The sequence below is a fragment of the Solanum verrucosum genome, unplaced genomic scaffold (assembly GCF_900185275.1).
Source record: "Solanum verrucosum unplaced genomic scaffold, falcon-dt-bn FXZP01000121.1, whole genome shotgun sequence".
NCBI classification, from domain to species: Eukaryota; Viridiplantae; Streptophyta; class Magnoliopsida; order Solanales; family Solanaceae; genus Solanum; species Solanum verrucosum.
This window is the reverse complement of record NW_026020509.1, coordinates 54,920-180,363: the sequence shown is the minus strand read 5'-3', so window position 1 is coordinate 180,363 and position 125,444 is coordinate 54,920. Positions and strand designations below refer to the sequence as shown.

Genomic DNA, 125,444 nt, shown 5'->3' with positions numbered 1-125,444 from the left:
TAATAATTAGCACAATAATTTGAAATTGAAAAAAATATAGTGGGTTGTCTATCAATCAACTATGATTCAATTTCTGGAATAAAATATACAAAATTGAACTATACAATATACATTGACTAACACACATACAAATACGTCACATACTGCGTTCAACTTACAGATAACTTACAATTATTTTTGCCTATTTTAGTCTAATTCATTTAAATTTATATAACTTTCAACTTATTTTAACCCGCTCAAATTCAGCCGAACTCGCTTATTTAACACCACTATATTTGAGAATCGCATTGCAAAATCAGTTGTTCCTCAACTAGTTTACATCAAATCTTTTTCATGTTGGAATATATTCTACTTCTTGTTTTGTCAGGCTAGAATTTCTTACGCGTCATGAAAACTTCTTTTATTTTCGTCAATCATATTACTATTTGTTGTATTGTTCATGTCAATCTTATGGTTTTTTTTTTGTTTGTTTGTTTGTTGGGTATTAATTGATTGTGTGACCCACTGCAAATCTTATTAAGATTGATGAATCCCATTTCACAAATAAAGATTGCTAATAATGTCAGTGTGGTAAGCATCAATCTCCACTAATGCCTGAGGGATTTATGCTGCAATATGTATAGTAATTGTCCCAATTTTACTCTTCACTCTTTAGTTTTTGGTTGTAGTATAGATGTTGAAGTTAAGTTGGGCCTTCTCTAAAAAGCAGAAATGAAACAAAAAAATTTAAAGAGAATAGAAAAAAATATGTCCATTCACCAATTATATCATGTAATTAAATACAGTAAAACCTCTATAAATTAATACTCGGTAATTAATAATCTCTCTAAAATAATACTTTTCTCCGGTCCCAACTTGGGCCAATGGAAAAAATCACTAATTTTGATAAGATATTAAGATATATATTTCTAGAAGACCCCTATATAAATATATGGTCCCATTAATATCATAAATTAATAATTCTTTTAAAATATAAATATAACTAAGACAATTTAGTGAAATACGATTCTATTGTGGTCTATTTTTTCTTAAAATTTAAATCTAGCTGAAGCTCATTTCTAACTTTTCTTATTGCATCCAAGAGCTCTGGTGTTGTATTTTCGAACTGCACCATAAAATTGTGAAAACTTCTAGATGCGATAAGTGTTTCCTTACGCGTAACTGGTTCCAAAGGTATTCAACATTGCTTTTTTTTATTGTATCCATAATTTCTTCTAAGCTCCGGACCTTTGAACATGTATCACTTTCACCCGGATAATCCAACATGTTATTGACATCCATTTTATTGTGGTAACCGAGATCATTAATCATGACCTCAAGTTCATGAATGACGTTTTTAAAAGTGGGTTTATTCAAATTCAATTCTTTGAGATTGCATCCCCTGAACGAATTTTGCAGTGTCAAAAATAATTTGCTATTGTCTCTTGCTGAACATTGTCGTCCAAGCAGGGAGTGCAAAATTTATAGCATACAAAATATTAATCTTTGTTGGATCACTTTGTCCCACTTCATAGCCTTCTAATATCCTACAATAAAATCTGTTACGATAATACATCTTGAAAGAAAGCTCTTATTATCCCAACATCACAAGGTTGAATTTTTTTATGTCATGTTGGGCGGAAAGAAAAACAATTCAACATTTTGTAGTCCTTCAATATTTCTATTATGAGCTCGACAATTATCTACAATAAGCAAAACTCATTTACCATGCATTTTGTGGTCAAACAAACGAATATATTCATCAAAAAGCACACTTGTCATCCATGCTCTTTTGTTTGTAAAGTGACAATTCAAGTTGTTCATGTTTACATTTTTGAAGCAATGTGACTTTGCATATTTCCCAATAATCCATAAATTAAAGGAACTTTTTTAGATCCATCTTTATTGCAACAAATTAAATAACAATTGTGAGCTTTTCAATTTTGTCCATACTTCCTTCAAGTTATTTTGTAGCAAGAGAATGATCAGCTTGTAACCTATAAAATATCAGTTTCATCCATATTTAAAATATCTTTTATAGGAAATTGGTCTATTTTTTTTTTATGGATTTCAATTTCGTCTACATGTCATGTATATCAACTGAACCACTCTCTCCAAAACGAGAAAATGACTTGATACCATGTCTTAGCTTGAATTTTTCAAGTCAACCTAGAGATAATTTGTGCTTAAAATCTTGCTGAGGATAAAAAAGTTTCATGTCATCTATTGCCTTCTCCAAAATTAACTCTAATGTTACATTCACACGGTCTTGATATTGGAGAAACCACTCATAAATAACCTTCTCCATGTCTGGATATTTTGTTGGCTTGTGTCACTTGATATCCTTTCCTTTTTCTAAGTCAGCTGAAATATATTTAGCTGATCGTTTGAGTGTGTTTTATATTGTACTTTGACTAACTTTCAAATTGAAGTTTTCATGAAGCCACGAATGTAAATCTTTTTGAGTGCATAGGAAATGATCTCTTTTGTACTCATATAATGCTTCACGTATTTGATATGCCATTATTGATTTTGTGACACCTTTTAAATGAGAAGCCATTTTTGGATATGGTTTAAAGAAATTTCCTATGTTGCTTATCTAGTTTTTTTTTTCTCACCATCATATATATATATATAGAATGTTTTTTTATAAAAATACAATAAATAATAATTGATTATTAAGAAACAATGAATATTATGTATAATTTTATAATGAATGATTGATTTCTTGAATTTGTTTACAGTGAATCATTTAACAAAACAATATATTACAATGAATCATACACATACATTGTACTTTATGTATAATAAATTTAATATTTATGTGAAATCAATAAATATGATACATAAATTAGTAAGATACAATGATTTTGATGTATTTATTGTACTTTATGTATACTAATTTTTTTGTTATGTGAAATCAATAAATATGATACATAAATTAGTAAGATACAATGATTCTGATATAATAAAAAATAACCTTCATTAAATTTCAAATCATTCTTTAAATTAATAAATATTAATTTATCGATTAAATAATATCTCTATAAAATAATAAAATTTTATGGTCCCACTTATATTAATTTATTATAGAGGTTTTACTGTATCTAAGACAATTTAGTGAAATACGATTTATTGTTCTATTTTTTCTTAAAATTTAAATCTCGCTGAAACTCATTTCTAACTTTTCTTATTGCATCCAAGAGCTCTGGTATTGTCTTTTCGAACTGCACCATAAAATTGTGAAAAGTTCTAGATGAGATAAGTGCTTTCTAACGCGTAATTGGTTTCAAAGGTATTCAACATTGCCTTTTTCGATCGTATCCACAATTTCTTTTAAGCTCTGGACCTCTAAACATGTATCACTTTCACCTGGATAATCCAACATGTTATTGACATCCATTTTATTATGGTAACCGAGATCATTAATCATGACCTCAAGTTCATGAATGACGTTTTCAAAAGTGGGTTTATTCAATTCTATTCTCTGAGATTGTATCCCCTGAACGAATTTTGTAGTGTCGAAAATAATTTGCTATTGTCTCTTGCTGAACATTTGTTGTCCAAGCAGGGAGTGCAAAATTTATAGCATACAAAATATTAATCTTTGTTGGATCACTTTGTCCCACTTCATAGCCTTCTAATATCCTACAATAAAATATGTTACGATAATACATCTTGAAAGAAAACTCTTATTATCCCAGCATCACAAGGTTAAATTTTTGATGTCATGTTGGGTGGAGAGAAAAACAATTCAACATTTTGTAGTCCTTAAATATTTCTATTATGAGCTCGACAATTATCTACAATAAGCAAAATTTATCTATCATGCATTTTGTGGTCAAACAAACGAATATATTTATCAAAAAGAACACTTGTCATCCATGCTCTTTTGTTTGCACGAGTGACAATTCAAGTTGTTCATGTTTACATTTTTGAAGCAACGTGACTTTGCATATTTTCCAATAATCCATAAATTAAAGGAATTTTTCCAGATCCATCTTTATTGCAACAAATTAAATAACAATTGTGAGCCTTTCTTTGTCTTGTTTTCTTCCTTCAAGTTATTTTGTAGCAAGAGAATGATCAACTTATAACCTATAAAATACCAGTTTCATCCATATTAAAAACATCATTCATAGGAAATTGATCTATTTTTTTTCTTATGGATTCCAATTTCGTTTACATGTCATGTATATCAACTGAACCACTCTCTCCAAAATGAGGAAATGACTTGATACCATGTCTTAGCTTGAGTTTTTCAAGTCAACCTAGAGATAATTTGTGCTTAAAATCTTGCTGAGGATAAAAAAGTTTCATGTCATCTATTGCCTTCTCAAAAATTAACTCTAATGTTACATTCACACAGTCTTGATATTGGAGAAATCACTCATAAATAACCTTCTCCATGTCTGGATATTTTGCTGGCTTGTGTCGCTTGATATCCTTTCCTTTTTCTAAGTCAGCTGAAATATATTTAGTTGATCGTTTGAGTGTGTTTGATATTGTACTTTGACTAACTTTCAAATGGAAGTTTTCATGAAGCCACAAATGTAAATCTTTTTGAGTGCATGTGGAATGATCTCTTTTGTACTCATATAATGCTTCACGTATTTGATATGTCATTGTTGATTTTGTGACACCTTTTAAATGAGAAGCCATTTTTGGATATGGTTTAAAGAAATTTCCTATGTTGCTTATATAGTTTTTTTTTCTCACCATCATACATATAATATTTTTTTTTATAAAAATACAATGAATAATAATTGATTATTAAGAAACAATGAATATTATGTATACTTTTACAATGAATGATTGATTTCTTGAATTTGTTTACGGTGAATCATTTAACAAAAAAATATATTATAGTGAATCATACAATACATTGTACTTTATGTATAATAAATTTAATATTTATGTGAAATCAATAAATATGATACATAAATTAGTAAGATACAATGATTTTGATGTATTTATTGTACTTTATGTATAATAATTTTTTGTTATGTGAAATCAATAAATATGATACATAAATTAGTAAGATACAATGATTCTGATATAATAAAAATTAACCTTCATTAAATTTCAAACCATTCTTTAAATTAATAAATATTAATTTATCGATTAAATAATATCTCTATAAAATAATAAAATTTTACGGTCCCACCTATATTAATTTATAGAGGTTTTACTGTAGATTTATAATCGATGCTATAGTCACAATTTTTACTGAGGAAACAAAATATGAAAATGTGACTACATTGGTTTGCACATTAACTTTTATTACTTAATTTTTGCTAATTAATACTCCCTCTGTCCCTATTTACTTGTTTACTTTTGAATTGACACACCTATTAAGAAAACAATTAATGACATAATGAATTTACCATCCCCTATTAATTATGAAGTGGATGAAAAGTTCTATATTTTTCAAAGTATAGTCATTTAATTGAGGGTATAATAGGTAAAAAAAATTTGTCCTTTCTTGATTTGTCAAAATGGACAAGTAATTAGGGACAACTATAAAAGAAAAAATAGAAAAGTAATTAGGGATAGAGGGAGTATATATTTTCATATTGTTTCATTTTATGCGTCACATTTCCTTTCCAATTTATCCAAAAAAATAATAATTCATTTTTTTCTTCAAAAAACCTTGATGAGATAATTAATTAATAAATTTTAAAAATCTTTCTTTTATGTCCTAATTTTGTGCTTAGAATTTATATTATGTCAAATTTGTCTTTATTCATACTTAAATCAAATACATCTCATAAATACGATAATTATTTTATATTCTTATCTAATCAAATATCATCACGTCAAATGACGTAGAGTATAACTTAACATAATGGTGGATCATTTGCCCTTAATTTGTGCCGGTCTATAATTTTCTATCCCTCAGAGTAAATAAATTTTTCGTAACACAAATTTAAATTATAAATATATTCCGCTTTCTTAAAGAATTAATTAATGTCACGGAGGCAAATCGCACAATTAAATGTAAAACCATACATGGTTGAGATGCAAAGCCAAATACAACGAATGACATACTAGTACACGTAGGGCCGGCTAAATTGGGACCAACTCAAAGCTCATCACGCAATAATACACTATACATATATTATTCCGCTCTCTCTTTATCCTTCTCTCTCCTTCGCTTTGCGAACTCCAGGGGTAGCTACGAGAGAACACAAAGCACAGGACCATAGCTCTGAACCCTACCTCACCGCCTTGTTTCCTCCGTATCGGTAAGTCCTTTGATTTTCTATCTTCAATTTCCGATGGATCTTTAGAGTTCAAGGAAACTGGATAGGAACTGATTTTTTTTGTTAAAAGCGATACCGCTAAAATCGGATAATTCTAATTTAGTTTGGAGAGTGTTTAAGAATTATATGCGATTGTGCTTTTGGGACAATTAGAGAGAAGTTTTTTATCTTCAGTAAATAGTGTTATATAAGGGGAATTGTATGTGCGAGTCCTAATTACCGTGTGCTACAGTTGATTATTGTTATTTGTTGAGGTGGAATTTGAGCTTTGTAACTTAAGTGAGCTGATTAGAATTGGATCATGAATTAACAAACTGAGAACTTGATTTATACCAGGATGACTTTGTGTTGAGTGATATAAACAACTTTTACATACTTTTGATCCTCAAGTGGTGTTTAGAACTGAAAATTTTGACTTAGGTCATAAGTTTGAACCGTGCACCAAGCGAATTAAAGTGCAGTATTTAAGTGGAGGAGGGTAGAGGGCTGGGATCATCATCCCCAAGTTTCAAAGTGTCTGGTTGGCACAAAGGGTTGGCTCTAGACAGATTTTCCGGGTCATTAAATAAAATAAAGGGCAAACAGAAAAAGCTCAATAGTAGTTCTCTTTTGTTGGGTTTGTTACCTAGATGATTACTCCTTTTCCCTCTTTTCTTATTAACTAGTACTCGAATATGTATATTGTGCGTGTATCTCATGCTAATAAGTATTAATATTTTAGAATGATATAAATGTGATGAAAACTGTAGGAGAAAAATACAAGTGCGGATTGATGAATGATTAGCCTATTGGACTGATATTTATTGTCATCGTAAAGCACTAACGTCATCACAGAAATGGTTTCTTTGGGGAGAAAAGGTTTGGTACCTTCTTCTAATATCGTTGGATCATGAAAGTGAGTGGATAAACAAGCAAAAACCAACCCTTCGGGGTGGCCAAGTGGTTTGGGCTTGGGACTTTCATGTTGGAGGTCTCAAGTTCGAAACCCCTTGCCAGCGAAAGCAAGGGGTTTGCCTTCTGGGTCGAGCTCGTCGCACCGGGCTTGCCTAGTGCGGGTTACCTCTCCTATGTTGTTTGTGAGCTATTGCATAGGAGCGGCGGTTTTAACCTGTGCGCACCCAAAGGGTAGCGGCTGCGGGTTTTTCTTGTCATAAAAAAAAAATGAACAAGCAAAAACCACCATTTGAGTTGAATCCATGAATAATTCAAAAAAGAGTAAATCAAAATATTACAAGGATAGCAAGTTGATAAAGAAGAAATAACAAATGAAATTAAGGCGGAATGACCTGGGAGTCTCTTGTAATTGGCTCCGTTTGTCAGTTGAACCCTCCTACTTACTACTTTGCCAAATGAACACCTAAACTCAACAAAACTCTACTTTTTAGACCCTTTTCTCATCTTCTCAGTGTGTGTGTAATACAATTGCCTACGTGTGGAATTCCACGTCATTTTATGATGGGACATAAAAAATTACATATTAAAAAATAAATAATATACAAAAAAGTATGGCCATCAAGGCCACAACAAAAAATAAAAAAATTTGAAATAATATACAAAAAAGTAATAATGTTTTTTCACTCTGATTGTACCTCCTTTTCCCATCCCCACTTGATTTTATAGAGCTGCAATTTACAGGAAAAACAATGGGTGTTGGAAAGAGATTTTGGGTGTTTGAAGTATGACTATAAGTGTTTAGTAGTTATTGATGTTCCCTTTTTGTTGGAAATTTAAGTACATAGAAATGGTAAACGGGTTTGTCAGCAAAGATTGATTCTTTTGACAAACAAAGTTCACCAACCTTTGCTAGTGTGATACCAACGGTTGCAAATTACAATTGAGATTTTAAAGAAGAAGAGTAGAAATTCATGGTTTAAAAATGAGAGGAAACCCCACAATGTAGAGCCAACAAATGGTAGTATGAATAGGTGTTAATTGTGCCTTATTAGAAAAGTCACAACCCTTTAATATGAAAACATGTCTACTTTTAATATAATATAGATAAATATAACTTATAAATATAGAAGAATACTAAATTGGGTGTTTTTAGTTGAGAGTATGATAGTAATTTAACATTCAAGTATGAGGGAGTTCATGCTTTTAAGGTAGTGTAGAATAGATAGATAGATTAATTTGACCATGTGAATTAGCAGGTGGTTACAATGTCGACTCCAGCTAGAAAGAGGTTGATGAGGGATTTCAAGAGGTTGCAGCAGGACCCTCCTGCTGGTATTAGTGGCGCACCTCAAGACAACAACATTATGCTTTGGAATGCCGTGATATTTGGGTGAGTTGTGTAATTAAAATACGCCAAATATGTGTTTTATGTCTTTTTGGGGAAGTTGTTTTCGTATGGTTTGAATAATTACTTTCTCGTTTCTCTTCGTTTTGGTGTTACCTGCAGTCCTGATGACACTCCTTGGGATGGTGGTGAGTTATCCTTGCATTTGGTCGTTAGTGCAGTGTGGCAGAAGAATGTTGGCTTAAAGCATTGTAGTTGGTGCACATCCACTGTTTATGCGTTGTTGTCTGTACAATTCACTTCTGTTTTAATCATCTCAGTCTCTCTTTTCTGTGATTTGAAATTCTGAATAATCATTTTGGAGAGTCTCACCCCTCGTCCCCTCCCTGGACATTCCTGCCTAACGAAAAAGTAGTGATGAAATGTTATGAATCATCCCAAAGAGGTGATGCATATTCTAGTTTTGGAAATGCCTGAATCCTTTCTTTGATCTCCCAGTCCAAGCATTTCCAGTCATGGCTTTTCCATGTCACTTTTGTATTGTCATCTCTTGTCAGTGCAGTACTCTCTGCCCAAAGTTAAGGTTGTTGGTGTTAGCAAGTGCTTCATGTGGCTTTGGTTACCTTTGCCATCCTTTTCTTTTGACATATTATGATTTCTTTTTTCAAATTGCCTTAGTTTTGGTATGAATTAACTAGTTTGGTTGTAACTATACTATTTGAGAACATCAGGTACGTTCAAGTTGACTCTTCAATTCTCTGAGGATTACCCCAATAAGCCACCCACCGTGCGGTTTGTTTCTCGAATGTTTCATCCTAATAGTAAGTTGGAGTTCAAGATTTGATTTTTATTTGTTAAGTCAGTGGATAGGAACAGTCAATTTTAAGTCTGAAATTTTCCTTTTGTTTTTTCCAGTTTATGCGGATGGAAGTATATGTTTGGATATTCTTCAGAATCAATGGAGTCCAATTTATGATGTTGCTGCTATACTTACATCCATTCAGGTATAGAGCTGTAATTGATTTTTTAACGTCACGTTCTTTCAGTTATCCATGTCTTAATCCTGAGTTTTACTGTTAAATCTAATGATTGAAAGCATCATTAAATGAAAATATGTGTTGCAAAGTAGTAGTTTCTTGTTCCTCATTCTATAAAGTTGGAGATATCATCCTTGTGACATCTTGTCTTCCTGCTGTTTTAGTTTTAAGCTACGTAGTTACATTTGCATTTCGTATTGCGCATTTCTGTTTCTTTATGATGATGAAGCAATTGTTAAGGAATCACATCGAGTGAAGCTAAAAGAATGTTTTAGTCTGGGAATCTATGAGAAGACTGTTGTTTCTCAAGCATTTTTGCCTAGAGCATGGTTTCTATTTCTAGATTGTCTATTAAGGTTGTCATGGTCCAAAGACTCAATCAGATAAAGGCGAAATGGTCTGATGGACCCTTATACTTGTATCAGTTTGTATTATGAACTCTTCTACTTACCCCTTTGTCATCTGGACCCTTAAACTCAATTAAAATGAGACTTTTAAGCCCCTCTGACTGTTGATCAGGCTTATGTGGCAACTTGATTAATGAGCTGGAATAAATACGTGATTCCACGCGCAAAAGGAGCGTAGAGACATAAGAATTTAAATTAAAAATAATTAAAAGAAAAAGAAAATTAGAATAAAAAGAGAAAACAAAATTAAAAATAAATGTTTCACTTCTTTCTTCTTCCCCCACCCATCCACGTTTCTTTTTTCCTCTTCAACCATCACTTTGTTCTTCCCACCTAGACCTCCATTTTTCTCTTTCTCCCTTTCCTCGCTCCTTTACAATTTCTTTTTCTCTTTTTTCTTTTTCGTTTTCTCTTCCCCCAAATTAAAAATGAAATCGTGCAAAAAAATTGATGGGATAAACATAGTTGTCGGAAGAAATATGTCTAATGAGAATCTTGACCTCTTTTGTTGTCAACATTGTTCTTGATTTGTCGTTTTTTTCATTTTTCTAGGGTAAAGTGTCAAGATCTGGTAGTTTTGAATGGTGAAAAGTAATTGTTGAATATTTTTATGAAATTAGATGAAGACTTCCTATTCTTCCCCATTTTCAATCTTTCACAGCAATCGTCTCCTTCTAATCCCTTAAACTTGTCTTTTTCAACTGGTTTCGATAACCCAAGAAAATTTCAGGCGAATTTTGGGTGGATTTCGACGTGTTTCACAGCAGAGGTTGGTGTGAAATTGTATTTGTAAGCAATTTGGGGTGTGAAAATAGTAGTCAGCGTTGGATTACGAAAAGTTTGGCCAGATCTGGTTGTGCGGTGGCCAGATTTGGTTGTGGGGTGGCTTAGGTTGTTGCTACTGTGGATGTTGGAGGAGGAAAGAAAAATAGTGATGGTGTGTGGCGGAGATGAAGACGGGTGAGGGAGAAAGTATATGTGATTTCGCCGGTAAAAATGGCGACGACGCCGGCGATGGCTTTCTTTTGGTTGTGAAATAGTGAAAATAGGGAGAATTAGAAATGCCAATAATAAATTAAAATGTTATTATTTTACATTTTATTAAATAATTTTGGTTAATAATTTTTAAAAATAGTTATGAAATAATTATGATGTGGCATTAATATATCTAACGTGGATATGACATGTCAATTATAAAAAGGAGAGTGAGCTACACACATGGTTGGAGGGACTTAAAAGTCTCATTTTAATTGAGTTCAAGGGTCCAGATGACAAAAGGGTAAGTAGAAGGATTCAGAATACAAACTGATACAAGTATAAGGGTCCACCAGACCATTTTGCCTCAGATAAAATATTATCTCATGGTCAAGTACTTCCCCCTCCATGTGTTATCAATTTGGAGTGTAGACTCTCCATGTATTGATAATTGGCATTGCGGAGATAGAATGAGAGGGTTGTTTCATTGACTACACTGGAGTGTACCAGTCTCTCTATTGAGTTGACAAGTGGCACGAAAAGATGAAAGGTCAGAAGTGCTCCATGGAGTATGAGAGTTTGCTGATTTCTCTCAACTTTTAAACTTAGTGATTAGTAATAGACATTTAAAACCAACTGAGACTTTGAAGAGGAACACCAACCGCTACATGGAAAAGTTTAGTGGCATGACCCAAGTTGTAAATAAAACATACATATAAAGCCTAATCATCTAGTTGAATTGTGGTGGGGGACCCAATTAATTATTGGCTTGAAGCTTCTCTATAAACAGAGACCAACTTCCCTTGTACCAGTTTAAAAAAAAAGACCAACTTCCCTTCCTTAGCTATTGTAAGAAGAACCCTAGGTGTATTTTGCTTCCTTTAATACGTAGTTAAGGGGGTGTGACAACTCAACTGTGTTAATTCTCCCAGTACCGAGTGAGAGTGGTAGTTAGCAGTCGTGCAAGTTCCGGCTTACTTGTCGATTGCTACAGCTGCTGGATCATGGAGAGAAACGGTATGTTTGGTTAACCTTAACTCAAGATTATGCTCGTATCTGTGTCAATCACTACTATGATCGTAAATAAATGTCGTGCAAGTTATGATCAGGTTCAAGACTTCAAGTTATATTCTGCATGAAGATGTTTACTCAATCCCCTAACTTCTGGTGCTTGACTTAACAAGATTCCCTGGCACCACCCACCATCCACCCAAAAAAGAAGAGAAAAAACATAGAATTGTGTAGATTGTCGGTGCTTGAATATACATTGTTTTATTACGAGTACATCCAATAATGAGATGATTGATCTGTGTAGATTAGGATGTTGACTAGTTTGAAGTTGAACTTGGCCGAGTAAAACGGGTATTAGACTTATGTCTTAATGTATACAATTCAAGACATAGATTCCCAAGCAGAAGTAGAAATGTTATTACATGGTAAGACGCTAGACATACTATCCTCCTGCTTTGCTGGATTCTTGAGGGAAGCTTTATGTCAAGCAATTATTGCTTAATAACCTTAAGTGATGAGTATGACTTAAGGCTTTCAGCTCCTTAGTTTTAAGCATGTTAACTCTGCTGTACTGTAGCAAGAAAATGGTGCTGTTGCTAGACCTACATTTGCCCATAAAGATCCTAGTTCCTACTTGGAATTTGTTGATTAATTTGGACTGTTCCTTACTGGTTAAATGCGAAGGAGACAGGATGATAGTGGCCATGGATTATCCGTAAATTAAGCTGAGCTGTTTACATATCCTAGTGGGGACATGTACATGCAGAGGAATTTGAAGGCTTGAATAAAACTATGGCTTTTTTTGTACTTTTATAAGAAAAGAAAACTATGGGTTTCTTGTTTGCGAATGACTGACACTCTTATTATTTGCAGTCATTGCTGTGTGATCCAAACCCCAACTCACCTGCAAACTCGGAAGCAGCTCGGATGTTCAGTGAGAATAAAAGGGAGTACAATCGCAGAGTGAGAGAAATTGTGGAGCAGAGCTGGACTGCTGACTGATTGTATAGACGAAAGATGTCCTTGCAGACCTCAGATGAAGAGCACCACGGCTCAGCTATGTTATATTTATGGATTGAAATTTTATTTTAATGGAACTCATTTGTTTGATCCTAGTATTCTGGTTAGGTTCTATTGCCTAATTGTCATTTGCTGCATTGCATTGACAACCTTCTGTAAAATATGGATGTGTGTTTTGGTTTAGAAATGCAAGGAACTTCCCATACGCATGGGAATTGGTTTTCATGTACTTATTTTGCTATACCTTGAAATTTTGAGTAGTTCTAAGTGGATCTGAATGGAGTAACACTGGTGGATCAGGATCTTTAACATTTTTATCCAGGGGGTTAATAAAAGTAAGGCTCTCCTTAGCCGTAACCGTTTGTAGCCATCATTTGTGTATATATACACTTGTGTATACTCAAGTGTATATATACACAATGATTATACTGGCTTAAATCTTGAAAAAATAAAGAGTTATTTTATGTTGTGAACTTTATTGGGCCATTTTGTGTTATGGGAAATCATAGGCGTAATTTGTCATAGTACTACAACAACATATACTAATGAAGTAGACAAGCTGATTTCGATAGATATGCAGATCGTTCTATTTTGTAGGTATCAACAATGATCCTTTGCATGTTCATCTATAGAAGCCTTCTCAAAAAAGTTGTTCAGAGAAGGTCGCAAGAAAATGACAACAAAATAATAATTGTCATAGTGGTCTTTTCAGTCTGCATTTCACAATAGGAGAGATGAATCATACATAATTCACTTGTCCATGGAGTTGATATTTCTTTTAGCAAATAGAAAAGTAGGGGAAAATGCATAAGTACCCCCCAGCCTATGCCCAAAATTCCTGAGACACACCTAGCCTTTACTAAGGTCCTATTACCCCCCGAACTTATTTTTTAGTTAATTGTTTACCACTTTTCGGCCTACGTGGCTGAGTCCGTGATTTCACCTATGTTAGGCGCGTGGGTGCAGCTTTTAGACAGCACTGACCAATAAAAATTGGTCATGTGTTAAAATAAACTTGGAAAAAATAAATATTAACTCAATTGTCTTCTTCTTTATTATTGTTCTTCATGTTTGGAAAAAAAACCTCCATTATCATAACTTAAATTGCTCCTAATTTCTTCGAAAAGCTAACAAAATAAAATCAAGAAAAAACTAACCTTTGAACTCAATCACGATTCTTGATGACTTAGAAGTAGGGGTGTACATAGGTCGGTTTGGTTTGATTTTTCATTAAAAAAAATCTAAACCAATTATGTCGGTTTATTAAATCTAAATATCAAATCAAACCACGCAAAGTCAGTTTTTTTGGTTTCGGTTTTAGTCGGTTCTTTCGGTTTTTTTCGGTTTTTTACAACTTAACGGTGTTTGAAAAAGAGATCAAATATATTTTCACCTACCTGTGTGATAAGCTAAACTTAAGAAACGTTAAATGAATAGAAATTTTCGTAAAGACGGTAAAATTCACATGAGTACAAAATATATATTTTTGAAATAAAATATATAAACATTGAAAACTATAAACTAACTAAAAATATATTAACAAAGTTATAATATTTTTTAATCTATAAATAAAATAAAATTATATTGAGTGAATGGGAAAGACGTGGGTCTAGCCAGACCCCTGACATCGGGTGACAAACCTTGATGATGGCAATTTCAAAATAAAAAAATAAAAAAAAATAAAAAATAAATAAATATATATATATATATATATATAATATTTACAAAATTTTACAAACCCAAATTTCAAATAAAATATATAAACTAACTAAAAATATATTAACAAAGTTATAATATTTTTTAATCTATAAATAAAATAAAATTATATTGAGTGAATGGGAAAGACGTGGGTCTAGCCAGACCCCTGACATCGGGTGACAAACCTTGATGATGGCAATTTCAAAATAAAAAAAATAAATAAAAAAAAATAAAAATAAATATATATATATATATAATATTTACAAAATTTTACAAACCCAAATTTCAAATAAAATATATAAACTAACTAAAAATATATTAACAAAGTTATAATATTTTTTATCTATAAATAAAATAAAATTATATATATAATATTTACAAAATTTTACAAGCCCAAATTTGAAATAAAATATATAAACATTGAAAGCTATAAACTAACTAAAAATATATTCACAAAGTAGATTATAAGTAATATTTTTTTATCTATAAATAAAATAAAATTATATATATAATATTTACAAAATTTTACAAGCCTAAATTTAAAATAAAATATATAAACATTGAAAACTATAAACTAACTAAAAATATATTAACAAAGTAGATTATAAATAATTTTTTTATCTATAAATAAAATAAAATTATATATATAATATTTACAAAATTTTACATGCCCAAATTTGAAATAAAATATATAAACATTGAAATCTATAAACTAACTAAAAATATATTAACAAAGTTGATTATAAATAATAGGATAGCTTTTTGAAATTTTGGAAAGTGTAAAAGCTACTTTTTAGAAAGTTGAAAAAGTGGGGCCCGGCGCGTGTTGAACAAAGCTTTCAACCTATTTGGTTTATATTGCCACGTAAGCCGAAAAGTGGTAAACAATTAACTAAAAATTAAGTTCGGGGGGGTAATAGGACCTTAGTAAAGGTTAGGTGTGTCTCAGGGATTTTGGGCATAGGCTGGGGGGGTACTTATGCATTTTCCCAGAAAAGTAGTAATATACTAATATGGCATAATACATATATTGGACTTTAAACTTGGCTTCAAATTTTAATTTTGACCTCTAATTTTCATAGTGCACAAACAAACACTTTGACTATCCAATTTTTTAATAAATAAACACGCGAGTCCTAGTTGGCAAAACGCGTGATGTGCACTTATTTTGCGCGCGTTAGGAGTAATTTTCAAGGCCCACAACAGTAAAAAAAATTGCTGAAATGACAACTCTATCCTTAATGAATCCCTTTTATATATATCTTTATATTTCCAAATCAAAATCTCATTTTTTTCCTCCTCTTTCAACCCAAGATTTTTTCCTCTCTTTAGAATGATTTCTACTCATATTTAGTGCAAATGACTTCTATATTTTTTTTGTCATTGTGGAAAAAGAGCTATAATGAAGTTTCTTGGTCTGCAAGCAATCCAGGTCGTTGGTTTCTTGGATGTGAAGATGGTCGGGTATGGTTCAATTTAAGACATCTTTTTTTTTGGTTTAAATTTTAGTTCTCAAGATTCAATTTTGATAGTGAATTTGTTCTTCTTAAACATGTTGGATGCAAGTTTTTTAGGTGGTGTGAACTTGATTGTACTGAACACGCTAGAATTGCTATTTCGGGATTACAAAAGAGGATTAAAAAACATGATGAAGAAAAGGAAAAGATTAGGAGGAATTAATTTTGATTCTTGTATATAAATTAAAATTAATTTTGATTTTTTTTAATTTCTAAAATCGACGTGTAAAATGTTTAATTAGTTGGTAGTCATTGAGTGACTCACTAATACACATTGGAGCGTTTGCATTTCATGCTCTTTGACTACAAAAATTGCGTGTTTATTTATTTAAAAGTTGGATAGTTAAAGTGTATGTTTGTGCACTATGAAAGTTGGAGGTCAAAATTAAAATTTGTCCAATATATGTATTATGCCTACTAATATAGTACTATATATAGCAAGAATAAAAGATATATGCATGTAACGATGCAAACACACCGCACTAGACTGCTAGACCGCACTTGAGGATGCTGGGTAGTAGGATTAAGAACCAGACAAATTCAAACAACCTTCCGTTGATTTCATGCTATTTGTTACAAAGATGAAAAACACAATTTGGAGGAAAAATAACTCGAACTAAAGGAATCAAAGATGCCCCAGGATGTCACTGCGATCTTAAATCAAAAGCTCATTCAATATACTGTAATCCAGATGATAATATCACAATGTATATACCGCAGGTATAATTACTTCCAAGTAATATTCAACTGCAAGAGCATAGAAGCCGTTGAGTAAACAAGAACACACTGTACGTCTTGCATGAATTCCAATACGAACAGACTAGACACAACTGTATGATGGTTCGGTAATTTTTCTTTTAAAAATTAAGAATAAACAAATGAAACACACCAAATCCAATATTGGAATGCACACTCCAGATTCAAATACTTCCACCTTGGCCTCTGATATGATTTTAAAAAGAAAAGCTTCCTGCCAAAAACTTTAGGTGCTAATCACTTCTGTTTGTGGAGCATCCTGTAAGTAATTTATAGCAGTCAGTACAACCAAAATGTGATAAAAAGGTAGAAATACAACTCATCAAAATGAAAAACCATATTTTGCCCCTTACCAGATTTTCTTTATCTTCTTCGAGGACTTTCTCTGAAATGCAGGCATCGACAGGCACTGTGAAATAAAAATACAATTAACTAACTTTTAACTCAGCTGAGTGATTTTTAACCTAAGAAGGTACACTCTTTAACTACCTTCTCCTTGAGCAGATATCTTTCCCTGTCTTTTCACCTTATCCTTATTTGGTTCTGGCTTAACAGGTTTTTCAAGTTTCTCTTTTGTGGTACGACCTCCAGTTTTGGGTGATATAGATTTCGCAGCTGCAGCAATTTTGTTTACAGAATTCCGGGTCCTAGGAGTGCTTCCAATCTTTGAAGGCTTCTGCTTGGTTGGTTCTTTCACTTGTGCAGCTTTAGTAGAGTCTTTGTTCAAGACTTTGGTTTGCAGTCTCTCAGTGTTCGCGACAGAAGAAGAGCTATGAACATCACTATCAGATGAACCTGACCCATCTTTAGGCACATGAGAACAAGTCTCGGAAACTTGCAACTGCTCAGAATTTTGGAGGATGTTATAGCTATCAAACAATTGTTTCACAGGCTCCTCAAGTTCAACAAGGGTATGCCGTTGCACATAAGATTTCAGCTCATCTCTCAGACGCTGAAGAGGCTGAAATGTTAGCAAAAAAGAGTCAAATACTTCCGATCATATTGGTTCGATTTACCAGCTACAAGAGCCAAGTTGTTTCTGAAACTGAGATTTTGTAACCCGCATTGCAATGGAGCCGAGCAATGATCTTATTAACTGAAATCAATAATTTAATCTTAAAAATATAGTCTTTGCTAAACGAAGGAAGCGAGCGAATAATAGAATATTGAAATCTATAGCACTAAGTCACTACAAAATCTTCAGAGATTTTACTGTGGTTGAAAGGCAGATCAACTAAAGGAAGGTGTCATAGTAATATTTCAATGAGCTCACTATTTCTTCAATGAAGTGTTTAAATTCATGTGGGAGAAGATACAGTATCATACCTCAGAGCCAGCCTCCAAAGCAAGTTTGAAAAAGCCCAGGGAAATTGAATGCTTAGCAGTAGATTCAGAAAGCTTAATCTGTGATAACCAATAGGAAGCTGAGGATATAAGGTCATATTTCTTTCTATTTGAGGAATTTGAAACATTTGATTGTGGTGTATCCGATTTTCCTTGGTTACTAGGAGATCTCTTTGCTCTAGTCTCGGAAATGGGTTTCCCTATTTTCTTTGGTTCCTTGGTTATAATGCCAAGTGGTCTAGAAGCAGGGCTGGCAATTGACTTGGAGGGAACAGACAGCCTTCTTGGAGGCTTCGCTGATTTTTCCTTCCCAGAGAGGGGAAGAGCAGCAACACTCTTACTGACACTTGATGCAGGTCTTACCCTGAAAGACAAATGAAGCAGAGATTGATGTTAGTGCAGAATTAGGGGACAAGGCTTAGCAATTGAAATAAAATAAGAAGACTTGGAGGAAGTTGCATCTTTGACAGCCTCTGTCTGAAGTAGCTCTCATTAGTTCACTATGTTTAGAAGTTATTGGCTGTGGCTCTTAAAAATTATGACTTATTTCTTGTTACAACTTACAAGTACCAAAAATGGCCACAAGAAGTGAAACTCTTTATGTTCAAGTCCCTAAAATGAAATGCAAAAACTTCACAACTAAAAGTAAAAGGTGAGTTAATACATCACAACTAGCCAAAATCCAATGAGAAGTAAGCAGAGAATAGCCCGTATCAATATAAACAGAAAACTAAAAATTTCAACCACACACTGTCATTCAAATTTCGCTCAGAGATGAAGCTTCTACTGATTCTGTAAGCCACATACAGGTCAGAAAAAATTCTTCCAACCCATAAAAACGAAAGCTTCACAAAGCAAGTGATTTAAGGTTGAAAACTCCTCACTGAATAATATAATAGGTCAAACAGCCAACAATGATCATTGGATCAATAAGATTTCACCTCATTTCATATGGAAGAAGGTTCTATCTGCAAATTCATTGAATTTTTTCTATTTCCAATCAGTACCATATAATAAGTTATATCCTAATTGTTGAACCCGAACGAAACAGTAAAAGACCAGAAAAAAATTCCACTCAATTATTTATCTGCATACAAAGCAATTTCAATCCAAAATTCATCTTACGTATAATCTAATCAGCACATACATATATCAGATATCTAAATGAAGAAATTGCAGATTTACAGAGATTAAAAACCTCGCAGAAGCAGAAGAGTTGGAGGAATCAGTCAGAGGCAACTTCTCCTCCTTCGATTTAGAGGTCGATCGCAACGGATACCGCAGAAGCTTTGCTGATGATGATTGCTTAGCCTTTGCTGCAAATGAAAAACTCATTCACACACATATACATACAGATATATATAATCAATCATAGATTTTGCCGTAAAAAGCACATAGAAATTAACAGAGCGAATACCAGAAACAGAGGATTGATCTTTAGCAGAATCGTCCATGATGAATTCTAGGGTTTCAATAGACGAGAGAATTTGGTAAGTGAAGATGGATGATTGGGAAACTGAGGAAATTGTTGCTTTATATTCAGCGTCTGAGCGGGAAAGGTAGGAACTGCTTCAAAATCAAATCAAAAGTCGGAAATAATGGGAAAAAAAAAGTTGGGAATATTGGAACGGCTCTTTGGGTTGGGCCCATCTTGTGGGCCCAATACAGACTTTCAATTTGGGTTTTCAAATTTTGAACAATTCCTTACCGTTGATGCACATTGCTGACGGGCTGAGTTGGCGAATTCGACGCTCTTTTGGTCAAAATTCACAAATCTAATGAGAAATAACAAAGGTAATATACATGATAAGGATAAGGCTTTATAACTATAGTTTTGATAATTATATTAATAACTATAGTTTCGTGTGTTATAGAGGCTTCGGTTTGTATATTTCAATTACAAATGTACAAACAAGTTATACACAAATGGAGGTTACAATTTGTATAATTCACTTGCGAATATACAAGCATGGTAAGCATATACAAATTCTGTATTTATACATTTAAGATTTTTTCAAAACTGTGTTTGTATATTTTGCTTGCCAATATACAAATGGGGTAATTTATTATAAATTTTTCATAAATCGTATACAAATAGCTAGGGTAAGCATATACAAATTCTAAATTTATACAGTCAGGAACCGAATTATACAAATTCTGGATTTATACAATCAGGAACCGAATTATATAATTAGGAAACCGAATAGCAAAATTTCGTGAAACTATAGCCACGGATTAAAAATAATGAAAACTATATGTATATTACATTATATACTCTAGATGTTTGCCATTTTTGGCACGGAGCATAAAATAGTAGAACGACTTTTGAATCCTATGATTTTAAACTAAAAATGCGTGGAATGTATGTGTTTTAATCTTGCTGTCCGAAATTTTTTTCATGATTAACCTATCATGATCCTGGCTTATTATTACATGTTGTTTCGTGTTTTTTTTTTCTTCTTGTTTTTGAATTTTGAGCACATTTGTTTGACTTGATTTGCAAATAATGGTCTTTCAAGTCCGCTAATCGGGGTCTGTTTATGAAACAGAAAACACAATTAGAACTTTAATTTCAAGCAGAAGCTTTGATTTGAAGGCGTATATACTATTCATTCACACCCAAATTATATTACATTTTTGTTGCTGTTATACTTTTCATTTATTTTCTTTGGATAGCTAAAATGATAGTGTTGGAAAATTAAATTGGTTATATACAAATATTTCTTTCAAAACATTAAATGGTCGAAAGAAATATTGTTGACATTGAAATGCTCAATGTGAGAAGTAAAAGTTAACCAATATGTCATGACGTGAGGACAGAACAAGTTCAAAACACACCTTGTATTAGTGATTAGAACAATGATCTACAACACCCCATCTTAGATTTCTTAGAAATTTGCATGTTCTTCTTTTTTTATGACAAAAGGGAAACCTGTGGTGCACTAAGGGTAGAACTCTGCTCCTATGCAATAGCTCACAAACCACACAAGAGAGAAATCCACACTAGGCAAGCCTGGTGCGACCAGTTCGACCCAGAAGGCAAATTCATTGCTTTTGGTGACAAGGGGTTTCGAAGTTGAGATCTCCAATTTGAAAGTCTCAAGTTCAAACCACTGAGTCACTTTCGGGTGAAAATTGCATATTCTTTAGCCGTACATATCAAAACAACTGAATTTTGCCAAACTGGTAACTACAACAGTGGCTCTGTTCCCAGCCTAAGCTTTACTTGCTATAGTTATCACTTCAGTGATGGTAAAACTTGACACAAAATTCTCCCTATGATATCACATTGAATCATGAATACCATTATATTTCATTTTAAATTGAATTGTTAAAATAGGAATTAAGCACAAGTCTTCTATCCTACACTTCTATTTACTTGTACTAGATCAGTAACAACAAAAAACCTCACATTTCTCCCAGCTGATCAAAATTCTTCTACTGTTTTAGACACGATGAATGATGATCTAACACAATACACGAGACAATTGAGAAAAAAACAAAAAATGTTTGCGCAATTACTATCTAAGATTTTAAAAGTACATTTAAAATCTTCATCTACAACATATGTTCTTGAGAAAAAAATAAAAACAGAAATAAATACTTTAAAAACTGGTCACTGTTCTCAATCTTACACTCTTGGCTTGGCAGTAACTAAACGGGAAGTTGATATTTGAAGATTAGGTGGAACTGGAGTTTCATCTGAATGGCCTGAAATGCAGAGATTGCCATGATCATCCTGCTCCCAATAAACCTCAACCATAAGTCCTCGAGGATTCTCCACGGAAATTGTGCCTGGGATCTCCACATACTTTGATCCTACAGGTACCTATATTGCAATTGTAATGCAAATCAATAGAGTTTGTTTTTCATCTTTCTTGTTTAGTGGATAAGTGAAAACTTCCGATAGTGTAAAAAGAAATTTATACGGTCAGTGTATATGAGATAAATCCGTAACATAAATATAATTCCAAAGTGGTGCACCTACTTGAAGTGTAGTTCCTGATGGTAAAATCAGTGGCTTGATAGTTTCCTCTGATGCAGCCACTTCTAGCTCTGCCTTCTTTGCAATATTCAAGAACACTTCTTCGAGCGTTGAAAGACCAATTTGGATATTTAATATGCCAAACTCCGTTTTTCTGTTGTCTAGCTCTGCAAAGAAATTCTGATACAAATGTGCAAATAATATCAGGACACATAGTATTGAGTGATCGAAATACATGTTACGTTTTCTTAAAGCAACCTTGTCGAGGTACTTACTTCGAGTAGCTTCTCCTTCTCATGAGGGATGATGAAAGTCAAGAAGGATTTATCTTCATCTTTTGGTGTGACATCTATACGCTGTAAAACCAATTAATTCAGGCAAGAACACTTGTTTATACATTGAATAGAATTTTTAAAAGCTTAATTACTAGAAAGCACCTGTCTGAAGAACTCTTTGACAGCCTCGTGATGCTTGCTGTCTATCGTATTTTCCATGGCATTTACATCATTAGCAACTTTACTGAAGCTAATTTTAGCTATAAATCCAGCTCCGAATCGAGACTTCAGCAAGGTTGATGTTCCAATGCAACGAAGTCTACCCCTTGCCATAATTCCAATGCGATCTGATAAAATATCAGCTTCCTCCATAGAATGTGTCGTTAGAATAATAGAACGCCCTTGCTTTGCAGCCTCAATTACACTCCAGATATGTCTCCGAGTTATAGGATCCATACCTGTTGTCTACAAGTTGCATGAATTTACCTCAGGATTGAAGAAACAAATTGAACATTGATTATACTAGATTAAAGCTTCTAAAAATTGCGTACTGGTTCATCTAAAAAGAGAACTTTCGGATCTCCAATCAATGCTATTCCTAAACTGAGGCGACGTTTCATTCCACCACTGTAGCTTCCTGCTCTCACTTTGGCGACATCATCAAGCTTCACATCAGCCAACAATTTTTTAGCTTCCTGCCATTCAAGTAAATCGCAAAGTTTTTAGTGTGAAGTCATATGCAATAGCCAGTTGTTCAATCAAAGAGTCAATGAACAATTGTGGCAATCTATTTAGGATGCAAACATATATGACATGAATATAGGCCAGTGAAGTCACAAATATTTGGATATATTTAATCGTTTCACATTCTTTTACCCCAAGGAGTAAGGACGGTTTCAGATATACTTACTGATCTTTTTGATGTTGGGGATAAGCCTTTGATGGTGGCAAAAAGTTCAAGGTGCTCTTGTCCAGATAATGCATCCCAAAGTGTGTCAAACTGAAGTATGGCCACACAAAGTCAATGGAAGAAAAACCAAGCCAAGAAAGAGTGCAGAACTTGTTAGAATACTCAAATCGCTACCTGTGAGCAAACTCCAATCAGCTTTCTTATGTTGGAGATACCAACCGAACTTCGAACAGAGTTTCCATAGATTAGTGCTGTCAGAAATCAACATATATAAGTTAAGCAATTCATGCTCAATCAAAAGAGAACATGGTCTAAACTTGGAACTTTTAAAAGAAAAGCTATTACCATTTCCCCGAGTGACCGGTATTATACCAGTCAAGCAACTAATTACAGTTGTTTTTCCAGCTCCATTTGGTCCGAGGAGACAGAACAATTGATCCTTCTCAAGATTTAACCAGAGTCCCTGAATAAAAAGTGCCACTTTCATTGCAACGCATATTTCAATGAGTGCAATGATGAAAATTGAGAAATTTGCCAATGTTTTTGCTGTCTTAATATTGTAGCCTGCAGGGAAGCAGACTGCAGATATGCTTGATGAAAACCATGTGGATGATGCCTTCACTTATTTCAAGTGCAGATGCTAAATGATAAAACTCGAAAAAATGTGCATCTTATATCACGTCAAGGGTCAAGCCATCTTACTAGAAAGAGATGCACAAAAATCAACTATCAATCAACTAAGTCAACTGTGGAAGTCCAATATCAGATGATTTATTGCTAGGATAAAGAAATACTAATTTTCTCATTCAATTCAGCCAAATACTACTAACAAGCAAAGGAGCGTAGGAATATTCACCTGGACAGCCTTAAAGGGTTTCTTAATCTTGCATCTACAGTAGCAACAGAGAAGGCAACAAGAATGGCAACTAAAGTTTATTGTCCGAGAATACATCTTATAAAGGTCATGTAGTTGCACAACAACATTTGGATCAACATTGCCTTCCTTCACTTGTTGTTTCACCTTGTTTTCCTCATCAAGAACATCTTCATCATCTTGCGAAAAACTGTCATTTGGAGGCGCAGAACCAGAACCACAACATAGGGAATTTTCTGAATTTTAAAAGAATATAAAGCCTGGTTACTGAAGGATGTCAATAAAAATACTGAGGAAATAAGACTAATAAGTCAAAAATTCTGTAGTACCTTTAAACTTTTCTTCACCTCTTCCTGTCCAATATCCAGGTTTCAGAAAATAATAAAAGGGCTTTCTTACACCTGCTGAGTTCGGTAGGATATTGTCAAGGTAGATAGCCAAAACAAGCCACAGGAAGAACGTTGCGATGAGCCATCGATAGTAATGGAGCTAGCAAGGCAAAATAGTTCAGGAAATGATCAAACAACTTGATTATAGAAAGAAGAAAGAGGGTGATAAGTTTTAACATGCATACACAAGAGATAAAGCAGAGAAACAATTTTTTAGGATCTCTTATCATCTTGGAAATTGGAGACATGGAGAATTAAACTTCAAAAAAGATCAAAAGTTGAAAGATTATTTTCCTAAAAACTAAAAAAGAGAAATTAAAATTAAAACTCTACTGTACCATTGAATAGCAGGATGAATCGTCACATGGGGATAGCCTACTCCAGCTGATCCCGCCATGTTCTACTGCAGATAATAACAGATATAGACCTCCTGAAAAGGGATTGGGCGGAAAGAAGGACCAAAGTATTCTTCTATATCTGGTTTTATGATCTGTGTCACCATAGAGCCCCCCTGCAAATGCCTGCAAGAGAATTAAAAATGTGTTATAAGATCCATTTATAAGTTTTGGAAGTTTAGATCTGAGAATTGACTTGCCTGAGTCCCACAACCAATTACAAATATGGCAAAGCTAGCAGAGGTAGTTGAAGCGGACTTGCGGATGAAGTTTGATATTAAGAAAGCAAAACCAACCTAGCACATCAAGATGCAAAAGGCTTTCAGTCCTGATATACTGCAATGGTGGCTAAACTAGTCATATATGGTATCTCTGTAATCAGAAGGAACTCACCATGTTCAATTGGAAAAGAAAGAACAGAAGTAGAACAATCAAAAAGCTGTTTTTCAAGAAAAGGTGAAGCTGAAACATCATTCCAAAAAGAACTATGAGGAGTGATGAAAGGAATGTCATAATTCCCTCCCATAGAAGCCACGAACACCAATAAGCAGAATCAAAAAGTCCCATCACAGTCATTGCCTGTGTATCAAATTGGAAATCAGGAAAAGGTTGAATATAAAAATCCAAGACTCTCACAAATACGGGTTATTACCTGGCGAAGTTTGAGCTCCTTCTCGAGAACCATTGTGCTAATCTGGAATACGAAACCGAACATAGATACTGCATAGAAGAATATTGGACTGAAAATAGTTCCAAATGAAGAATCTTGAAATGAGTCTCCAGCTTCAGGATCTTGTAATGCAGGACGCGCAAATTCCTTGAGACCAACATTCCAGCTGAACTTTGAATCTGTGAAGGCAGGATGCGATGTTTTATTTTGATAAAATTGTATCTGGAATTTATTAATGATCATTATAAAGGAAAACTGCTATCTTATACTACCTCCAAGCAATGACCTCGCAATTTCTCTTGATGCAGCTAGTTGAAGGGGAAGTTGGAATTTGAATGTTGGATCTTCAGATGCCCTTGGAACTTGAATATATGTAGAAGTATTTGTTACTACACCATAACTTATAACTGTGGCATTTCGTTCCACAAAATGCAAAACTCCAGGGGTACGCATTGGATCACTGAGAAGCCAATTGTTCAAATCATCTTTTGTGCCAAATGACTTGACCTGAAAAATAAAAACATTAGTGGCAGCCACATACCCAATGAACAATTTGAAGATCAAAGAGCTACCAACTTGTATCTCATTCTTAAATTGATAAAGCAAAAGAACAATGATTTGGCTTTATTCATTCCAAGACCATGAATCCCCTTAATCAAATTCTACGCTGTCCATGCTTGTATTTAAATTGAAAATAGATTGTCTTGACAAACTGCAACGCCTGCCATAATATCTTTTATGATTGAAAACAAAATGAATTTTACTGAGCTGGAAATAACACTTACATTGTGCTCCATTACTTAAGGAAGAAGGATTATAAAATAGGGTCGACACAGAGACTTTATCAGTTAAAATAGTGTAATGAGAAAACATTTGTTCAATTTCCTAGTTGTAATGAGTTTTCTTATTTTTAATTGATATTGGCTTGGTCTTTAGTCCACCTTAATGAGATCGAAGACAGAATTATAGGTAGACAGTAAGTAAAAAGAAAGAAAACAACACAATGGTAGAGTTTCTCCTTCGGTGACCTCTCTAGATCATGAGCGTGATAATAGCCTCTTTGCAGAAATGCAATGTGAAGGTTGACTACACATATGACCACTCTCCCCGACCCTCCACCCACTCACATACACTAGCTGGAACACTTTGATAAGAAATGGGATCTTGGCCTAACTCAACCCCAAAAGTTAGCTCATGTGGTAAGACTTGTCCAAAAATCCCTATCCCACAATTGTGGTGGGACAAACTTAACACCCTGCCCCTCCCGGCATACCCAAACCTGCCACCAGGAGTGTGGACAATAACATATGGGGACCAACATCCGGTCAACCAAGAATTGGGATGGGTCTGACTCTAATGCTACCATAAGAAATGGACCTTGAGCCTAACTCAGTCCCAAAAAACTAGCTCGTGAGGTGAGAATTATCCAAGACCATATACAGAGACTAAATTCCCATCTCACAATGAAGTGATTTAAACTCAACACACTTCATGTATGGTGTAAATTGTTTTTCTTTTATATCAATTTTGACTGTAAATTAAACACTTGATCATTTTATCCATTCATATCTAAGCCACAAATCTATAAAAGGGGTTTACAGGAAGAGAAAAATCGTGATGGCAAAAGCCAGAGGATAATTTTAAACTCGAGATGTTAGAAGGTGCAAAATCAACGGGCTGCTGTAAACGGAAAACATCGAATTAAAAATTATACCTTGGTAGAAGGAATAGGTCGACCTGGATTATTAGCCAAAATTCCAGAAACAATGGATTGAATTCTTTGGTTACCACTTCCACTCCACACAAAGTCATAACACGGATGTTTAATAAAGAACTTGTGTTCACACGGCGGTATCGGAGGATTCGTAAGAGGCTGAGGATCATTGACTGCACGGATGGTGGAAGGATGTTTAGAACGAAAATCCATACCTTTTTGGATTCCAAATAAAAGGCCTAAGAAGAACAACGAAGAGAACAACTGAAGAAATGTGGCTCTTTTGCTTCTCATTGACAACAAGAAATTCTTCTTCAGTAAAGCAATTGTTTGTTGCCAAAACAGAGAAAATCCTCTTTGCTGCAACTCCATTGCCATAAATCACTCTGTTTTTTCAAGTTATTTTTCAAGGAATTAAGAGTTTTTTTAGGGTTAAAAAATGGAGCAAGTTGATGAAGCTAATAAGGAAGGCAAATGGCGATTGTTTTGTTCATATTGTTTTAACGGGGAAGCCAAAGTCCTTTCTTGCATAACCGTTTAAATACTTCCGCCATTTTCACATTAGGAAAGACTATTCTGCCCTTTGAGCCATAATAGTTTGCCCCTCTCCAATACTAGTAAAATACATTTCTATCCATTTTTGTTATTTTCATATTTGATTTTGGCACATCACTAATAAGCAATTAATATAATAATAAATTTTCTATATATGTCACCTTTTAATCCATTTTTATTTCTTCATATTTGATTTGGCATATCATTAATATAATGATAAAGTTTCTATATGTGTTACCTTTAAGTATAATAAGTTTAATATTTTGAAAAATAATTATAATAATTAATAATAATAGTAAATTAGGAATTAAGTAATAAATTATCTATTAACTTTTTGAATTAAACAAGTAAAAGTGAATATATATTTTTAGTATAGTGAATAAATAAAATGAACTAATGAAGTAACTGATAAATTTCGTTTCACCCTTAATAAAATAATTTATAGTATCACAAATATTTAAATTTTATTTTACATGATAAATCTAAAAAAAATCAAAAATTTATGTCAAATCAAATGACATAAATTGAAATGGAGTAAGTACTTCATTTTTTCAAAATTTCTGATATAATGTTTGATATTTACATTGAAACTTAATTAATTAGGATATGCACAACGCTATGCTAAAATACAAAAAATATGTATTTTCAAGAATGAAGATACTTGAAAGGTTATAGTGAATTAATATTTAGCATAAGCCTTCAACTATCTTCATTTTGATAAAAAAAAATCTTGATAAAATATATTTAGTTGCGGAGAGTTTTTTTTTATGAAGATGTGTCAAATATAAAAAAGTAAATTCACAAAAGAAGTAAATTTTTTTTTTAATATATTAATATATTTTTTTAAACAAAAGGATAAAATTTAGCTAAAACAAGATACTTAATCGGGTAAAAAGCAAATTGTAATTGATGGTGAACATTTGTTATTTTTCACGAAATAGAGTGTTTTACTTGTGATACCCAATGTTGCAAAAATTAAATTTCCATTAGGGATTAAGTCTTTAAGGATTTTAAGAAACATTAATTGCATCATTGAATTATACATACATATTTAGTAGAACAAAAAGAGAAAATGTACATAAATGTCACTATCAATAGTTATAAGGGTTATAGGAATTTTATTATTGAACAAATAAAAAAGAACAAAGAAAGAAAGAATTGCTCTCTTTATGTGAAACTTGCACGAGGAAGAATTGTTCTTTAAATGGGAATTTGAAAGGCCAATATCAGAATATTGTTCTTCCTTAATTGATTACCTCTCCTTTTCCAACAACAAAGCTCGTAAATTGGAATTGACCAAATAGCAGAATGAAGTTCAAATTAGAATGTTAGGTGATCTTTTTTCAAATATCAAAATTACCATGAGATGTGTTGGTAGATCATGATGATATTAATATTATTATTATTAATAATAATAACACTATGGTTCATGACAAAAAACAAAAAATTGAAATCAATATCAATATCGACTAATTAAACACCAAAATTATACAACTCAAAGTTGGTAAATTGCTGCTATATCGCTGATGAATGCTGATAATTTTTCTTATTTTAAGAAAGCTTAAATTTTCATTTTAACTATGGAATTTGACTGTCCTATATATTCATTGGGCACTCTAAGGTAGGAAAATATGAGACAAGAATTAAGACGGTGGCATTTTAGACTTTCAAATAAATTTAAAATTTGAAAATTTAAATTTTTGCTTTGCATTTGGACATATACTCCTTTATTTGGAAAAAAAATTTAAAATTTTATGAATGAAAATCTCCAAAAATTAAATTTCTTGGTCAAACATAAAAAGTTAAATCTTATCCAAAATTTGTGATGATGCCAGGGGCATTTTAGACTTTCAGACAAGGGTATTTTTGGTATTAAGAAAATCTGTAAAAGAACCTTACAAATGGCTTCAGCTCATAGTCATCGGTAAAGTCGAAACTCCAAAAATGTACTTATAGTTGCAGCTATGCACAGTTGTTCTTCTTGTTTTTAAGTATACCGATAATTTTTTCTCCTTTCCATCCTCTTGAAAAACAAAAACGTAAACGTTGCTTCATCAATGGCTCATTTTTGGAACCAAACAAATGCTCTGTTCCGCAAGAATCTCATATATCACGTTAGTTCAACAATTCTGAATGATCATCAATTGAATTCTGTATCTGTTTCCAATTTTAATTTTTTTTTGTGGTTAATTTCATGGGTTTGATTTTGAATTTTTGAGTTTTGCAGAGGCGGCATGCGAGGTCACACTTGAAGGTGATTTTGTTTCCAGCAATTCTGTTTATACTTCTAGGGTCTTTTCAAAGCTACTCCAACAAGACAGACAGACTGAAAAAAGACCCCATAATTCAACTTGAATGGCCTCCTTTATTGCAAATTCCTTCTCCTCAATTTCGGGCGGTGATGACTGATTCAATGCCGTTTTCTGGACTGCCTGATGCATCTTGCAGAGGAACTGGTTCATGCCCAGTAACTGTACTTATCACAGGGAACAACAGAACCATTGGAGAAAGTATAAGTTTTTTTTTTTTGTGTTTTTTATACATGGCATTGCTACTTTTAGTACATTAAGCTAGAGTTTTATGGTAGATTTTGAAAAATTATCTTCATTTATATGAGTTTGGCCATGAAATTTGATCGAGTTTTGAACATCCGATTATCTCCAAATATTTTATCAGACCTGTTTTTGGGACTTTGACTCGCAAAACTTCAATTTTCAAGTTTTAACTTTAAAATTTATGGCCAAACGGGAGCTAAAGGAAGATATTTAGGATTACCTAGTATTGGTGCTGGTGGGAGTTAGCAGGTGCCCCATGGAATTAGTGCAAGTCCAGGTGTGCGCAAGCTAGCCAGGACATCAGGGTTGTTTAAAAAAATAAAATAGGAAGATAGGACTGGGACTTATCTTTTTCTAAATTTAATTTGTGAATTTTGGTAGGTGTGGCTGGGAAGATGTTCATAGATTCTCCAGAACCAAATTCAACAAGTGATTACCGGACTATTGCTGATGGCGTTTTCGTGAGTTCTCTTTCCTTTTGATTCTGATTATTGCCTCATTTCTTTCTTGTTTTTTTGTTTCTTATCCTTGTATCTTGGTCTTGGTTGTTGGATCAGGTTGTAGCAATTTTGAAGTTTTATTCTGCTTATTATGTTTTCTTATTACCACTGTGCATTACGTGATTTTGGAAATATTCTAGGGGACAGACGCTGGCGATGATAGGCTGGATAGCAGCTTACTCTATCATGTTCGACCTCAATGTTCTGCTTCGCCCTTCAAAAACTCCACATCAGAAACTGGTAATGTCCTTTAATACTATCTATTGGTGCTAATGTCTTTAGAGCACAATGTCTACCAATTTCCCTGTTTTATTTTCATATTTTGCAATGCCATCAAAATTTGTGCATTTAAAAACAATTTAAATATGAAGCCAGTCAAGTCCAATCCTTTCTCATGCTTACTCCACAATACTTTTATTTGAGTTTTATATGCTCATTCTCTGTCTGCCAGGCCTTCTATTTACTTTTGTATAGTGTATTCTTTCTCCTTGTGACATTTTTTAAACACCAGAAGTATGTAAAATGCACTGATTTCACTTCTATGCCAATTTTAGATGTCATATGTGTGGAAGGTTTAAATTTGTGGCGCAACAGCTCTGCTGAGATTAACGATGAGCTATTCAAAGGATACAGAGAAGGAAATACACAGGGGATACTAAACGAAATTTTGGCAGGTTATTCTCTTAGATGTCTGGACCTTATAGTTTCATATCTTTACATTCCTCCTATTGATACTTTTCTCGTCTCCCACAGCTTATGATTTCTTGGATACAAGTGGAGAGAATTTCAATGTCAACATTCAATTCAATTCTACTTATGGGTCCAATCTTTTCAATCATGAACCTGAATTGTTGAGAATACCGCGTTCTGAGAACATGGTATATCCTTATATCCTTTTTTATGCAGCTAGTAGAAGCTTTACTAATAAAGAAAAAGGTTCTACATAGCTTAGATCTTCTTAATTTCTTTTCAATCCATTGTTAGATTGTACTTAGCAGGTGTAGCTTGCTGCTTACAAATGAACCTTTATCTTCATCTTCAGCATCAAAATTATGTTTCTCCTTACCACGCGCTTTGGTAAAAAGCCTTCCACTCACTATGGTGAGAGTGCATATATTTAAAGGGGAGTAGTATTTTGAATTTGAATCACAAGACAATTAGGGATCATGAGGAATTATGTTGATAAAAGAGAAAAAATGTGTACCCAAATGTTTGAAATTTATAAGTAATAATTGTTAGAATGACTGTGTAGCGAATAAATTAAAGATGAAGCACACATCTTGGTTTCTAAGTAAATATGTGCTGGCAAATACTAACATGATCTAAGTTCTAATGCTTGGTGCCAGAATTTAAAGGCCTTCTGCTTGATGCAATGTATTGCACCTTTTCTAGTTTAAAAATCTCGTAATATAAAATAAGTTAATCTTTGAATGCTGTTCACAGCATATAGGAAATATGATATTTTATGCTTTTCTATGTAGGTAACAAATGCTTATCTCCAATTTTTACGTGGTTCCTCTACAAAGATGGTTCTAGATTTTGTTGCTGAGATGCCAGTTCCTGGCGGCTACATGAGGCCAAGCGACCTATCTACCTTTCTCAATATTGTCTTCTATACATGGGTCATTCTACAAGTATTTCCGGTAAATATTTGTCTAGTTTGTGAATAGTTGCATGGTTGTGGCAAAGACGCTTTTCTAGAGGATTTTTTTTGTATTTATCATTTATTAGAAGTTTCTGGTGTCTTGATCATTTACTTTCTTTCCAGTTGAAGTTATTTTAGTGCTCCATTTATTTAGTTTATGAGTTTCAGTTGTTATAGAAAATTGAGTTTGTCCACTCGTAAGCTATTATTCTTTTCATTTGTGGCATTAGAGTTCTAATCCAGTATTTCAAATCCACTCTTTGTATTTAAGAAAAAGAATATTAGTTACTTCCTTTCTAATCGTTAAAGAGTTACGTGACTACAGAGCTGCTAAAATCTTTTTTGGGTCTCCATATATGACAAAAGTGATTTTAATGTAGGTTATATTATCATCTCTGGTTTATGAGAAGCAAAGGAAGTTAAGGATCATGATGAAGATGCATGGCCTTGGGGATGTTCCTTATTGGATGATTACTTATGCGTATTTTCTTGTCATTTCTTTAATCTACATGTCCTGTTACTTTGGATTTGGTGTATTGACAGGTACTGCAGTCTACAGTTTAGCTGCTTCTTTTACGTTTACACAAGCCGGTTCAATATTTTTTCTTGTTTTACAGGGTTAACAATTTTCAAGCTGAATTCATACAGTGTCCAGTGCATCTTTTACTTTGTCTTCACAAACTTGCAAATATCTATGGCCTTTCTATTAGCTGCAGTATTTTTCAAATCTGAAGACTGCCGCAGGTTGGTGTCTGTGTAGAACTCTGTAAAAGTCCTTCACAGTACATGAGTAATCAATTCAAAAGGAAACTGATTTTCATGAATAATAACTGTAACATTTGGATATTGCAGTTGTTGCCTATACAATTGTCTTTGGGACGGGTATCCTGGGTTTTCTCCTGTTCCAGTCCCTAGTTGATGATGCATCATTTCCTCGTAAGTAGGTTATCTCAATTACTTTATCTTACACTTTTTCTATTTGAAAAGGTAAGGATTTTACTATTAGAACAGTATGACAAGTGCTCAGAATACTGTACAGGTGAGCAAAAGCATAGTTTTTTCTACCAAAAGTGTGGCCCTCTAGCCTTTACAATCCTTAAAGGGATTCTATGAATTCTAACAGTGTTTCTACCTCGATTACACCAAGAATGAAACAATACAAGACAATCAAATTTGATTCTTTCTACTGATTTGTACTTCTCTTCGAAGCATCTAGAATTCATTTCTCTCTGAACGAGCCACCAGATATTCCACTTTCTTGAACTGTTATCTTTTATAAAACATGCTAAAGACTGCTTAATACCTCTTGGATTTGGTTCAAAGCGGGCCAGATAAAATTAGCATTGGAAACTTAAGTTTAATCCTCCAATTTAAACTAGGGAGATAAAAATTATTTTCCGTATCTTACTCACTGTTTCGGTCCATATGAACAATGTACTAGCTATTTGGAGATGGCAACTCTAGATGTAGGCTTTGACATTATTTTTGCCTTTTCTCCCGAGTAGCTTTAGAAGATCGAAATAGAAAAATACTGAGATCAGCTCAAGGTGAAGGAAACAGCGAATGTCCACGCGTTGAAGGCCTAAAATTAGCTCTACAAATTAGGCATGCGACCAGTTTGCTTCTCTTTGAGATCATTTGGCTCTTTGTACTATGACCAATGAAGCACGGCTATCCTTTCATATTTTTCAGGCTATCTTTAATAGATTATGTTTATAGGGGTAAAATGCCCATAAATTCAAAAAATATGTACTTAATGTTCCCTATTCACTTCCAAAGACACTTCTTACAAATACCTTCGAAAAGAATGGCGAAATTCTGATCCGTCATAGCCTGTCACCATCATTTATTTTGGACAACCAATGTGGTTTAATTCCGCAACTGGTTTGGTGATTTGGACAATTCTGGCTGTTTTTCTGTTCCAAATTGTGTTTCAGTAGAATTAGATATTCCTGGTGGATCACTTCAAGCAATTTTCTTTTCAGGCTAATTGTTTTTCATTGATTAATTATATTTGGTATGTTGATCACATGAGTTGAGCTTAAATGAGGAAACCTGGTTGAGGATTTGTGTAGCCGACCCTTTTTTAAGATTGAGGCGTAATTGTTTTTGTAGTCACACTATTTGGATTCTACATGTATCTCTCGTGTTCACCAAATTTAACATGTTTTTTTTTGGGAATAGGTGGTTGGGTAATTTTCATGGAATTATACCCTGGCTTCTCTCTGTATCGTGGGTTATATGAGCTGTCCCAGTATGCACGAGGGGGATATATGGTAGGGACTTCTGGGATGTTCTGGGAGTATCTTAGTAACAGCAATAATGGCATGAGAGAGGTTCTGATTATCATGTCAATTGAATGGGTGGTATTTCTGATTGTTTCCTATTACTTGGATCAAGTTATATCATCTGGAAGTGGAAACCGTCGGAGTCTTTTGTTCTTCTTGCCAAATTCTCAAAGGAAGGATTTAACGTCACTGGAGAAATCTTCTTTTCAGAGCGCAGAATCAAGTGTTCAAATTGAAAACAGTGATGTTTCCGAAGAGGTAATTAATCTTGCTAATTTTAGATTTTCATGAACTTGCTTTGAAGAAGTTCATGAACTGATGGACCATAAATGCAAGCAGAATATTTTGAACTTGTTTGGGGGTGGAGGGGGTGGAATGGTCAAGAGATAGGGCTTGGGGACGTTGGGTGGGTGGGGAGGAGACAATGAACTTGGAAGTTACTTATGAAATTTGTTTTCCCTACTTTCATTAGGGAAATCATTTCCTCATTTTTAAGAGCTTGTTTTCCTTGAGAAAATATTCTCCAATATTTTATCAACCAAACATGAGAAAATTAAAAAAAAAATTCAGAAAAAAATTCTCCAAAGGTTTTCCTACATACCTAACACACCCGTAGTCTCTTTTTTATGGTTTTGATTGATCCTCACCTCGAGAGCTGAATTTATGGAGTTGAGTAAGACCTACGGTCTATTTTCATAGCAAAGTTCAATCCAAATTTCCAGTCCTTGGGCGTATGGAGCATGGGAGAGTGGGGAAGAGGGTGTTGGAGTCCAACATCAGTTGAGGGAATGAGTTTTTATCTCCTTATATGGTGTTGGACAATCCTTGCCTTATGAGCTAGCTTTTGGAGTTGAGTTAGACCCAAAATCTAGCTTCTTTCACGGTATCATAGCCAAACCTGTCCTAATTCTTTGCTTATAATATTGCACTCCATATTATATTATCCACGCTCCAAATGTCTAGGCCTAGGCGTGCATGGGTGTTAAAGTGTCTCATATTGGTTATGGGAATCAGTTGTTACCCCCATACATGGTCATTGATAGTCCTCATTTCATGAGCTACCTTTTGGGATTTAGTTAGACCCAATGTCAATTTTTTTTCAAAACTCTCATTAAGTATATTGTAGTGTCTGTTATGGTTATTTGGATGCTTTCCATGTTCTAGTTGCAGTCACTTGAATCGTCCTGCAGTATGCCTATAGTTGAGTCATCTCATTGTAGTCTTTTGGCTTTCTTTTACAGAGAGAGAAGGTTGAACAGTTGCTAGAAAAGCCACATTTGAATTATTCTGCCATTTGCCACAACCTCAAAAAGATGTATCCAGGAAAGGACGGGAACCCCGATAAACTTGCAGTTAAAGGAGTAACTCTCGCCTTACCGCGCGGGGAATGCTTTGGCATGCTTGGTCCAAATGGTGCAGGAAAAACTACTTTTATTAGCATGGTTAGTGAAAGTTGTCTAAAGTAACTGGGAATGAATTTTAGTTACCACATAGACCATGTTTTCTTGGGTTTAATCAAGATCTGCTTGAATTATGTACATTGCACTTTTCCCTAGCATTTTCTAAGTGTTGGAACTTATTAAGCTATGGTACTAAATGACAGATGACTGGGCTCTTGAAGCCAAGCTCTGGGAGTGCGTATGTTGAGGGTCTAAATTTGCAGACTCAAATGAACGAAATATATGGTAGCATGGGTGTGTGTCCACAACATGAGTAAGTTTATTTGTTTTCATCATGCCTATGAACACTTGCGGCGTCATTTTTGTTCTTCGTTTTGCATTCCAAAGTGTTGACTATTAAACTTTCTCTGTTTATCCAATCCTTGTTAGCTTGCTCTGGGATACCCTAACAGGAAGGGAACACTTACTCTTTTATGGAAGACTGAAAAATCTCAAGGGTGCTGCTTTAAGCGAAGTACGTATATATAACCATCAACTTCATTTCAACATCTACTTAAATGAAGCCAAAATTAGAGAATGGATATGATGGTTTTCTTATATATATTTGCTTAGAGATGTTATATTTTGAAAGAAGATTAGCCCAGTCTCTTGCTGTTGCATTGTGAATAAAATGTTCCTAACTAGTCAATGCTGCTGTGAAAGAATTTGTACATCTGATCATTAGCAGAATCCAATAAATTGGAAATGAGTCACCTTTGTATCCTTACAACGTCGCATTCCATGAAGATAATTTGTCATTGTGGTCTTTAATTTCCTTTGGGATTCTGTTAACAACAAGTATCTTTTACAAGCTCTGGAGCAAATCGCTAAGATTGACATACACTTCTATTTTATTCTGAGAAAGCCCTTTATCATGACGGAGAATTGTTTGATGCATTTATTTTCTCTCTTTGATCCTATCCTATTGCAACAGGCGGTGGAGAACTCTCTAAAAAGCTTCAATCTTTTCCAAGGAGGAGTTGCTGACAGATTAGCAAAAAAATATAGTGGAGGTATGAGGAGAAGACTCAGTGTAGCCATTTCATTGATTGGGGACCCGAAAGTACGTACTCCTCTTATATTATGACTTGAAATTGTGCTAAAGTTCTGGGTTCCAATGAGCTAATACTAACAGAACTCAAAAATTTTAAGGTTGTCTATATGGATGAGCCAAGCACTGGACTTGATCCTGCTTCACGGAAAATGTTGTGGGATGTCGTGAAGCATGCAAAGAAAGATAGAGCAATCATTCTCACTAGTAATCTGCTCTACACTTAGTTTTTATATACATGCATTTCTGTTTTGGGTTATATTTTTGTAGATATCTTGAAGTTTATCCTACAATTACCATGCAATCTCAAACATAGGCTTTATGTTTGCGTCTTCTCTCATTCGGGATAACATCAATGATGTTGTTCTTTCTCTTCCTCTCAGCACACTCGATGGACGAGGCAGAATATCTTTGCGATAGGATAGGTATCTTTGTGGACGGAAACTTTCAGTGCTTGGGAACCTCAGATGAGGTAACTTCTATGACCTTACCAACTAATTTACAACTAAAATTTCGGAACTTGATTAACACATTGAAGCATGCATCCGTTACTGTGAATTGCTGAGAAAGTTAATATTCTAGATTTGATTTCCTACTCAATTAGCTAGGATAACATCTCGAAGGAGTGACCGTGCTTAAGGTTGGGAGAGTGGCAATGGGAGCTTGGATTTTTAAATTTCTTGTTTATTGGTGAACCATTAAACCATTATCTAAACCAGTATATGGTTACTAAATCAATCTCATTAAAGATTCTTATCTTGTGTGATCAAATTCTGTTGATTCTCGTCCTAGTGTGATGCCACTTCTTCGGTCCATATGATTATCCTACCCATACCTCATTCTGCAATCATGGTATCTAATCTTGCTAAAACCAAACTGTATAATTAGCAGAAAGCCAGAAACTCTGTATATGGAGAGTTTTATTTACTGGTAAAGCTATAGTGTGTATGCTGGAACATATTTCTGATCATATGTTAACTGTAAATGACAGTTAAAAGCTAGGTATGGGGGATGCTACATATTCACCATGACTACATCACCAGAAAATGGGTGTAAAGTGGAAGACTTGGTGAAACGCCTATCTCCAAATGCGAAGAAAACATACCATTTATATGGCACTCAGAAATTTGAGCTTCCAAAAGATGAGGTGAAACTTTCAGATGTGTTCCTAACGGTTAGACAAGCAAAGGAGAGATTTCCAGTTCAGTCTTGGGGTTTGGCTGACACAACGCTGGAGGACGTCTTCATCAAGGTGGCAACTGAGCACAGTGAATCACTTCACTAATAATCTTTTAGTGTATGCTGTTATACAGACTACAGTAGCTGGGTTTCATCTGGTTGTAGAATCCTTCATTCTCTTGCTTGTAAGATGTCATTTTATAGACAAGAAGGATTGTTGATTTATCTCAGTGAATTGCTCCACACACTGTTCAATTATGTCTCTATGGGTATATCACTTCCCAAGGTTTGCTTTGTTAGCTTCTGTGACATCTGGTAATTTTGATTCTAACACTTTCTAACCTACCATAATTCCTTTCTCCGGGCTTAGAATTGGTTACAATCTAACATATATAGATGAGTTTAGCAAAGTCAATTAGACTTTACCAAAAAGGCATATTCATACACTGAGCCACAGAAAGCAATTCAGACTCGTAACGAGTTTTCAAGGTGCTATATTGTAGAGAGAGAATCTAAAGTACTAATAAAAAGTGAATATCATAAGGATATTGCATAATATACTGATTCCTAGGACAAAAATGAAGTAATAAAGGAGAAATACTTGTGACATAAGACAATCGCAACATTTACATGTTAATTACACATGGTACTCTATACACAAAAAATGATATCAATATGCAAAACTTTTAAACCCGATCAAAAGGACTAAAAGCTCCTATTGAAAATGTTTCATCAAATTAACTAATACCTAGAATTTCACCTTTTGAAGCACCAGTGGCTTATGGTAAACTCAGACTGATAGTATAAGACTACTATTCACCTTACGATCTCTTACTGTATCTGAGTTTACATACCTCAGTCCCTATATTTCCTAATAATATTGTCTATGACAAGTGCATTTTGAGTTGTGAAGGGTCAATTACAATTCCTTTGTTTGTAGGTGAGTTGTTGTTGGTTGGAGGATCTCTTAGTTGAATATGAGGTGGTATTGGCATTTCTTCTGAGAGGCCATATATGCAAGGACTACCTGTTTCATCTGGCTCCCAATATACTTCCACCATAATACCTCCGGGATTCTGTGGAGATTTTGTTCCTGGAATTCCAATGAATTGTGCTCCCACAGGTACCTATTGACATATATATTTATGTATTAATAGAAATTTTCGACTGAAGTTAATCTTGTACTAGACTAGTACTTATTATATAAACAAAGATTCTGTTGATTGACTTACTTCAACAGAGTTCCCTGAGTTCAATGTAAGAGTTTTAAATCTTCCTTCAGCTATTGCAGTTTCCACATCTGCCTGTTTAGCTATGTTCATGAAAACTTCTTCAAGAGTTGTAAGACCTAGCTGGATGTCTTTTACACCAAACTCACTTTGTCTAGCTTGAAGCTCAGCAAAGAATTCCTGATAGATGTAAAAGCCAATATTGGAATGTGAGAAGCTAAACATCGTGAAGTGTATATAAGTTAAATCCTTGAGTTATTGTAGATATTACCGTCAACATCTTTTCCCTTTCATGAGGAATAACATAGGTAAGGAAGCACTTATTTTCATCTTTAGGCACCACATCCAAGTGCTGTCAACAGAGCTATATGTTAGCTTTAAACAGTACTTAATAAATAGAGCGAAGGTTGAAAAGAAAACAAAAAGAAAGAGGAAGTAGCTATTGACATACACTTTTAAAGAAGTGTTTCACAGCTTCAGGAGATGTTGATTTACTAACTAAGCCCACATTAGCAATGAAACCAGTACCAAATTTTGCTTTCAACCTTATGGAAGTTCCAATGCAACGAAGCCTTCCCTTTGCCATGATACCAATACGGTCACTTAAGACATCAGCTTCTTCCATTGAATGGGTTGTCAAGATAATGGCACGTCCTTTTTTGGCTTTCTCGATAATGTCCCAAACGTGCCTTCGAGTTATTGGATCCATACCAGTAGTCTATGAAGATATCAGGGAAAGAAACTGTTAAAACAGAAGCAAAAAGCTGATAAAAACATCATATGGAAAGAAATTTTTAACTACCAGTACCTACCGGTTCATCCAAAATAACCAACTTTGGATCTCCAATAAGGGCTATAGCAACACTAAGACGTCGTTTCATTCCTCCACTGTAACTACAAGATCTCATCTTGGCTGACACCTTAGTGATTTTTGACTGGGATAATAGTTGAGCTACCACCTGTTTTCGTTTGAAGAATTCATTTGGTAAGATTTAAAACAGCTAACTTGTGGAATCGTTAGAAAGGTACAGAAGGATCGATATAGTTTAGGCTTATTTGCAATACCGTGTCTACTGAAGCAGGGGGTAGACCTTTAATGTTGGCAAAAATCTGAAGGTTCTCTTGTCCGGATAATGCATCCCAAAGAATATCAAACTATAAAATGAAAAAAATGAATCAATTTCTACAATATAAAAGGTAGTATGCTATCCATTGAAGGCTTGAAAACAGAAAATAACAAGAAGAAGAAATGAAAAGAATAGATATGTTACCTGGGGGCAAACTCCCATCATCCTTCGAATGTTTGTCATGCCCATAGAGCTTCGTATGGACTGATTATATACCAATGCTGTTGAAAATTGCTTCATGTTACACATATGCAACTTTAATGAACGTAAAATATGACAAAAGTTGGGATCAAAGCTATTACCATCTCCTGCTGTAACAGGATTAATCCCAGTCAAACAACTTATAGTAGTAGTTTTTCCAGCTCCATTGGGCCCAAGCATACAAAGTAGCTGATCCTTTTCGACGTTCAACCATAAGCCCTATGGTCATGATTTAAGAAATGTGAGGCCATTATTCTCAGCTGGCTAGTGCTGAAATACTAGTCAAAGAAAAGGACTCTAAACAGCAAGATGTAGATGCAAATTGGTTGAAAGTTTGGATGGCTAAACAAAGAGTAAACAAGTTCCAGTTTTAACACTTTTTGCAAAAATTCAGAGGTGGAACCAGAATTTGAAGTTTAGGAGTTTCTGCAACAGCCTCAAGTAAATATTACAAACAAATAACTGGGTTCACGTTAATATTTATAGATATTTTGTAGATTTCTTAATATATGTACAAGGGCGGGATAAAAATTATTGGGTTCGTGATGTACTAAATTGCATCATCAACATAGCTGCTACTACTACTACTATTATCTTCATATGGACCATAGATAAAGTACCTTGACACTATGGAAAGGAGGACTTTTTTTTCTACAGCAGCAGCAGCAGCCACCTGTTTTCTTTCCAGGATATGTCTTAATAAGACCGCGTATTTGAACTGCATTATTGGAATTGTCACCTTCCATAGATTGCTTTTTAACAGTGTTTTCTTCTGTAAGAACATCTTCGTCATCTGGTGTAATAGGATCCAGCCGTGGCAATGAGCCTGAACAGATGCTACAGTTTCCTCCCTCTTACATTAGAAGGAACAGAATAATTAGATTTTTACAGCTTACAGAAAGAATAGATAGTACAGTAAAGTGGGAGTGTAGGTAGTGTTTACCTTTCACACTACTTCCACCGTTTCCAGTCCAGTAGCCAGGATATAGGAAGTACAATTTTGATTTTCTCACACCAGATATATTTGGAATTATGTTGTCGAAGTATATAGCCAAGACGAGCCAGAAAAAAAATGTTTTCACAAGTAGTATATACACATCATGCTGTTAACATAAGGGGAAATATATTAGTTGCAAGAAGAAAACAGATGAGGCAAAGACCATAGGTGGCAATAGATGTACCATGGTAGTTACACAGTCTGGTTCTTTAGGTAAACACTTTGCCCTAGTACTCCAGCTAATACCTGGATCTTTAGGACTTTCAGTTGCTTTAGTAAGTAACTGAAGACCTATAGTAAGAAGATTTGGTGGGAACAATGACCAATAAACCCTATGGCCATTGGAATATGCTGCGGAGTAGGGATAATTAGCCAGCTGTGAACCAATCTAAAAAATGGAACATGACGAATATGTTATTCCACAGATGATCAGTAATAAACAATAAAACTACGTCTCAAGTTAAGGACGGACTTACCATAGTAATAAAACCAACAATAAAGATGACAAAAGCCACATTTGTCGCTGAAGCTGCTTTGGTAAGGAAAGTAGACAGCCAATATCCAAAGGCAACCTTGCAAAAGGAACATAAACATTTATCAAACAAGTTTAGCATTACCAAAACTCTGTATTTGGTAAAACTTCAAAGGTTTAGAGGGATAATTGAGGTGTACCATAGTAAGTTGGAAGAGGAAAAACAGAAGGAACACAACCAATACGTTATTGCGCAAGAAAAAATCAAATTGAAACATCATTCCAAAGATCACAGTAAGCGTAGAAGAGAAAAATATGAGGAGTCCTTCCCAAGTGATCCATGACAACCAATAGGCTGTATCAAAAAGGCCCATCATAGTCATTGCCTGCAAAGGCGCCAAATATGGCATTTAGAAAATGAAACAATTTGCCAAAGTTATCTGTCATGATTTTCTACTATATGCCTTACAAAAAATAAAATAATTTCAAGTGTTCAATCTTAAAGGTTACATTCTGGATCCTTATCAAAATGGCGATTACCTGTCGAAGCTTGAGTTCCTTTTCAGTGATCAAAGAACTGACTTGGAAGACAAAACCAAATATAGCAACTGCCATGAAAAAGACCATTGCTGATAAAGTCACTTCATTGAATATTTCACCAGGAGGATGCGGAAATTCTTTAAAACTGACATCCCAGGGGAATTTTGGATCTGAAAATGTATATAAAAACTTAGTAAATAAAACACAGAACAAAGGTGTGATGTGCTTAAGAAAAAGTATATGTACCTCCAATCAGATTTCTTGCGATTTCACGTTCTGCTGCTATTTGAAGTGGGATTTGGAACTTAAAAGTTGGATCTTCAGTTACTCCTCGTTTCACTACATCCGTGGAGTTTGTCTGAATACCATAACTAATTTTATTCCCCTTCACTATTGTAAAGTGCACAGCTGCAGGACAACGCACAGGATTATCAAAAAGCCATTTATCCACATCCTTTGCTGTGTTAAATGCTAGAACCTGGCACAACAAATGCGCAAATTTTAACTGTCAATCCATCAAATCAAAAGAATCATGGTACAATAGATCAAAAACAATATACTACTAAAAACACAATACAAACATATGCGCATAATTGATCCAGCATACCTTGTTGGCAGGAATTGGCCTACCAGGATTATTTGCCATAATTCCCTTAACAACATCCCCTATAGTTTTACTATGTTTTCCACTCCAAATGAAATCATAGCATGGAGTCTTAATATAAAACTTGTCCTCGCAAGGTGGGATAGGTGGCGCCATAAGAGGTTTAGGGTCGCGCAATTCTTTAGCATAGCTGTTATCTGCATTGCGCGATTCATCAGATAATTTAATGCAGAATAGAAGCAAAATGAAGAAGAAAGACGAGAAGAGCTGTAGGAATGTTGCGGGTTTGTTACGCAATGCAAGCAACACATTTTTCTTAAATAATGCTTTGTATTGCTGCATTAGCAGAGGGATTCCCCCCTGCAATTCCATTGCTCTTCTCTCTTCTTCTTCTTCTTTATCTTCAAATTCAAATTTTCCCTTTTTTTTTTTACTTATTTCTTAAACTTGCAACGTCTCATTAATTAAATATAAATAAAACTACTGATCTCAACTAGTGACAAACCGATTTATGTGCAAACAAATAAGCTACCTTTTTTTTTAACTCTAAAAATAATTTTGTGGTTAATTAATTAACTTGTTAGTCAATTTTAAGACATTAATTTACCACCAGGTTTAAAGGCGAAAGAAAGGGCAGTTCACTGTTACCCTGAAACAACTCTTATTTAAGAGATATTTACTTTTCATTAACGAACTCATTTGAAGTAACTTAAAAAAAAAAAAAAAAAAAAAAAAAAAAAAAAAGAGGATTGTTTTTCTAATTTAGTTACTGGGGCTGAAACAGAGGTCCTTCAATGGCAGACTCTGTGACAGCTCCAGCGACTTACGGGACTCAAGCCGATGCTTTGCTAAGGAAGAATTTGACATTTCAGGTACGGCTTTTTCTCGAATTTAGGATTTCTAAAATATGAGTGTGAGTTAACAATAAATTAAGTGGGAGTATGTCAAAAAAAAATTGGATGGATATATAGTACGTATTGAATTTTTCTCGATGAAAGTTTTGTCTCTGCCACGGATCCAAAATGGCTTTGTATGTGCAAGTTTTTCTCTCTGTGATACAAATATTAAGCGTGAAATGTTTCTTAATTGGGGATGGAAAGCTGTGCGTTTGCATGGTAAAACTACATAAATCTGCAAAAATTTCAATTCGCCTCACCCCACATGATATTAAATCATTTTAAAAGGAGATATTTTCGAAGTATAATTAAGTTAATATTAACTTTTTTATTATCATCTCCTAATTGCTGCTGACAAAAGGATAGATATTTAAAGAGGTAGACATAATATTTTAAACCATATAGAAAACCAATGTCACTAATGTAATCTTGGAGGGAGTTTTCTAAATTTGTTTTGGTTAAACCGGCAACCTGCTCTGACCCCACATTTCAACCCGCCCCGTCCTTCCCCGCAACCATCCCGGTGACTGGTGAGTGTGACTCGAAATTTAAGAAATGTTTTTGATCTAATCCGCAGGAATCAATAGAAAAAGGAAAAATCCGTTACATGTTTTTGCCTTTCTTTATTATTTGAGAGGAGAAACTCAGGATTAAAGAATCTGATGATCCAGCTTTGATAATAGGTGAAGTAACTCAGGATCATTATACAAAACAATGCATGTTATATTCTCAGCGAGTGTGCACAAGTAGGCACTTAAACTTGTATAAAATTGAACAAGTAAATACACTTGTCCTACATGGCATAATACACATAGAATGCCACGTAGGACACAAAATTGTTATGTAAGGTGCCATATAAGACGAATGTGTCTATTTGTTCAATTTTATACAAGTATAAATGTTTACTTGCGCACATTTAAAGTTAAAGGTCATAGTTAACAGCTGATACCAAGTTAAGGATCATGTTTATGTATTATGCATTTCTTTTATGTGTTGAATAGGCTTTGTACATGATCCAGAATTCCAGATTGTGATAATTTACATGTAGTATCATTTTTTTGCTTCTAAACTGAAGTGGTTTGTTGTCAATTTTTTTGATGCAGAAACGAAATGTCAAGACAAATGTTCGCCTCATCTTAGTCCCTATTTTACTTGTTCTTTTAATAAGGTCCATTGAATTCTCGAGTACTGCGATGACGTACAAAGACACTAAATGTGGCTGCCAATGTGTCGACAAAAATGGTACAGGAAAATGTGAAGAAGTATGTGGTCTGGAATACTCAAATCCGTTACAAGCACCAAGTTGTGAAGTTAAAGAACCATATGAATGGCATCCCGTTTTCCAGTTACCGGAATCTCAATTTAGTGCTGTAAAAACTGATGTTATTACATATCCAGACTTGCCTAATGAGTCATGCAGAGACTCTAATTCTTGTCCAGCTATTATACTTGTCACTGGAACTAATCAAACTTTTGGACAAAGTATGTTTTTTTCTGAATAAAACTAAGACTAGTTTTTTTTTACCTACAAAAAAAAAAAACCAAGGTTTCTAATGAATTTTTTCGATTGATATGGAACTTCATAGGTGTGAATGGGTACATGGTCAAAAATGACTCAACCGTAGAGTCTACTTTCATCACCAACCAGATCATTGTGAGTCCGTTTCCATTTTCATATTTTTTTTCCCTTGGATTAACTGCTCTATATCATGGACCCTGTGAACTAGCTATGAAATCTTTCAGGGTACAGAGATTCCAGCTGATCGAACGGGTTTTCAAGACCCTGCTTTCAACTCACGAAAGGCAACATTCTATATTATTCAAGCTGGGTGTCCTGCGGATTACAAGGGTGAAGAGATCAATGATGATCACGCAACATATAGTACGATTTATGCTTGCTATTTCTAACTGGACTAATATCTTGATCTTGTTGATGTTACATTTAGCATATTCATAGCTCTGACCTTAATTTCCTACTGCAGTGTTACAATGTCGTGAAGGTTTATCCTTGTGGCGTAATAGTCCCTCTGAGATCAATGATGAGCTGTTTAAAGGTTACATAAAGGGGAATACGGAGAAAAAGACAGGCGAGATAGCAGCAGGTTGTCTAATGCTATTTTAGTACTCCGTGATTCATGTAATTAATATCAATCTCTTTTCTTAACAAAGTTGTATGATCTTCTTCTTTTTGCAGCATATGATTGGTTAAATACAAATGAAAATAGGTTCAATGTGAGTGTTTGGTATAATGGAACCTATAAGTATGAAGGTCAAAGTGAACAATTGGTACGGGTGCCTCCTTTGGTGAACCTGGTAAATCATTTACTCTTCTCCGATATGTTATTCCTCTCCTTATCAACAATTGTCAAAATGTTATCAATGATGATCAGATTAATCATTAATGTCGCAGAGAATCTTATAAAGTTTATCTAATTCATTCAAGGCTTAATGAAATTAAGTGTTTGTACAGGCATCAAATGCCTTCCTTCAAAATTTGCTTGGACCTTCCTTCAATATTCTGTTTGATTATACCAAAGAAATGCCCAAGCACGGAAGTATGAGGATGTCGGAGATTTCTTCTCAGATGGGACCAATTTTATTTTCATGGGTGATTTTACAGCTTTTCCCAGTAAGTAAATAAGTTGGATTGTTTTTTCCTTCTTATAAGTTTCCCTTTGTCATTCGTATAATAATTGCATGATGGAATAAGTTTCATATATATGATTTGTTATATTGGCTATTGCTATCCTGCCTTTTCGTGTTCCTCATGTTCGTGCTCTGGTTAACTATTTGCAGGTTGCTTTTGTAGCTCTGGTTTATGAAAAGCAGCAGAATCTACGAATCATGATGAAAATGCACGGACTTAAGGACGGCCCCTATTGGACTATTACTTATGCTTATTTTCTTCTCATATCATCTCTCTACATGTTTGGCTTTGTGGCGTTTGGCTCGCTCTTAGGTAGTGACACAGCTTTTAAATTGATTCCTTCACTAAACTCGTATTTAGTGGCTCGATAATTTATCTTTTTTCTTCTTCTCCTCCATTTGCAGAATTAAGTATCTTTCTTCGTAATGCTTTCAGCATCCAGTTTGTGTTCTACTTCATCTACATAAACTTGCAAATCGCATGTGCATTTCTGCTGGCTGGATTTTTCAAAGATGTTACGACAGCCACAGGTGTGATATCTTAACTATTGTAAGAATTAGGATTCTTATGTTAAAAGTATATATATATCAATCATGAGAAGGATGAATTGTTTTAATTTCAGTCAATAACATGTGATATTTAACTAATTCATGCATCTACTTTTGTTGTATCAGTCATGGGGTACTTGGTGGTGTTTGCAAGTGGTCTCTTAGGATCATTCTTTTTCTCAAACTTTCTATCTGGTGCTTCAATATCAGGTAAGTTGATGATCTAGCTGTAATTCCTTTTGCGTTTTGCTTCATGTTTCTGCATACTGCACTGACATTGCATCGTTGTGAATGATATTGTAGAAGTGTGGATTATATTGATGGAGCTATATCCTGGATTTGCTCTTTATCGTGGATTATTTGAGTTTGGGGAATATAGCAAGAGTGGTCTTTATACGGGTGAAAGTGGTGGCATGAAATGGGCAAATTTGAGCGATCCTGGTAATGGGATGAAACAGGTTATGATTATAATGTTAGTGGAGTGGATAGTAGTTCTCCTTGTTGCTTTTTACTTGGACCAGATCAATTCATCAGGGAAAAGTCCCCTATTTTTCTTGGAGAACTCGCGGAAGAAGCAGACGCTATCCACTATGAACTTATTAGAAAAGAAGGATTCTGGAGTTTGTCTTGAAATGGAGAAAGAAGATGTTGCACAAGAGGTACACTTGATACTTTTGCCATTCATAAAACATGTTTCACCTCTCTCTTTAACATCAACATATACGTAGTCAAAATAACGTTTTGCATATGAAAATTGTGGACATCAGAACAAACCTGATAGATTTATAGCTCATGCAAATATAAGTAGTCTTTTTGTTGTTTCAATTCAACATTTCCTCCCATTATTGAACAGAGGGAAAAGGTTGAACATATGGTAGCTGGATCGACATCAGGTTATCCCATCGTTGTTGACAACCTGAAAAAGGTTTATCCAGGGATAGATGGAAACCCCGATAAATATGCAGTTAGAGGACTGTCACTTGCTGTGCCTGAAGGAGAATGCCTTGGTATGCTTGGCCCCAATGGTGCTGGCAAAACATCATTTATTAGTATGGTAAGTTCCGCGATATCATTTAAGACATTAGTTTTTTGTTTACTTAGTTACATGGAGTAACAAAGTGTTGCTAACAGATGATTGGGCTGACAAAGCCAAGCTCCGGTGCTGCATTTGTTGACGGACTGAATATAAATACAGAGATGGACAAAGTATACACCGTCATGGGTGTATGCCCTCAGCATGAGTATGAAAAAAACAAAGTCAAGTTGACATTTCATGATTCCTACTCAATGTTCTACAAATACTAATTAATGAAATTGTATACAGCTTGCTTTGGGATACATTAACAGGAAGGGAGCACCTACTTTTCTATGGAAGGCTTAAAAATCTTAAAGGACAAGTTTTACATCGAGTAAGTTATGGTCCCGTTCCTAAATTTGATTCCCCCTCTTGCTCGTCAATGGATCTTAATTACATCCGAAAGTTGTTACTACCTACAGGCAGTTGAAGACTCTCTTAAGAGTCTCAACTTGTTTAACGGAGGCGTTGCTGACAAGCAATCTGGGAGATATAGTGGTGGAATGAAGAGAAGGCTAAGTGTTGCTATTTCACTCATTGGAAATCCCAAGGTACGTTTCTTCCTAATATGTCGTTTTCATTTTCTCCTCCCAAATTACGAAAAATTGAACTATATATGCAAATTTACCAGGTTGTCTACCTGGATGAACCGAGTACTGGACTTGATCCAGCTTCAAGAGATACCTTGTGGACTGTTGTGAAGAATGCACGGAAAGGCAGATCGATAATTCTCAATAGTAAATCTACTTTCCATCTCTAGTTTCATTGTTTTTCCATTTCGACATGAAAGTAATTACTCATCTAAATGCATAATCTTGAAAGTAATTAATTCCACTAGTACTGTTTTTTTTCCTTTTTAAGGAAATGGTATGATTACTGATAATTACTTGGTGAAACTACAGAGAGTATGTTGTTCTTGTTGTATTTGTGGTTTGATTACTAATAAAGATACTAATTTCAGCCCATTCAATGGAAGAAGCGGATTATTTATGTGATCGCTTAGGAATCTTCGTTGATGGAAGCTTGCAATGCATAGCAAATTCATCAGAGGTAATTTCAAGCTTTTACACAAACAATGATAATTCCAATTTTGAACTCAGGGATTGTTATGAGTTGCAACAATTGAAACTATGTAACAATGTTGGACTTAACTAGTTTCTTATGACTAGTACAAGTGATGAATGGGTTATTTTCCGCTCATAATTCTCAAACTGTATTATCCACAGTTGAAGGCAAGATATGGAGGGTCTTACGTGCTCGCGATAACTACATCAGCTGATAATGAGGTGGAAGTGGAGAACATGGTGCGACAGATATGCCCAAATGCCAACAAAGTGTATCATTTATCGGGTACACAGAAGTTCGAGTTGCCAAAGCATGAATCGAAAATTGCAGATGTATTTCAACTAGTTGAGAATGCAAAGAGTAGATTTCCAATTTATGCTTGGGGTATGGCTGATACAACTTTAGAGGATGTTTTTATCAAGGTTGCTTCTAGTGCTCAATCCTTTAATGAAGCATGATCATAGCATTCAACCACAAATTAGAAAAAAAGAAAAAGAAGGATCATATGTGCATGATGTTTTTTTTTTTTTGCCTTAATTAGGAAATATTTAGGTTCATGTAGATACATCAAGTACAGAGCATATGTGACTCTTATTTTGTCATGTAATATGTGTACAATGATGCCAATCTCTGGCGTTTTGTTCGTGGAATAGAAAGAGTTTGTTGTATCAACAAAGTATTATTCAACGTATTTAATTGAAACCTCCAATGTCGTTGAGTGATTTAGTTTACAAAATAGCTTCAAATGAGGCAGTTTGGGCAGATATAGTAGGAATTACTTATCCAAGGGAAATTTCGACTCATAATAGTAATTTGATAGCAACCAATGCTACATTAATATATACAGGGAATAATACTATCCCCTTATTTTGTAATGATACCTAAGCTTACTTGCTACTAATATTATCCAGTTAACCAAAAAAAAAGTTTACCAAGTAAAAAATTCAGTACAGAACTCTTTGAGCTACAAACCTCATTTTACCCCCAATCAAACAAAATCAACTATCTCCTATATATGCATAGCAAGGCAAATCAAGGGTAAAAATTCATATATAGCAGATAACTGTTTCTCTATTTTATTCTTCATGGAGCCAAAATTCTGCAATGTCTACTAAATTTTAGTATATTTTAAAAGAAGTTTCATGAGCATGGTCAGAGATGGTTAACATTGTCTCTTTCAGCGGGAGCATTTTCAGCTTATTGAGGACGTGATCTTAGATAGAATGCGTTCGCTATTTACTCTCTTTTTATTACATGATTGGTAAGCTGGGACTAGTGATTAAATATGACATGATGCATTTTCAGCTTATTGAGGCGTGATCTTACATAGAAGGTTGTGAAGGACACAAATTAGGATAGAAAATTAATAGATAGTAGAGCACTGTATTACTTTTCTTTCTATACTATCTACTAGTCGTAGTATTTCTCATGAAGTTTCTTTGGCTTCAATTTCTACAAGTGTCTCTTGTACTTCTATTATCGCATTATTTGCTATAGTTACTGTTCCTTTTTTTTCAGAATGTTGCCATGTTTTCTATAATATTTTGCCATGATTTAATTTTCACTTCCGTTATTTTTTTTTTTCCGATCTACTTTTATGTGTTTTTCCTTGAGTCGAAAATCTATCAAAAATAACTTGTGTTGGTGCATTTTTCTCATTACTATTCCAATATTGAGACGACAAATTCTGCTAAACGAGTGCAAAATATATTGTCTAAAGATGGAATTGAAATAGCCATTGTGGATAGAGCCCAAAAGGCTTTTAAATTAAAGGTACGTTCAACTCATAAACATCATCGACAACTCTCTTTTCTAGCAGTCAATAATTAAATGGAAAGTCTAAATTAAGGGGGAAAAAAACCAAAATGGTAACTGCTGAATAAAGTAGGAAAGAAATTAAAACAAAAAAAAAAGTACAAAGATTATTGCATAAGTAGGCTTCTAATTAGAGCTGCTTGAGTAGTGTCTGATGATTCCAATAATTCTGATAATCTGTCACTCAGATCATCAACTTCTCTATGCAAACTTTTTATGTAATTGCATGTATCTTGCAACACCCTACTTGCTGAAACCTGCTCCAAATGAAACACAAATAAATTATTAGGTGTAATTCAGATAATCGGACCATTTCTCGATTTGTACGTGTCATCCTTGACCAATAGTCATCATGCTAATATATTAAATGAGATCTTCACAGAAATAGCTGGACAGATTTACTGTTTACTTTTTCTAGCTGGTGTTTCAGGCTGGAATAATGTGTTTAGTTTCAAGCAAATAAAAATATTACTCATATCAGACAATTAACTTTAGGAAGTTCACAAATCAAGGGACAAATTAAAAAGAATCCAATGTTAGAATCTCTGTTAATTTATTAGTACTTGGGTTCCAATTTTTCAAATACCAAGAACTTAACTAAGACCAATAAAATCTAAGGATGCATTAGATGTTCACTGAATTTTACTAATTTTAAGAGGAAATAATAAGAAATTAAGATTACTATGTTCAAATAGTATATTTTAATGTATTTTCACTTCTCTCTCTCTCTTCTTTTTTTTTGCTAGAATAATATTTACAGAAAGATGCTTCCACACATTTTAGGGTTCTTCCACAATGCATACCTTTACCTTAAAAAAAATGACAAAAAAAGTAGGTGGGAGGTGGGAGGTGGGAGGTGGGAGGTGGGAGGGGCATACATATAAGTTAGTATAATTTAGTATAAACATTCGATGCAGGTACATTTTTACCTACATTGTTAGGGGTTAAATAGAAAATAATATGATGGATACATTACATACACATTATAGAGTGTGGGAAGAACCCTAATATGTCTCTAAGGGTTTCAAGATTTTATATAAGGTGTTGTGTTGAGGTTCAGGATGACTACCACTAATTTTCTTTGAACTTTCTTAGTGAAAATTCTATGGTATGGGATTCAATTTGAGTAGACGCGTCCAGAGGCGGAGCAAGGTGGGGGTTTATGGGTTCAGACGAACCCACTAGCTTTTTCGTAGACCCTATATTTGTATTAGAAAATTAAATAAATATATGTATATTAACATGCGATCCCTCAAACAAAATTGATTTAGGACTCCCAAACTCCTAACTTTGGCTCCACCTCTAGACTTGGCGAGGAGAAATGAAATGAATTACCTTGTCAGAGGATCTATTCCTGAGCTCAGGAAGAAGTTGTTGCAATTTGTTAACAAGATCATTGATTTGGTCCTCACTTATCCTTGATCCTCCTGAATGTCTTGATGATCTTGACCTTCTGCTAGACATATTTCAAATACTTTTACTACTATATATTATGTTTAATAATTGTAGATGAACTAATTAGAGACAAAATTATATATAATGGACAAATCTAGCTAGAAGTGTAAGTGTTGCTATGGAGAGTGTGAAAGAGAGAGAAGAAAAGTAATATTAAGTGCACAAAAACACAAGTAGTGGTGAAGACAATTGCATGGAAGAAAGGAATGTGCTTAGCTTGTCTTTAAATAGGGTTTTGAGAGAGAGAAGAAACAAGTTAATTAATTAATTTGCCTTTCTATGCTATGATCCTTCTTATTGTTAAGTTTTATATTTATTTTTTGAGATTGAACTTAGAAATTTAGCAATTTCTATGCATGTGTTCTCTCTTAATGTGTGTGAGTGTGTCAGAGAATACACGTAATACCATGTTATTTTATTTACATCTACGTAGTACTATCTAGTATATTTTAGAAAGGGTCACATAAAAGTAAAATAATTATAAGGGAAAAAGGATAAATATACTCTTGAAATATCGTAAATGGTATGTAGATACTTTCCGTCATACTTTTGGTACATTGGTGCCCCTGCCATCCAAAAACTAGAGCATATATGCCCTTCACTCTAACGGAAGACTAAATAGGGACATGTGGCACAATCTTATCCGTCGATCCAATATTTAATAAATGTCGGTCGGTGGATAAGATTATGACACGTGTATGTATGTTAGTATAAATGGTATATATGCTTTATTTTTGGACGACAGGGGCACCAATGTTCCAAAAGTATGACATAGGGTATCTACATATCATTTACGATAGTTCGGGGGTATATTTGTCCTTTTTGCCTAATTATAAATATATACCCCTTTATATTCATACTCCACAAAATAATTACACTATATACCTTCCCAACTAATTTCGCTTAATTGATACTAAAGCAGTATCATATACTGTATTGGTATCATTAAGGTTGATAATTTTGCTTAATTGATACTAAATATATATATACTGTATTGGTATCATTAAGATTTCTTGTTCAGAAAGTACTCATTAGTCAGTGATACTTTAAAAGTACAATGTACTCTTACAGTATCATTGACTAATGAGTAATTTCTAAACAAGAAACTTTAATGATACCACAACAATATATATATATATATATATATATATATATATATATATATATATATATATATATATATATATATATATATATATACATACACTCTTATAGTATCATTGACTAATGAGTAATTTCTGAACAAGAAATCGTAATGATACCACAACAATATACATGCATATACTCTTATAGTATCAATGAATAATGAGTATTTTTTGAACAATAAACCTTAATGATATCAATACAGTATATATACACTGATTTAGTATCAGTTAAGCGAAAATTACCAATCTTAATGAATGGGGTTTGAGCTATAATTTGTTTTTTTTTTTTTTAGAGAATGAATATTTCTTAAATTACTTTGCATTAGAATATGAACATGTAATTATTTTGAGTTTTATGGCTTATTTATATAGTTTTTCTTTTTTAGAAATGCATATATAAAGTTAATTCATGATATCGTCACTAACTCTCTCTTCTCTAGAAGTGAAAAAACAACTTTATGGCATATGGTATTTCTTTTCCAAGAGAACACTTACACTGATATTTATAACAATCAAATTAATATAGGCATATATGTAACTCTACATGTGTTGCAAATCCCTTTCTATTTTTTTCCAAATTAATACTACGAATATGTGAGTGATTTATACACAATGAATATTCTCATATACCTATATATAATATAATAATATGTAGACGTATCGACTTAATTTCATGTATTGAATATTAAATGAAAAAAATATAAGACCAATATTCTGATTTGACACATAAAATGTTGTGTGAATCATCAAAGACCGTTTTGCAAGACGCAATAGTATTATTGGATGACCGACACCAAAATAATATCGTGAGGAGAGGATGAAATAACTACTGCATGCATATTTCACTTACGTTATAGCATAGAGCTTATTTGGATATACTTATAAGTTATAATTATAATTTATAAGTTAAAAATCTTAACTTATAGCTTTTGACTCATTTTTATTATTTTAGCTTTAAAATATATATTTTTTATCTTATTCAAATATTATAAAAATATCTAAAATTTACGTATAAATAAATCAATTCAAATAGACGATTTATCATAAGAACAGGCCAGGGTTGACTGGTCAAGATTCATATTACAGGCAAACATGTTTTTTTTTTTTTCCTTCAAATAGAAAGTACACATGAGGCGACACGTAGAAGGCAAAAATAAGCGTTACACATGACCGACCTTATTAACAGGATTTATTTTGTTTATCTTATTATGGTTGTTTTTACATGTTTTTTTTTTAATAATATTAGCATAGTGAGGTCACTCATGAGGCTAGCTAGATGAATCAATCCATATCTCATATATCTTCAGTATCAGTATATTATCTACTTTGACAGATCAAATTTACTATAGTATATATCAGAGATGATCAAAAGCTAGCTTTTTTAATTTTTCCTATAAACTGACCAAATGCACTTTACAGATTCTGATATGCCCCATTAGAATCCTTTTTCAATATCTTCTTGCATTTTTCAATTGTTTTGGCAACTGTTAACTGTACTAGTACTAGCTATAGTATTAGTCATATTGTGTCCTTTTTTTCTCTTCGATATTCATGTTGGAGCCCAATTAAATCTGGATTCATGTCGGGAAGTTTCACAAGCGCTCCCTAACAAATGCAAATTCATACCCAATGGGACTAAAATCCGAGACCTCTTAGTTAAGAATGAAGAACTACTTACCACTCCAACATAACCGTTCGTTGGTTAGTCATGTTGTGCCTTTATAAATGTAGCTCGATGTTCATCTATCTATTCTGTAATGTTCACTTCGAATTGAACTTAGCTAGTGTCAATTAATGTTATTAGTTGAATATTAGTGATTGACTGGTATGTGGGCCTATAAATGTAGACGTTACTAGGTGCTCAACCACTCATTATATTTGACAAACTTATTTATATAGGAAATTATTATTTTCTTCCTTCCAAATTGATCTGAGTTAATTTGACTTGACACGGAGTTTTAAAAAAAAAAAAAATTAAAAACTTGTAGTCTGTAAAGCATTTCATAAAGTTAATTGTTACTATGATTAAAATATATCATTCTTTTTAAACTGCATAACAACATTGATGACATTGATTGTGTAATTAAATACGTTCAAGTGTACTCAAACTAATTTGATTCTACACGTTTCTTCTTTTTTTCTAGGCTACATTATTACTTATGATTAGCAGAGTTTAATTAACCTATATATACCATGAGGATTTGAATTAATCATAATGTTCTTCGAATAGCGAAAGATTTAAAAAAATTACGAAAAATGGGAGAATTTTGAAGGGACCACTAGTTTAAGGTCACAGTGTTTAGGAGACCTATGAAATTTTCATTGGTGTTGAAGAGAATAAAGCCCTTAATTGTTTCTTCTAATCATTAGAAAACTGATTTTAATTCAACGGAAGACTAAAGGAATCTTGTGAAATGAGGTTTTAATTAATTTCATCTCTTAAATATATATATATTTATATATATATATATATATATATATTGTCTTGATACGTAGCCTACCTGGAATCTATTTTGATTCAGTACAGATTCATGATGAAGTTTAAGTTGACAACTAATTGCCATATATTAACATGGTCTGTGTGTTTGCTTAACTTATTACAATCTCCCTAGCTAGGCTTCATTATTTTCCTTCCCACATTAATTAACTTCTTGTGCATTGGATCACGTGGTATGCTGGACAAGCATAGATAGTTTTAAGCTAAATTTCAGAAATAAATTATACCAGTAGTATATTGATAGTATCGTAATAAAATAATGAAAATGACAAACACTACCCTTGAGGTTCCTCTCACCTCCTCAAATCCTTTTTGTTCTGGATAAGGTGATGAATATTTTTGTAAACAAACAACTTTTTTTTAAAAATTATATAATGTAGAATACTTTTAATACAATAAGCTAAACAATCAATAAGGAATAATATCAGAATAAGTAAACTCATGAATGAGTGAATTCTGGAAAAAAAATAAGGGAGGTGATTGTTATAATATGTTAAATAATATTGATAGTTATTTTTGTATTATGAGTTAAATTATTTCTGATAGTATAATTTTTCCTATTTTTGAGCTGAGATTTACAATTATAAAAATTAAGAAAAGCAGTTGACATGATTTTCCATGAACACATGGTTGCAGAGCATCCAATGGTTGGACAGAATGAGATTCCATGAAAATAATGTGTCTTGTCTTTATATTTCATACATGTATTATATTTAGCTACTTTTTTGTGCCAAATGATTAATAAATTGCATGGATATTCTTTCTGATTCTCTACAGAGCTTCAAGTAAACATCTTTTCCAACAATTTAATTTCTACGTGAAATTACTTCGGGGTATTTCTTCATTTTTTATGTTAATAACTTAATAAATATGAAGTTAACTAGGTATGTCATGAAACGAAATCGTACTACTAGTATATAGCAAGCTAAGTATATATAGTCTGTCAAAAAAAGGGGAACTTTCGGATATAGCCACTCAAAAATAACTTAATTATGTTTTATAGCTATAGTTTGCTAATTACGATTCGTAGCTACATGTTATAGGGAGGAGAGTGACAACAAGATTGGGAGAGAGAGGAGAGAGGTGAGAGAGGGAGGGCAGAGAGTGAGAGAAAGGTGAGCGAGATAGGGCAGAGATTGAGAGAGAGGTGAATTGTATATGTATATCGGTTAGATAGTTGACTATATGTAACTGGTATACATACGTATTTGTTTATCTGGCAAGCGAGATTGGGAGAGGCGAGCGAGACTGTGAGAGGGAGGAGAGAAGCGAGTGAGAGAGGGCAATAATATTATTGTATAATTCACATCTCGTTTGTATAATTCGCAGGTACATTTTTATAATTCGCGAGTACATTTGTATAATTCGTGTGTTTTTGCATAATTGAGTAATATTAAGTCTGAAATTATACAAATATGATAAAACTCGAAATAACGAATTGATACAAACATAGACATATGAACTTTAAACAACTATACAAATTATACTATACAAAATCCAAAAACTACACGTTTATACAAACTTTAAAAATTTATACACAAAAAGATTGAATGTATATGGTGATAAAATTGAAAAACCAAAGGAAATCATCGTCATATACAAATACAAAATATCATATATTAACACAAATCAAACGAAGAATTGTTAGTTGTGAATTATACAAATGTGGCTAATTATAAAAACGTGACTAATTATACAAACTCGAAGTCAGCTCACGTAATTAATGGTTAATGTTAATCGCGAGTGATAATTATAGTAAACTATAGCAATGATAACTAATTAAGTAGTATAAATTTGCTTAACCGTATAATTTTCCCTTAAAAGAATAGCTTATTAAATTTTTAATAGATTGTTTTTATACACTATTATATATATTTTATAAATAAATACTAATACTATTTGAATTTTATCAAATGCGTAAGTGGAACCAGCGTAACTCCCTTCATAGCTTATATTAAGTGCTCCCACCGAACTCCTTCCCACCCTCACCCTTTTTCTTCTTTTTTATGCAATACAAAATTACTATTCTCCCCCTTTCATTTAACTTGGCCTTTACAATTAAAAATAATTTTACTTGTTTAGTCTACCTTTTATAAAAGTAGAAGTAAGGTTGTTACATACCTGATACCACCCTCTCAAAATTTTATTTCTGAAATTACATTAAATATATTATTGTTATTTTTTAATAAATCAAGAAAAAATTCTAATTATTTATTAAATATTATTCTTATTATTAAATAACTACATCAAACTATATAAGTCAAATTTAAATTTCTACAGAATAATTAATTAAGTTAAATAAATATCTAATTACTATTTTTTAATTAAAAAATATATCAAATGAATATGATCAAATAAAATGAAACGGAGTAGCAATAATATCTAACTATATATCTATTGACATTAATAATTAAAAAATAATAATTAAAAAAATGAGTAGGAGGCAAATAAATTGGAGAAGGCAAAAGAGAGGGACAAAAAGAACAATTAAACCAGTGGTGGTGAGGGATAATTTATTTAATTAAATTCATAGAAATAGTAATGCTCAGCGAGCCTTTCGGAGCACATGAAGTTGATCCAATAGACAGCAAGGACTGAGCTCGAAGTCACGAGCACCTTTATTTTTTATTCCATTTATTAATTTATAATACCACACGTATTTTAATCTATTATTTACTCTATTAATATTATCAAATTAAGATTATAACAATCACTTGTTAGTTTGATTCTATTAAAATTTAAAACTATCCACTATCGTTCCAATAATATTAACTATGTTTCTGTTCCAAATAAACTAAAAGTCAGGTATATAAATTCTTATTTTTCTAATAAAACTCAACTCATACCATCATTATACCAAATAGCAAATAATAATGATTAAATCATATTATAGATCTTTTGTTCTACTAATAAAATATATGGCACACAAATTAAACTCTGCTTGATTTACTTTCAAATCCAGTGGGCTGGTTTTTTCCTTATCAAAAATTTAATAAAGAACTTAGTGTAAAAAGAAATCAATTTGTTCTATTAAAATCTTTGACACCCCAAGAAAGATATAACGTGATCTTCTCAGCATATTTTGTTTAATTATTTTTATATATATAGTACTATCATGATTTGTCTAATTCTACAGATATTGATATTTGAGCCTCTGAGGCTATATATGTCCAATAATTAATTATAATTAATATATAAACGCTTTTAGTCGGTGAATAGTAAGATCTGCCTCATATAAATTATCTTTAGTTCTAATATATGGTAATTAGTCGAACTCACTATAAGACAAAGTTTAAACCGACTTTGAATACCGATAAAAGGAACTCGTTTAATCTAATTAATCTAAAGACTAAATTCGATGTTACTACACTATTAATGTTGTTTTTGCTAGCTTTCTTGTTTATAGTAATTTTATACTCTATCGATATGTGCATATACGACTTCCCATTTCATACCAGGTTTGTTTGGCCGTGAAGATGAGGTGTGTTGAATGATCGAGGAGGAACATATACAATATAATTGATCAATATGAAATGTAATTTATAATTTGTGAAATTTTTTTTCTTTACTTTCATTAAAAAAATCATTTTTCTCCTAGATATGCTTTCTTAGAGGAAAAAAAAATCAAAATTTTTTATCAACAAGACAAGGAAAATTGGAAAAAACGCCCCCTTCCCAAACACGTCTTAATGAAAGATGAGGATTCAACAAATTAGGAATCCAAGGAGAGTAGGTAGCTAGGTTGGCAGTTGAAAAGTAGGAAATTGAATAAGCAGTGCACGTGTACGTAGTACTAGTTCAAATTGTAATTTTAATTTGTTTTCCATCCGATATTCGGGACCCCCTTAGAGCCCGACTAAATTCTGCTTCGCGCCGGAAAGTCACATAGTAAGAGGTAAAGTGTTCTCTAACAAAAGTGACTCCATACCCAAGAAGATTTGAGTCTAAAACTTCTTGATTAAGGATGAAAGGATACTTACCACTCTATCACAACTCTAATAGTTCAAATTTCAATTTGCAGCATCTTCTCTTCACTCCATGCATCGACAGAAGAGCATATTTTATATAGTACTTCCTCTCACTTTTAAATTGACACACCTATTAAGAAATCAATTATTGATATAGTGAGTTTACTATTTACCCCTATTAATTATGAAGTGGATGAATTCAAAATTTAAGATTTTCAAGAAATTGTACCTTTTTCAAAGTAACTAATTGAGGGTATAATAGGCAAAATTATTTTATCCTTTCTTGATTTGTCAAAATGGACAAGTAATTAGAGACAACTATAAAAGGAAAACTGGGCAAGTAAATAAGGATAGAGGGAGAGGGAGTACTATATATTGCTATAGAGAGTTGTATTAACTGTCTAGGACCACACCTTAACCAGAAATTATAAAATAAACTATCGATGGGGGGGGGGGGACAATATTCATTTTATTCATGAATCCAAGTGCAAAAATGTTTTACTATCTAAGAGATTATTTTGACAAGTTTCGAGATATGCCTTTGTACCTTTCTATATACTGTCATCTTGAAATTAAGGATAGGGGTTAAAATGAAAACAAAAGGGGAAAAAATTGGATTGGTAACTCTTGATCAATAACGACAGGGTAAATTAGACTAAGGAATCGATCTCTTATCAATCGGTGAAAGTTCATGTATTTAATCAACTAATAAAGCTGTTGAATTCAGTACTTTTAATGTGGAATATAAATTTATATTTTTTTTTTCTTAAATTATAAATAATTAGTAGATATGAACCTATAACTTTTAAAATATATGTACCGATCAAAACTTGAATCTCATATAACTTAAATTTTAAATTCGACTCTGCTTATTTGTCTACCTAAGGATGAGCATCACAGTTGTTCATCTCCTGCATGTTTGACAAATTAAATATTTGAATAAAAGTTTTGAAGGAATACTATGCTTGATAGACCAACATTTGGATAAATGCTAATTAATCTCCCAATTAGTAAAAATTACCCCAAAGTTTGATTAAAGTTTTAATTTAATACTCTTTTTCGAAAATTTAGGAAATGGGAAAGGAGAGATCAAGAGGATGTCACATTCTAATTTGTGATCTAAAAATCACTAGGAATGTGTCCATTGAGTAGGTACACATGCACGTTCTAGTTTAATTTGGCATCTAAGTGTAATAAATTAATGGCTAAACAATGATTAACACTCATGTTTATTAAATAACCCTTAATTACCTCGTCTAAAATTTAATTAGCAAGTTGTAGTTTCCTTAATCCCAAATTGATGATGATTTTATGCCTGACAATGTGACGCTACTCCATTTATATTGGCTCTCCCAAATCTCGTATGCAGACTTTCCCCATTTTAATAAAAACCCTCCAAACTATAACCTCGAATAACTATTGAGAAAAAGTGATTGTTTTTTCTTTTCAATTTTTTATTTGGCGTTCGGTATTTATATTGGAGCTAGACTAAATTTAAATTCGCACAGAAAAGTCTCACATTAAGAGGTAAAACGCTTTCTAACAAAGACAACCCCGTAGCCACAAGAAGCGATTGTTGATGATATGATTCTAAAAAAGAGGGAATATATGAAGGTCGTGCTAATGAGGGTAAAAGATTAGAAAGTAATCAACTATGAGTGTATCAGTACTTGTGCTACCGTTCTTTTTCTTTGATATTTTCATCAATTTGCTTCGTTATTGCATTCCATTCTTGTTATGTTTTATTTTAATTGATGGTCTATCGAAATGATTTCTCTATCCATAAGATAAAGGTAAGATTTATACCTTCAGCGGTGTGGCTAATTACTTGTTAATAGTGAGGGCTCTAATCTAAGAAAAAAAATACTAGCTAACTTTTTTTTATTTGATTAAATTTTGATAGTCAAAATTATAATTGAGATACACACAAACTGATACAATAAAAAAGTCACTTTATTTCATGCCTCCTACGTGGAGACACTTACATGGTCTTCATCCTTAACAGGTGATTGACACCACATAAATAAACAATAAAAACTATATTATGTCTTTTGCTTTAACTTATTCTCCAAATTGTAATAATTTCCCTCCATTTTTATTACTGCATAAACAACAAGCAAGTTGAGGTAAAAAATTACTCTTATTAGAAATGTAATGATGAATGGAGAACTTTCATGAAGTTAATATTATGTCAGAGCCATATTAAGCAAATTCATTTGGTCAAGTTGGACCTAATTAACAAATTAAAACTGACAAGAACTTACTAAATGTAAATTATGTAAATATGCACTTGCTAAACAACTTGACTATTAAAATAGTTTATTCTACTTAATTAGTACAATTTGGTGCTACTTGATACTACAATTACTATGTCTCTTTTTAATGTGCTAAACACTCTTATACTGGAAAATTGCACTGTTTAAAAAGGTTAATTTTCTTTTGTGTATATAATATTATATGTTAAATTTTTTTGACGTTATCGTGTGTTTATTTTTTTTTATTGAAAATTCTGACTCTCCCATGTTTATAGAAGTATGTAATGAGTCCTGCATAGTAGATCAGCTGAAGTTATTTCCCCTTTAATTGTTGTTATTATTATACTCAGATTAATACTTAATTAAGTAGAGATGGAATATATACACATGAATTTAATCTTTGTTAATTTGTACGGAGAAAAATAAACGGGAAGCAGCGTCCTGTCCATCCCTAAATAATTTAATTAATTAGCTTCTTCTACGCCCTCTCTTTTTTGCTAACTCAAAAGGCGAGGATCAAATATTTGAATCTATTGATCAGTTCGAAAATTTTAAGGACAAGTTGGGCTTATGAGAGTAAGCTTTTTTCATTAAAAAAGAAAAAAAAAATGGGGCAGGAGAAACAGAGAGGGGATTACAAAGTGGGTATTTAAATTTGATAAAAGTTTAAATAGTCAACCAATTGAACTATTAATTTTTTTTTGTCTATGATCATTCGTTTATCATTTTATTTTTAGTTGGAAGTTGGATTACACCATTTCATTACATTAGTGCCACCTCTCTTAAGTTTTATTTAAACAAAACAATTCTCCAAATTCCATTTTTTCCTTTCTTTTTTTTGTTTTTCTCCTTAATTAGTTTGCTAGTAGTACAAAGTACAAACCAAGTGGAGATATCCACTTCACTAAGTTTGAGAAGTTTCTTGTTAGACAATTTTTTGGTAGACATAATAATTAGCACATATTGGATACTTTTTTTATAATGGGAAGTGATTAGATAATCTTCACTGGAAATAATATAGTAATAATGTACCTAAAAATGAAAGTAAAATAATAAATATTAAAAGAATGACACACCTAGCCATCGATTGGGCATTTGGTCTAGTGGTATGATTCTCGCTTAGGGTGCGAGAGGTCCCGAGTTCAATTCTCGGAATGCCCCATTTAATGTTTTTTTTTTTTTCAAGAACTTTTTTGGTACTTTTTACAATCTGATCTGATATAAGGTCGAACTTAGAACAACGTATGCCTAATAGAGATAGAGAGACTATTTTTGAAATTGAGATTCTTATAACAGTATATTTGTATATGTTTCATCATTTGGTTTCTAACTTTCTATGTCTTTTCTCCAATTTATTGTGTTGTATTTTTTTTATTTTTTTTTTTTTAAGCAGGCGATATTAGTTCTATGGTGGCTTTAAATCAACTTAGCAACCATGTATAAATTTGCTCAAGGTAACACTTTCTACTCGAGAAGAATGGTTTGGGCATTTTCCTTTTAACAAACAACCTTCTAGTTGATTGGGTCTTAAATTGTTCCTAAAACTTTCAAGGAGTAGCTAAGCCCAATTTTAAAGTTTCGTTTCCATTAACTAGCTCCATATGTAGTCTTTTAGGGGTCGTTTGATAGGGAGGGTGTATAAGAATAATGTTGAATATAGTGTATTAGTGATGTTTGCATTAGTTATGATGAAATTATTTTTTATTCAATGTTTGGTTTGGTGTATTAAAAATAAAATCTATTGTATAACTTCTATAATTAAAAAAAAAATATTTGTTTACAAAAATACACTCAACACTCTTTAGCTTGAGAAATGGGAAATTTCTTGGGAGGGATTTGAAGGGTAATTATATCATTAATCAATCTAATGCATGTGTTGAAACCCTTTGCATTACAAATACATGGAAATTCACGATAGTAATACACACCTCAATACACAATATAGTATATCTATAAATTAACTTTAAAAAGTCTATCAAACAGTATACTAATAATACACAAAGCTATTACATATATTATTTTTTCTAATATACTCTATCGAAAATGTACCTTCACCTTCTGCCGCTCTCCCCACCTTCAATGACTCGATCCCCACCCATTGTGTTCCTCTAAATTATTCATATAAATATGTTTGGTATAAAAAGAATTTCATACTTACTAAATATCAGAAAATAAGTAAGAAAATTATTTAATTAGGAGAAAAACATTTTTCGTGAAAAGCGCATCTTCCTTCCTACCAAACACACAATAAATGTCACTGAATTTCTCATCGATGCCACTTCCTTTTAGCTGCATGAATCCAAATTAAGATGTCTAGGATTGCTTTTGAACCACTAGACATGGTAAGTTAGCAAGTCAAATATGGGCGAATAAACTCTCTAGCTCGATGCATGTCTGTTAGAATTAAGAGGTAGAAAAAGAAAATGACAAGTGACAAGACTTGATATGATTTTATGGTTTGTCAATGACTATTGTACTCTCCATCTTTCTACAGTTTAATTTAGGTGTAGGAGATCAATCGATATCACTTCCTACAGTTTAATTTGTTGCTTTTTTATTTACATTTAATGCAATCTTTTAGTCCTTAATAGAAACTAAATTATACTAAGCGACAAAATATGGTTGATTAGTTTGCATGTTTAGTTTAGACTTCTAGAGTATTCTGAATTTTCGATTGAGTATAACTTAGCCTCAAATGCTAGTTTATAAGGCTAAAATTATCCAAATCCTATCGACAAACTATTGGTTCACTCTTTAACCAATACGAGACTCTAACCTACTCTAATACCCCATACCCCACCTTTCATGCCCAGAAGCCCACAACCAAGTAGAGTGTGGACCGAGGGATCAAGCAGGGATGGATTTGCCCGTATAATATCAACCTCAAAAGCTAATTAAGGAAAAAATTGGCCAATTTTTTTTAATCTATTTAATAATGGAAAGATATAATTGGTTAAGTCATAAAACATAAACATACCTTTAACTTAGCCTCAACTGATATTTATGTCCTTCAACTTTAAATATCTAATGTCTACAAGTAGACATTTAAACTTGTATAAAGTTGAGCAAGTAGGCACATACGTCTTGTGTGGCTTCCTATGTGGAAACTCACATACTACATGGTGTTCTACATGCATTATGTCACGTAAAACACATATGTCTATTTATTCAACTTTATATAAATTTAAGTATCTATTTGTCTGTACTTAAAATTAAAGGGAAAGTTGGTTTCCTTGTTTAATAATATGTAAGTAGTTCTACTGTTAAGATGTCATAGTACAGTAATGCATAGTGTGGAGAAGGGTAGTCTAGGACAAAAAAAGAAGAGTGGTACAGTATCTGACCTTATGTGAAACAGAAATAGGAAGAGTTATGTGGGTATTGCTGGTTGTTAGCTTGTAAGGCATCTTCTATTGTCTGGATGGATGGTGCCTTTACAATCATTCACACTAACTCTTTTTTTTTTCATTCGGGGTAAAACGGTCCTTAACAAAAGGGACTACATACCCAAATCCAAGGGGACTCGAACTGAAGACGTCTTGCTTAAGGATAAAAGAATATTTACCACACCATCACACCCTTTATTGGTCAGACACACTTCACTTCCTTTTAATTACTTCCAACTTAAATGCTACCTTTCACACTCTTTAACATCAAAGAGAGAGAGAGAGAGGGGACAATTTCTTTTCTTAATTAATCCGTTATGTTTTCTGTACCAACAACGCTTCCTCCGCTTCTGTTTTAATTTGTTTATCATATTTTACTGTTTGAAACTTCGTACCAAATCAAAATATGATAAATAAATTGAAATTAAAGGAATATACTTTTTTTCATACGTCAGGTTAATGTTAACGTACAATTTTAACGGATTCGGCTCCTCTCCATTTTCCCCAAGTTTCTATTTAGATTAATGACACATAACATAGGTTAAAATAAATGGCTAAGATTTAATTTTCCAAAATAAATCTTTAACCATGACTCTTTACATCAAGCTTGTTATGGTAATCTGAAAAATATATAAAGCAATAACATATCATAATCCGTTTATAAATACTTAAATTTCAATACTCGGATATAAAAAAAAAAATACATTGTCCGTGTTGAATAACTTAAACTAGATATTTTCTTATTGCTTATAGTGTGGGGAAACGTAAATTTCATTTGAATTCGGTATTTTGAACTTGTGATTTTAAAAGAAAAGGAGTTTAATTTCTAAAAAATAATAATTAATTATTGAAGTGATTATTAAGTTTAAATTTTAGATCCGACATTTATTTATATCGTAGATAAGGAAATTAACAAATCATGAAAAAGCAAAATAATTAGGTGACTATCAATGTCATTAATAATTGGGAAGTGGGAATTAAGGAGGGTATGTTTTGATAAAGTCGAAATTAGGAAATATTGATTTTATGTGTGTATTAGGAGGAGATTTTGCTCCCAAATTGGATGCCGACTTGCTAGATTATCTTCCAAAAAGAAGGCAATATATATATATTTTGGAGTGTCAAATCATGGTATAGTAGTTTTAAGCTTACAAGATTTTCTACAAAGGGACCACTCCTCTTGTACCTTATGCTTTCAACCCATGTGCTTCTTTTTTTCTACAATATTATGAATATAAAAAATGTTTATATGACAACCAATCACAATATACAAATATTCATCAAGCTAAAGTTTTAAAATTACAACCCATGCATTGAATATGCCAACTGTTACCAGTTCACATAAACTCCAAGTTACACCACATATACTTTTTGGATTCATTCAACCATAGGAAAAAATTGAAGTGTCTAATAGAAAAAAGGGTTTGTTACGATGTCAACAAGTTTATAGGACCGTTTATGACTTTATAGCCTTAAGTTAATGTAGAAATACTAAGGAGACATTGATGATGACCCTCATATATGATGAGAATGTGATTGTGATGTTGAATTATCTTAGAGAATATCTATTTTTTTTTCTAGACTTCTTTTTAATGAGCTAAGTTACTACTTGCTAAACTTTTTTTCATGGATTGAGTAACCTAATATACACTAGGTCTATTACTTTTTCTTAGACCTCTTTCATGTCATTCTATCTGCACATAAATAAAGCATGCATGTAGATTTGAGTTATATACATTAAAATATTGTAAAACTTTTTTATACTATCAAGTTCAATTAATCAATCCGATCATAGTAGATTATAACTTAATTTTTCAAATCATTATAAAAAAAATAATCTTTGAGAAGTTATAGGTTTTTATCATTATAAAATACAGTTAAACTTCTCTATAACAATCACTAGAACTTACCTCCAGGCTCCAGTACTAGTGAGTAAACAGTAAACTATACACTTTTTATGGTAAAAATGAATAAATTATATTTTTTTGCCAAAATTACCCTTTTTCGTGGAATCAATTTTCATGTTATGATATATTATATATCTCCATAACAATGTTTTGTTAAAGCAACTAAATATTCGGACAAGTAATATTATTATAAAGAGGTTCGATTTGATACTTACTCCCTCCAATCTAATTTGTGTTGTAGCTTTCAGATTTTGAGATTCAAAAAAATCCATCTTTGACCATAAGTTTTCATATATATAATATATATATTGAATTGTATCATTATGACTTATAATATTATTTTTTACGTAGTTTTCAAATTTATAATTTTTATTTAAAAAATTGAAAATTCTATGTTCGAGTTCGCAATCAAAATTAAACTTCCTTGGAAATCAATCTATGGTACATAAATTTGAAGAAGAAGAAGAAGAAGTATGAATATCAATAAGCTATTGGGGGCAATGATGGGAGAAATTCATAGAATATTGGGTGTATATATATATGTGATGAACTTACTCTACTTCAACTAGTACACATTATTTTGCTGTCAAACTCATGACTCAGCAAACCCGTTAAGAGAGGGCCCATTAAAGAAAGTGAACGGTCCAGATTAGTAGTTAGTGGGCCATAGCCCAGTAGGGTCATTAAAACCCAGCAGGGATCTTTAAAGTGGGAGCAGAGTGCGGTCTCTTTGTATAAAAAGGGGAAGAATGATACACCTGTTTGTCAGTGATACCTATTGTACAAACGAGTTTTAGCCCTAATGGGCCCTCACCACCTGACCTAACATCTAAAACTGATAAGGTATGGGCCCCCACTAACTCCAATTACTCAATCCCATCTCTCATTATACTATTTTATCAATATTATTTTCTTCGATTCAATTTGTTTGTCTTGTTTTTATAATGACACGAAGTCAAAAAAAGTAAACAAGAATTTTGAATTTTGTGATTAAAAATATGTCAGATGCACCAAATACCCCTTTAATTTTTGAATCTTAAATATGTCACCTGGAAAGTTGGAATTAAAAAGTTACTTCATTAAAACATTAAAAGAAAGTAAACCTGTCTTTGCAAATTATAAGAGTTGATTATTATAAGTTATAAGTGAATGTTAACAGCTTTTATTTCCACTGTATTTTGTACTTATGAAAGAAAATTCTCATCAATAATATGGTTAACTTGCTTGAGTTGCTGTAAAAACAAGAAATTCATAGCAATCATGATCAGAACACAAATTCTTGTTTATAGGGCTAGTATAACTGTTCCATTTCCTACATTATAATAGGGTGCTATGCCTTGTTGTTTGAGTGAAATCTTTAGGTTTTACTGTAGAGAAAGAAAAAGGGTGGGTATAGGGGGTAGGGCAGTAGTTATACATGAAATAATTGATTTAAAAAAATGAATTTTCGATCTAACATAATCAAAAAAATTAACTTGTGAGGTAAAGATTGAGTAAGTTCGAGTCATCTAAAGCAACAGCCGCTGTGGAACAACTTTAACACCCCTACACTCTTAGATTTACCAATTCAAGTGTGAACAACATAACATGGGGGAAAACATCGGGTAAAACCAGGACTGGAATTAATGTATATATCTAATTCTAATCCTAACTCAATCCTAAAAACTATTTAAATGTTCAGACATTTACACAATAATAAAGTGAAAAAAACTTACTTTGCAAGTCAGTAAAATTATTCTTTAGGATACACCCATGCACAGCCAATACATATATAGTAACTTTTTGACATGTACCTCGCTCTAGGTAAAATGAATAAAAGGGGTAAAAACAATAATGAAGATGATCAATAACAATGTCTACCGTTACCAACCAAATATAATAGTACTCCCTTTGTAATAAAAAAAAATAAAAATATTTCCCTCTTCAAACCCTAAAAAACCGGCAGGCAAATAGTAATCACACGAAAAAGAAGAGGTGAAAATAATAATAATAATAATAATAGAAGCAAATTCAAAATTATAGAGCAAGCCTATAATCAAACCTCACGTATTGTGTGTTTAATTAACCATCCCAACCTTTTAATCACACAACACTCAACTTTTTTTAGGAATTATGGTGGCTTGTTGAATCATGACGATCATCACCACCGTGATGCGAATGTGATCCACTAGCCTGAGATTCCGATACACCGGAACATGGTCTATATGGATTTAGTCCGGTGACCATGCCTAATTGGCCTTCTCCGGCTAGTGTACTGCCATTACCACTACCACCACCGCCGCCAAATTGCTGAGTTGGCAATAGTGCTACAGGAGTAGGAAAATTCATAAAATGTAATCCACTTGACATTGTACTTCTATACAAAGCAGCACCAGAATTATTAACCGATGGAAACGTCCACACTGGATCGCCTCCCAAAACTTGGGTATTGTTATTATTCGTCAACATCCAAAAATTAGCTGGAATTGAAGAATGAGTAGCTGGCATAGTCCCACTACTTGATGATTGTAACAAATAACTCCCCATTTGTTGTTCGTTCTGATGTTGTTCTTGTTGTTGTAGGTCGAGGTCATGTCGCCTTTTTCGCGATAGGCTTTCTTCTATACTTGTTTCCGATAAATCTAATGAATTGTCACGCATTTCTTGTTTAGCTTGGAACTGATGGAGACTACTAGGGTTCGAATTACCGGTCTGAAAATTCAACAAAGTTGTTGCAGATCTGTCTGATGATAAACCGATACCCTGAAACAAACTGCGCCTTTGGGAGAGTGAAAAATTCGGATTGAAATACGAAGATCGAAGTTGAGATGGTACGGACATGCTGGATCCTGAACTACGTAATGAAATGTTGAGTGACGTGAAATTCGCCGGAATTGTACCTGTTGAAAAAAATAATAATTTAGAATTATTCTGGGTTGATTGGTTACTCAACTAATAGTTATTACTATTTTCAGACAATAAATTGGAATAAGGAAAATAGTGACTTTCTGAGATAATAACTATTAGTTGAGTGACTTCTTCAACATTACCTGTTCCTGTAGCAGCTATAACGGCAGGTTCAGCTTGTTGGAGAAGCCATTCGATGGTTTCACCATCGGATTTGTGACCGAGTTCTCGAGTGAGCTGGAAAACCCTAGCAGCACAAAGGGCTGGCATACGTATACGTCTGCCACGGCCATCGACCTTAGTGTGGCGGTCTTTAGTTGAAGTTCTCTTGGGAGCTGGCTTTTTTGCAGTGTCAGTAGAGGCAACTGTAATTTGAAGGTCGTTACTATTAGGGTTTATATTCGTATTTGTATCGGATGGGGAAATGGCTAGCGAAGGATAATTAATATTATTAGCTGCGGAAGAGCTTGAACAAGGTTCGTCTTCTTTTTTTTCGAGTAATTGGAAAGGGAAGTTGTTAGGGCGATATTGTTGGTGATGTTGGTGGTGCTGGTGATTGTGATGGTGATGATGATCGTCACCTCCTCCTCCTTCCATGATCACTCTTAATAACTAAAAATTCAAAAAAATAAGAACTTTGTTTTATGAGAAATTGAGTTGACTAACCTAAATTTCTAATTTTTTTTTCTAGCTAGAATGAATCAAACTATAGTGTCTTTCTTTTTGTTTTGCTAACTTTGTGTGTGTGTGTGTGTGTCTGTGTGTTTGATTGGGAATTGCTTGGGCAGTGATGTGTTGTTTGGGTTAATGGGGAGAGAGAGATGTGAAGAGGAAAACTTGAAGCAACAAAGATAATGAGTGGGAATTATAAGGGGTAAGCTTTTAAAAGCAAAAAATAAATAAAAGAAATTGAACAAAGGGGAAAAGAAAATATTTGCTTTTGTTGGGGGTCCTTTTTTAATGTCGTTTCGACAAATATTAGTTGGAATATGATTTAAATGAAATAAAATTGTTGAAGGAAGGGGTTTTGTCGTGCTATTCTTTTTATTGTGGCTATGACAGAGCCTTTGGTTCAGACTCCACGTGAGGTGCTCTTTTTATCATTCAATCCATAAAGACAATGGTGGCCATAGTGGGTCATACTATATATAATTTCTAAGTCAAAAAATTGTGAGACTGAGAAAGGAAAGATTTATCAAATTGTGAGTAGGTCCCCTTTTTCATTCATGTAATCATTTCCCCCTTTGCCTTTGTTGCCCAACTTTGCTTGCTTTGGGATTCCTTCCTCAAATCTTATGATTGTGCTCTAATCTCATCACTAATATATAGTATTCCCTCCGTCTCAATTCTGGTATCTTACTTTCTTTTTTAGTATACTATATATACCAACGTCATTAAACATGTCAAGTTAACATCTTTAATATCAGATTATAAAATTTAAAAATTTCTTATTATTTTAAAATTTTTGTGCTCAACCAAATTAAGATGCTTAAATTAGAACAGATGAGTATAGTTTGTAGATCACTAACTTGTATCCATTGTTTCATTCTCCAAATTGATCAGTTAGGATCCGTTGAATTTTCTATCTTAGGTTTAGGCTAATAGGTGGGCCAAAAATAGCTAAGGGGGTCAAATGACAATTGTATATTATTTTTTATGATGAAGTATATGCAGTAGTACTAGACAATCTAGGTCCACCATATTGTACTATCATGTGGAGGAAATGGTGAATTTGATGATGATATTTACTATAGCTACCCCCTTCTCTTGATGTGTACTTACATATTTAGCTACCCTTAACCTCCTGCTTTTATGAATTAATAAACGCTGCATACATAAAAATGTATATATAGAGACATTGTCATTATTACTGTTATGAGGCCCTTTTGGAAAAATCATGTGGTTTAATTTAAAATAAATAATATCACATTATGTTAAGACTAAATTGATAAAACGTAAAGGGATGGTGTGATATTATCTATTTTTGAATTGATCGATATTATCTCATTTTAAATGTCGTTAATATAACCCAAAAATCGTGTGGGTTTGGCCCTAAACAGACAGTAGTACCTAATATTAAGAGTTGGTACTTTTTAGGCTAACTTAATTAGCCTAACTAGAAGTCATTCAGATCTAATTTTGGCTAGCTGTGTTATCTTTAAGTAATACAGGGATAAAATATGAACAACTTAAATCTATAAACAAGGTCTTTTATTAATTTGCCAGATATATTTAATTTAGAAAAGGAATGATAACTAAAGGTGGGTGTATCTTGGTCATTTGTATAGAAGCTACTTTAGCATTGTCACCCTAGTTCATGTATATACTCTTAATTCTTTTTTTTTTCGTTACATCAAACGTATATATAATACTCCCTCTATCCATCTTTACTTATTCATGCTTGACTTGACACACTTCTTAATAAATAATAATAAAAGGATAATTTTGTTATATCGTCATTCCTATTGATTATAAGTGATCATCTAAATATTTGAAAATAAAGAATATTTAATAGCGTAGTAGTATATTATAGTTTCGTCTACACACCTTTTGGGGTGAGCATAAGATAAGAAATGGCATGACTGCAAGACTGGCAGCTATAGGATTTAAAAGTAGTTATTTAAGTATGTGCCCAGGTAACGCCCTTTGCATCAACATCTTCTGTCACAAATATTATACTCCTTTCATTTTGATCTAAGTGTTTTGGTTTGACTCAATACGATGTATCTACATAAATTTTATGATCTTAAATTTGTTCGACATAATATTGTAATTGAAAACTTATTATTTCTTTTTATAAAACATAATTAAAAAATGCTTAGATTGAGACGCACAAAGTAAAATATTTCTACTGACATTCTGTCACCCCTTGCCTATAATCATGAAGGAACTAAAATAAATAGATAAAATAAAACCCATATTTGTCATGGCATCGCAATGGGCACGAGGAAAAAGATGTGGGAATTTATATTAATATCAAAATCGACTGAACATATTCATCAAATGACAAATTAATATTGACATACTATAGCGTTGATTGATACAGACTGGATGCTATTATTTAAGATTCTTCTTTCCTTTTATTTTTGTTTTTCTGCTGTTCTTTTTTTCTCTTTTTCATTTTTTAATTTTATTAAATCATTGATATATATGAATTATTTTTCCAATTATGATACAAGATAAATTGAGTAATTGTTATTTAAATTTCTTTTCTTTTGGGAGGGAAAAAATCATGATCAAGTAACAAAAAAAGCTTCAAGCAGCTGTTCTTGTTAATTCTATAAGAAGTACTCCGATCTAATCCATATTAAGTGAATTATTAAAATTATGCAAAAAAGTGAATTTTTCAAAGTTCAAGAGGTTATTGAGACTTTTTGTCATATTTAGCCTACTTTTTAACGATGTTCTTAACTATTTTACATTTTATAGGAACATAGTTTAGGAATAATCAAAAGGCTAATAACACTACCCAAAAATGGTCTTTAGCGGCAATTAATTAATGACAATAGCTTAATTTTCACTAAAAATATATATTTTAGCGGCAACTAACACGCTTTGTAAATGTCCCTAAAGCCTTTAGCGACATTGGATCCAATGACAATTAACTAATGTTGGTAAATGTTTAGCCCTCTTTGCTATTATGTATATTTATTGCCTCTAGAAGGTATTTTTATTGTAGTGTAAGCAAAAAGTAGCCTTCGTTTTATGTCCTTAAATATTTTGTTTAAGGAATATGTAATACCCCAATAATTAACTTAATATGGACTAGTGAGAGTATTTTTTTGCCCTATATTTATGAAACACCATTCTAAATAATTCTAGTTAGTTTTCAAATCACCATCAATGGGACTTCATTGCAATTATATATATACTATATATAGACTAAAGTTTAATAGGGTCGTAATTGGTGCCTTGTCAAAGGACAATTATGAATTTATCTTCAAACCTACAACGAATTCATGATAATTAATACTTTCGAGTCTTCAAGAGACTAATTAATTATTATACTAAGGCCTAGTCACCCTATCCATTGATTGAAGAGATTATCATCAAGATGTCCTAATTGGCTACAAATTAAATCTAGTGTGTACTTAATATATGCTAAGACTAAAATAAATTCAAAAAATTGATTCATGGAAATACTTTGAAGAGGCTAGCTAGGAATAAGGTGCAAAGAAAATTTGTAATACAAATTTAATATGAACATGTCATGAAATAGTCAAAGTCATAAGTCAAAATTTGACTATGTTAAACTTTTTAATTAATAGCGAGCCAATATTGATTAGTAGTAATAATATTAAGGAGTCAAAGATTTGACTAAAACTATGTTTCTTATCAAATTAAATGCTCAGAGTCAATTACAGGGGACGCTCAACAGATCTCGTGGCCCAAGGCAAAATCATATTAAGAGGCTCTTAAATTTATTTATTAAATTTATACACTAAAAAGAAAATCTATTTTCTACACAATAGATTAATCATTTAAGACAAAAAATATCAAATTTCACACAAAAAAGAAAGAAAGGATGAAGAGGACAAAAAACAAAAGTGATGAATTATCGATGTTAAGCTTCAAAACTCAAATTGAAATTTTAATTTGGCTACCATCACAAATAAGAAAAAGAAAAGAACATACATAACTTAATAGTTGAAGTTTTGAGCATGGATAGTAACAAAAATTACAAATTTCTAATCAATTTAAATGACATAATTCTTTTAAATGATATAATTCATTCCATTATAAGTAGCACTCATTGGTGAATATCTAAAACAAATTATAAAATTTTCATATAATATATTAAATTAAAAAGAAAAGGAAACTTGTGCATGAATATTTTTATGTTCGCGTAGTTTAAGAAAAGATTAAATCTTTTTAATTATGTTATCGATATATATAAATAAATATATTAGTTCTTAAGTAAAAAGGATAAAATTTAAAATTGAAAATTAAAACAAATATATCAAATACTCTCAAATAAATAATAATAAAAAATATACAATAACAATTTTATTTATAATAAATTATATTAATATATAATAAAATTAATTATAATAATTTAAACAAATTTGGGCATTCAAATTTTTCAGGCCTAAGGCAACTGGCCAAGCCTTAGAGCCGCCCCTGGAGTCAAACAATATACGCTAAAATGACTCATTGTTGACCAAATATCTCCATGGATTTCTATGATATAGAAAAGAAAAGAAGAAGGAAATTTTGTGTGTTTGTCTTAATCGTGAATGACGTCTTTTCAAGAGCATTTCGATACATTTACACATATTTTTAATTTAATATTATAAAATCTAAAAAGTTCTTCAAAAAATTTTAAACTTTGTGTCTAGCAAAATATGACATATATGTAAGATACTAAGCTGGAATGCACCATAGAAAGACTTCTTATTAGTTTTTACAAACCTTGTTGATTAGGTTCATTATTTTATTTTATAGTAATTATTATCTTATCTCTGTATTTTATTGTTATAATTGTGAATATCAAGGTAGAAATTTTTAAAAATAGAAACTATGTACTAGTAAATTCCTAAGCGATTTTAGAGTAGTAGGTATGTTCATCTGATCTTTCACCAATGTTAATCTTTGGTTACCATTACCTACGAGAGTAGTATCATCACGTATGCAATTAGTCACATAATTTACTGGTAATCCCTAGCTATTATTGACAAATTGGATTTCTTAATCCGTAGCTAAATGGAATATGACATTTTTATTGTTAGCTATGAAATTTTATCGGTTACTTTCTCATAGTGTATTAAACTGTAACATATATATATCTGGAGTTTATTAGAGAGCACATGGAAGGGTGAGTTTGCATGCAACAACATTACAACATGCAATTTAATTAGGTGTGTAATATCATAAGCTCAAACAAAGTAAGGGAGTGAATATGTAAATTTAATGTCCACAAAATATAATGCAGAGAGAGAGAGAGAGACAGGGAGCTGTAGTTAAAACCATGTCACCACGTGATGAGAATGTGGACCTGTTTGGCAGTGTTGCCCTTTTTCAGACCACAACCATTTTTGCTTTTCTCAATTATCTATCTACCGTCAGTCTGTCACCATAATTAACTACTATTTCTACCTTTTTTTTATCTTCCTACAACTCATACACAATGCATGCTAGCTACATTTGTTCATCATTGATTTTGTAATAATTAATTTTCAAAGCACAATAACTATATATATTAATTTCCTTGATCATGATCCAACATTTGAATTATCACTTCTCATAGCTAGATCGCTAGTCCATGTATCTTTTTTCTCTAGTATCTATCTCTAGAATCATTAGAGATGAGCCAATTTCTAGGATCGACTGTTTAAAATCATTCGCTATATAATATACCAACTTTTTATTTATTTTCACATATAAAAGGTCTTAATTAATGTTGTACGTTCAACCTAACTATGTCTACTTTAAATCCACCTACATATTGCTTCCCAGTTCCCATCCTGATATTTTGGGAGGGCATTGATGTCAATTGCTTTGTGGGACTTATTTCACAAATATCACAAAGTTGGGGAATTTGTAACCCTACATACAGTAGTAAAACCTCTTTAAATTAATATAGGCGGGATCATAAAATATTATTATTTTGTAGAGGTATTATTTAATCGATAAATTAATATTTATTAATTTACTGAGTCTTTCGACATCGAAAAAATAGTTCAGGGATGAAATCTCAAAGAATTTGAAAGAACCCACTTATGAAAACGTTATTCATGAACTCAAGCTCATGATTAATGATCTCAGTTGCCGCAATAAAATGGACGTTAATAACCTATTAAATGTATGAAAATGATACATTTTCAGAGGTCCAGAGCTTAGAACAGATTGTGGATATCATTGGACAAACAATGTTGATAATAAAATTGAAGATGATACAATACATTTGGAACCAGTTACGCGTAAGAAAACAGTTGCATCTAGAACTCTTCACAATTTTATGGTGCAGCTAGAAAAGACAGTACCGAAACTTTTGGATGCAATAAAAAAAGTTAGAGATGAGCTTCAACTAGATTTAAATTTTAACAAAAAGCAAAACAAAATAAAATCATATTTCACTAAAATTTCTTAAATATATTTGTACTTTTAAAGGATTATTAATTTATAATATTAGGGACCATATGTTTATATAGAGGTCTTTTGAAAATATATTATCTTATTATTTTATTGAAATGAGTGATTTTTTTCATTGGCCCAAGTTAGAACCGGAGAAAATTATTATCTTAGAGAGATTATTAATTAATCGAGTATTAATTTACTGAGATTTTACTGTATACAGAAGACTTCCAAGTGGTTACATTGAAATTTCACTTTTAATTATATAATAAATAAATAATGTAAAATAATAAAATCAAAAAGTGTGTCTTATCTTAGATTCATTAAATTATTATGAAAAACATCACAAATTTAAAACGACATTTTTATGTGTTTTAATTTTCTCCTGATTCATATTTTCTCAAATAAAATGGTCTTATTAATGTAATTACTACAAAAAATAAAATAAAAATGTGACAGCAATGATATGACACTATCTAAGTCTTCAATTTAAAAAGTGGCATGGTTGTACATTTGTAATTTTCTCGAGATTGTAATTGACATGGTTGTAACTTGTACGTTTGTTTTAAAAAAAATATAAACAGGATTAATATTTTTTGTGAAGGGCAAGAATGAAGAAAAATTAAATTGGGTGGACAGAAATTATCCTTGAACTTTCATTTTCCAATTTCATATTTGTCATAAAATGTTACTAGAAAAAAATAGATCAAAGAATTGTTATGATTTCTTTTTAAATTAAAAATATTAGGAACAGACCCCACTGGCTTTGTGCGTGTTTGACAGTTTATTGTTCCTTTTCTCCGCAAAAAGAAATAAATCAAATTAGCAAAAAGGGCTAAGGGTCCATTTGCACTTTTGCAGGAGTAGTGCTCATATTTTTATTTTTTTAAGTATTTTTCTTCTTAACTTTTTCTATTTTTGTAAAATATAAGTACTAATTTTGTGTGTTAAAGAAGGGAAAATTAGTCTGTTTTGTCTATTATTTATTCTTTAATTTCATATTTAAAAAAAAAAAAAAAATCTGTTGAACAAATTTGTCCTTTCCAACAAGAAAAGCATAATCTCCATATATATTCCCTGTCCCGCGCAGCCTAATTAGTTTAGTTTAGTTTATCATCCGACCACCTAACCACAACGCATTATAAACTATCATTTTTTTTTCTTTTTTTTCATCATAATAATAACAGTTTGAAAGTGTCAGAAGATAATTAGTGAACTCTAAACAAATTTCCAGATTAATCTTAAATTATTTTTTAGTTTAACCTTTTATTCCATATCCAAAGTTAAATGGTCCATTTAATACTAATTGGCATCACGTAGAATACCTAGCTACGATCGAAGAGGGAAAAAAGTTGGTCGATAAGGTGAACGGTTACGTCAATTTTAAATACTAGGTAAGTTAATTTCACATTGCATAGATAAGAAAGTTCAGCTACAAAGTAAAGAAATTGACATTGTAGACATTAAAATTTTGTGGGACTCTACAAGACACATTCAATTTGAGTTGGAACTCTAATGGTGTGTTCAATTTCAATTAGATTTCTTGGAGGCTACTCAACCATAAACTCTAGTTCGTGCTTATATAAAAGGTACTATATTTCCTTGAAATGCATCTCGAAAATTTCATAAAGAGATTGAAATCTCGAATATTCCACAAATTCATGAATATTCATAGAGATCAAAATCAATCATCCTAATTCGAGAAATACGCCACAAACGGCCCTCAAATCATGAATAAATATCTTATGAAAGAAGAGTCAAGGGAGAAACGGAATTATACCCGCACTATTTATCAATAAAATCACGTTTCTTCATATTTTATTTGTGATTGTAATTTATTTTCTGTCATTTTAAAATTTGTTATAAACAAACATATATACATAGTTCTAATCAGTGTCTTTTAAAACAACGACTTTTATCAATTATAGAAAAGAAACATGGTTCATAGAAGTTGAAAATAGATAAAGATAATTACGAAAATCTGAAAGTGGGAATAAGATATGGAGAAAGAGATGTAACTATCAAAGAATCGCATTTTGCAGATAAATCAATTTAACAAAAGTCATTTTCTGTTGCCTTTTTGTGTGTTGTCCATACCCTAAATTTTCCAGAAAAAAAAACCCACCTAGCTAAGAAAAAGAAAAATAAATATCTTAATATCTTATCCAGACAAACTTTATGAAAACCAATCAAAAGACACAAAAAATAACTAGTATCTCATACATATATCTTATTCTGATTTCTAAGGATGTACATGGACGGACAATATCTGGAGATTTAGAGAAAAATACCAACACACATAGTTCCAGAAGCAGGAGTTGGATTAATTATAGTTACACGTACTTTGTTTGTCATCTTATGCTTTTCCTATTTAATGTGAAAAAAATATGACCTTAAGTCAATTTATAACTAAAATCATTTAGTATTTTACTCCTTGATTTTGACACATATATAAAAAAAAAAAATTTAATATCATCAATCATAAAGGGTATTCGACTTGATAATCTCTATCTCTTCCTTAAATGGATAATTACTTTCTCTATCACAAAATATTTATTCGATTTTTAATTTATATGGTTCTTAAGAAAATATTAGTTAAGAGGGTATTTAGCTATTTTATATTTATTTATCTCTTAAGATATAATCTCCTTCATTGAGTATTTACTTATGTGTGATAATTGAGATCGATGTTTATAGTCCTCAGGAACAATTTTACAAAAAGGATAAAATTTAAAAATTTATCTTGATATTTTAAAATGACTAGTATTTTTAATATGATGAGTATTTTGAGACATAAAGGGGTAGATAAGTTAAATGTTGAAGCAAATAGTTGAAGTTATTTTTGTTTCTCTAAAATGAGTGACTAGAGGACATGAAAGAACACCAAATTATAATTATTGGGGAAGCAAGAGCTATGGACCTAGTTAAACACCTAGGTCCAACAATTAAGGTGGCGTTTTAATTAGATAAATTTGAGGGGTTTAAGGTTAGAGATTCAAGATTGTGCGTTACGTTGGTTGAATGATTAAAGAGGAAATGATGATTACACATGGCTCCTCATAATAATAAAGCACATATATACTTTTTCAATCACAAGATGAAGACAACGCCACGTCACACCCAACAGTTAGAAAAATATTTTTAGTATCAATATTCATGTGAAAAGTAAAGGATTAATTAAAGGAAAGCAATTTTTTTCCAATTAAAGTGCTCTAATAAAATGATGCATGCAGCAGACATAAGTGTGCATAGAAAACGATATAACCAAAAATAATAATACTCATTATTTTGTTATGTCACTCTTGATGAGCATTAACATTTTTATTTTTGTGAAATGGGACCTACCAGAAATAATTGATTGTGAAATTGAGCATAGAGAACTGTGGTAGGTAAAATAAAGGTTATATAATTAAAGGTTAGAACTATTTTTCAAACTTTTTAGCTTGTGTGATGAAACCTATCTCATTCTTTGTTACCTCTTTAGCTTACAAGATAAGTAAAATCGGTTTAAATTTCTTCATTATTAGTCAATGAAAAGCTACTAATTAATCTCCCTTTAACATTCTGCTGGATGTTAATTGATTTAAGGAAATGAGAATAGGGAAAATCCAACTCATAGTTAAGGTGTGAAAAAAACTCTCATCGATTTTATTAATTAGACTGTAAGATTTGGTGGCTTATTACTTTGAGAAAAGACGATAGCACGATTTTCCTTTTAAATAAGCTGATCTTTCATTTTTGTCTTTAGAAATCAAACTTATACCTAACAAGACATAAGCTCTTTAAGGTCATGGGATATTAACTTAGGAGATATTACGATATGAAAATATAAACTTAAAAACCGACAAAAGTGCAAGCGCGGGCCGAGCCGATTGCGTTTTGCATGTTGGACTGCTCTTTCTGGGCCCAATTTATAAGAAGAGAGTTGTGGTCAGCACTCAGCCCTTTTGTCTAATAAGAGTGGCCAAGGCCTACTGACTTGCACTTTTCAAATTTCGACATTGCCCATTACTATTAAACAGATTTTCTTTTAGGAAAAGTAATAAAAAGAACACTTTGGGATCCATTTGATTCCTCAAAGTTAATCCTTTTCTATGTCATGGACAGGTAGGGATCTACCCCCCTTGAAAATAAGCTTTAAATATAATTGTTTCACCTGACTTGAGTCCGTATCATACTCTATACATTTATTTTTTTGTACAAAGAAAAGTAGTACCAAAGATCGTTCATAAGCTACACTACTTAAATCTATGGAGAGCAAAAACTCCATTTCGTTGATTTGTATTCTCCCACACAAGCTAATATACTTAACATGTCAATAAGCATATTCTGTTTTCCCCTTTTCAAGACTAATAAAATAGGCATGTTACCTTCAATATATCTCTGAAATTTTGGAACTTGAAAACAAAAAAACATATATAGACCTTAAATGACTTTACTCATCAATGGGGTTTACTATTAAAAAGCTCAATATCCTTGATAAATCTATTGATAAGTTTATAGCAATCAGTATGAGAAAATTGTGAAAACCATGAGTTAATGTCTTATAAGTTACAAGTCATTTATTTTGTGTAATATTACTCTTCAGTGATTGCATAATGCGATATGGTAATCTCATCTTCGATCCTGGTAATGTGCTTAGACTTGCTTTCTCTTCTTTTCTGTAGATACTCTTTATACAAGAATGGCCTGTATTTTGGTGGTTCTGCAATCTCTTTTGTGAACTGGGGCAGTGGTTGTATCCACTTATCCCCTGATAAATTGTGGAAGAACGCAAATGAATTCCTTGATCTTCCATTTGGTCTCACCACTCTATGGCGTGGACTCTTGAATTTGTCCTTCGTAAGGACCTGTTCACGTTGTAACTATCAGAATTCATTCCATTACAAATAATTACATCCTAGCTAAAAGTCGCTATAGGAAGTCATATCCTGAATCCGCCTCTATAGCTAACTATTGATTTTTACTAATGAGATAGCTAGCTGCTACTCAATTTGTTTTTGAGAAGTACCTTTTTCATTCACAAATACATTTATTTACCTGAAGAGCATCATCAATGTTGACAACAAGGGTATCTGGTTGTGGGGCTATTAGGATCCATTCGCCGTCCTTTTGAACCTCCAGGCCTGCAACTTCATTTTGTAAAACAATTGTGAAGCAACTTAAATCTTTATGTGGATTTGATCCTATCCTTTCTTTCTCTGTTGCCGGCAAGTAAAATAAAGCAATGAGGAAATCCCAGCTTCTGTCATTGTTGAATTCTTCAAGAACACAGGGAGGAAGCCCCAGACACTCGCTTAGGATTCTTTCAACAACCATTCCTATCTTCATGAATTGGGAGAATAACTCTTCCATCACCTCTCTGAAATGTTAAAGAAATTCATCATATAAATAGATGATATTGTTCCACTTGCACAAGATATGAAACACCAAAGTTTATCCCCCCTCTGCAAATCAAGTGAAGGACTAAATGCATCATGCTGATATATGTTTATTAAGATCAAATATATTGTATTCTATTTGGGTCTGGAGAGGGTGGGGTGTACCTCTACCTAATGTGAAATTGTATAGCTAAACAATCTGATTAAATGATAAAAAAGAACCCAATTTATTATACACACACATTTTAAACTTTTTCTTTATGTACATATACATAATTCGAGTTGAAAGCAATTGAACCCTGTATCCGTTCTAGATTCACTTATGAAGTATTAGAAGACAAAAGGCTAAAAATTATGCTCATACCGAAATTGAGGAGGATTGTCTGGGAAGATATTGAAGTCAGAACCAGGTGGAAGCATAATAAGGAATTCACTAAACTCATAAGAAGGATTAGGCTTCTTGTTATAGCCTGCAGGAACAGGTACATTAGGCAGTGGAGAACATTTGAGTTTGGCTTCAGTTGGAGATTCAAAGAAAGACTTTGACACCTTCAGAGCTTGACTAATGAGATCAAGGGGTACACCATGATTCACAATTTGGAAAAAACCATACTCACAACAGGCTTTACTAATTGTATCAACAATTTTGCTCTTTTTATCTTCATATCCTTCTCTGAAAAATAGACTCAAATCTACAGTTGGTACTTTTGCCATTTGTTCAATGTCAACTTGGTTTGGTTGCTCGATGATCAAACGATAAAATTAATCTGAAATTTTGTTTCAAAATTATTATACTTATCCCATGTGCCAAGCGTCAAACAAGAAAGAATAATATTCTAGTCACTACAAACTGTGTTGGTATCATCATCTTCAAAATAAAGTATTGTGTTTCCACCTACTACGAATTTGGAATCAAGTGGATATTTAAATGAAATATATGACGTTGTTAGTACTTAGTACCAGGTCAAATATGTGAGCTGACAATTTACTGGTATGTTATTTCCTTAAAGAGATGAGTAAAACCTTTTTGCATAGGAAGAATCATGAAGTTAAAAAATACGTACATAAAAATTAAAAAGATTATAAGTAAAGGTTAAAGAATGAATAAGAAAAAGTTCATTGTAGCCAAAAAGAAGTCACCACTATATATAATTCAATTTTTCTGCAATATTAAGCTTCTTTACAGATAGCAACTATGATGATTGAAACGTCGAAGAGAAATCAAATCAAACACGAGGTCCATTAACAGTTCATTTATCTTCTTCATCTTCGTCGTCTTCCTCTTCCTCCTCATCACCTTCATCTTCAGAGTCTTCGCCCTGCATATAGGAATTCAAATCAAATCAACCAAACCATACAAAGACAGAAAAGAACATCTTTCATTTTACCACCATATACACAATTTATCTATTATAATTTAAAAAATCAAGAAGAACTATACATTCATCTTCCAAAAAGAATGATGAGCATGCAGTAAAAGACCCCATTAACAAGTTTTGAACCACAAAATATCTCTGCATTGTATCCAGAATATAAGTCATATGCCAAATTTAAGTTGAGGAACAGCAGAGGAAAGGTAAGAAGAGATAGGGGCACTTGCACATAATTGCATTTCTTCCTCCTCATGTTGTTTGGTAGAATTGGAAATCAGAGTTTAAAACAAAAGCAGGCTTTCCTCTTTCCTGCGGCGAAAATCCCAACTCCTCATGGAGTCATACATGTTCTACTTTTACCTCTTTTCGGCTAGGAAAGTGAAACAACAGTAAGAAACCCGCTCCCTCTTCTTATCCTAAACAAAAAAGAGTGAGGTTCCACCAAAAGGACCTCTCTCCCTAGGCCCAAGGGGAAGAAAGGAAGAAAATAAACACAATTTCTTTGTCAGAATAGATACTTTATTGTTCTCAAAAACAAAGACAACTTTGATCTTCTGAAAGGAAGAGTACCCAACCAATACCCTCCAGGAAGGTAAAACCAAAAGCTATGGTTTCATCCTCTTCCTTATATTATGCATTTGTTTTTATACTAAGTTAACGTATTTTCATTGAATAGCACCAAGAAGGTGCTGAAACAAATGTATTTACAAGTATAGAAGAATCCCCTAACTCCCCTTTATGATTCTTTTAAAGATGGCATCTTTTTGAGGCTTCGATCTAAGACTTCCTTCACCATACCTTCCCTTTTCTCCCTCACATGTCTCGACTCCGCCTTCTATTACACCCAACTTGATATCCACCCAACTTCTCATCAAAATGCAAGGTAGACGAAGTTTTAATTTAACCCACAATACAGCAGCAACAAGTTTTCATGAAAACTAAGATGGAAATGTAGGATAAACACCTAAAACACCGAAGCCCCACAAACACAAAGAACTATATTTCTTGCAGAAAGTTATAATGGAGGTTTGTGGTTTTATTGGATTTCATACAGCATTGCAGCTATTAAGATTGTAGTAAAATCCTATCAGTCACTTGGAAGGACATTTCAAACTGTTAACCAATTATACTACCAAATGCTGACAGTGTGTGCTTCTTTTAGACATACATAAAAGAAGGAAAGTCTTGAAGAAACTACCTACAAACTTGAGTAGACTCTTTCTACTTGACGTGAGAGAGAACGGGGGGATAGAAACAAAATTATCCCTAGTATTTAAGAAAACCATTAAACTACGTAACCACTATGTAATTCTGAAGTCAACAAAAGCAACTCAACTCACAAGGACAACAAATCGACTTAACAATCAACCAAGGCCACAACCAAGCAGGGTCAAACACTTGAATTCTACAACTAAAGTTACTAAGGCTGCACTTAGAAACTAGAAACTTTGTCCAATAGTGCCCTGTCACCCTCATACCACGTGGGCCTAGGAAAGAAATAAATGTAATCCCAAAAGGAGGGTATATTAGAGCCACAGATGACTAAGTATGACTTAATATATAGCAAATGATGTGCACAAGTTATGACAACAATTAGCAAGAATGTTGCTATACCTCATCACCACCTTCATCACCCTCAAAATCTTCTTCATCAGGCTCCTGTGGTAAAGTAAATCTCAGATAATGTTATCAAGTTAAAAGTGCATGACTAAATCTTGATTAACAGATCAAGGAAACAAGAGATGCAGTATGGAACTAACATTGGTAAAATAAGTTAAAGGGTTTGGCCACAAGTCATCCTTGATTATTTCAGCAACCTGCAAACAAGAAAACAAAGGTACAAGTTTGAAAATGCAAAAAACTTTATGCACCAAAACACCTAAATACGCTCTCCTTCTCCCATCCAAAAAAAAGGACACCACAAATCTTAATTATTTGCCGAAGATTTAGATTTTACCTCATCCTGAATCTCCAGAACCTCATTTTCATCATCATCGCTGTCATCTTTTTTATTGACTTCACTGAACCAGGTGAAGAAGCTGTATGGAAAAACAAGCGAAAAGCAACTGAGATAGGATGACCATGAATATGACACTTAGCAGTACAGCTAAAATTAAGAGTGCAGAAGACAGCATTGAGCATGTGTTCAGTCTCTGTACCAACTTAGTACCAACTACCAAGTAACTGTGACTTTATGAGGATAGTCACAGAATGTTGTAGACAAAAGACTTAGTGAGTGCACAGAGTTGTAAAATAGTTTCAACAAGGCTGCATTAACTGCCATATTTTACACTATTACTATTTGGGAACTCAAATAGGTTTTCTCGAGAAAGAATTTTTCCAAAACATTTTATTAATATTTTTAGTTATAAAAAGTTATTATTTGCCATACTCTTATATAGTTCCTGAATATGTAACTTCTATTTCAAAAATTGGATGTCAGAAATCAATGCAAAATTAGTGATTTGAATCATTATATTTAATCCTGTCATTTCTTTTTGTGATGGATGGACCAATATATTTCGCACTTGACTCTATAGTGAAGTAAACACATTGCAGCAGGCAATTAGGTTAGTTTGTTATTTCAAAGATCAGAATGAGCCAGTTATAGGTGAGATTTAGTAAGAAAATGTGCTGTACAAGAATCTGTATTCCTAAGGTAGAGATCATAACCTGGTTTAATGTGTGAGCAAACCTACTTTTCTCTTGAACGAACCAAGGTTCCAACAATATATCAGTTGCAAGTTGACAGACTTGTTATAAACAATTAATAGCCTTGCAAAAAACTAAAAGTCCTAAGAAATGCTAGATCTGTAAGCTGACCTCTCTTCAGCATGGGATCGCTTGTTTCCTTTCTTCTCCTGAGCAACACCATTAGGAATGCCCTTCAAAAGTCAAACAACATATATAGTGAGAGGAAAGGGATAACATAAAGATGTGTAACAATTGTCAAGTAGCAAATTGGCGACTCACCTTGCCTTCTTTCCATTTTATTGGTGTAGCTGTGATTTTTGTAGGTCCATCTTCAAGAAAGGTATAGGTCTTTGAGAGCTTTGAATTTTCAAAAAAAGGATTGGACTTAAAGTTCTGTGAGGAAGACGAGGAGTCATTAGCATTCTACATCCCAGCAAACACAAGAGTCTAATGTACTAAATTACTTTCAGCATCAAGAGAGTAGTGAACTCACAAACGCGATTGAATAACCAAATTTCACATCTTTCGAGTCTTCCACTTCAATAGAACTTAAGAATTTGAAAATCTAGCAAGAAAGAAGGCAGTAACATTATGAGATTCATATCAGAACGAAAGCAGCCATTCAAACTGTACTTAGACAGTGTATCAGATGAGAGACTCTTTGCTAATTGAGCGGGTGTCAATATTAGAGAAACAGTAATGGTTTGCTTCAGAAGTTTATATGTAACAAATTAGAATCAAACCTTTTGGTCCTCTTCAGTTAGAAGGTCACCAAGAACAGGATGACTCAAAAACTGCAAGCAAATGAGATCAATTATAGTGTTAAAATAATCTTCAGAAATCCAGAATATAGAGAAAAAAAAAGGATCAGGATGGGGCCACTAACAGCAGTCAACCAGAAGTCAGAAATAGAGTTAATGATATCATTTCGCTTATCATAAACAGGCTTGCGGATCTTGTTGTACTTCTGTTCTATTTCCAACACTTCCTCGCTTGCTTTCTCATTGATCTGCCAGCAAAATTGATATATCGGTTAACATGTAAAACCAAGGGCATCCCATCTTATCTTACAGTTAAACAGCAGAAGAAAAACTTCTAGCAAATTGATCTAAGTTAGTTATTGTGAACCAGTAAAAGTTGATAGTTTGCTGAGTGATTAAGCTTTCAGTGTGTAGCTGAAAAAGCTAGAACACTGCAACACTACCAGTGATATCCAGTTTATGTCCACACTAAAACAAGGAACCATATTCTCATGTCAGATACATGGACAAACCAGACAACTTTTTGAGCAATGTTAGAAAACATACAAGGATGTTCGATGCATTAAAAGCTTACTCAATCTTAACAATGGAAAAGGGGAAATTAAGGAGTGCCAAGCTGCAACAAATTATATTAAAGACATAGACGATCATCGGAACAACTATGTCCCAAAAATAACACAAAATTGGCAGTTATTCTGTTTTCATCATAGAATGATTAGTCGATCATAGAGTCAGCTACACCGACCTTCTATATCCATCAGCAATATTCTGGCACATATTATAAACAGCATATTTCAAGAACCCCAAACCCAGCCACCCAAAGAAGAAAAATAAAGAGACTTTCCACTCGGACAACCTGCTCTGCATTGAGATTAACTGTTCAACGCACTACCTAGCTAGAACAGGGACGGATGCAGGGGTAGAGTGGAGCTTCCGGGAACCCAGTGACTTTTGGGTAGACACTAACTATATAAGAAATATTTGACCACTAGCAAATCAAGTGCTTGGTTCAGCGGCAGAAATTGAAGCTGCTAATCTAAGCCGCCCCCTAATTTGCTCGAATCCTCTTGGATACCTTATACTACTAATTTATTTGAGATCACTGGGAACCCATAAACTTCAAATCCTGGATCTGCCTCTGAGCAATAATTAACTAAACTTAGCTCCTACCTAATTCTATACAATAAAAATTGAATCTTTACTAGTTTTAGATAAATCCTTGTCAAAAAAATAAAAATTACCAAGTATTGGAATGAAAAGGACTCAAATTAGGTAAATATTTCCAGGATTTATTGTTTGACACTAAGGACGATAGAATTTACCTTGTCAAGGTCATCTTGTATTTCTTGCAATTTTTCAATGGAAAAAATGAGCTTTTCATCAATGTAGTTTTCCTCTTCCACTTTCTGCTTCTTCCCTTTGTCAACCACCATTATTTTTTCCCTTTTGCCAAACACACAGCAGCTGAGGAACAGAAGCTGCTTAACTGCTTTTTCTTGATTTTGCTTAAACCCTAAACGGCAATAACCTGTCTCTTTGAGACACAATATATTAAGGGTTTTAGGGTTTTTCACACCCAATAAGTGAATGACACTTAAGCACTTTTGCTTTTTGTCATAAGCTGTGACTTTGACACGTCTACTGTGTGACAATATATAAGTGGAATTATTATTATTATTACTACAGTTAAAAATTAGTACTACTGCTGCTGACTTGACTCTAATATTAAAAAAGTAAATTTTTCTTTTTCTTTTTCAGTCGAAATATAATAAATAGGTTAGTATGATATAATAAATCTCAAATTTAATGTGAGAAATTCCTTGCTTCTTTGTGCATTTGCTGTTTTTTGTGCTTAAACTAATAATAAGAAAAAGTTGAAGGGAATATCAGCTTTAAATGTGAACCACTTTTATAACGTGAATCATTTTTATATATCAATTCTAAACGATAAAGTTGAGGAGTATATCAATCTTTTTCCGTTGATTAAAATAGAAACAACCAAAATTCATTTCACTTGGCAGAATTTGGCCCAACAATCTTTTCTCTTTGGGCTTGACTGGCTAAGGAATTTAAGGCCCAAAGGCTTAGGTCCCTTTTGATGATGTTTTGAAGAAGGATAGTATTGAAAGAGGATAAAATAAAATTAAAATAAAATCTTATCTTATCTTTTTTGATAAGGATGCTTACAATTAATTATTGACGGGGTTAAACTATAGCATAGTAGCATTTAATTTTCTCAAAAGATAGTTGAATATTCAACATGTCATAATTTTAACCATTTTATATATGGTCACGGCACATATCACTAATTCTTGGTTTAATTTTGTATATATGCACTCTCTTGTTATATCAAGTTACTTATTTACTTAGACTACCATTGTAGGTAATTTTAACCTAATAATCTTTTTTTTTAAAAAGAAACATGTGCTACAGTTTGTTAAACTTTATATCTATTTATTTAATTAAAATAAAAAGTGAAATAGTGAACGACAAAGAGATACATTTAAAGCATACGTTATCGAAATCGATTCGTATGTCAGTCATCCTCAAACCTTAACTACGACATTGATATCCAACTTCTAATGGTCCATTTTGTGCAAAACATTCCCATAGTAGGCCTACAAATTCATTAATGCTACAGTAGAGCTGTTATATGGCCCAAAATGTGATGGCTATCTAAACCGCCCAATATTTTAAGAGTTGGGTATAAGATAATTTCATATTAGGCTAATTTTAGCTCACCCTAACATAATTCATTTTGGAAGTGATCATCAGTTTAGCTCATTATTAGAACAATTATGGTATATTACTATATTTTTAAGATTTACTTTAATTTGAATTTATTGTTGAGATTTACTTTGATTCTTTTAATGGGTCGGGATTTGGGTCCTATTACTTTGGTCCCAAGTCGAGGTCAGGTCCCAAATCCAGGTTGAGGTTTGGGTCTCGATTTTGGGTCAAAGTCGGGGGTTGGGGTCGGGTCTCGAGTTCTGAGTCAAAGTGGAGTCTTGAATACCGAGTTAGGATAAGATCTCTGGTTGGGGTTGGGTTTAGGATCAAGGTCGAGTCTTGAGTTCTGGGTCGGGGTTGGGTCTCTAGTACTGAGTCAAAGTCGAGTCTAGAGTCTCAGATCAAGGTCGTGTCTTGAGTCTTGAGTTAGGCTCATGTCTCGAACTTTGTGTCAAAGTCAAGACTTAAGGCCTGGGTTAGGGTTGGATTTTGAGTCTCGGGTCATGGTAGGGTCATAAGACTAGTGTCTCGAGTGTCGGGTCGAGGTCGAGGGTTAAGGCTCGTGTCTTGGGCTTCGAGTAAGGATCAGATCAAGGTCAAGTCTTAGGTCATGGATCGAGCAAGGGTTGAGGTTGTGAGTCAGACCTAAAGGGTGGACCTTAGTAAGAGGTGGGGTAAGAAATGTGGACCATTTGAAAAATTAAAATTGGGTCAAATTGGACCGGTCATGACTCAACCCATTTTAAGCCCATTCTATTTCAACCCAAGTAATTTTTGGACTGATTTCAGGCCAGACTCATTTATTAACTTAGTCAGTGTTTTCAAAAACGTTTTTTGGGCGAGTCTCGAGGCGAGTTTCGGGGTGGGGCGTACCAAAAAGGTACCGGGGCGTAAATTAAAGACGTAGATTCATAAGGCGTAAGTTCTAAAATTTGAGGCGTAAGCCTCAAGCATAAAAACGTAAGTCATGGGCGTAAAAAGCGTAGGCCCAGGCGTTTTTAATTTTTTTAAACATTTTTTGCTTTAAATCATATTTTTTATTATATATTGGTGTAATGATATTTCTCAAATAGTAATTATAATACTTTTTTTTCTTCATTATTAATTATTACTCCCTCCGTTTCATAAAGAATGACCTGGTTTGACTTGGCACGGAGTTAAAGTAAATAAAGAAGACTTTTGAATCTTGTGGTCCTAAATTAAAGTTATGTCAAATGTACAAAATTGCTCTTAATCTTGTGGTCTTAAACATGTCACGTGGAAAGCAAAAAGTAAAATGTTACCCAAAAAGGAAAGAGGTCATTCTTTTTGAAACTGACTAAAAAGGAAAGGAGGTCATTCTTTGTGAAACGGAGGGAGTAATACTTATCTTAAATAAATATAATTTCTATATATTATAGGTTATTTATAAAAAATTATTTGTAAAATCATCCAAAGGTTTACTTTTGCTTATTTTATTAGTAATAAAACTATAAAATTGAATATACATGAGATTACGTTCAGTAGATCCATGGGACTTACGCCCCGTGTCTCGAGGCTTACACATCACCCCGTACTGTAAACGCCTCGCCTCACTCCCCGACCTTTTAAAAGACTGAACTCAGTCAATTTTAACTTGTTCAATTTCATTTCAATTCGCTCATTTGACCCCCTATTGCTACCAATATGAGTAGAAATCATCTCCACCCTCAATTCTTTAGTGCTAGGACACTCGGGGCGGATCTACATGATAACATGTGGGTTCATGCCAAACTTACAGTTTTTATTCACACATTATTATAAATATTAATTTGATAGTTAATTTAATTATTAAATTTTAAATTCTGACTCCATCGCTGAAACCCCCTTTACCGCATAGGTGTGCCTAGTACTATTGGCCAGATTATCATCAATGCTATATACTAGTTGACACCTAGATCAAATCCAAGTAGTTGCAGGAAAAGAATGGAGACAATCTTTTGAGAATGAATATTTTAGTTTGATGTCTTCTTCATGCAATTACGGCCTAGCGCTTTCGCCATCTTCTTTATAACTTTGTTGACAATAAACCACATGGCTCCATATGGTAGTTACCTTAGCTTCTCCATCATCAATAATACTTTCTTTTTTCTAGCCTGAGTCATATTAGATCGTGCGTGAACTTGTGTTATGTCTTATAAAACTCTCACTTTCCTCTCTTATTCCAATGTGATTCACCAAATTAATGGATCGTGTACACCCCTTTTTCATAAACTTGTCAACCTAGAAGCCTCTTAATTAGTCCTTAAGTGTGAGTTGCACGCCCTCGTGAGCATCACATACAACCCCTTAGGGACTCAGAGTCCTCACTAAAGTTTCTCTAGGCTACTCCATGATCGAGTTCAAATGTGTGTATCATGAGAACTTATGTTACTCCTTATAAAACTCTTCATTTTCCTCTTCGATCTACTAACTTCAACTAGAGGCGGAGCTACTGTAGAGTTTGGGCGTTTGAACTTTAATTTTTTTTAAAAATAAATAAATAAATTTCAAACCCACAAACTTTAAATTCTGACTCCGTCTCTTGAATTAATTTTCAAAGTGTGGTTCCCCTAACATATCATGTTCACCCCTTCTTCAGAAGCCTGACGGGCGTCAAATGTGTCATGTCATCTCCCTGCTCGTCATGCGCCAAATTTGTTGGTTACACTAGCTAGCCTAAAAGCATTATTAATAACATGCTACTCATGTACATTTTCGACAAAATCATTAAGAGTATTTCTACCCCTTTGTATATAATTCCTTTTTGCTGAATACCCAACATGATTTTTTGTTATTGCACATCAAACACAAGTATCTCCTATACCAGAATTTTAGCCTAAAGGATTGTTTGGGTGAAAGTGAGAGAAGAGAACTAAGACAACCCCATCTTAGTTGTTGGATGGGTACAAAATTGAATGTTGGTACCCAACACATTTGGGCTACATGTGGTTTTGTCATTCCCTTTTAGTCCTCCAAATTATTAAAAACTCATATTCCACATTAATCCATATACTAATATAATTCAACTTAAAAATATCAAAGCTCACCTGCTTCAACAGTTTTTTGGATTCCTCAACTGATTGAACACGTGATTCCTGTCGAGAAACTAAGGAATTGTGTTTTATAAATAGGACAATTGAAACTCTTAAACTTTTTAGTTTAATGTCTCAACATGGTACGTGTCAACGCTTATCTTTTGTACTTGTTCTGTCTAATATGGTTATTGTTTGTGACAGTCCTTTTTATTCAACAACTAGAACCAATATTTAGCTAGAAACATAATGGGATTGTCCTGTTTATATATGTTTTTCGAAACACAAAAATTCAGGGACAAATTTATATAGTTAGATGGACTTGATAACAGTGGTGATTAGATCAACTTGGATGCACTTTGACTATTCCACTAAATAGTTACTACCTGTCACGTATATATATATTGTATAGTACAGAATTGCAAAGTCTTAAGCCTCTAAAGATCAAAAGTTTGCTAGTAGGAAAAAAGAAGAGAAAGCATCGTTTGGGGACATCAATTAAAAGTTCAGAGGTGTATCTCAGTTTGAAGTAAGATTCTGTTTAGGTAGGAAGAAGTCTTTTCACATTGGTGCATGACAACTATTGGATTTGGATTTACTTACTCGTACGTAGTGGTGGAGTCAAGTTTTTCATTAGTAAATATGCATAATAACAAATTAGTACCTATCTACACCGTGTAATTTGACAAATGGCATTTAAAGGTGGCTCCGCCACTGCTCGTCATAAGTAAGGCAAACCTGTCTAGAAAAAGTAGCTTTAGTTGCATTAGATGATCAAATTGGATGTACCAACTATAGTATCAGGTGAACACACAAGAAAAGGAAAACATAAACAACCAAGATACCTTTTTTCTTTAGACAAGGGTGGCCTCAGGTGACAATTTTTTAAAAAAAATATTCTCTAAACTGGGCCTTTGTTGCCTCTCACTGAAATGCTTCTTTACTTTCTTGTATTGAGGCTGTTGTGTCTTTTCTTGGCAAAAAAAGATAAGTCATGATATAAAGCTTTGTTTGATTACAAGATAATTAGTAGTAGGTGCATAGCAGTTAAGTGGAAGACAAATTAGCTAAAATAATAAAACTAATATATTCTCAAGAGAGACAAGAAAAATACAAATTCATTACTAAAGATATTACAAAGTACAAACTCCTAAAATTCAAACTGAATTTATTTCAACACTCTTATTTAACAAGAAATTACTGATTAATTAGGGGGTAATCATCTCGATTAACCACGCTGGTGATGTTTTGTATTCTCACCAGTCTTGTATACAGTTTCAACCACACTTACTGCTTTGTGACTCTTGCAACCTAAAAGCCCGCCTGGCCGGGCTTTTTGATCTTCTTTGTTGACTGCATTCTTATTGGTTTTGATGTTTGTACATGCTGCATTTCTTGGAATTGCATTACCACTAATGCTAATTCTCTTTGCATCATAATCTGAGATAACTGATGAATAACCAGCAGCACTGTCTGTGATAACACTCCACTCGATACTGGCCTCACTTGGTGCATACTGAGTTGTTGGAGACATGCAGCCAGGAACATAATCGCTAGTTTTTGAATTCATGAGTCCATATCCACTGCTAGATATATTCTCAATTTCGAATAAATCAGAGCTAGCATCACTAGCCATGTCATCGCAAACTGTACTGCTTCCGATGGTTGTACTAGGGAGGTTTTGGGCTTTAGGAATGGCATCCCAAGTTAACATGGAGAGTTTCCTTTCTAAATTTACTGCTATGTCTCCTTTTCTCATTTTTCCGGAGCCAAACACTTCTATTGATTTTCTTTGTTCTTCTATGGTTTGATCTTGATCATCCAAGTGTTTTTTGACTACTCTCAACTTCTCGTCCACAGAAGCCGTGCCAGAACTTAGTGCAAAATGACCTGTTGAACGTTTTGATCCTGGCTGGGGAAGTCCAGGTTCCGAGCTTTGATCCACACGGACTGCTTTTTTTCCTGAACAAGGTCTGGGGCAACCAAAGCTGGCAAAAAAACTCCTTCCTGTCGACTTCTTCTGGTTTGTTTGATATCTATTTCTTGGAAGATTTTGTATCAGTGCACTTTGACTGTTAAAACTGCTTGCTTCTGAATAAATGCTTGGAGTTCCTGTCCGGGAACTGGGTTTCAGGTGGGGAAGATCCACCATCCCGTTGTTCGTCTGCCCGCCATACTTCACCACAGATGTAGGGACAGCTCCATATTCCAGTTTCTTGTTGAAATACTTGTCAGCTCCAAATATGCTTAGTTCCCCGTCTTTCAACTTGGTTCTTTCTTGGTGTTTCTGAGTGCTAACCAAAGTTTGCTGAGGAAAAACAAATGCAATAGTAGGATCTTGAACAGGAGCAACACCTGAGGTCTTAAATGCGAAGTTGTCTTCTTCAGTCTTGAGATAAGAAGAGAAAGACTCAACGCGAAGATTGGCAAGGTTATCTCGAGTGTTATTTGAGGATGGTTTACTAGTAGGTGCCTTAGTAGCTCTTACAGCAGGATAAGGCTCTTCATAAGAGCCTCCTAGTTTATGTAAAAAGCTCTGGTCATCAGGGTTGCTAAGGTAACAAGAAAATGATGCTACGCGAAGGCTGGTTACATTATTATTGGCTTCCATGGAGACAAAATGCTTCAGGTTTCTGTTGTTTGATGAAAATTTTGAAGAGAGTGAGATCCAGAAGCAACGATTTCTGGGAGGAGCTTTATCGGTTAATATCTTTACAAGTGTGGAAGAGTTATATGACAAGCTTTGAGACAGGAAGGGACAGAACAAAACTCAGAAAAAAAACAGTTTACCAACAAACAAGAGATGAAAGACAACAGAGATTAGAAAGCTCATAACCTATAAAATAGGAAGTAGTTTATAGACTTTGAAAACTATAGATGAGAGAAGCTTTCTTTTTTTCAGTTGGTTTCTTTACGAGCAGCCCTTTATAATTGGCTCTCTCTTGGAACCTATGGGGTTGTAACTTGTATAACTTTAAGATGGTGGATCCTACATGTTTTGAGAAGCATAATATTTGACAGTCTTGTCACTTCTTTCCAATTCTCACATGACATGTAATAGTGATTTTACAGTAACTATGATGTTTTTTGACTAATGATAAGATCTTCCATATCAATAAGAAAATATGGATATAAATCCATGTAAAATATGTAATAAATGCTAACGGGGTCTAGGAATTGGCGGCAGAAAAAGAAGTGGCTCCAAAAGAAAACTCAGAAAAACAAAAATAAAGTTACACCACTCATTCAAGTGAGCCCCAAAAGTAGGACACCAGCATTCACATCATAATGAATTCTGATGCATTGAAATTCCATTTTATTACACTAACAACTACTTTCATGATGTAGGTAATTTAATCATTTGGCTGCTCTTTGGTTGTATCAAGATTAAAAGCTGAGTGTTATCTTTTGGCTGTTATGTTAAACATATGCCAACTTGGCTTACAAAGTACAGCAACAAAAAATGGAAGCAGGTGCTTGCATCTGTATTCCTTTACCGATCTAGCTGCATCGATTTTGAACCCTCAATAAGTTGTACAATTTTCTGCACTAATGTTAATACAGCTTTGATCCCATGACTTATCGATCACACGATGGTAAAACTTTACCATTGCATCAAGGCTCTCCCTCTAGCCAGTCACAGTAAGGATTTGATTGAATAAATCTCATGTGTTTTTTTGTTCTGTTAGCTCTAAAATCTATGTTGTTCAGGATTCTTCAAAAATGTTGACGGGTGCATGTAGGATCCTCCAAGTAGTGTATTGTTGGAGGATCCGACACCAGTGCAACAACATTTTTGGAGAATCCGAGCAACATAGTCTAAAATTGCATTTGGTCCATTTCTAGTCTTGTCATCAATAAACGAAAGATGAAAGCACAAAAAGTTTAAAATAGTCGATAACATCAAAAGAGATTAGATCTTTTACCATAAGAACTCAATTTACTCTGCTGGAATTACAGAAGAAATGCTGGTAAAGATATGGTACAACTGTGAATGAACTAAAGATTAATTGCAATGGTGTTAAAATGATAATAAAAAAAGATAGGAAGAAAGCGCTAGACGAAATTAAACTAGCCATGATAACCTACTCATATTTCTGCTCTGCAACCGCCAAAAATGGAAAATGAAAAATGGCTACCATGAGACTTATCAGAGTTCTCTGCTTCATTCATCAGTTCTGAGTTCCAGTGGTGAGAATAATATCTCTGGCGCCGGTGAACCAAATACTGCAGCATTGACTGCCCTACGATTATCTACCAAAATGCTGCCTAGACGATGCTATTCAATCTCAGACAGTTGAGTTGTTATCACCTACAACCCAATATTTTCTGACAGCAAATAGCACCTTTTCAGGGATCAGAGGGCCATCCTCATGATCCACCATTTTTATGTTCCACCTCATACCAGTTGCAATTCTTTTCACCTGGGTGAGGACATCTACATGGTCTCGCAATATGACTGCACCTTCTGGTCGCAGAATCCTATCCATCTCAAGCAGAATGTCTTCAGCACTACATCTGCATTGACATATGGCACAATTAGCAACTTTAATAAGATCTAACTTGGAGCACATATTGGTTAAGCGTTCCTTATTGTTATCATCGCTGAAACTAATAGCAGTGACAAATACTGAGTGGATATTGACTTAGATTCAAAGAGGGAACAAAAATATATGGCAATCATCTCCCTTCTATATAGATATTTCATATGTATGAATTAGTATATAGAACTTACTTGTCTTTGTATAAGCTGAAAACTCTATTTGCATGAATAAGGTCATATGTCCGAGGATACGTAGAGAAGGCTTCACACCTGAATGAAATTTGAAAAGAAGATGAAATAAGAAACTTCATCATCAGAAAGATAGTAAATTCAAATCATATGAGGGAAGAGAAGGGTCAGTGCATAAAGTTGCAATTTTAGCAATCACAAAATTCAAGGTGTGATATAAAATCTCTATATTAAAATTCGAAACTTAGGTTACCAACATTATATGGAGGGAAACAATGTATTCGAATGTAGTTGAAATGATTTGATATTACTTGAAATCCAGCTTTAGAGGACCCTGAATTTGCTATGAAGGCCAAATTATTTATCAGTGTTGGAATGAGCGTAGTACGGGATTCATACATCCAAACCGAACTAGTTTTGCATTGAAAAGTTACTGATCGAACTAAATACTTTAAGCTTTGCAAGATCTTTCATATGCAATTCAGCTATCAACCTGAATGAATTATCAGACTTTTCACATGTTCATTTTCTACAGTCCATCATCAATAAGAGAAGAAAAGAATAGGTAGGAGTGATGCTAGAGTCCAATGAAAAAGATAGTTTCAGAAAGTTTACCAGTCATGATATATGCCGATCAAGCCTCGTTCATATACAACTCCAAGAGTGTCTTGCTCAGCTATAGTTGGCACAACATTCATGACCCATAACTTGGGTGATTCAAGTGCTGCAGCAAAACTTCCAAGGCCAGCATTCATATCCATTATATTTCTATACCTCCCACTGTCGAGGATCTTATTAACTCTCTTATAAGAATTCACGTGTTTTTTCCATAACTTGTTGTCCTCCTTGAATGAATCAACAGATAATCCAGGGACAGATCCACTTGCTATTCTCGGAGGAACAGTATTAAGTCTATCTGGAAACGGCTTAAGTCCCCCACCAGCAACTTCATCTGAATTAGTTGTCTCAGGATAGGGAGTTACGCATGCCTCCATCTTCTTATACCTGAAGCCCCAGGATATTGGTTTAGTATAAAGTAATGAAGGCAATCAACTTATTCAAATGAACAAATATCATTACTCACAGAGACCATATAAACCTTAAAATGTTGGTGGATGAATGTTATGCAATTCAATGTTATAAAGAATTTTATGTTGTTCATAGAACAATCATTCTCCGGATATCTTTGTGGTTTCAACAGTATTCACTAATTAATTCTTCACAGTTACTGAAACGGGAACATCAAATTATTGTTTGGCATGGAACATTCAGAGCATGTATAAATATTGGCATAAGATGAGTTTTAATGGAGTAATAAGATCCAGTGAGGATTCACATAGCCGAAACTTGTTTGGGACTGAGGCATTGTTGTTTTTAACATTCAAACCATAAAGAGCAAGTCCAGGTAGTATTCAACATGCTTGTCGATATAAGACCAGAACATGGCAGCAAGAAGCAACATTCACATAAATGTGTGTAATCAAATTGCTGCATAACTCAAAATATTCTGTGAATTGAAGTAACTAGAATTACAAAGCAAGTACTTGAAACTTTATATATGCATTGACTGAACAAGAAGGAAGAAAGAAGACAATCTCCTTCACTATGGCTATTTGAAATTCGGAAATCTTGATTAGATAACAGATTATTAGGTGCAAGAATTTACCAGACATTTGCTGCATTCGAGGATTCACATAGAGTTACACGAGAATCACGTTCCCTGCAGTACTCATTGTTTACTCTTTTTCTCCATATGGCAATCTCACCTTTCTCATGCTTCTTTTCCCAGCAGAGAAGTTCAGCCATTTCTTCAATCCTTCTCTGTTCCTCCTCCAGTTCTTCCTTGGGGCGTTGCCACGCTTGATAGTTAACTCGCCAGTTGATGGGAGGACCTGAAAGTACCCAGTAGCCCCCTGGTCTGAGCACTCGGTCTACCTCCGTCATGTACAATCCATCTGTTAAGAAAGTAGAATTTTGTTAGGAAACAAACAGAAACAGCATTTGTGTACTAACTCTATACCAGTGCAGACACTCCACATTGAATTTGCTCATTCGACTTGGTACATTACCAAAATGAGAATTAAAAATGTGTATTGATTAATAAGGAGAATATCATGAGCACAAGGCAACTTCGGTCAAGATTAGTGATGATTTCTATAAAGATTAGTAGAGGATGGAAGGAGCAGTAAGCCAGTTATGTTATCCTGCTTTTCAACAACTATTGCAAGAGAAGGAGCTAGCAGTTGCAAGTGGACAAAAATCTCCAAAACTACAGATCCTTACCATTTGCACCCCAAGGAATCAAACAACGTGAACAATGCGCCATATCAAAAGCTCTAGATGGATATGGCAATTTTATGGTTCCAAGTACACCAATAACTGCTGGAACACCTCTTTCCAAAGCAAATTGAACTTGAGCTTCATGCGAGTCTCTGGGCGCGAAGGACATGGTTAGAACATTCTTCTTGAAAAGGTATGCACCCCAACTTGCAACCTATGATATCACAAACATTCAAATTTAAAACTACTATGCAATCAAACACCACTTTGGAGAACCAAGGAATTAATGCAAAATTGTAGAAAGTACCATTCACCGTCATGAACTCTAACTAGTAAGGTTATCATTCAAAAGGAGTAAAACTACTAGACAGATAAAGCAATGGAGAATATTGTAGAAAGCTTTGACTCACCCCACATCCGGTATCCAATGCAGTTCGTACAGTACCATTTTCAATCGGTATAACAGAAGCAAGTTGATCAATATATGCATCTGCCCCATTGGGGAACTGTGTTCCACCACCTGGAAATCTAAATACATTTCCTTCATATTGAACCCAATTTTGCACTGCCTTCTCAACTGTTAAGCTCTTATGTGGTGCATTCGCAAAAGGTACATAGTCACGACTCTTTGGCCATGAAAAAGGAGTCACATATCCTTTTGGGGCTGGAATAAGACAATGCAGCTTCTCTTCATCTGGAGGACAATGTCTCTCCCTATAGTTCATATTTTCTCGAGGAAATGTCATTGCTCGCATTTGATCATGACATGGTGTATAATCAATGTATTGCTCGCCACATGGTTCAATCTCCTTGACATCTTGCTTGGGATCATCGAATGAGGTGCTTTGATTCCCATGGTGAGTTTCATACTCCAAATTAGGAAGAATACCGCAGTCCTCCGCTTTCTTTGTTATCTCAAGTGCTATGCTGTCTCCCTTCCCAAAACCACTTCTTTGCCACACTCCAAGAACATAGAAGAAACAACAAAGTGCAGCTACGATAAGTAATGATGGTAAAGAGCTTTTACTTCTGTTATCCCCTGGATTTCCTTTCGTTGCCATGATCAACCTGGAATTGAAACTTTACATTTCAGACTACTTAATTGGAAGCAACATTGAAGCATATAAAATGATTCTCAATGAACTATACTCGAAAGGAAAAAATCATTAATGATGTGTTACTTAACTCTTAGACATAATCACATCAAACAAAAGCATATAACTCAAGGTTTTGAAAACTAATAATACACAAATTGATCTTGAAAAACTACTAGGGAAATATAATTCCGTACAAGAACCAACAAGCATTTAGTAATTCACTCAGTACATGGTCATCAAAGTTCAAAAATTAACACTTATATAGAGCAGTTTGATGCACTAAGCATCTCATGTTCACACAGGGTCTGTGATCCAAATTTAAATGAAATATATGCATAAAAAAAAATCTTACTGGATATCAGAAAAGCAGCAATGTTGCAGTTAGTTCCGATTAGATCAAATCATTGTTTGTGTGAAGAATGGATATAATGGGGTGGTTGTTTGTTTTGGTTAAGACCTAAAGTGAAACAAATAACACTAATTAGTTGTTTTTGCACGGAATCCAATGCAGTTTGGGAGAATTGAACAAAACCAAATCCGACGATTTCAACGATGAGGAGTGAATTTTGTTATTGACCGTTTACTAATTGCTCTATCGATTATTACGCTTTAAACAACAAGAACAAACCAAATTTCCCGCGAACTAGGGATTCCTATTAAGTCTCAACTAATTAAATTATTTTTTTTACACACTATGTATTGTGTATTTCAATTAGTTATTTACTTTATAATCTATGAATGTTTGTTTAACCCCTGATAGTATAATTTTGTTTGTATGAATTCAAATATGATTATTTGAATTTTTGAAGTAAGATTTATATAGTTAAAAACTACATAAATAAATAAAAGAACAACGACTCTCCTCGAATAGGAATATTAGATTAATTATACCTAGCACCCCTGCTTGAATTTTTATAACAAAACAGAAGTTCCCTGCACTTATTGGTTATAATTTGTTATACATGGCATGGAAATTCTTTGCTCTTTCTTGTATTTATACTTTATGCAGTACAAATTACTTTACTTATATCCTTTATATCCAGACCGATTAATCTAAAACTGAAATTAAAAAATTCAACCTTATGCGAGCTTATTCGGATTGTAGTTTGTTCTAACCAAAATTTTCATATCCAATCCGAATGGCCACCCTTGAAATTAGTATATGCACCTCTTATCTCTCTTGCACTTCCTCATACGATTTCTTTCGCAGAGTGAAGCCCAAGAGAAAACATATGAGGAAATGCAAGAGAGATTGGAGGAGCTGGAATAAAGATTAAAAGTGCACTTTGTAAATTTAAGATTCACTTGTATCTCTGTTACAAGCAATGTGTGTATGGTGATCCTTTTTTAAATGGTAACAGTACTTGAATATAGTGATCCTAGTGAACTCCATGAGTAATAAAATAACAAACATGACACAGACTTCCACCTCCATCAATCAATGATTGAGGACCAACCACAAACATTTTAGTACATTCATCTAGCTAGATGAATCCTGTGTGATATGAGGTAAAATTAAGACTAGACAAACACCTCAAACTTATATAGAATGGCAATGGAGTCAAAATATAATCAACTAGAGCAAAAAACTGCCTTAAATTGTTGTAGCAACAAGGTCAATTTGTAGCACAAAACTAGTAAACACTTGAATGTCAAAATTTCACCAAAACATAAAAAGAAAGTTCCTCTAATCTCTCTGCTTAACTCTTAGATGCCAACTTTTCTTTGGCTTTTTGGATCTTCAAAACCTTCTTAACAATTTTTTGCTCTTCCACCAAGAAAGCTCGGACAATCCTGCAAACCAAGCATTACTCAATTATTGAAGTTAAATACAAAAGAAAATTAAGGAGACATATAACAGACATGGACAAGCCAACAAACATTTAAGAGAACAAACCTCTCCCTCACTGCTCCTCCAGACAATACTCCACCATAGGCACGGTTCACAGTCCTCCTGTTCCTAGACAACCTGGACCTCTTGTACTCAGCTGGTCTCAGGTGAGGAATCTGCAAAACAGCAAAGCTTAAAGATTAAAAAATTGCTCCAAATGCTTGAATAATTAACTACCACAACATAAGATATTAAATAAACACGCACAAGGAGAACGGGTACTAGATCCATTGGCAATGCTGAGACGTGTTAAAGGCAATACACAACATCACATGCAACTATTTATGAAAAGAAGCCAGCAGAAAAGCCAAAGTCGGCACTAGTCAAGTGATAAATATTAAATATTAAAGCCCTGCTGAGACGTGTTTAAGGCAATACCCAACATCACATGCAACTATTTATGAAAAGAAGCCAGCAGAAAAGCCAAAGTTGGCACTAGTCAAGTGATAACTATTAAATATTAAAGCCCTGCTGATGGATCTAGCACTCGTCTCCTTTAATTCTAGATAAAAGAATAGCAATCTTATTTATGGATTAATGAAGAACAATTGTTATTCCTTCAAGCATATTAAAATTACATAATGACACCATATTTCTACCAAATCTGGTGGCACAATTTGAAGGAGCTAAGAGCTACCTCATTTAGGGGCACAAGAACAATAGAATTGAGCAACTAAAGCCTACACTATCTTAATAGTGGAAAAAATGAAATGTCACACCTAGATTGAACACTCATGATCATACTACTGCAGAAGAAATGTTTAAGCTTCAATCTAAGTTGAAAACTGTCTAAAGAAATCAAACAACGACTCTCAAAAATGAAAAATAACGTATTGATTAAAACTAACAACCAAAATCTATTGATTATAACTACACAACTGAGATTTCAGACAACAAAATCCAATTGAATACATGATACATCAGAAACAACAATAATTCCTGACACAAATTGTAAAATGAAGCTCCATTAAGGAAAAGGGTGGTCTAATGATTGCTGCTGAGAATACATAATAATGTGAGACAGCACAAAAAACGTGTAGTGAACAAAATGCAGCAGAATGCAATTCTATTACTAAGGGTATCAAAACATTAATGCAAAGCACAGCACTGGCAACAGAAAACATTAAAAGTTTTGATCAAAATAACAAATATTAAGCTCAGGCATTTGAATCACGAAATGCAAACAAAGAAAGAGAGCATTACCCCCTGAATCCTCTTTCCAGTGACAGGGCACTTGGGACCATTAGCCCTCTTCTTGGTAGTCTGATAAATCAACTTCCCACCTGTATTTCAATCAATCAATCAATCATATTACATCAGCCACAACTCAATCCCAAACAAGCTAAGATCTCTATCGATCGTCTACATTCATTCTGATCTATTCAATCCATATCATAGCAATACTAATTTATACTTAAAATTGAATGAATAAGCACAAATCAAACTACAGAAAAGATATGATTGTTTGTACCAGGAGTTTTGACGACGCGGTGCTGGTTGGATTTGGTGGCATAGCTGTGGCGCTTCCGGTAAGTGAGTCTCTGCACCATCTTTAGAACCTCTCTCTCTCACTGTCTCTCTCTCTCACTAGGTTTAGGCACGGACGGAAGAGGGAGTGGAGATTTTGAGATATAACTTAAAAACCCTAATCGAGAATTTGCCCTAGATCCGACGGCTACTAAGAAATATATTTGGACGGTTGTGATTGACAAATATTTGGGCTAGAGCTACTCTTTTGGGCTGAAATCCAATCCAGCCCAATTGGTTGTTTGGGCCAATATTATTTGTTCATCTAAATGATATTGGACTGGCGATTTGCTTCATTTGGTCAGTTTATGTTCCTTGTTACGTTAAATAATGGAATAATAACACTAAAATAGGATAAATATTCTTGTGACTCATAGGACTATTTTCCCCACATTTAGCTGGTCATTCAAAAATTACCTTTAGTAGAATGAAAATCGAAAGAATAATGTTCAAATAAGTCTGAATTAGACTTGTATACATCCGTAGACATTATTCATGAAATATTCATAAAAAGATCAAACTTAAATTATCTTAGTTCGAGAAATATTCTACTAACGGCTCTCGAATCATGAAGAGATCTTATCATGAGAGAAGAATCAAGGGAGGAACAGAATTGTATACCCGCACTATTTATCAATATAATCATGTTTCTTGTGATTGTAGTTTATTTTCTAAATCACTTTTAAATTTATTGCAAACAACATCATTTTTGAAGCTAAATATGAATAGGTTTTGCAAACTGAACTCTTTTCATTTTCTAGAATAATCTTTAAGACTCTTCGACTTCAATCAAATTCATGAGCAAAGTACGTTCATTGTTGCATGCAGAGGCGGATTTACGTAGGACGAAGGGGGATCCGAACCCCCTTCGTCGAAAAATTACACTATATATATTAGATTAAATTTTTAATACATGTGTATATATATAGTACTGAACCCCCTGAACATACACCAAAGGCGTAGCTCAGTGGCGTTGGGGGTTCAGGAATTCACTCTACTGCACGCGAGGTCGTGTGTTCGAATCCGGGCAGAGGCATTTCTTTTATCAGCTTATATTTTAGGCGTTTTAATTTATTTAAAAATATAATAATGCAATCAGAAAATGATGTTTAGTTCCAAAAAATTAAAACGCTGATTGGGAATTTAGGTTTAATCCGACCCGTTTATATCCAATTTGACCCGTTTAATTTATTTGTGGATATTATTTATGTGATTAATTTATTTTTTTTGAACCCCCTTGATGAAAATCCTCCCTCCGCCACTGGTTGCATGTATAGCTTTCTAGAGTACTAGAGACTATGTGATCTACCACAACTTCTATATTCTAGCATGTTTGTATGTGTTGTTTATTACTCCCTTTGTCCCTAATTACTTGTCCACTTTTCTTTTTTTTAGTTGTCCCTAATTACTTGTCCATTTTGACAAATCAAGAAAGGACAATTTTTTTACGTATAATACCCTCAATTAATTACTTTGAAAAAGATAGAATTTCTTGAAAATCTTAAGTTTTTAATTCATCCACTTCATAATTAGTAGGGATAAAATGATAAATTTACTATGTCAATCATTATTTTCTTAATAGGTTTGACAATTCAAAAGTGGACAAGTAATTAGGGACAGTGGGAGTATTCACGTGAGCAATAACTTTCCAACAATAATTACGTGTAAATTCAGACGCGGAGCTGGTATTAGGAGTTTGGGGGTTCTAAATTTCCTTCCTCTTCCTTACCATTGAGTTGTCAAACAGATTTGTTAGGGGTTCACAAGGTATTACTTAATTTTCTAGTACAAATATAGGATCTATGGAAAAATTACTTATTCGTCCGAACCCATGAACCCCACCTAGCTACGCCCCCGCGTGTAATTGGCTTTTGAGTTTTCAATAGTGTGAAAATTTATGCTTGAGAAGTACAACTGAAATGGGGTACGTTATAGAGGGAAGGGCGGCGTCCGAGGTTGACATATATGTCCATATATCCATGCTAATGAATGAAAAACAGCACCGTTACAATTTGCAATAATCCTCAAAAGCACAGCCACAACCAAATTTAAGATTATTTGTCTTGGTAGCAGCCTAATTAATGCTATAATAGTTATATGAGATGTAACTTGTGATAAAATTTTAAGAAAATACTTGAGATTGACAAAGATACGAAAATGATGTAACAAACATTTTTTGTGTACCCAAATTGAAATCTCTTCCAAACAGTATGTAGGTAGGTGCTACAGTCAGATTTAATGAATCACATATAATTGAGAGCAATGGTGGAGCTAGAAATTTCACAAAGGGTGTCCAAAAAAGAGGGAAAAAATTGTTGCTAGTAAGATTCAAACACAGGAGCACTTAGGGCTCTTTCAAGACATCTAAAAGCACAGGGTTACAACACTTTGTTCTGTTAAGGGTGTCCAAAATTTATTATTTGATCACTTCGTTTATCATTTTACTAATATATATAGTATTACATTTCGACAAAGGGTGTCCAATACACCCTCACTATAGGATAGCTACACCCTAATCGGGAAAGTGATTGAAAAAGGTGATTATAATATAATACTAAAATCGTAAATTATTAAATCGAACTAATGATAGAAGCAACAATACTTTCCGATCAAACCCTATTAGTTCAATTAACACAACAATATTTTGGAAATATTGCATGTCTGTATGATTTTAGTAGAACTACGTAACTTTTTCTTGGTGATACAGTAACAAATGTTATGTAATGATCACAACAAATTTTTTTAATGAAAAAGAGATCAAGAATATTGTACTATAATCTAATTTGTTACTAATGTGTATCATTCTTTACGAGTTCAACATCGTTGATTGCCTTTTCATCAAAAGAATTAATTGTAATTGGACAATATTTGTGATTATATCTTCTTTTTCTGTATCATACGTAAGTATATTGTATACATAATCTTCTAGAACTATATAACTCAGTAGAGAGTAGAGACCATGTCAAAATTGACACTAATGAGAAATTGTGTGGAATAAATAAGGTGGCAGAGGTTTGACTTATTATTAACCACCCCAAAAAGCAATTTAATGCTTATTAACGTTTGTCAACTCTTGACATCTTTGGCATCGCATTAATCATTTGTCGGGAAGTGGTTCAGTAGTCCACGTTGCACCAGATCACATGGCTCAAACGTGGACCCACACACTGCCACGTGTCGATCAGATTGAAGCTGCCCGGACTGAAACTAGGCCCAGTTTAATTTCTTCTTGATTTGGAGTGGACCCAGGCCCATCTTTGATCTTACAGCTCTTATCGGGTTTCGGATTGGTGGGCTCCAAGTGTACCAATAACAAGTGAAAATTTTATAAATGATATTCTCTCTGTCTCAATTTATGTGATACTTTTTTGTTTTTCAAGAGTCAAATAGTTTAAGTTTGATCGAGAATTTGCGCATGAAATCTTCAATTTTTTTGAAATGAAATTTATATATTTGTAAACTACGTAAAAAGTTCTATAAGTCACAATAATCGATAATTCAAAATGTTTAAAAGATCTAAGAAAAATTTACGGTCAAAGATAGACTTGTTTGAATCTCGAAATCCAAAAAGTACCACATAAAATGAGACGGAGGGAGTATTTATTAGACTAATATTTTCAAGTTATAGCAGTAGAATAAAACTTTCAAGTTGTAACAATAAAAAAATTCAGATTATAACATTTTATTAAAACAAAGATTTTTAAAATAATACTAAAAATGATTTTATAAAATATCATAAAAATAAAAAAACAGATAACATTAAGGATAATTAATAATGCCATAAATTTAGGGGATTCAAAACAAAATATGAATATTGGTTTCTTTTTTTTACTCAATTAATTATCATTAAATCAAAAATCATATTTATTTATTTTTCAAACGTTTCTCTCTCCCTCTAATTTTTTTCTGTCAATTTATTTTCCCTTTTTTACTCAATCAGTTAAAATTAATTCAAAAATCAAATTTTTTTTTTCTTTTTTCAAACGTTTCTCAGTCGCTCGAATTTTTTTCCAGTGATTGTTGTCATTCACGATTAATTTCAAAATATTCTTGGTTCAAAAATCTTTATTTTGTGGTAATGGTCAGATTCTTATCGATATTAATAAAACATGGTGATAGATGGGATCCCTCTGGTTAGTATTCATTGCGATTTATTATTTGTATTTTTTTCCAACTTCAGTAAAAAAAAATTAAGAATAATGAAACTGAAAATGAAATTTTCAAATGTTGGTTGTGTATAATAGATTTAAATTGTGATTTTTTTGTATGAACCTTCGTTTGTTTCATATTACAAAATAATTTATGTGAAAATTGAATAAATGATGTTATGAGCTTTTTGTAAATTGATTTTTGTAATTTGTATATGGTAAACACCATGTATGTGGCGATTTTGTATTTATATTTGAATGATTTGATTATATTGTTTCGTGACAGTGTATGAAATAGTGATGATGTTATCGTTGTAAATATATGAAATGTGTGTAAAAAATAAATGTATGAAATGTGTTTTATGGTATGAATTCTGGTAGACTGTTTGGAATGATATTGGTGTGACTAAGTAATGATGAGTGTCTATAAATTTGTGTGATAATTATGAAGTTGTGGATGAAATTTATATTAGGTTGGTATGAAATTTGAATATAAATACAACATATTTATTATTCATTTGTATTATGTACGACAGACTGTTATTTTTTTATGAAATGCGCTTTATGGTATGAATTTTGGTAGACTGTTTGGAATGATATTGGTATGAATAAATAATGACGAGTGTGTATAAAATTGTGTGAAAAGAATGAAGTTGTGGATGAAATTTGTATTATCTTGGTATGAAAAGTGAATATAAATACAACATATTTATTATTCCTTTGTAATATGTAAGACTAACTGTTATTTCTTTTAATGAAACAGGGAAATATGTTAATTTTCAGATGGATGAGATTATCTTTGAATCTTCCAGTCTGTATAGTGGTCTAGTAAATGCGATAACATCGCAACTTTGGATAGATGTTAATATTAAGTCAAATTTAAGTATGGAAATGGTATCCAACTGAAGTACACTGATTGAAAAAATATGTAATTGATATTTCAAACGAATTAGCCAACATAAACTAGTTAATGTTGTATCCAATTGGTATACACTTGATATAAAACTGATGTCCCACTGAAAAAAAGTTTAAAAATAATACTTGAGATTTCAAACGAATTAGCCAACCTAAGACTAGTTAATGTAATTTCTAATTGGTATCCAACTGATATCCCATAGGAAAATAGAAAAAACAAGACGTAGTTGAGATTTCAACCAAATTAGCTAACATAAAATTAGTTATTGTTGTATCCAATTGGTATCTATTTGGTATCCAATTGAAAAAATAGAAAAACTAAGATGTAATTGAGATGTCAACCAAATTACCAACCTAAAACTAGTTAATATTGTATCCAATGAATATCCATCTGGAAGACTTATGTGTAACCATGTATACAATTGTCCTATAAAAGGAATCTCAAAATATTTTAATTATTACTATGTTTATGGTGTGTTTTTCAAAACAAAAAATCCAGTATGAATCTGGCTAATGTTGATATCCAATTTGTATACACTTGGTATCTGACTTGAAAATTTAAGACAAAGGCTAAAAATAAAAATGTATGAAGTTGATATCCAACTGATATAAATCTAGGAAGAATAAATTTGATAATGTAAAATAGTGCATAATATATATTGTTGTAAAAAACTGTAGCAAAAACAAATATACATCATCTAAAAATTAAAAAACATGTAATAGTTAAAAGTCTAAGCTACAATCAACTATCTCAAATATGTTTTTTGTGGTCTTGGTATAGGATAATTGATAGTATCTGGAGCATGTTCTTTTGCTATGCAGGGTCCATCAAATTTGCTAGCAACAGTTCCAGTTACTTCACTCTCACTAATTGCACCATCAACATTCCTGCTTCTTCCATACTATCATACGATTGTGGTGTATCTTTGACGATGGTACTTTGCATCGATATCAATGGGACCCATATCAAAAACTCCATTGCTAATATATTCAACAAATAGACATGTGTACATACCACAATCATTGAAACAACATTGAAGAAAAAATCACAAAAAGATAGAAATACATATAAAATTCATATTAATTTTTATCCCCATTTCACCAACTTCAATCGAAAAACAATTTAAATACAACTATGGAAAAGTCATACCAGATTTATACAAACTTCATGCCAATGCACAAACATATTAATACAAAAAAAATCATACCAACTACATAGTATATTAATTTCATGTCAAAAATATACTCAATCTGATCATATACAAATTTACTGAGGTTTGTTTCTTCTTGGGAGTGGCAACACACTTGTTCGTCGAATTTGCATTCCCGTTGGTCAGCGGCGTTTGAGTCAAGATGTTAAAAGATGAAGCCTTAATTTCAACATTAAAAACCCCTTCTAACGAATCTAGGACCTTTCTAAGTGTATGCTGATGTTTTTTATTCTTCAACATGTTTTTTTGTCAACCTAAACTCTTGATTCTTTGTATTATTTAGAAGATTTGTCCTTCTTTTGAGTGTACAAAGAAGAAGAATGAAGATGATGAGAGAGAAAGATTTATTGTTTCTTCTTTTGGATGTACAAAGAAAAAGAACGATGATGGTGAGAGAGAAACATCTACCATTTGATTAAAGGTTGAACGTGAACAGTAAAAGAATCCCTAAAAAGGTGTAATATTATGTGTGAAAGGTAAAAAAAATCCCTAAAAGTGTAATAGATAATTACCATTGATTCTCTCTTATTAATTTTATTTATCTCACCTATTAATTAAAATATAATTATAAAAGACTAATTATTTAATGAAGTGGAAATAATTGAATTATAAATAAAAATGATCTGTTATAACTTGCAATTAAAATGTTACAAGTAGTAATATTTTAAAAGTATATCTAAAACTTAGTAGGCATTTGACCATGCGATACCATATCACGATATGATATCGTGAGATTGAATCAGCGTTTGGACATGCGATTTACGCTATTCCATCTCATGATATGAGATGTGATTCCATATTCTCCAAAAATCATGATATGGAATTATATGAGAATTCCATATCATGATTTGAGATATTTTAATACAAAAATTGATCTACGAGTTTATATTTTGTTAAAACAACCTCACATTTATATCCATTTATTTCATATGTAAATAAAATTTATAATCACATCCTTACTTTATAAAGTTTATTATTCTCACCGATATAAAATTTATTATTCTCACCAACATATAGTTACTTTAACTCACGCCAACCAATTGTTGAGCAGTAAATTTGTTCTGTTCATTTACTCCAACACTTAATTTATTACTTCTACCGTTTGTATTTATTACAACCATAGTTACATCTATTTGAACATGGAGTGAAATGCCTTCTCTTCATTTACTCTAATAAATTGATATGAAAGTTAGGTTGGTCAATAAAGTTGCGCATGATATTGACCAACAAATTGCTCAAAGTAACAATGTTGGTTCGTCCTGTCGGCCACATGATCGAGAAATGCAAGTTCAACGTGAGGAAATTGTACATACTATGTAGGAGGATTATATTAAAGACTAGTACACTACAATTTATGTTCATTTTTTTTTATTAAACTAAAGTTAGATGAAACAATTACTTAAGTGGAGAACAAATAGCTTTGTGATAATTTATTATGCAATTTTATAATTTTTTGTTTATTTGATAAGATTGAATAAATAATTGGGGTTATTTTAATAGTTTTACAACTTATGAGATTCTTATGTTTATGAGAAAATATACAACACAAAAATTTCATAACGCATATTCAAATAAAACTTCAATTTTATCTCATAATTCCATATCATGATACTATATCGCATGGCCAAACAAGCCCTTATAATATTACTCCTTAAATAGATATATGGGGTGATTTTTCCCAATAACAATCATTTCTTTCTTAGGTGCTCAAATAGTGAGCACGCGGTTTGCTTATTATATTGGGCCCATTGGGCTCTGTGCGTGGCCTAGAAATTCGTTGACTTTTGAGATGCAACTCAAGAAATTCCATGGGGTTGACCTTCTTAAGAAGTACTCCCTCTCTTCTTATTTAACAATTTTAGATTTTACGTCCCTTAAAAAATTAGGTAAGTTTATCATTGTACTGCTATCTAGTATTCTCTTAAAGTCAAGTTTTCAATCAGTGAACATGAATTAATAATTTATTTTGATTAATTAATTTGACCAATAGATATGAATTGTTGTTTAGTTTTTCTATGTTGGTCAAATACATATTTTCAAGCCTAATAACTCTCAACGGTAAAATAGGAAAAATAATGTCATTTATGCATTGATTTTGTGAAATAAAAAATATCAAAGACCATGTATTTTTAGTAAGGACGACATATAAATAGGAACAGAGGAGTAGTAGTGTTTAACTTTGGAAAAAGCACAAAAATCTCATGCATTTGGGTCCTAATTACATCATATTCTGGAAGTTTTCCTAATTACAAATATCTCAGATTTTCCATTGCTCTCCGATACATTTCTTGGTTGTCCGATTCATTGCAAACGATACATTACTTAGTGAAAGGGATGTATCAAAGAGGGGATATGAGTGTATCTGAGAGGGGATGGATGTATCCAAGAGGGGATATGATTGTAGCCAATAGGGACAAGGATGTATCCGAGAGGAACTTTTTATAATTTTTTAAACGGTAGAAAATTTTAGAGATTATAATACCTTGAGTTATATATTTATGTAATTTTCCCTTAATTTTATTCATCGAGATTTGGCGACAAATCCAGGAAATTGGTGACAAAGTATTGCACATTAATTTGAATTCCTAACAATTCATTAGAATTGCAATATCTATTATTGATTGTGATTGTATTTTTACAAAGAGACCTTACTAAATAAGAGAAAATTAAATTGTGGAACTTAAAAGACAATATTTGTACAAATCTTTCATTTTTAAACTATAGTAAACTCGCATTCAATAATCAACTTTGATATGTCCGAGTGCGAGCTCACTATAGAGCATTATGTGCCAGTTTTGAAATAGCTCACATTGCATCAAAGGTAGGTTTATTAAACTCTTCTCCTTTTTTTCCCTATATCCCAACCCCTAAAAAGAAGGTCAAATTTTTTTTTAAAAAAAATTAAGCAAGGAAATTAAAGGAGTGCTTTATTCAGATGAGTGGTTTTAAGAATTGCATGGTCAATCTTACTGTAAGAGATAATGACACTATTAGATATAAGCCATAAGGTTGAGATGTACTAATTATTATCTTTGATTCTCAATCACATGTATATGCAATTGAAAAATTACATTAATTTTACTCATTCTCAATCCTTGTCACTCAATAGCAATGACATTTCATATTCATTGACTTAAATTTGCTTGCATTTGGACTATAAATTGTTTACCCCGTCAAATATTTTGTCCAAGTGACAGTTTCTTTGACTTGTCATAAAAATCGAAACCGTCTTTGATCAATACATACAACTAATAGACCAAAACAGTAGCTAGATAATTATATGTTTTTATCGTACAGTACATATCTAATAGTATAGAGTATTAATCTTACGAAAACTATAACTAGTAGTAAAAAAATCTAAATGGTATAGACATTTGTTGTGTCATGCATGATATATGTGATATCTGTATAATTAAATAATTACTCCACGTACAAATCAATTCATTTTAATTTTTCGTTTTCAACTCAAATCAATTCGAACTTCCCCTTTTCATCATCAATATTAGTTTTTGTGCCTCAATTCATTACGTTTTCTCGAGACTTGTTATGAGAAGACAACAGCAGGAAAAGATATCATACACACGCATGCAATATATATATATATATATATACAACCTTTTAGAATGAAATTTGCTGAATCAGTATTTTTTAAATTTCTCACCTCTGAATATTCTTATTTGACTGAGTTACATTAATTATGTTTATCACTACCAGGGGTTTTATATATATATATAGAGAGAGAGAGGGGGTTAATTAAATTACATTTGATTTATAGAAAATGCTTTAAGTTCTATACACAAACGTTTACATCATTGAATTTTGTTGACCTATATATTACAAAATATGTAATATTTATAGAAAATGTGCTATCATCGGAAAATGAGTAATAATTTGCTGAATTAGTAATTACATTTATTAATAGTGTAAATTTTTTTTATACTTTCATAATCATATAATCAATTTAAGTGTTTGTATACATATTTCATGTTTATAGAAGAGCTTGTAATCCCCAGTATATTCCATCAGCTAGTGTCATATAATTTGTTTCTTTCCTCTGTTTAAGTCAATATCTTATGTTGAAAAAAGAGGCAAAATTTGGTGCATACCGCCAAAACGAGTTCCTCAAAGAAACTCTCAATTCACACTTGATAAAAAGTATGTATGTAATTTGTTATTCTTTTCTTTTGTCTTCATACAAATCATCAAATTTTATAATTAAGGGAATATATATATGCTTATAAAGTGAGTTTATCACCTTAATTAGTTACATACATACATTTATATAAATTAGAGATAGGACATTATATTGACCTTCATAATTACACAGGTATCTTCCATAGTAAATTGAGACATCTGGTTAAAGAAAGAGCAACTTCATCCGTTTCACCACATCTTTTGATGGTCACGCTCAATACTCACTGCATTAGGAAAACTTATTTTTTATGACTTTTAAGATACAATTAAAACTAAATGAAATATTTTCAAACATTCATCATCCAAAACAAAAGTTAAAGTATTATTTAGATACGGCATTAATTTACTCATAAAAATATGGATCAACATGTCTTCTATCTACCCAATCCACTTTCATCCATATGAAATATACGTGGATTGAATTATTACTCATTTTCAACCTACTCGAATTTGTCCAAACTTGTCCATTTGCCACCACTAATTGCTACATATACTCCATACAGGAATTTTTCGTATATCTATACGTATAAAACTTCATTTTATGTGGAGGTTGACTTGTTGACGCTAGGGTATACGTAAGTCAGTAACCTAGTACGTAAGTCAGTAACCTAGTGAGTCCACATCCATTGAATTAATCATTCCAAGCCAATAAATAAATCTTGGTATTTGACTATTTATACATAAAATAATATTAATAAGCAAATGAAGAACCAGTCAAAACGGAATGCCTAAACTATATGTTTGTTTCTGTCGATCTTCTTAAGTTAACTAGACCAAGCTGTAAAGTCATGCGCAAATTTTATGTGAAAATGTCTTATTAATTATGAAAAAAAATCACACAAATTAGAACAAAGAGAGTAATAAAAATACATCTATTCCGTTGAATTGAAGATTTAGTTGTACAAAACAAGAATCAACATAAATAAATTTTATACAAGTGTGAACGTACAAGACAGGTCCAATTGTAACGGATGAGTACTTCTTGATATGTCATTTGTTTCTTCTACTATCTTCCTATTTATTTATTTATGAATATATAATATAATGACAAGAAAAACGTCATATTTTACTCATTATTATATTAATTTCTCAGTCTTAGTAAAAAAAGTATTTGCAAAATTTTTGGATATTAATTAATAGAGAATAATATCAGTGTTTCTCAAGAATTATGGACAATCCAAAGTGGAGAAATAGCTAGTTTCTTTTGAGGTCATGTGGTAAGAAAATGACGCTAGCATGGTCATAAATCATAATGCGTTACGGTTAAACATATTCAATCGAAGTGATATATATATATATAAATTAAATCCTTTATCACGACTTCTTTTAAAAATTATTGACTCAAAACTGGATACTTATCGAGAAATCTCCAATAGATGAACTCATCATATGCAAAGTACAGTGTGAATATATTGACTTATTGACTTTCAATTTTTGGAAGGATTCTTTCAGGTTTTCTATAGTTACAAGAAATAATGAAAAGAAAACTAGTCTTCTTTCTCCACTCTAAACTCCAAAAAAAATTAATTCCAAAGTTTGAAAAGGGAAAATTGAATCCCATAGATTGTAACTCTCATATGCTCATAGAGTAAAGCTACTTGACCAAATAATTACTTTGGCGTTACGTCTCACCTAATTCTTGTCAAAATAAATTAACTTAAGAGTGATTAAAATTTATCACATTCTTCCAAATGTAGCTAAAAATAGAAAAACTAGTGAAAATTGCGCTTATTTTTAACAATATAATGTAGAGGTTAAATTTAACCGAGTATTAGTAGAAAATTAACCTACTCTATCTTGAACACTCAAATTTTACATCATTATATCAAACTTACATTATTGCAAGTACAATAACATTTTTAGCCAAAAGTAACTAATCAAATGAACTCAATTACAAACAAATTATATGTATTTTTTTATAACCAATGTAAATTACAAACGAACGAATTATATATGTTCCTAAAAGAAAATGCCCCTCCTAATTTTTGTTTAATTTCTTCCCATCCCCTACTATTAAATAAAGGGTAATTCTAGACCTTTTCACAAAGTACGTAAAAGAATAAATTCAACATTTTCCATATACTAAATATTAGTTTCTCTTTCAATAAAAATTATCGATCTATGTTATACTATGTGTCTATTTTATCTCATAAAGGAGAAGAAAAAGAAAATACTATATATTAAATTTTGACCCATGACATGAAAAGTATGCAACATACCAGGTCCGGGTCAAATGTGACCCACCACAGCAAGTCCAACTCTTCACTACTCTTTCACTTATTCACACATCAACTATAAGAACAAAAAGGGATTATTAGTAGACTTTTAGCTGTTTAAATTTGTCTTATACTTTAACATATTCAATTTTTGCTAAACAATTTTCTTCTTTGACTTTTTCTTTTCCTCTTCATTTATAAAACTTATCCATTTTTTGTAAATTAAAACCATTTTGGTCTTTCCCTCTTCTCCCCAACTACCTTGCCAAGGGTTATGGAGATGAGGTTGCTTGCACCGATTCACCAACATTTTTGTTATTTGTATAAGTGATTATAAGTAAATAGGACTATTCACTAACATATTTTGCAAGAGGTTGCTTGCGCCATGCCTACTCAATATATTTATATTTAGAGAAGGAAATCAACTCACGGATAGTTTAAATGATCGGTTTGGACTGAATTTAGACAGATTAAAATAACCCTGAGGGGTAGCTCAGCTGGTAAAGGCCTGGGACAAAGTCCTTCAGGTCGCCGGTTCGAGCCCCAGCAGGGCCACTGGAGGCATTACAAACCGGCCGCGTCTCCAGGGCCCCGTGGAACTAACGTGGTGGACCCGCCTTGAAACAGCGGGACCCGGTGGGTACAGCTAGTCGGGTTCGCAAAGCGACGCCCGAAAACCACGGTAAAAAAAAAAAAAAAAAAAAAAGACAGATTAAAATGAATCTGTTGATTCACTACTAAAGATCACTATTTATCTACTGAAAAATGTATTATCACATATATTTTGATTGAATCGGTGGAAAAGGATTTGAAATATATCCAAACTTTGACAGAAATTGATGTAACAATCCCAAACTTTGGGCAGGACCTTTTACCCTTCTGCACTTTTTGATTGTGTATTTTTAAGGTATATATGTGCCCACGTGGACAAGTTACTATTTATAATGATTCAATATTTATGATGTCCACGTGGGCACATATATACCTTTAAAATACACTATTAAATAGTGCAGGAGGGTAAAAGGTCCTGCCCAAATTTTTGGATTGTTACAGCAATTTCGATCAAAGTTTTGATATATGTTTTCATATGAAAAATTAGAAAGTTTCCCACTATTTTAGTGAGAATCTCTTTTTCATTATGTATTTTTCCAATGAGCTGATTCAGTTGAATATGAATAGAAAAATCATTTTCTATAGCACGAATTACTCACTGATCTCCGATATATATGAAAATCTTTTTTTCCTAGTAGCTAGTGATTTAATAATGAGGAAGTTACATATTTAACCGCTTGATAAATTATTTTTATATAATGCACTAATTATATATACATATAGCAACTACAATTTTGCTATTTAAGCTAATTTTTCCTTCCGTAAATGTTCTAGCCCAATTTTACAAAACTAGTTGGGTTGAGATGAGCTGAATAGATTAAGATATGCTAAACCATATATCATAATTCAATCATTCAATTCTTAATAGTTTTAATTTTTTTTTGTTCCATTTCTTAATTACCAAACAAAACTAACAAAAAAAATAAAAATTCCTTCTTCAATTTACTATAGCTATATATATAACATATCAAACAAAATAAAAGAAATAAGTAAATGTTTTGATAAGATTTCTGATGAATGAATTTGAAATACATACTTGACATAAATTAGCCCACATTTTAAATTGATTGAATTTGCATAGGTCAAGTGCTAATCTTACCATTAATCGAAGTGTCTATTTTTTTTTAAATAATGGACCTAGAAATTATTACAAGAAGCAAATGTAGCTAGAAATTAAATGTTTATACAACTCATCCTCACATTGTCAAGGATTAATTCTGAGGTACAAGTTAGACTTCAGGTATCTTTCCTGATTTATATAAGCAAAAAAAAGTTGATTAATAGTTAATTGCAAGTCCGATCAATAATAATAGGACGATTTAGGTTTATTTATTATTGAAGGATGACTAATGAAGTCACTACAATTCAAAGTCATCTTAAATTCTATTAACCTAATCTAACAAAGTTGATAATTAAATTTGCCAATGATCTTAAGTGGTCCTTTTTTTAATTGAAGTGACATTTTTATGTAACAACTAAGAAGAGTACATGAATATCCTAATTGGCTGCCAAAATATTCATCGCTTTAACATTTTTCTGGTCCAATTTAATATGCATGTATTGTCCTAATCACGTTGAAATTACTAAACAATAACCGTGAATACTTTTTATCTTGTTTCGTTTTTTCTCTTTTTAGACTTTAAACACCACGTGACTCTTAATTTCTATTGATATATAGATATGTCAAAATTATAATTGAACACTTCTTTAATATCCATCTCAATTCGTTTTAATTTGTTTGTCTGATTTTAATTTCACTAACAATATAAATGAAATTTTACATTATTAATGTTCTTACAATCCATTAATTGTATTGGAAAAAATTCACTTGGTATGCACTGCAATATGCATCATCCTTTCACTTCTAACATATCAAAAAAAAATAATATTTGTTTTCATATTTTACTATTACTAATAATTACTTATTCCTCAAATTATTTCCTAAATCTAAGATTATACTGTAAATAAATATGAATATATTTATATCAATTATTATTTCTTAAGTGTAAAAATATAAAATGGAGAAGTAAAAAATGAACCAATATAGAGTACATACAAGATAAATATTTGTAACAAAAATGAACTTCATTTAAATTTGTTAATAATGCGTCATAAATATCGTCAATTAGGATGATTGCCACGTGGTTTAGTGAATAAGAAAAAGATAAATAAACAGCTTGACTTTTTTTCTTCTTTTTTTTCACAAGCGAAAGAGTAAATGCTTAGTGCTGTCCAGTTTTGACTATTTAAAGTTTAGCCACTTTTACCCTTCTCTTCATCAGCTAGTGTAACAACACATTTTTTATTATATATAGACAAGGACCCCTCTCTTGTTTAGACCCTTGTCTTAAATATTTCTTCATACAAGTTGTTTCACTTATGTCCTATAAACATAGCTAGAGAAAAAAAAAAACAATTCAAGAAAATCAAAGTCCTTTTTTTTTGTTGAATTAAATCAAAGAAGATTTGTTTGTTTTGATTTTAGAAATGGGAAGGCCACCTTGTTGTGAAAAAACTGGGGTGAAAAAAGGACCATGGACACCAGAAGAAGATATCATTTTGGTTTCATACATTCAAGAACATGGTCCTGGAAACTGGAGAAATATTCCAACTAATACTGGTACTTTTTTTTTTCTTTTTTTTTGCTTTTCTTTTGGGTAGGTTGGAAACATTAAATATGTGTAATTAATTTTTTTGCAGCTCCATAACATATCTTCTTGAATAATCAATTAATTTGATCATTTTTTTCAGGTTTGCTAAGATGCAGCAAAAGTTGTAGACTCCGATGGACTAATTATCTCAGGCCGGGGATCAAACGTGGGAACTTCACTGAACATGAAGAAAAAATGATCATCCACCTTCAAGCTCTTCTTGGCAATCGGTACTAAAAAAAAAATAAACCTTAAAAATAGTTTTTTTTTTCTTTTTTTAGGGCTAGATCCAAATTTTTTTTATTAGTTTTATACTTATTAGTGAAGCAAACTCAAATTCGGCAAAAATCTCATTTTTTTAGGCACAAAAGGGGAATTGACATAAAAATATTGAGTTAAGTGTCACACGTGTTTATTCACTTTCCACGACTAAATCGGAACTTTTTTCTTTCTAACATGAAAATTTGAAATTAGTTATGAATTTATGTTGTTGTTTTTTTGATCCGTTGTTAAATTGCTCACTGCTAATATATATTTTTTGATAACTCATTGCTAAATAGAATCATTAATGAGATTTTTTGTTTAGCTGCAAAATTTGTTCCTCGCTGATTTCTATTTTAGGTGGTGTTTATATTTAATTTTGTTGTTCTTGGGGTAAGATCTTAAATTCTTATATTGAAACTAAGATTTATGTTTTTTTTTGGGTGTAGATGGGCAGCCATAGCTTCATACCTTCCGCAAAGAACAGACAATGATATCAAGAATTACTGGAACACTCATTTGAAAAAGAAGCTTAATAATAATAAGAAGGTTGAAGGGCATGATGATAATCAAGAGGGAACTTCAGCATCATCATCATCATCTCAATCAAAAATCTCAAAAGGACAATGGGAAAGGAGGCTTCAAACAGACATTCACACTGCTAAACAAGCTCTTTGTGATGCTTTATCACTTGATACTACTCCAAATAACAACAATAATAGTAATAATCCCCCTCCTCATGATCAGGAACAACAACCATCATCAGTTCAAACATCTACAACCTATGCTTCAAGTGCTGAAAACATTGCTAAGTTGCTTCAAAATTGGATGAAAAATTCACCCAAATCGACCTCGTCAAGTAGCTCGAAAATTACACAAATGTCATCCTTGAACAACAATTTATCAATCGGTGCAGTTTCAAGTTCTAGCCCTAGTGAAGGAACGGTAAATGTTACTCCTGGACAAGGTTTGGACTCTCTCTTTAGCTTTAATTCATCTAATAATTCGGATGTTTCGCAATCCGTATCGGTCGATGAGGGAGGTAATTTCAGTACACCTGAGAATCATAATAATAATAATAATAATAATTCTGGGATTTTTCAAGTTGAAAGCAAGCCAAATTTGCCTGATTTCAAGCCAGAAAATGGGAATTTTCAAGTGGAGAGTAAGCAAAATATGGAGACACAACAAGTGCCTTTGACTATGCTGGAGAAATGGCTGCTTGATGATGCTAATGCACAAGCTGAACAAGAAGATCAGTTAATGGGAATTGGAATGGGAATGGGAATGGGAATGGGAATGACCTTAGCTGAAACTACTGATTTGTTTTGAAGAAAACAAAGAGAAATATAGTTTACTAGTACTCCCTCCGTTTCAATTTATCTGCCTTAATTTGAATAGGCATGAAGTTTAAGAAAAAATAAGTAAGACGGATAAATTGAAACGTAGGGAGTAGTAAATATTTCTTCAAAACAACATAGCACAGTTTGGGGTTATTTTAATTAGTTGGTACTACTTGTTAGGATTTGGACTCCATAGGTTTTATTTAAGTACTTTACTTTATATATAGCCAGAGCAGACCTAAACTCTGATATTTGCAAGAACATAAAGTGTATATTCCATGTAACTTTGAAACTTGCATATGTATTAAGTAGCCAGGTAAATAATGAACCCTCCCCCAGTACTCTTTTAAGAGCTGCTTCAATTGTTTGTATTTTGGGTTCATTTTTTTTGTGTAAACCTGACTTCTATATGAAAAAATCAATCCTCAGTTACAAATATTTAAATTGAGGTCAGTTATATGAATTCTTGTTGTTTATCAATGTTCCCTTTTTGTTGTCTCTATCGAAAACAGTTTTTTCACCCTTGAAACTCTTTCATTTCCATGGACCTCAACATAGATAAATGATGCATGATTGATGAAGTCACATCATGGATCTATCGCAATCCATTAATAATTAGTAGTTCTATCATCACCACATAATGAAAACTGCACCGAGCAATTAGGTGTTGTTTTTGACTTTCTGAACCTTCGTTAATTTTCTTAAATCTTGTCGGTAAAGCTAGGGTACTTAAACGCACACGATTTAACTTATGTTCATCGATAAAAAGTTTATACACTATTATACCTTAATTTGTCATAACATGTTTAAAATTACTAATAATTTTTGATAGCGTAAAAATTATTTTACAAAGCTAAAACTATTTGGTGAGCTCTAATATAGCCATTCCTTTTGCATAGAAGTTTTACCCCTAAGACTATACTGATGTATAAGTGAGTAAATCACATTGAATGAGAGAAGATGCCATGAGTCAGAAAGGCATTTAATCATGTGTTGTGGATGAGTGATTAATAAGCAAGTCAATGTGTTACTCCGTCCCGTATTAGTTGATGATTACTTTTCATTTTTTGCACTGTGCTTAAAATTTTACAAACAAATGTAAAATATTTTCAAAAAGTTTACTTAATGCTTTCTTGATTTAGTAAGATGGATAATTAATATGTAATAATTATTTTTAATATAATGATCAACTAATATAGAACGGAGGAAGCTCAATTTATATAAAGAGTGGTGTTTTTGATTGATTGCTTTTTCTTTCAATGTTAAAATTCTGTACTCCCTCTGTCCCTAATTACTTGTCCACTTTTGAATTGACACATGCACCTATTAATAAATCAATTAATGACATAATGAGTTTATCATTTTATCCCTACTAATTATAAAGAGGATGTAAAGTTTTGCATTTTTCAAAGTAATTAGTCATTTAATTGAGGGTATAATAGGTAAAAAATGTTGTCCTTTCTTGATTTGTCAAAATGGACAAGTAATTAGGGACAACTATAAAAGGAAATGTGGACAAGTAATTAGGGACAGAGGGAGTAATTATTAACTAAAGGATACTTCATCAGTTTCATTTTAATCGTCAGCTCTTCTCGGATGTTAATTTGATTAAAATTTTAAGTTAAATTGAATTAGATAATTCCTTCTATATTTTAAAATTACAATTAAATATTCAAAAATTATATGTAAAGTGATATAAGCCACAATGTTCTCATACCAATATTATAAAAAAAAATATCTTAAATAGTTGATCACTGTTCATATATTTTGACCCACGAAAAAAAACATGACAAGTATTTTCGCCGTCCATTTCCAATATTAACTTGGCACTCTTTTCAACAATTTAATTATACTACTTTTTAAATATAATAAATTCAATGTTTTGATAAATGCATTGAAATATAGTTATAGTTAATAATAAGAAAAAAATAAG

At 32.8% G+C, this 125,444-nt stretch overlaps 14 protein-coding genes and 1 non-coding gene across 16 annotated transcripts; 5 read left to right on the top strand and 10 right to left on the bottom strand.

Annotated features, from left to right (window-relative positions):
- The first annotated feature begins 6,046 nt into the window (after positions 1-6,046).
- On the top strand, positions 6,047-13,163 carry LOC125809577 (ubiquitin-conjugating enzyme E2 2). Of its 2 annotated transcripts, none has more exons than XM_049489160.1 (6): positions 6,047-6,227; positions 8,396-8,529; positions 8,647-8,672; positions 9,216-9,305; positions 9,400-9,488; positions 12,788-13,163. In XM_049489160.1, exons 2-6 carry the CDS (start codon positions 8,405-8,407, stop codon positions 12,914-12,916), a joined length of 459 nt encoding a protein of 152 aa, XP_049345117.1. In that variant the 5' UTR covers positions 6,047-6,227; positions 8,396-8,404; the 3' UTR covers positions 12,917-13,163. The 2 variants fall into 2 exon arrangements, with proteins under 2 accessions (XP_049345117.1, XP_049345118.1); XM_049489161.1 differs by having other exon boundaries at positions 6,116-6,228; positions 8,405-8,529.
- A 3,639-nt stretch (positions 13,164-16,802) lies between these two features.
- Positions 16,803-19,703, bottom strand: LOC125809623 (uncharacterized). Its single transcript, XM_049489219.1, has 6 exons — positions 19,667-19,703; positions 19,448-19,565; positions 18,232-18,613; positions 17,395-17,866; positions 17,259-17,314; positions 16,803-17,164 (listed from the first exon to the last, which is right to left on the bottom strand). The coding sequence occupies exons 1-6, from the start codon at positions 19,701-19,703 to the stop codon at positions 17,132-17,134; spliced, it is 1,098 nt and encodes a 365-aa protein (XP_049345176.1). The 3' UTR covers positions 16,803-17,131.
- Positions 19,704-21,777: 2,074 nt separating this feature from the next.
- LOC125809742 (ABC transporter A family member 11-like) lies at positions 21,778-27,862 on the bottom strand. Its single transcript, XM_049489339.1, has 16 exons — positions 27,462-27,862; positions 26,020-26,254; positions 25,730-25,926; positions 25,471-25,656; positions 25,278-25,373; positions 25,021-25,203; positions 24,623-24,782; positions 24,276-24,529; positions 23,765-23,882; positions 23,594-23,670; positions 23,420-23,509; positions 23,061-23,204; positions 22,672-22,974; positions 22,510-22,590; positions 22,238-22,414; positions 21,778-22,078 (listed from the first exon to the last, which is right to left on the bottom strand). The coding sequence occupies exons 1-16, from the start codon at positions 27,837-27,839 to the stop codon at positions 21,881-21,883; spliced, it is 2,877 nt and encodes a 958-aa protein (XP_049345296.1). The 5' UTR covers positions 27,840-27,862; the 3' UTR covers positions 21,778-21,880.
- A 2,148-nt stretch (positions 27,863-30,010) lies between these two features.
- LOC125809658 (ABC transporter A family member 7-like) lies at positions 30,011-38,916 on the top strand. The gene is given in 19 exon segments (XM_049489249.1): positions 30,011-30,130; positions 30,244-30,526; positions 30,953-31,032; positions 31,212-31,311; positions 31,626-31,745; positions 31,825-31,949; positions 32,553-32,714; positions 33,097-33,259; positions 33,334-33,434; positions 33,436-33,460; positions 33,569-33,652; positions 34,901-35,262; positions 36,246-36,446; positions 36,608-36,717; positions 36,834-36,918; positions 37,378-37,506; positions 37,596-37,701; positions 37,878-37,966; positions 38,486-38,916. Coding segments are annotated over 19 exon segments (2,676 nt in total). The 5' UTR covers positions 30,011-30,073; the 3' UTR covers positions 38,780-38,916.
- A 341-nt stretch (positions 38,917-39,257) lies between these two features.
- On the bottom strand, positions 39,258-44,268 carry LOC125809657 (ABC transporter A family member 2-like). Its single transcript, XM_049489248.1, has 16 exons — positions 43,847-44,268; positions 43,486-43,717; positions 43,240-43,409; positions 42,900-43,085; positions 42,704-42,799; positions 42,412-42,615; positions 42,174-42,333; positions 41,851-42,083; positions 41,332-41,449; positions 41,174-41,250; positions 40,968-41,057; positions 40,715-40,861; positions 40,354-40,620; positions 40,174-40,254; positions 39,906-40,082; positions 39,258-39,800 (listed from the first exon to the last, which is right to left on the bottom strand). Exons 1-16 carry the CDS (start codon positions 44,213-44,215, stop codon positions 39,558-39,560), a joined length of 2,850 nt encoding a protein of 949 aa, XP_049345205.1. The 5' UTR covers positions 44,216-44,268; the 3' UTR covers positions 39,258-39,557.
- A 2,437-nt stretch (positions 44,269-46,705) lies between these two features.
- On the top strand, positions 46,706-50,755 carry LOC125809720 (ABC transporter A family member 7-like). Its single transcript, XM_049489316.1, has 14 exons — positions 46,706-46,841; positions 46,934-47,052; positions 47,210-47,368; positions 47,536-47,698; positions 47,791-47,916; positions 48,061-48,144; positions 48,238-48,593; positions 48,788-48,988; positions 49,066-49,175; positions 49,259-49,343; positions 49,432-49,560; positions 49,641-49,746; positions 49,971-50,059; positions 50,236-50,755. Exons 3-14 carry the CDS (start codon positions 47,279-47,281, stop codon positions 50,530-50,532), a joined length of 1,836 nt encoding a protein of 611 aa, XP_049345273.1. The 5' UTR covers positions 46,706-46,841; positions 46,934-47,052; positions 47,210-47,278; the 3' UTR covers positions 50,533-50,755.
- Positions 50,756-51,927: 1,172 nt separating this feature from the next.
- Positions 51,928-53,539, bottom strand: LOC125809693 (transcription factor PRE3-like). The gene is made up of 2 exons (XM_049489288.1): positions 53,225-53,539; positions 51,928-52,146 (listed from the first exon to the last, which is right to left on the bottom strand). Exons 1-2 carry the CDS (start codon positions 53,351-53,353, stop codon positions 51,997-51,999), a joined length of 279 nt encoding a protein of 92 aa, XP_049345245.1. The 5' UTR covers positions 53,354-53,539; the 3' UTR covers positions 51,928-51,996.
- A 10,759-nt stretch (positions 53,540-64,298) lies between these two features.
- TRNAP-AGG (transfer RNA proline (anticodon AGG)) lies at positions 64,299-64,370 on the top strand. Its single transcript has one exon. It is a non-coding gene; the product is annotated as a tRNA-Pro (tRNA).
- A 5,847-nt stretch (positions 64,371-70,217) lies between these two features.
- Positions 70,218-72,270, bottom strand: LOC125809678 (transcription factor TCP14-like). The gene is made up of 2 exons (XM_049489271.1): positions 71,532-72,270; positions 70,218-71,381 (listed from the first exon to the last, which is right to left on the bottom strand). The coding sequence occupies exons 1-2, from the start codon at positions 71,983-71,985 to the stop codon at positions 70,606-70,608; spliced, it is 1,230 nt and encodes a 409-aa protein (XP_049345228.1). The 5' UTR covers positions 71,986-72,270; the 3' UTR covers positions 70,218-70,605.
- A 10,759-nt stretch (positions 72,271-83,029) lies between these two features.
- On the bottom strand, positions 83,030-84,581 carry LOC125809691 (flavonol synthase/flavanone 3-hydroxylase-like). Its single transcript, XM_049489286.1, has 3 exons — positions 84,208-84,581; positions 83,503-83,824; positions 83,030-83,312 (listed from the first exon to the last, which is right to left on the bottom strand). The coding sequence occupies exons 1-3, from the start codon at positions 84,555-84,557 to the stop codon at positions 83,040-83,042; spliced, it is 945 nt and encodes a 314-aa protein (XP_049345243.1). The 5' UTR covers positions 84,558-84,581; the 3' UTR covers positions 83,030-83,039.
- A 389-nt stretch (positions 84,582-84,970) lies between these two features.
- Positions 84,971-90,725, bottom strand: LOC125809721 (NAP1-related protein 2-like). The gene is made up of 10 exons (XM_049489317.1): positions 89,994-90,725; positions 88,797-88,919; positions 88,654-88,704; positions 88,404-88,475; positions 88,190-88,303; positions 88,040-88,101; positions 87,174-87,255; positions 86,977-87,033; positions 86,831-86,875; positions 84,971-85,162 (listed from the first exon to the last, which is right to left on the bottom strand). The coding sequence occupies exons 1-10, from the start codon at positions 90,102-90,104 to the stop codon at positions 85,094-85,096; spliced, it is 786 nt and encodes a 261-aa protein (XP_049345274.1). The 5' UTR covers positions 90,105-90,725; the 3' UTR covers positions 84,971-85,093.
- A 4,771-nt stretch (positions 90,726-95,496) lies between these two features.
- On the bottom strand, positions 95,497-97,531 carry LOC125809764 (protein PHYTOCHROME KINASE SUBSTRATE 3-like). The gene has a single exon (XM_049489362.1). The coding sequence runs from the start codon at positions 97,042-97,044 to the stop codon at positions 95,662-95,664; it is 1,383 nt and encodes a 460-aa protein (XP_049345319.1). The 5' UTR covers positions 97,045-97,531; the 3' UTR covers positions 95,497-95,661.
- Positions 97,532-98,688: 1,157 nt separating this feature from the next.
- LOC125809679 (probable methyltransferase PMT2) lies at positions 98,689-102,956 on the bottom strand. The gene is made up of 7 exons (XM_049489272.1): positions 102,895-102,956; positions 101,856-102,513; positions 101,449-101,659; positions 100,832-101,120; positions 99,781-100,170; positions 99,169-99,246; positions 98,689-98,951 (listed from the first exon to the last, which is right to left on the bottom strand). The coding sequence occupies exons 2-7, from the start codon at positions 102,504-102,506 to the stop codon at positions 98,723-98,725; spliced, it is 1,848 nt and encodes a 615-aa protein (XP_049345229.1). The 5' UTR covers positions 102,507-102,513; positions 102,895-102,956; the 3' UTR covers positions 98,689-98,722.
- Positions 102,957-104,111: 1,155 nt separating this feature from the next.
- On the bottom strand, positions 104,112-106,045 carry LOC125809722 (60S ribosomal protein L34). Its single transcript, XM_049489318.1, has 4 exons — positions 105,905-106,045; positions 105,637-105,716; positions 104,440-104,549; positions 104,112-104,336 (listed from the first exon to the last, which is right to left on the bottom strand). The coding sequence occupies exons 1-4, from the start codon at positions 105,981-105,983 to the stop codon at positions 104,243-104,245; spliced, it is 363 nt and encodes a 120-aa protein (XP_049345275.1). The 5' UTR covers positions 105,984-106,045; the 3' UTR covers positions 104,112-104,242.
- A 15,596-nt stretch (positions 106,046-121,641) lies between these two features.
- On the top strand, positions 121,642-123,656 carry LOC125809664 (myb-related protein 306-like). Its single transcript, XM_049489255.1, has 3 exons — positions 121,642-121,876; positions 122,008-122,137; positions 122,618-123,656. Exons 1-3 carry the CDS (start codon positions 121,744-121,746, stop codon positions 123,498-123,500), a joined length of 1,146 nt encoding a protein of 381 aa, XP_049345212.1. The 5' UTR covers positions 121,642-121,743; the 3' UTR covers positions 123,501-123,656.
- The last annotated feature ends 1,788 nt before the right edge of the window (positions 123,657-125,444 follow it).

Coding starts and splice junctions, on each gene's coding strand:
- LOC125809678 (XM_049489271.1), bottom strand. CDS start 71,985: ATGGAAGGAGGAGGAGGTGACGATCATCATCACCATCACAATCACCAG. Junction 71,382..71,531: donor TATAGCTGCTACAGGAACAG/GTAATGTTGAAG, acceptor TTTTTTCAACAG/GTACAATTCCGGCGAATTTC.
- LOC125809657 (XM_049489248.1), bottom strand. CDS start 44,215: ATGGAATTGCAGGGGGGAATCCCTCTGCTAATGCAGCAATACAAAGCA. Junction 43,718..43,846: donor GGCCAATTCCTGCCAACAAG/GTATGCTGGATC, acceptor TTGTTGTGCCAG/GTTCTAGCATTTAACACAGC. Junction 43,086..43,239: donor AGGAACTCAAGCTTCGACAG/GTAATCGCCATT, acceptor GCGCCTTTGCAG/GCAATGACTATGATGGGCCT.
- LOC125809577 (XM_049489160.1), top strand. CDS start 8,405: ATGTCGACTCCAGCTAGAAAGAGGTTGATGAGGGATTTCAAGAGGTTG. Junction 8,530..8,646: donor TGGAATGCCGTGATATTTGG/GTGAGTTGTGTA, acceptor TGTTACCTGCAG/TCCTGATGACACTCCTTGGG. Junction 9,306..9,399: donor TCGAATGTTTCATCCTAATA/GTAAGTTGGAGT, acceptor TGTTTTTTCCAG/TTTATGCGGATGGAAGTATA.
- LOC125809664 (XM_049489255.1), top strand. CDS start 121,744: ATGGGAAGGCCACCTTGTTGTGAAAAAACTGGGGTGAAAAAAGGACCA. Junction 121,877..122,007: donor AAATATTCCAACTAATACTG/GTACTTTTTTTT, acceptor CATTTTTTTCAG/GTTTGCTAAGATGCAGCAAA. Junction 122,138..122,617: donor CAAGCTCTTCTTGGCAATCG/GTACTAAAAAAA, acceptor TTTTGGGTGTAG/ATGGGCAGCCATAGCTTCAT.
- LOC125809720 (XM_049489316.1), top strand. CDS start 47,279: ATGCCCAAGCACGGAAGTATGAGGATGTCGGAGATTTCTTCTCAGATG. Junction 47,369..47,535: donor TGATTTTACAGCTTTTCCCA/GTAAGTAAATAA, acceptor AACTATTTGCAG/GTTGCTTTTGTAGCTCTGGT. Junction 47,917..48,060: donor AGATGTTACGACAGCCACAG/GTGTGATATCTT, acceptor TTGTTGTATCAG/TCATGGGGTACTTGGTGGTG.
- LOC125809721 (XM_049489317.1), bottom strand. CDS start 90,104: ATGGTGGTTGACAAAGGGAAGAAGCAGAAAGTGGAAGAGGAAAACTAC. Junction 88,920..89,993: donor TACAAGATGACCTTGACAAG/GTAAATTCTATC, acceptor TTTTGCTGGCAG/ATCAATGAGAAAGCAAGCGA. Junction 86,876..86,976: donor CTTTAACTTATTTTACCAAT/GTTAGTTCCATA, acceptor ACTTTACCACAG/GAGCCTGATGAAGAAGATTT.
- LOC125809623 (XM_049489219.1), bottom strand. CDS start 19,703: ATGGACGATTCTGCTAAAGATCAATCCTCTGTTTCTG. Junction 19,566..19,666: donor AGATCAATCCTCTGTTTCTG/GTATTCGCTCTG, acceptor TTTCATTTGCAG/CAAAGGCTAAGCAATCATCA. Junction 17,165..17,258: donor AAGAAGATAAAGAAAATCTG/GTAAGGGGCAAA, acceptor AATTACTTACAG/GATGCTCCACAAACAGAAGT.
- LOC125809679 (XM_049489272.1), bottom strand. CDS start 102,506: ATGGCAACGAAAGGAAATCCAGGGGATAACAGAAGTAAAAGCTCTTTA. Junction 99,247..99,780: donor ATCGGCATATATCATGACTG/GTAAACTTTCTG, acceptor AATTTCATTCAG/GTGTGAAGCCTTCTCTACGT. Junction 98,952..99,168: donor TTCAGCTTATACAAAGACAA/GTAAGTTCTATA, acceptor ATGTCAATGCAG/ATGTAGTGCTGAAGACATTC.
- LOC125809722 (XM_049489318.1), bottom strand. CDS start 105,983: ATGGTGCAGAGACTCACTTACCGGAAGCGCCACAGCTATGCCACCAAA. Junction 105,717..105,904: donor CCGCGTCGTCAAAACTCCTG/GTACAAACAATC, acceptor ATTGAAATACAG/GTGGGAAGTTGATTTATCAG. Junction 104,550..105,636: donor CTGGAAAGAGGATTCAGGGG/GTAATGCTCTCT, acceptor GCTGTTTTGCAG/ATTCCTCACCTGAGACCAGC.
- LOC125809691 (XM_049489286.1), bottom strand. CDS start 84,557: ATGGCAAAAGTACCAACTGTAGATTTGAGTCTATTTTTCAGAGAAGGA. Junction 83,825..84,207: donor GACAATCCTCCTCAATTTCG/GTATGAGCATAA, acceptor TTAACATTTCAG/AGAGGTGATGGAAGAGTTAT. Junction 83,313..83,502: donor ACATTGATGATGCTCTTCAG/GTAAATAAATGT, acceptor CAACGTGAACAG/GTCCTTACGAAGGACAAATT.
- LOC125809764 (XM_049489362.1), bottom strand. CDS start 97,044: ATGGAAGCCAATAATAATGTAACCAGCCTTCGCGTAGCATCATTTTCT.
- LOC125809742 (XM_049489339.1), bottom strand. CDS start 27,839: ATGGCAATGGAGTTGCAGCAAAGAGGATTTTCTCTGTTTTGGCAACAA. Junction 25,657..25,729: donor AGGAGCTCAAACTTCGCCAG/GTAATAACCCGT, acceptor TTTGATACACAG/GCAATGACTGTGATGGGACT. Junction 23,205..23,419: donor CCCCAACATCAAAAAGATCA/GTAAGTATATCT, acceptor CTTGAATGGCAG/GAAGCTAAAAAATTGTTGGC.
- LOC125809693 (XM_049489288.1), bottom strand. CDS start 53,353: ATGTCTAGCAGAAGGTCAAGATCATCAAGACATTCAGGAGGATCAAGG. Junction 52,147..53,224: donor GGAATAGATCCTCTGACAAG/GTAATTCATTTC, acceptor CATTTGGAGCAG/GTTTCAGCAAGTAGGGTGTT.